Genomic DNA, 116434 nt, shown 5'->3' on the forward strand with positions numbered 1-116434 from the left:
CCTGGGTTCTATGTGGGCTTCCAGTTCTCTCGCAAGGGGAAAAGTCAATAATTTCGGAGCCAGTCGGACGTGTACTTAATCGACGTATTAAGGAATTGCACGTGTATACTGTTAACAGAGTTATCCTGAAGGATTTGCCTAGGGATCTACGTATTGTAGGGGGGAAATTCGGTGTTGCGAGCATCTCTAGGTCGAAATAGTAGCATGCAATACCTGAGTGCAACTGCATATTAATGTAAAATCCGTACGGGGTATACACACGGAGAAACGTGTATGCAGGCCTGGGTACAGTGTGTCCAAGGCAGTTAAATGTATAAACGGTTATACACGGTAATTGCTGAGTTGCTGTCCCACGAGAACGGAAGGAAACGGAACGAAACGTGGATGTTAATTAGTCGACGACGGCTGAGGGTAAACGAATCGCGTGTCGGGGTGGAAAGGACCCCCGAAAACGCCACGACAGGGCAGCGTTAAAGTGAAATACTCTGTGAGGAATTATTGAAAATCTGATGAAAGAAACTCCGTGTAAACTTCACATCCACCCTTGGATTATCACCGCTTTCTTTCAGGAGGAATTTTCACCCTCTATAGAGACTGTTTCGGTTTTTTTCCATACGTTTAGTTACATTTGTTGCTTTTGCTAACTCGGCTAAGCTAACTCCTTCTTCCTATGAGAGATTTATTCCAGAAGCCATCTTTAGAATCGAATTTGTTTCTAGCGCCCCCCGTATAAAGTTTCGAACGTTTTGGGAGACATTTACGACAATTCATGAATCGTCGATTGCTTGGTGGTAGAAAGTTCGATCGGCGATAAAGGGGTTCCAGAATGTTTGTCGATAGTATTTGCCGGTGGAACATTTCAATCCATTGCCGCACCCCCGCCCCGTGGCATTTGGCAAAATAGAGGAATTATTCCGAGCCATTTCTCGTAAAATTGACTCGCTGTCGCTGAAATTGAGATGCGAAATAATAGCGGTGAGTGGATGCTTTGTGTTATATCCTCTCGAAATTTCTCGACGTAATCTAAATGCTTCACCGAGCAAACATAGGCAAAATCAAACGCAATTTATCCTGAGCATGGCTTCGAATGCCTGTATTGTTCAGGTAATGAGCAGACACTCACAAAAATGTGGAATTACGTTGCCCCAATTTCTTGAATATTAATGAGCCATTACAAATCTCTCTGTCTTACTATCCAAATAGAAGTTTATTATATTACTAACAACAATGAAATTCTCTCAACCAGAGTCACCTCAGGCTCTACATTACCTTCAGACCGGCATTGTAACTCAAAATATCCCATGACACTTCTCGTTATATCCAAAAGAATGATTCACGTCAAGTCTAAAAGGATGAACGGGGCATCAATCTTCATAGCTATCGTACCTAGTTTACATTATCACCGTGCACGATCTTCCCCCAACTGCGAGCAGCAAGCACGGTGGGGAGAAGGTGAACCCCTCTACGGGAGAAAAGGAGTATCAGAACTAATTGTCGCACACGCTGTTCGATCACTTGTCACTCGGGGTCCAATAGTCACCGAGGGAGCACAAGCGTGTCCGAGAAATCGAATCGAACAAGATCGTCCGGTTTTCCTGTACGAAAGAGGAGTTACCAGAACCCGACGCTCTTACTTCTTGGGATTCAGAGGACTGAATATGTCCAGGTACGTGACACGAGTTTGGTCCAGATGTTTCTTACACGCGCGTGAAGGGCATCTCCATTACAGGTCAATAACACACGGATACTTTGTTACAGTGGACAGTTCTGGATCGTTGCATGCTGGTTGATCGCGACTAAGTTTACAACAAGCATTGCGGGACACCATGGTGAAGAGTGGGTGGTCAGAGTCGAGGGTGGGTCTCAAGTTGCATCCCTGTTGGCGTTACAATCAGGGTACAGGCATCTTGGGCCAGTGAGTACTTGTCGTTTCTTTACACCTGACTATATCGAGTTCAGGAGCACGTTGCCTGCAAGTCGACTCATATTTGCTAGGTGTTTATGCGCTTTCGGCTACGTTCACGTGTAAGTGCGAGGAATTAAGGTTTTAATTTTTAAGAGAGCACAGGAAAACAGCGGGGAGGGTTAATATTTGAACGCGTGGGGCGTGAAACGCAGCGAAAAAAAGCCGGGGACGTCGTTCCGTGGAATGTTCGCCGGTAATCCAGAGAATAAGTCTGTCAACGTTACGTACAGCAGCCGCGAACGCGGGGACTCCGGAGATGCAATTAAAACTTGAACAACTGCTTAATAACTTATTGTTAGCCACTTGTGCTACGCCCAATTCTAGTTTAACTCCAGCCAGGGCATCCCGGCCATTGTGACTTAACTTTCGTGTTTATCTCAGACAGAAGTAGAGGCGAACGAACCAAGTTCCCTTCGTCGGCCGGAGGGGGGAAGAAAGGAAATTTATTGCCGCGAAAGCAAAATTATTTCTACACGAGACGGAAACTATCGACGGAAACAAAGCCACAGAACGCTACGCGCACCTTTGAACTTTATAAAGTACGCGTCAAAGCTCCGGCGACTACGATAATTCTGTTGTGCCGTTGAAATTTGAAAAGAGTGCCTGAACTGCGACAGAAAGTGGAACTAATTAATATTTTAATAAGACGCTATGATGTGTCCAGATGCGATGTACAGCGAGGCATTCCCATGTCTGATAATCCCCTGCGAGCCATTCTAATCTCAAGTGTTCGTTAAACATGGCGCGAAAAGCATCCGGTCGATTTCACGCGTGACGCAAACGCGAGCCGTCAAGAGAAACGAAGCGAACCGCGTGGGGCTGTTGCCGTGGAAAACCGTGAATCCCGGTTCTTATGGGGACAGAAACCGGGGAGGGGGTTTGCGATGAAAAATCGAATGGTTCGCTGGAAAAACAATCGCGAGGATTACAGTGGAGTCACGAATCGCAGTTTGCGTAAGCGCGCGTTGTATATTTTCCGCGGTAAAATAAGACTGGGCATCCCGACACCGAGAAACGAGATCCAGAAAAAATAATCTCGACACTTTATCCGTTGTGTTCCTTGCTCGGCCGGCACGCGCCCGTTGCACGTAATTGTTGCTGGAAATTCGCAAGAGCAATTGGAATACCTTGGGCAAATATTTCATGGAAATATTTCATCGTCGATGGTCCTCTCGACTTCCTTGCTTTTCCGATGAGATACGAAAGTTCTCTGGCGCGGCTTCTCGAACCTTTTATCGACATATAATATTTGAGCGTAATACGGGCTCGGTAAAATCGTTTTTCCGTAGCAGGGGAGCGTTCCCTTAAGGTAAGGTAAATCGTCGACGATGGGGATAATTGAGGGAGGAGCGAGCGAAGTAGATCTGAAAGACAATTTGCGCCCGATAATCCAAGATATCCTCGACGATTAAAAAGACAGCACTGGCTTCAACATTCGCGTAATCCGAATTCGTTTGGAGACCAGATTCGCGAGGATCGGACAACAGAGGGGAACGAAGAGATTGCCTAAAACATCAGCGCGGATGCGAAGGAAAAGAGACAAGGCACGCGAGGCGGATATCTTTGGTCTGTCGGGCGGGCGTTTCCTCTCGCGCGACTTGATCTCAAGGCGGAACTCGTTTTGCAAAGTGCACGAGCCAAGAGAGATCTAGCCGATGTCTGAGGCGAGTTTCGGGGTGGAAACGGAGGGAGAGAATGGCTGAAACGAGCGATCAAATGGTTCGTGAGGCTTGCTTACAGAGATAATCTCTTTGCAGCGATCCGTGCGCCCGGAGGAAGCGATTTCACCGCACTTCCAGGTACATTCGTGTCTCGCTGAATCCCGAAACCTTGAAATACGTTTACGTTTTCGCGCAGATTTACCGGGAGGGGAATGGGGAAGGGGGTTGACGGTGGAAAAATGTGCGGGATCCGCGTTCAAAGGCCCGAGAGGCTGGGAAAATTTCTCCGGTCGACGGAACCCCCTTTCGCCGCGCGTTCGGCCGGGGCTACAAAGCGGAAGCTTCTCTCGGGGAAATTGAGACGCGTCCCTGATCTTCGAATAACGATGAATTCTTACACTCGCCCCCTCGTTCTGCTACTGACGGAGGAAGGGCTGGATGTGCCGACGCGTGTCACCGAGAGGGTGACACGCTATAGAATTGCCCGCTCGCGGGCGGGGGAGCGAGGAGCGCGGTGAAACTCGAAGAATCGAATTCCATCACCTTCTTTACGAGAGCGAAGCAATTGCACAACGAGATTGGAAGTGACGATTTCCAGGGGAGTTACACGATTCTCGATACTCGGCTAAGGAGTTGGTTGACAAGCACACTTCCTACCGTCAACGAACTCCTCGGGATCTAACGGGACGAAGACAGAGATCGCGATTACCGTAATCGCTGCGGTGCGTGGAGAAGTGACGCGTGTTTTCTGAACACGAGGCAGCGTAACAGGACGGCGCTGCGCGACGCGGCATAATTACGCTAACAGAGTGGCCCTCCTTTTTCCACCGCTTTACCTGGCTGCCCCCCAACGTCGAGCACCGTACTTGTGCGCCCGCGAACTGCATTTCCCTGCAGCTGCAGCCACGGATGCCGACTGACGCAGTTGCAGCTGCACAGGCAGCCTCGCGGCCCACCGCAATCCGCGCTAAGCGCGATTCTCCCGGCCTCGCTCGCTCGTATATTTCCCGGTCACGTCGTGTAATTATTTCGTATAATTAAGCTCGCGTGGTCGGCCTCGAAGGGCGAAACGACGGAACGCCTACCCGCCTCTGGAAAAACGCCACGAGCGTTTTACCGCTCGGCGGGCCTCGAAGCTGGCTATCAACCGTCGATAAATCTAGGTGAATCGTAAAAATCACCCCACTTCATTTTTCCAATGCCGCAGGATCGAGAAATTTTCGTGTACCTTGAATTTAATGTTTCGCGATCCCTGGGAGAAATTGAGGATGCTCTATTGGAACGTTTGTACACGAGTCTCGAGAGATCCATTGGATATTGGATAACTCCGACTAAAGTTGGGTTGTTCCTAAACTGATCGAGAATAGTTTGGGCCGAGGAGTTGTTAAATTTGTGCGATGTATGGCTTAATTGAAATCCGAAACCAGCTATCGATTTTCCTTGGATTGTTTCTTTGCGGCGTGATTCTTGCGAGTGATTCAAGGCGGCATCCATGTATGTGGCCACGATTTGGCAAAGGAGCGGAAGCTCCAGCGACCGACCAGTCGTAAATTATGGCAAATACGCTCCGCGCATTGAAACGGGGACAAGTTGGAGGGATAACTCGATCCGGAAACATTTTCCAAATAGCTCCTTAGTTACCCTGCCAAATCGTGTACGCAATTATACGACCTCTCCTCTTCAGGAGAAACAGAATGTCGGTTTACGAAACAAGTACCTACCGCTCTGTTAGCGAGAATGCACGACACTTTTGACAAGCGATTCTCGCGTTCCGTGCAATCCGACGTTTACTTAACCGTATGGGGCGGTAAGCAACGAAAGCTGATAAGGAACCTGATTATACGGGGCGAATCTGCTGAACGTCTGGATTGCTCGAGTTTATCATATATCTTGAGCCAGGCCCTATATTATAAAGGCACGAGATTGCTCAATCAAGCATGCCCCCAGGCAAATTGAAATCCAGTTATCGGGAACCTGTTACGAAACTGTTGGAATGAATTTCCTAACATTAATTTCCTGAACGCAGGGGGAGATCCCTTCTTTATTATTCGCGTATAGTAGAACGACATTAAATCGTAGGAAGAAGGAAATTGCCCAGAGAATTCTACGAATAATCCATCTTTTCGTGAAAGTTCGAGGTGTTGCATCATTACGATGATTCTATTTGAGGTGTCACTGTCGAGTTACTAGCTGATATACTTAGACCGTGACACTTTTAACGTCTTCTGGTCGAACGGCAGCCATTAACGACGTACGTTCGTAAATGATCGAGGTCGGTGCGGATGTCTGCCGATTCAGCTTTAGCTTTGGGCAGTAATTGAAATAAATGACGTGGCGCCCTGCTGAACGCCATAATGAACTTGCCCGTTACCGAGGGTTGACACATGTCACAGCGACCTGCTGCCTGGTGCTCGCCTTCGTTAGCTGCCTTTACCTTCGGAAACCTTTAATCTCGGCCCAAATGGACCAGACTTCGATATTCGATCTCTGATCTCTGACCTCTGACCTCTGATATCCCGAGAACTTCCAGCCAGATATAAACCTTCACTTGACTGTGGCTCGTTGATGGAACACGCCCGTGTCAAACATCGTATTGGAGTGCAAAAATTCGCATGTCTTTGGAAGAATCGAAGAAATGGAAAGGAGAAGCAGTTGCTACGCGAGCAAGCTTTCGGTGTCAATTTCTTGCCAAGCTTGCAGCTTCGGTAAATCGATGCGTGACGACGATATTATTGACTCGCGGTGAGCATGAATTTCCTGAACGATATTGCCGCGAAATTAGGTACCAGTTTACGCGCACACTTATGAGTAGCGCCGCGTGTCAGCCACATAATTCCGGTGCATAACATAATCGATACGGTACTAATAGGTTCAAGAGTTAAGTGAGACCGAGTGCATGAAACTAGTCGGCCCTCTCTTTGAGCAAATTCACGTGACGCTAGTTACGACGTTGATTTCAATTAAAACTTTGACTTTGACGCTGGGCTTGACGTGGCATACTTGCAAAGATTGCCTCCGCTGATTCAGTTTTCGGCGCATTGTACGATCTGCCCATAGTGCCTATACAAACAGGCGAAACATTCCACATACCGTTCGCAACAATTCTCCTACGTAATAAATTATTTTGGCAACAGCTGTAAGTCGGGGGCTATCAGTGCAGGGAATCTACCATGCAGCAGAATTTCTGTCACGCTGGACTGTGCAGGGAATTCCAGAAATTTCATAGAAATTTCTGGCGGATCGTGTCGTTAAGCTCTGCGGGACAATAATCGCTTGCGTTTTGTTGAAGACCATTGCGGTTCCCTGCTGAAAATGTTTCAGAGAGGGGCAGATCTGGTTGCTAGCTTGGCCCTCGAGATTACGCGCTGCCTGCCACTTGCGGGCTGCGAATTCAATTACATATATTAAATTCGGCGCAGGGTGAAAGTTCGGGGCTGCAAAGGGTCGCGGATTTCTCACGCGGATCCCGGAACAAGCAGACCTCGCAACTCGGCCGACATCCCTCGTACAGCCATATGTAAGCGCGAACGTCTAAAGCGATGATGATACCGTAAACTCTGTAGCGCGATGCTCGTGCAGACTCGCGAGGAAAACAATCTTCCGGATGGAAACGAATCCGCGAACGTGCGCCAGCAAATAACGCCTGGGTGTTTCGCGGATTCGCAAGCGAGATCTCGTAAAAATTGGAATTGGATGTACGAAGTTGTCGGGTTGGAATGGGAAGGGGACTCTGAACTAGAAACACGGCACGATAAAAGCTCCGGCGAAGCCGTGGCTCCGTAATTTCATGTTTGAAGGATAATTTCGAAGACTTGGTGTTTGTCGCGTGAAAAGTTGGATGAATATGGAGGTGCGGTACAGTTCTTCTTCGTTGCTCCCTGAATTCGGATTTCGAGGAGAAAAAGATGAAGGAGGAGAATGTAACGCGAGGAGTAAGAGCAAAACAGTTATCATTGTCAGACAGCGACAGCGGAATCAGGGATCTATGGGGAAGGTGTGGCCCTGGCTCGAACACGGCTGAAGGTTTCCCTGTTCCGCACAGGATGGAGACGTTAGGGTTTTCATTGGAACCTGACGAAGCCTGCGGGAGCTTACTGCCATGGGATTACCAGAGACAGTTGGAAATCCGATCAAAACAAATGGACTGCGAAAATACGCCCTCCTCCCGTTCTCAACCGCGTCTAGAATCAGTCGTTTGCCCGAACACTGTTACAAACCGACCTGGATGGCCTCGGTCTCTGAGACTTTCGCGGGAGTGACGATCGAACGCAATTCAACCGGGCTGATAAGACGAATCGTTGATCGCGAAGTAATGAGCGGCTCTGATTTCTCGCACCCCCTATCCACCGCCTGGTGCTCACGTACACCACCATTTTCGAGGGGGTTAACAAACAGGGGAGAGACGCGAGAGCTCGTCTCGAGGGTAGTTTTGGACAGCGTGGAACGCCGATTGCCACGGATTCGGGGGAGAATGGAGCCATTATCACGTAACAGACGGATTCGAGTTTCAAGTGTTCCCACGTGGAATTTAAGGCAAGCTCTGTCGAACGTGTCCCGTTCGAAAGCCGTTTCTCGCGGCGGAAGTGTTCGCTTTGATGAGAAATTAAACGGGGAGGGTGCTTTTCGCGGCCTGAAAGAAGCGCCAAGAGGCAAATGTCTTGGATTAAATAGAGATCAGGGGACGGAAGAGTGATCAGCTTGCTTGATCACCAAAGTCACAAGTAGAGAAACATATTCCACAGAAAAATAGACAGTCCTCGTTGCTGGGCGAAAGGCCCAACAACGTGCAACGTGGCTGCAACAATGTCGAGCCCATAAATCTTGTTACGCGCTGGCGAAATTATTTGTCGGACCGAGTGTCGTGGATGTAAATTGCGCTTTCGACTTCCTGCGTGCCGGAAACCGTGATAACATCGATAGCACCGGTCGCGGCCTATAAAAATCGGTGGCTGCTTGCGCGATCACGTGCACGTCCATCGATCGTTTATCCGTGCATCGGAATTGAATAAAAAAATGCGCAAACAGACAAACAAGAAAACAGCGAAAAAGGCGAAAAAAGCGGGAAAAAACTCCCCCAAAAAAGTGTCACGGATCCGCGCGTGGAGGGGATATTCAACCGTTTATCGTTCGGTTGGACGGCGCGCCTATCGGATTCATTCTCTCTGGCTGCATACATTGCAAATATAATGGATACCGGATTATAGGGTTTTTGTTTCGCGAGCGAACCCGTGGAAGGGGGGCGAGGCGGGGGTGGGACGGCAGATGCGGGATTATTGTTTCATAACGGGTGCCACGGATTTCTCCAGCCTTTGTTTTTCGTGCTGATGTGATTCGATGAAAATTGGGGTCACTCTTGAGCCTATCGCGTGACCACGCGATATCCCGTAATATCGCGCGACATTCTGATCATCGTTGCCAGCCTGCGCGCTTTTCGACAATTAATTCGGCCGCGAATTCGGCTCGGATATTATCGCGTTCGCACGAATGCGAATCGTATTAAAATGCTCTCAACTGTTGATTAATATAGAAAGCTACCGGCTGGTCCGACGGCTGTCCGAGGTCCCAAATCGATTCTGAAAGTAACGATCAAGGATACGCTCGCCAATTATACGATGGAACCAAATGGAGCTCGCAGATCGATCGGCTATCATGCGCGAGTGGCCAGAAAACTCGCGTTTCAAGGAGGTGGTTCGATATAAAAGAGACGAACGAACCAGTCGTTACGAAAATATCGTGGCTTCCTCCATGAGTGGCTCTGGCCAGGTGGTGCTCCCTCCCATGGAAGAGGGGCGACACATGTGGATGCCATACAAAAACGCCGCTGCCACGTGACGCCGGATAATAATAACGTTACGATACCCCCCTTTAGACGTTCGATGGTCCCCCAAATGCCCCCCTCGCTTGCGTTTTTCTCTGTCCCTTTCCTGCTCTCTCTGTCCGCCGACGTTAAAAGACCAACTGTCTCCTCGTGCTCTCCTGGTCGAAGCGTCCCTTTCGATCGCTCGAAGGGCTGAAACGTCGCGACGTGGTAGCTCACCCCGACGCTCAAGTTGACGGGGTGTTCGATATAAGGACACAGAGCAACCCCTCGTCGATCCAGGTTACGAATTGTCAAACTTCGTCTACATTCTTTTCAGAGATTTTTTGATAGATATTCTCCTAAACAAACCAGTCCGTGTTACGCAATTGTTAAACTGGCAACGTGAAAAATTGCAACAACACGGATTCGGCGAAACTCGATATTGCTGACGCAAACATATAGACATCGCTTTAATTTACATTTTTATCAGTCAATATTTGCGTCACGCGACTGTACCTGTCACTATTGTCCTAGACACGGTAGCAAACATGCCCTTTACAAATTTTCCACGATCACGTGTCTCTTGATTTAGGTGCTGGGATTCAAGGACACGTACGTCTGGATTAGGGGTGACAGCTCTGGCCACAAGAAAAGGGGTGGGCTTCGTTTAACGAAGGCTCTTAATTCCAGCACCAAGGTAATCAATTTCACGCGTTTACAGTTCAGTTTACTCGAAGGTAAATTCGATGAATCCTTCTGAATTCTAATTGGCACGATTCCTTTTGCGGGAAGATCATTTGGGCGGATCAGCAGAAGGTGATTGAACGACACAAACGTGATCAGCAGCCATTGGCCAGCTTGGAATCGGAGAAACCCCTAATAAGGGAGAAAAGGCTTGAAGTGGATCGTTATGGCTTAAACGGTGTAGAGGACGACAAAGATTGGCAGGAGTTTTGGTACCACGACCCTGAAGACACCAGGCTGATGTTCAACGATGATCTCTGGGATCAGGAATGGTACCTGGTAATTAAACTATCCATTCGAAACATTGGCACAAAATTATATTGCATTTAGAAATAAAAATCGAGCGATATTGCAAGGGAATGACTACAGAGAAAGAGAGAAAGTAGAAGGGAAATCAATGTGGGAAGAAATCAATATGGGAGAGTAGTTGATGGTAAAGCTGTCGATGCTTGATCTAGTTATCTCATGATAAGATAAACTCCTTTATCAACTGTTGCAGCAAGACACGAGGTCAAACAAAGCTCTTCCAAAGCTCGACTTGAACGTTTTACCCCTCTACCGACTGGGGGTAACTGGTCGGGGCGTGAAAATCGCCGTTTTAGACGATGGCTTGGAACACACCCACGAAGATCTGCGGAACAACTACGTGAGTTGTAGGAAATTTTGCTTCGAGCTACCCTTTGTGCCCCACAGAGGACGAGAGACGTTATTTCGAATCGACATTTTCGATCCCTTGGAAATATTTCACCCTATGATAACTACCGAAGTGCTTGTTTGCTTAGCAGCGCATCGGTATATCGGCTACAGGTTATTTGTTAATCAGTTTATTGATTTAGGATCCAGACATTAGCTACGACGTGAACGAGGGTGACAACGACCCCATGCCGCGATATGAAATATCAGGTACACGGTGCGCCATTCGACTAGCATTTGAATGCTTGGCTTCCTCCGCAAAAAGCGTTACCTTTCCATCCGTTGTTACGAATTACACCCCGCAGGGATGAACGGGCATGGCACGAGGTGCGCAGGGGAAATAGCGATGGAGGCAAACAACCGGAAATGCGGCGTTGGCGTTGCTTTCGAAGCTTCTATAGGAGGGATCAAGCTTCTCGACGGACTAGTGAACGATCGCGTCGAGGGAGAGGCACTGGGATACAAATCGGAAATGGTAGATATTTACACGGCCTCCTGGGGACCTGCCGACGATGGGAAAAGTTTAGAAGCTCCCGGAAGACTGGCCACAGAGGCACTCGAGAGAGGCGTTACGATGGTCAGTATTTAGAAACTGCAGCACTCGTTCCTCCTTCTGAAATTTCATACGAAAGGAAGGTACCCCGAAGCGTTTACCCTCGCGCGATGCATATTTATGGCACGGGTGTATATCTACCGAGACTTTCTACGCCACTGTTTTATCAACTACATCGTATATGTTTCGAAAACTAATATTTACTCTCTCTCCCCCGCGATACGATAACGTTATCAATTTATTGATCGATCGTTTAGGGAAGGGGTGGCAAGGGAAGTATTTACGTGTGGGCTTCCGGCAACGGAGGCTCGAAATCAGACGATTGCGGATGCGATGGATACGTAGGAAGCATTTACACAATTGCGGTTGGTTCAGCTAGTCAAACCGGACGATTTCCATGGTACGGTGAGAGCTGCCCAGCAACGTTAGCAACAACGTACAGCAGCGGAGCGTATCACGATCAGATGATAGTAAATAGAAGTGGACAAGTTAAAATGAAACGGGAGCTTGCCGAGTACCTAAGAGAATTTCAAATAATGTCTTTCCAGGCAACAACAGACCTGAGGAATACCTGCACCACCAGGCACACTGGCACTTCCGCATCTGCTCCATTAGCTGCAGGAATACTGGCTCTAGCCTTGCAAGTAAAGTACGTGCTCGTTCAATGATTACCTTTCCCCGAACCTCTGCTTTGAAACTCTCTCACGCTAACTCAGTCTTATCGTACTCTTAACGGAGTTTATCGAATTCAAAGGAACGATCAAAAGATTTATCTGTATCACTTCGTCGGCGTTGTCGGCATTGAACTTTATCACCGAACTTTCGAGTGGTTCCGAAGATTTCTTCGGGTACGTCCGAAGAATTGAATTTCCGGCTAGAGTAGAGCATAAGAGCAGAAGGAGGAGTTGGGGGTTCAAGTTTCTTACCCTATGCGGCATATTGAAATGCGTGGTTACCCAATAGAGGAAATGTTTTAAAGATGAATCCATCCCTGCCCCGGGAAGCATTATCATAAGGCTTGATTAACTCATTCGACCCGTAAAATTGTAAAACTCGAACGCAAAGCTGCTTCGTCGGCGCTGTTTCAAGTTATTAAGGGATGCACAGCTTGTTCTGGCCTTCTCGCCTTCTACTGCGCTCTTTCCCAGTATCCGGACATGATTATGAAAGATTTGAAGAAGGGCGAGGCTGCAGGGCAATGAAACAGCGAATGTTTCGTTGCAACACGCCAGGCAGCCTGAATAATCTAGCTCTGTTGTTCTTAAAGCAAGGACGTAACGTGGAGAGACGTGCAGCATCTCATCGTTTGGACCTCGGAGTACAGCCCCCTCAGGTGAGATTATGATTTGAATGCCGCATGAATGGTAACCTTAATATCTATGAAAAGCTAACTAAGTTTCGGCCCCCTGAGCTATTCGTTCAATCGAATTTCCACCAGAATAGCCACCAGATAACCCTCCCCTTTAAAATAATTTTTGTTTCGCCTTGATATGACCATCCGTTCACGAGAGATCGTCGTTTAAAGAGAAGCATAAATTTTAATGTCTCGTCACTCTCGCTCCCTTCTGTCTGGGTCGCACACTCGGACTTCCCACTCGCACTGCCTCACTAACCGGCACCCACACGAGATAGTTGCGCTGGTCAGTGACAGACTGTTTTTGTTTACTAAACATTGACCCACTTACGCACTTCCTGGCGGAAAGTAGGTCACTGGGGTAATTTCACCCGCCACCCCTTGCGTCTTACACGCTATACATACTTTAAAGACTTATATCTCTGGAACCACTTGTGTTATCAGCATGAAACAAACTGCGTTATCAAGGGCATACTTCCCTCTATCCTATAAGATTGGTGTACCGCAAAAATCGCGATTCTTCTAGGTGAATTATGCGCTCAAAGTTAACGTTACATTAGTAAGCATGTAGGGGAGGCCGGGGCTAAAAGTTCCGATTTCGATAAACCATAAAAATGACTGGAAAATAATGTAGTTATTCTCTTCACTATGGACTAATTTCTTGTTAAATTTATTATATCTTCTGATTTTAAGCTTGTGTTGAATATATTGTAATAGGTTTCCCATAGAAAGTAATTTATTTGTGGCTGATCGAAGCGGAACTTCTTACCCCTACATGGGGCAAGTTGTTATCGCATTGGGGTAAGTTGTTACTATGATATAAGAGTTGCCTTTTAATGAAATATTTCATTTTCTAATGAAATAAAGCAGAATTTTATTAATAATGGTTATTTATGAAGGTTCGGACCAACAAAAATGTATTATCTTTAAAAGAAAACCAAAAGCGACAGTTTTTATTTATCTTTACGCATAACTTCGATCGAAGTCGTGTCCCTTTCCGCCTTTCATTCATATGTTCGCATCTTAAAGCACAGCGGAAACAATTTATACATTTGCGGTAGGTCTGTGACGATAGCACCCCCAAATTCGAATTTTTGGAAAAACTCAACGGCATTCGTTTGTCCATCGTTTGCCCACGTTTGCCCATAAAATTTTTTTTTTGCCCACCCTCCAAAAAAAGTTATGAACAAAATAAAAAATTTGTCTTCATCACTCACGATGAATTCATTTCAATTTTTTAAAAGAAGGATACGAATATACCCGATCTGGCCACGTTTGCCCACTCTCAGATTTCATTTGCCCACCCTCCAGAATTTAAATAAAAAATAAAAACCGCGAAAACATGGGTATAGATGAAGCGATCGCGTTAAAGTTCGATTATTCTCGAAAATATTATCAAAATCGTTCTTTCAACGGTGCAGTTCGTTAGTTTAGATGTAGAAGAGATTTGCCCATCCATTAATTTCGTATGCCCACCCTTCAGAATCGAATTATTAATGAAGATAGCCAAGAAGTGCGGTACCCGTTAAAGCGATCGCGTTAAAGTTCGATTTTTCTGGAAAATATTATCAAAATCGTTCTTTCAACGATGCATATCGTTTGTCCAGATGTAGAAGAGATTTGCCCATCCATTAATTTCGTATGCCCACCCTCCAGAATCGAATTATTAATAAAGATAGCCAAGAAGTGCGGTACCCGTTGAACCGAATACCTTTCCGTTCGTTTTTTCCCGAATGAATTATCAAAATCAATTGTACTTACCGTAAAGGTTGAAGGTGTTTGGTGACATGTTATCCAAAAAATGTTGCACACACTTCTTTCTCACTTTATTGGAACGACACTTAAATTTGTATCGCTCATCGAACACTTCACACTTTTCACACATCTGCAGCATGTGCAGAATAACACCAGAGTGGTTATCTAGTCATTTTTCACTAATTACCGCAATGATATCGCACAACGGAAAATAATATAATCTCACAGTTACTTCACAAACCGTAAATGAATGCACGGTCTTGCAAGAGTTGCGTCCGAACTCTGTAGACCGACCGACTTTCGTGCGTCGTTGGAAGGAATTCGAGGGTATCGCAGACATCTGTTTACGTTTCGGCACGTTCGATGACGACACGCAGTGTTGATACCCTAAAGGGTAGCAGCGCCGAGTGCCACTGCCGAAACGTAAACAAATGTCTGCGATAGTCTCGAATTCTTTCCAACGACGCACTTCTTGGCTATCATTATTAATAATTCGATTCTGGAGGGTGGGCATACGAAATTAATGCATGGGCAAATCTCTTTTACATCTAAACTAATGAACTGCATCGTTGAAAGAACGATTTCGATAATATTTTCCAGAAAAATCGAACTTTAACGCGATCGCTTCAACGGGTACCGCACTTCTTGGCTATCTTTATTAATAATTCGATTCTGGAGGGTGGGCATACGAAATTAATGCATGGGCAAATCTCTTCTACATCTAAACTAACGGACTGCATCGTTGAAAGACCGATTTTGATAATATTTTCTAGAAAAATCGAACTTTAACGCGATCGCTTCACCTGTACCCTTCTTTTCGAGGTTTTTATTTTTTATTTAAATTCTGGAGGGTGGGCAAATGAAATCTGAGAGTGGGCAAACGTGGCCAGGTCGGGTACATTCGTATCCTTCTATTAAAAAATTGAAATACATTCATGATGGGTGATGAAGACAAATTTTTTATTTTGTTCATAACTTTTTTTGGAGGGTGGGCAAAAAAAAATTTTTTATGGGCAAACGTGGGCAAACGAAGGACAATCATTTCCCACCGAGAAATCATTAAAATGTTTTCATGGGGGTGCTGATGCAAATTTTTTTTTGCCATAATTTTTTTTTTTGAAGGGTGGGCAAACGAAATTTTTTTATGGACAAACATGGGCATACGATGAACAAACGAATGCCGTTGAGTTTTTTTAAAAAATCGAATTTGGGGGTGCTATCTTCATAGACCTATTTGCGGCGGGGCAAGTTTTTACGGTAACAACGTGCCCCAAGTCACGGTAACAACTAGCCCCTACCGACACATGTAGCAATTTCAAAGACTATTCTGCTTATACATGTATTCAAACGATAAACACTATTACACCATGTTCTTAAATGTCATTTGATCCATAAGAACGATTCAATCTATAATATCGACGTTAAATAATTGAAATAGACCAAAATGTAATGATAGAAAAATTTTTACTTATCTGGTACGCGACTAATAGGTCCTTGCTTACAACCACACAATTCGCTGTCGCGGACGCAATTAAAATGGGCGAGAGAGTGGCGTGATCAACTCACGCGGAAAAAATAATTTAAAGTACAACGCTCTTTTTATTTTGAAGATAGAGCCGTCGGAACAACTTACCCCCGGAACTTTTAGCCCCGGTCTCCCCTACAACAATTTTATCGACTTTGTTTAAGTGCGTGTAGCTAGGTAGAAGTATATTATCAGCTAGTGTTTTAATTGCGATTTATTTTACCTCAAAGCCACTCATCACCTCGGTGCACCCAGCATGTCGATCGTAGTTATAAACTGGAAAAGTTTTTCAGGAAAGTGCTATCGTTGGAAACAGGAGAAAGTTAAATTAACCCTGCTTCGCGACAGGGAGATATAGGTTGCCTATTGCACGTAAAGATGGATTAGTTCGCACTCTAGATGAAACTGTTTCATTTCACGTCGGACGTCCTTCTGTTCGCGCCAGCAAGCCCCATAATTGCGTCAACTTTCAGAGAGAATCCAGGTTGGTTCAGAAACTCCGCTGGATTTTGGTTCAACTCACGTTTCGGCTTCGGACTTATGAACGCGTACGCGTTGGTCGAGTCCAGCTCCAATTGGACAACCGTGCCGGAGAAAACCATTTGCCAAGTGGACGTCGGCAGAACGTGAGTGAAAATCGCCACCAAATTTGATCGCGTTTAGTTAAACTACCAACTTCTCGTTAAACTAAACGAGGGAGGATTTGATTAATGGAAAGCATGCACGTAGATACGAGTTGCTGCTTGAACGAATAATTTCACAGGCTCCGAGGAAGCATATAGAGAATATTAACATGCTTCGCTTTATCGAAACCGGCTACATACAGATTCTGCACACGTAGATTTCATCCTCCGCGGTCCATTCAGATTACCATGTGCGAACGTGATTTCGCGCGCTATTTTCCACACCGAATTTTCAAACAATGGATGTAGTTTTAAAGCATTTCGACCTATATTCCACTTTTACGAAAGCCTCTGCACATTTTGGAAGCTTTCATCTTCTTGTAATCAAAGCGCAAGGGTGACCCTCCCGTTGTCCTTGTTCCTTTAAAACGTGCAGTAAATCTCGGTGACTTTACATCGTTAAATTCAACATGTCGAGAAGAGCCCTTCACTCATTCGTTACCGCACAGTGAAGAAGGCAAGTCGAAAAAGTAGAACGTCTCGAGAATTTTTCGTACGGTCCTCGCGCGTCAGTTGGCTGTTCCCTGAAAGGACACAGTAGCTTTCATCGTGCCACGCTTTTTTCACTTTGAACCAGTCCCGTTTTTACGCTTGATAAGATGTATGAGTGTGCCTTCCAAGAAGAAACTCGGGCGGATTTCTCGAGTAATTCATTATCGATCGATTTCATTCGAGTAAATTGTTGGACCGTAGCCCTTCAGAGATACACTCTAATTCACGAACACCTGTACACAACCGAGGCACGATGTCGAGCAATATTTAAATTAGCAGAACCGACTGCTGACGTTGACAGTCGATATTCCAGATAGTTTCAACCAGCTCTATCGACAAGTCGTACGCGAAAACGGATGTAGCTTTCGGTTTATACGTGCGCGCATGAGAAAGGATGTCTTCGGTTTAGAATTGACAAGAGGCTGGCTTCTGGAAGCACGAAGAAGCTGCGATTTGAGGCGGGCAACGAATGTCAATCGGCGGAGAAGGAGATAACGTTTTTGGAACACGTGGAGATCGAGGTCAGCCTCGAGTACAGCCTTCGTGGTGCTCTTCAGATGCATCTCACTGCACCCTCAGGTATGCACTTCTCGTTTGCGACAGCCCAAATCTTTTGAACTTGTTCGTTGCCTGTAAACGCACCTCAAAACGAAAGCCGGGCGAAGCAACGCCGGAATTGTTGAATTTCTATTTGAATTCGATTGCTAGAAGACTTTACCACAGATAGGTATTGTAAAATTCTTATCCGCACGTTCAGCAAGCATCGCGCTGTCGCGTATTTATCGCGACTCGAAAAAGGATTTTATACCTCGAAGCACTGCATTGAGGGAAAATGCTTGAGCAAACGTCTTGAAAGTAACATTTTTACGGTGTACACAGATGCCGCTGAACCGCGCGTTACCTCTCAAAATCGATTTCGTGTCGCCCACTGTTCTGAGGTAGTAGAACAGCCAGAACTTTGAATTTACGACCACGCAAAACCACATGGCTTTCGAAGTGCAGTTTAGCTCCGGGAAAATGAAAATAAAATGCATCTCGGGCGTATATCCTTTTTCTAACCCGTTATGTCCTTTCAATCGGTTTCCTCTGGAAATTTCAAAGCCGTTTCCACTGCGATGTCTGACTGGGAAACATCGATGGAGCTTGCACGTTTTAGAAACACGAAGAGATATCAGTAAAAGCATTCCTTGAAAGGAAATTTAACTTCCCTCGCGTAATGTGAATCGCAGGTGCTCTTAACTGCACTCTTGACTTGCACTTGTCTATCGATTATACGATTCTCTTCGATCCGATGCTGGTTCTTGAGGTAGATAGGATTAAAGGGAGCCCAGATGCGGTAGAAAAGCGGAAAGAGTGCGAGCGATTTTATTGCGGCGACCTGAATCGGGCTAATTCGAAACCATGCAGGAGAGATTGGATGGACCATTATGTTGGGACGTTTAATTCCGTGCACGTTCGGGGATTCCTGTTATATTAATAGTCGATGTTGCGCGCATCGGTGCATGGTGCATCGGGGAATATTCGAAAAACTCGGTGGAATGAAATTTCGGGCAACTGAAAACAACAGCTACACGATATCCCGATTCCACTGTGGAAGAAGTTTTCTGTTCCATTGAAATATAATTTACATCTTTCAGGGACCAGCGTGCAAATACTGAAGCCTAGAAAATTGGACGACTCAACTGCTGGATTCGAGAAATGGAAATTTATGTCCGTGGCATCCTGGGGAGAAGATCCACGTGGCTGCTGGACCTTAGACATCGTCGATGAGGTGGTTAATTTTCAAAGACATTTGCCATCGATAAAACACTGCGGTGTTATTTATTTTATTCGGTGGAATCACCTTCGATGAATCGTTTTCGATTTACCCGGTTTATAAGTCGCCTTGCTAAACGAATCACGTCCTACTGTTTCACTGCCTTTATTTGCGCCTTAACAGATAGGACCGAAAGAGAATAATGGCACAATAGGAAGGTTCTCATTGATTTTGCACGGGACAAGGGAAATGCCAGAGTACCGCAAAAATGGCCCAAGAATATACAATCAAGAGTATAATCGAATTCGGAAAACCGTAAGTGGATGAAATCTTGATTACGCTACTAAATTTAATCGCAGATTGCTAGTGGGAAATTAGCTTTGCATTGATAAGAGAAGGAAAATCAAACGAAACTTTTCTTTACCAATTTAGAAGCTGTACTTGATTTTCCTTTGTTCCAGAATCAACTCCCTGGGGCACACAAACCAACAAATTCCGTGTTCAAGAAGAAACACGAGAGACTCTACTCGAGAGTTCTAAAACCAAACATTTATGGAAAACAATGGCTCGAAGAATTTCTACGATCATAAATGCAAGAGTTTTGTATTAGAAAAAAGTCTGTCCTTACGCCAAGTAATAAATGAATTGAACTGAACTGCAATGGGTATTATCACTTCACGAACCTGCTTCACAAACTTACAGCCTCTTTGTTAGTCTAAATTAATTCATAGATCACCAATGGATAATTTGAATACTAGCCTTCTAGCATCCAATAGGAAACTACATTAAATTGGACAGCAAAGAGGAAGCGACTAGGGTGTTAATTGCTACACTTTCTCTGTGTAATTCTGAGTCAAGCACCAGGCCAGTGTTTGCGTGGAATAAAGCACGATAGAATTGCGTTTTCCAAGCAGACGTCTTGCTATCACATCGCGTTACAACTTGAATAACATTTTAGAGTACGGGCTTCCCTTGTTCTAGGAGGTTGAACAGAGTGTCCACTACCTTTGTCCCAGCTTGGGATGCTACAACGCATAACAAACAAAAGCGAAATTCGAAGAGGTACCTTCCCGACAAAGGGAGGAGCCTGTACTTTCAAGCGTGTCAAATCTAACAGAATCTGAGATCCTCCAGTAAATACCCCTGTTTGAGAATCTTCAGTCACTTAAGACAATTGCTGTTTCTTTTGCGAGAGACTTGTTGGCGTAGGAGTAACCACCATCGTCTTTACACGATACTGATCTCCACTGATTTCCCGGGAACAGAATAATATTACTTCTTTCACGATTCGTGGAAGAAGAGGCGAAAATGGTATTTAAGACGGACGTCGTGGAACACGTTTTAAATAGAACATGACCGAGTTCAGATATTCATCCGCGTCCGAGAAATGCAATTAAAGCTCCTAAAAATTCTACTCTCGGAACGGGAAGCGAGTCCCTTTCAAGGGTCCCGCGAATGAATCGCAGAGATCAGAAAGCATATTACGACAATTTTTTAATTAATATCTCGATTGACGCAACAACCCATGTGCGCTCGCGTTTCAAAGAACGCCACAGCAAGAAGAATTCCTGCTGTATTTATTCTGAATTTCCGCGTTCACGGTTTCGCAGATAGAATTTCAGAATCTGAGAGGAAAAATGGATATGAAATGTCGGAAATTCTCGCGCAGTAATCGAGTCGATGGAAACGTGATTCTTAAAACGTTCATTGGGACGCTGGTTGCGACGATAAATCATTCTCCTGGTACAGGGCAAAAATACAACTTCTCGTAGATCGCGCGAATATTCCACGGTAATGCATAACCGTAGAAGGTTCGTAGTGAAATATGGCGAAAGCTATTAGCACGGCTCGCCAGCCATTCCGGGAGCTTCCCTTTAAGGGTGAGGTCCCGATGAAATTTTCACGAATAACGTATGTTCGGCGAAACGATAGTCATTTTGCGCCCCTTGATTCTGGTGAGAATTTTCCAGGCCGAGAAAAGAAATTGTTTCGAGCTTTTATATTTTAGCGCTTTCCAGATCAAAGGACCCGTCGGGTCGCGTAATATTTACGCTCTTTACTTTAGAATTTTACCCGGGCAGGGCACAAAGCTGGACATTCCGCGCTCAGAAATTCAATTTCAACTCCGACCGTACGGTGGACGCCACGACAATTCCATCAAAACGCAAACACGCACTGATTTATTCGGTCTTGCGCGATTTGTTTTTGATTGTAGAGCAAACAGACACGCGAGCATGGAAGATAATGAGAATGTATTCTTTCTGAGATTCCATCGATTGAAATCGAGATGAATTGGTATGCGAGAACACGACGACACCTTCGTGGTAGATTTAATTGAAATGCAAATTAATCCCGCCGCTTCGCGGATCGTGTTCCCTGGTTATTAAAGACCGTTTGCTTTATCGATTTACACCCTTTAATGAAATTAGCACGGGTTAATTGTATGGGCGTTAAAGTGCTCGTGGAAATGGTAATGCCTCCAGAAATTGAGAGGAAATTGATATCGGTTATCAGAGATAGGCACAGACGTCACAGATTTCTCGCGAAATTGTCGGCGCGAGTATCTTGCGGTTCAGACTTGAAATCTTTTCAAATCGCCTTTCTGAGAAGCTTCTCTCTTCTACTTCGCAGTGGGCAAACGGTTTAAGTGGAGGCTCAGTTTAATGAAGGTTTAAGGTAGAAAGCTCTGCGATGGTAACGTTTTCCCGAATATTAAAAAGAGGGATTGCGATCGATGTATAAATGATTACACCCCTTAAACCAGCGTGAAAGCATTACGTCGAACTTTCATCCCAGAAATGGTGCACTCACCTTAAAGTAGCCTTTCTATATTCAGAGGGTATCAATGAATTATAAATTAAAACTCCCTTGTTCTTTAGACCGAATTAAGTTCGTAGATAAAATGGGTCTAAGGGGTGACAAAATAATTTCAGCGAGATTTTCTTCCTTTCTCGACGAAGAGAGACGAAAAGCCTGGAAATTCGACTACTGCAAGCACCTCTCATAGTCGTTGAATCCACCACGTAGGTGCGCTACCGTCGACCTAATAATGGGGTGAGTTGGGGGCGAAACAGGGATGATTCGGGCAGTAGCATGCCGCCCCTCGTGTCATGAACGTCGTGGAACGCGCTTGAAACGGAAAGTCGACGGTGTCCTTCCTTCGACTTTGCGCCTTCTGACTTAACCCTCTTCAACTTCTGCGAACACGAACGGGGAACCGGAGCACCGTACCGCCAAAAACACCCCCAAACAGGGCAATACGTAAGCAATTCCTTCATTTTATCTCTGCCCTAAATGAATGGGTTGAATGGGACACGTTCGCGCGAAAGCATGGTTGAGGTACGCGTGAGGTAGCACGTTAATTGCTCGGGGGGTGGCGTTCAAAGGGTAATTAGACAATGATAAAGGGCGTGACGATACGGCGTACGGTGGCTGCAGTTTCGTTGAGGCTACATTTGCGCCAAGTGCCCTCCACTCCACGCGAATCCCTCTAATTAACTAATAGCACTCCTTCGCCTACCCCCTAAGCTTGCAGGTGACTCTTTGGCCCCCGCCAGGGGCGGGAATAACTTTTTCCTCATTCGAATTTCTGCGCAATACCGCCACGCGCTTGATCCCCCGCGTACACGGGCAAATTCGATGCGTTTTTCCTTTGTTTCGAACATGGTTTTTAATATAAATAGTTTAGCTGGAATTGTAACGTCAATTTTTGTGAATGTATAGAACGGAGCTCTTTGAAAACACTGTTTGGGATTCGTGTCAATATTTATGCTACACTGCGATTCTACTATACCAGTTAGAATGGTTTTACGGAATTATTTATCGAAAATGAGTAAATATCATGAATTGCTACGGGATATTATAAGTAACGCGAGTTCTCGCACGAAGGGCACACTTCCCTCTCGATGGGTCGATTACACTCCAGGAAAAAATCATTAAATCCAGCGGAGATCATCGCGTGACATGTCGCGACTCAAGCGGGGGTTTACTTTTTTCTGAGTGTAAAGCCATGCAATTAATAGCACGTACACAGTTCTAGCGAAATTGTTGCTTCGTATTTTCCGTCTCTTACTGTTAAACCTCAAGAATAAAGCACTATTATAAGCTTCGCAGGAGTATAGGTGAAAGATAACTCTTACACGAACGCTACAATCTATGCTTATTATTCGTCTATGAAAGTTAACGTTCCAAATTATCTGACGATTGTAAGCGTGTTGGAGCTCACGATGACGTCAGCGTGTGACTTTTTTTTTATCGCGAATAAGGTAACCACTATGAGGTCACAAGGCATTGCTCTCGAGCTCGAAAATAGGAATAAATTGACGGTACATAGACGAAGCATAGGTCGCCGTTTATTTTTACCTGGAGTAAGCTCTATACGAGGGAAGTTCACCTAACTTAACCACCTTAAATCATTCGTAAACTATTCGTCCTATAAAAGTTTCTCAAACAGGAGATGCATATTTAAAGAAGAAGAAAGTTCAATAAGGGTAGGTATGGCTTCGACGCAACTTGTCCACCTCGTTATTTCCTCCTTGAGAATCGATTTGAGCACACCACCCTTACGAGTAAATAATTAGTAATTACGTGTACTATTACTGTTACGAAGTCAAAGATTTCTGCAGGCCTAAAAGTTAGCAACAACAGAAGAAAAAACATATAGTATAGGGAATAGGAAGAAACAGGGTTAAAAAAACGAACGCCGAGGAGACCGGGAAGAATGGCCTGCATCCTGCAGCGTGGTTGCATTGTGGTTATTTTTAGCCAGTCGCGAGAAGCTTGTAGCATGCGTACACAGGTCGAATCGACGTTGGAACGACGATAGAAACGAATATTCAGGTGTTGCTCGATCGAAATAGCGTGCAGTAAAATTCGGTCGGGTGAAAACTATTCTAAACTACTCGATGACTTTTCGTGGTCTCGGATTTCTACCAGTGGAGGGAAAAAGCTCGATCGTTGATCGGAGAATGGGATGAGATTATCACTGACGCGGCACAGTGTTCCGACGTCTTTATTTTTAGCACAAAAGCGACCGGGGAATGTGTGCGCGTCGCTTTAACGAATTCGCCGCCGCTGCCCGGTCATTCTTCATCCCCTGTCCTGTGCGTTCTCCATTTTTCTCGACGCGAGTTGCTGGTGGCAGCAGGATGGAAAGGAAGGCAAACAGGGGTCGGTTACCACTAATTACTCGACTTCTCGCCGTGGAATTGCGCGGTAAACGGTTGCCCCTCTATTTACACACGGCTTCATTGATCCGCTTCAGAAAAAATACCGTAGAACCTCGAACGAGCCGCATAAATGCTGTGCTAACTATTTTAGCTGCTACCACAAGTTTCTTGATAAAATTAAGCGAGATCACGAGATAAAAATAAATGTATATTGTAAGTAACTATAAGTGTTTACTTATGACAGAGTGCTCGTGGCAGACTGTCGTATAAAATAGGGAATAGGAAAGCAAACTATCCTATTACTCGTAGTCAGCTGCTTAATCAATGCAGTTAAGTTCTGACGCATCGCTGAAGTCTCGGTGGCGTTAATTGGAGATGGGCGGGCCAGTGAAGTGATTTACACACGAATATCATCCATCCCCCCAAGTCAACTCCTCCAGTCAATTAAACGTTCCACTTGACATGTGGAAAACGCTCAGGTGAAAATTAATTTCGATAACATCTGGATATCGCTGGTGGGGAGTGAACGCTCCATCAAAGTCGCCGGAACACAGAGCGCCAGCGAACAAGTGGAATAAACGCGAATGGTCAGACATTGTCCGGGGGAACTGAGAAAAACATTTCTGAATTTTGATAAGGAATTTATGCGTCCGGGGTTCAATCGGAACTTTTTATTAACTTTGTTCGTTGAAACAACTTTGCAAATGTTTCATTTCAGTTTGGTTTTAAATTTCTTGAATGAAATAGATTGAAACTGGTGCCAGCGAAACTTTGATAATAATTATGAAACGAATATTATACCGGACCATTTTAATTCTCAACAAGTTTAATTTCCAACATAATTAACATATTTCTCCATTCCACTCTGTTTTCTCCCAACATTCAGATGCGTACAGGGTCGCAACCCTACGGGATGAACGCAGTGGAACGTGTAATATGCCTAACGAGGCGGATCAACAGCGGAAGTAAAAAAAAATGCGTCAGTTCCGTGGAATGACCTGTCAATACGAAATGTTGTCCGCGTCCCATTTTAGTTATTTGTAGGTCGATCGAAGTTACAGTGAGCCCTCTTCTTTCCTCTTTGACGTTCGACGCGTAAGAATAATCGCTCACCCGATCGAATCAATGTCGCGATTATTCTCTAATTGCAAACACGACGTGATAGGTATCCCGTGACAACAATATTAGCTAACCCCGTTTCGTTGTTTTCCCCAGATTCGCGGCGGCGATTGTTGAAATTCTGTATTATTCAGAGCCCGCCAGCGAAACCATTAAATTTACCAAGTAAAGAAACACGAGGAACGGAAAACTCAATGGTACGATTACTTTGCGTTGCAGTTTGCAAACAGCAATCGACAATATTGTGTGCGATGCGAAACTTTTGCTTTACGCGAGTTAAAAAAGAGAATGCGAAACACTGGAGGAACGTTTCAGTATGAAATGATTAGGAGAAACACGCCAGCTTCACTTTCCACTTCTTCTTCTGCTAGAATTTCAACCATTTAACTGCATGAAACTCTCGCACTGAAATATAAGCTTGCGAAATGTATACTTGCGAGCAGAGAGTACCCGATAATGGCAAAGTAATTGCAATGAATCCACAACGATCTTCATCAGTGATACATAGACCGTGCGCTCACCAGAATTTCGATAATGTCTACTATAAATGTAGCTATGGTTGCAATGAGAACGATGTCGTTGCGAATGATCACCAGAATCCGATTAACCAGTCGACTCCTGGGTGGAACAGTGGCCGTTTCAGTTCAAGAATTTCAATGCAGAACATCGTCGAACTTGTACATTTACAAGAACATTTAAGTATCGTTAACGAGCAGATTATAATCCATTTATTTACCAAAACGTGCTTTCAAAGCGTGTATTTCTATCCTTTTCCTGCAATTACTTTTGAAAACAGATTTCGCTTCATCGTGTTTAGCAATTCGTGAAGTAAAGGAGGAAAAAGTTCTGAGAAACGATAAAGAGAATCCACTTCGGAGCAATCTAACTCTTCCAGTGTTATTACCGTGAATTTTTTCTTTTTGAATTGCAATTCCCGTTGCGGGAATTGTAAATGTTCATTTGGAATTGTAAAAATACCGAAGGCAGGAGCGGGAGACATAGGAAGATCCTTATTAAAACTTTTCTACCAGGGTAAATTCGGTCGGAAGTAGTTGACGGAATTTTTTCCGAGCCGGATTTTACTTGTTAAATATTTCCTTCGCTTTGAAACGGTAGCTTCCTATGTTAATTCTCCGACTGGGAATTCCGTTTTAACCTGTCGTCTCTAGCGGCCTGAGATTCGTTAAACATTCTCTTCGTACTATCTGAAAATGATACGAAAACTTTTCCATGGAGGACGGAGTATTATCGATGAAAAGGTCAGGGAAGTTTAGAACGCGTTGTTCTTTTGTTGGATCTGATACGATTCTTTGAGAGCGCAGCACGAACAAAACCTGCGTACAGCTGCGAGAAATGTTTCATATTTATGCAGTTTTCAAAGGAACTCTTCCTTTGCTGTCTCGACGGACGATATTTTTACCTCCCGATGTTTGCGCTGCGAAAACCAAACGCGGAGTATATTTCACAAACTCTACGTGAAATGTTTCACGGAGAATATTACGGTTGCCTGATGGAAAGCATCGAGAGAGTCGCATTTAAATGACGTCTAGGAAACGTGGGTGGATTATGCATCACATAATCCAACGGTCTCATGATACTTTACAAATTGGACGCCGGATTCTGATTGTAATAACGTCGTTAATTCGCGGAGCAAAACCATCGATGCAAATCACCAAATATAAGCTTCGCATTTCGGGCCACGTGTACCGCCGCAACTGCAGGTATGCGTATAATTATTTCATTTAAACGTCGGAAGGCACCTCGCGGCCATGTCCTGCTTTTCGATTCGAACGAAAACTCTCGGGGGAGTATGATGTTTGTCCGGAATCCGGCTGGTACAGATTACGCAACGTTATTCAATATATTTATAGACAACAGAAACAGATATCGACCATAAACCCTCGTTAGCCATGAAATACTATTTTAGTCCAACATTAATAGTCTACCCCTTTTATTCGATCATATCGTGGTACTTGCGTGGCTAAATTTTACTCGAACCGCTCCACAAGTTTCACGAAATCGTTCCTGCGTTCGGGTCAACGTCGCAGCTCGATTTACCGCATGAATTTAGCTAACCACAAGCCACGTATTCAGTGAACATTTCGGTTTGCAGATTTAAAGTTGCAGGGACTGACTGAAACATGCGGACAAGGAGAACGTAAGAGAAAGATGGTGGACAAAGAGGAAACAGCGAAGACACCCTCACCCGTGAATATCAAAGACGCCATCGAGGGAGAGGTGTTGAATCAAAAGACTGCTAGGAGTAAGTATAAAGAAACAGACGATGTTGCCCGAGTAGCTTTTTCTGATCGAGGAGTACAAAGTTAGAGACAGCTACATAAATCGAGATATTCATCTTTTCGCCTCTCGTATTATCCCCTTCACTCCAACAACTCCCAGTAAAGGTATAAATTCTTAGAGACACAAAAGAAGGAAAACACTTTCTGTAAGTTCTGCCAGAGAAACGAAAAGAACGAAAGAGAAGGAATACTGAGATTGGACTCGCCGTTAAAGAGTAGCGAGTCCATTGCTCGGTAAAACCATCCACCGTGTTTCCGTCAGTCACAGCTCATCAAACCTTTCCTGTTTACCAGTACTTAAGAACGATCTCTTGCTGCACGAGGCTGTGATAAAAAATGAGTCCGACGCCGTTCGCAAGGTGCTCAAAGAGACCGTCGACGTCGATTCCAGGAACAATGTAAGTCATCGAAAACAATCCTCGGAGCCTGATAAACCGTTCACGTGTTCACAATGGAACGATTCAGTAGAAACAATCGCGGCAATTTCTCGCAGGAAAGTCGCGAAATGGTTCGGTTGGAAATAGAATCTTTCATTTCGCGCTACTACGTTAGCGTTAAATCCGTGCGAAATGCGTTACACGCTTCGAAACGCGAGATAACGTGACGCGTTTAGGACAGTGGCGCGCTGCGAAAATTGAGCGGGCTTTGTCTGAGTAAAAACGAGATAATTCACTTCGCTTCGTTGTTAAACCGTCGCGGCTCCAATTCAACGTCCACTCCTGTCTGACTAAACGCGAGATATTTCACTGAGCACCCATGGCAATTGCGAGCGCGCGATTCTTTCTTCATTCAAATTTTCATTTCACCCAAAACGCAATATCTCGCGTAGATTTTGATGCCAAAAGGTTGATAAAACGTCGGGAATCTTCCTCGGAAAGGCGAAGGCACGTTGTTGTCTGTGAAAGCACACTAATGAAGATGTCTCCAGTTCCCTACACGACGACCCATTAAATGTACCGAGTGTAACATTAAACGAAGTTATTCGCGTTATATGCGCGCGTCGCTCGAAATTGAGAATGTAGGGCAACTCCCGCGATATTTTCGTATTGAGTGGAGTGACAGGAAGGACAAATTTCAATACGGCTAAAAATAAACACGACGGATATTTTACGCGATACGCATCTCTGTAGCAATTAAAACGATTGTTTAGCTTGGTCGGGCGCCGATTCATTGGGCTGCGTCCAGGGGAAACACGGAGATCATTGAAATGCTGATACAAGCGAAATGCGACATCGAAGCGAGAGACAAGGTAACATGTCCATCAATTTGAAGAAGAAAACGAAATCGGTTACTCATCTTCGAGATAGCAAAGTTAAGAGAGAGGAGCCAAATAAGAATTACTCTACTTGCACGTTTCACTTTCCAATGTAATATAAACTTCTGAAAGTATTAATGAAACGAGCCTGAAAGTTTTGAAAGCCTTACACAAATTTGACGAGACGTAATTAAATTCTGCTTGGAATGTTTCGAAGTTCGGGATGCGCCCGTTACACATGGCTGCTTGGTATGGGCACAGGGATGCTGTGAAAATGTTAATCAACGCCGGAGCAAACGTCTCTGCTGTCAACAAGGTATTCTCGCAATTACCGCAATAAATACTCATGGCATTCCCCAGATCTCATAGCGCGAAATTACATATGCTAAAGATTGTAACTGGAAATACTTCGGTCCTCCGACGGTAGTGAGAAACTAGTAGCTACTTGGAGCGTAAAAAGGCTAAGAAAATCCAAGTCGCTACACGAGAGACGTTGGTCTCCTACAGAATCATAGACTCCAGTCACGATTTCATATCAAACGTGCTCTCATCTCAGCGAAATGTTTCTTTTTCTCGGAATGATAGTAGAACCGAGCCGCTAATTCGTTCACTCCACCATTCGCGAACAGTGTTTAAAATAATTCCTAAAAATTCGATCTCTCGAAATAGCTGTGGGAACTAGCTATTAAAAATAATTTCGAGGAAATGAAAGAGGTCGCGTACCTCGCGATAGACCAGCGGAAACAGCGAGCTTTTCTGTGTTAGTTTTGCAACGGGGATAACAATGAAAGTGAATATTCGTTTGGAGCATGATATTCAGGACACGGGTTTATTTGTGGCAGAAACAATACACCCTTTTAATGTGTGCTGCCCGAGGCAACAACGTTGGCGTCATCGAATATCTCGCGGAGGCTGTGGAATCGTTGAACGGTGATGCAACCGATTGCACCGGTGCAACTGCACTTCATCATGCAGCCAGTGCTGGTCACCCGACTGTGATAACCGCACTCTACAATATACCTATGATCGAGCTGAATACTACGGACAAAGTAAGAGCCAAGACATAATCATTTCCCTGTAGAGGCGAGAAAAGAATGTGGAAAGTGAAACAATATACCATTGCACGAGTATGAACGAGCGAGATTTCTCATCTCGTCCATGCTTTAAGGGAGAACATTCTCCATAAAAATGAACTTTACTTTTGCGTTTAAAGGGTTCTCTGATTAATAACGCTGGGAACATTTCCAAAGATTTTGAATTTAAAAGGTCCAGAGTCACGCGGTGCCTTTTACTCCTTTCTTTTTCTCGCCTGCTGCGTCAGGAATACTTTCTTCTATTCATCTTGAATCGGGAATGAAGTTAACCGTCATGTGCACTCGGGTCCTCGGAAACCCCTGCTCAAAGCATGAATACGTAGCTTGAATTTGCATATATGTATACATGTGCACGTAAATGGTACCTGTAACACGATAGTTTAAGGTAGAACGGTTGAATGGGAATCCTTGATGCGAAACTGCAGTACAATGAAGATTGACTGCCTCGGGATCCGCTAACGAGATTCTGGACTGACGTTGATCGTGGAACACTTTCGTTTGAAATTCCCAACTATTCCTCAGTTTGATATATCTGCAGACTAATTAGTTTCGACGTCAAAGTCCCCATTATATCCTGATACCTAAGGACGAATCACTCGTGCTTTTAAATGCTAATTCCCTCGAAATTGATACGAAAATGCAAATATCCGTGTGCCAGTGGATGCAACGGCAAAAAACTTGCAATTTATGCGAAAACTGGTCCCGTTCCTTTCCCTCGATTCAGATACCATGAAACTAGGTCTCCGACATTAGCTATATTGCCTTCTTATCGCGAAGACAAGTGAAATCCCCGAAGGAGAGAACGCGAACTGCAGCTGCATGAATCTAACTGCAGTCCTTTGAGGGAATTTTATGGAATTCGTGCCGTTTTGCCCTCGCATCTGGTTTCCTCTCCGGAGGAGTAGAATATCTGCGTCGGCCCTGTTGATTTATCACAACCCTTCTGACCTACATATATCTAAATCCTTTGCTCGAAGGATCGAGAGGATGTCGCCATAGTCAAACATCTTTTATTCCATCACTTTAGACAGGGCAGACACCGATACACTGTGCCTGCGCGAAGGAACACTTGGACGCCGTGGAAATCCTGATAGGACTAGGTGCGAACGTTGATGCACAGGACAACGAAGGGAATTCGTCTCTTCACGTGGCCACCAAAACCAGGAACACCGCCATAGCCCAATTACTATTGAAGGCTGCAGCTAACACCGAAGTGACTGACCAAGTAAATAATCAGCTTGTTTCCTTACGAAATGTGCAATGTTTCAGAAAGATGTCTTCTGAATGCTCAAAGTTCTTTGTCAGCGCGATGAAAGTAAGATGGTCTCTGAATTGTTCTCGTTAGATGGGTTTCACTCCACTTCACCTAGCTGCCAGTCAGGGCTGCAAGGGGATATTAGATTCTATGATTCAACACGGTGCAGCGATCAATAAACAGTGCAAGGTATGCGTTTGCTTGAAACGTGTGTGATCAGAGTCGATTAAATCCGCCTTCATGAACCGATTCGCAGTATGGAAACACACCATTACACTTGGCCTGTCAGAACAAGGAGGTAGAAACGGTGGAAATATTAATTAACAAAGGCGTCGACCTGAACTGCTTAAATTCGGTGCGTAGTGTTTGCATTCCCAGATCATTTTATTTTATTCGCTTAGTTTCTGATACGGTTCGCTACGACGTGTTTCAGAGATTACAATCGCCGATCCATATCGCCGCTGAGATGGGCCACACAGACATTTGCGAGCTGTTGCTTGCAGCAGGTGCAAATATCGAGCAAAGAGAACAGGTGAACGATGAACGCGCACCTTCTCTTTCCTTCCTGTCCCATAACTTTACATAGGAACGATTAAGCTATATGAAAGTTTATGGCTTTGCAAGAATTTCAAGTCTGCTCTGTCTTTCAACCATAAGATTAATACACTTCTCCCACAACTTCCTGCATGAGCCAATGAAACTGCAAGGGCGCGCTTTCTCTATAAAGTTAGCACGTGAAACGTTTGTTTCACATTTCCTTTACCTTCCAGCTACAAGCCTTAAAGTAAAATTGCTTCCTCGAATGCCATCGCAACCAAATCAAACCCTCCGGACTACGTGTTTAGCAATGGCATGCTGTAAAACGATATTCCACCCACTTAGAATCGGAAGGGAGTAAAATCTATCCGCCGAACTTGACAAAGATTGAACAAAGCGATGCGGAACTACAGCACCATTTAATTCCGCGCCTCGTATGTCGAGCCTGATTTAACGCGAGCTAACGCAGTCGACTAAGCTTCGGAACAAAGTTTCTGCGGTTCGAACGGGAATTATACCCGTCGAAATTCACGAGAATGTTGGTTCAATGAAAGCGACGACACGATCGCTGCCGTGAACTCAGTAATAAAGTTAAAGCAAAGTTGTCTGGATGTTCGCAGAGCGGCAGAACACCACTTTACATCGCGGCAAGGGGTAGCTTCACGGCCATCGTCGATATGATAATCAAAACCGCGAGACTGGACTACCCGACACCGGTAGGTGGCTGAAATCGATCATTTAAGGGGCACAAAAGAGCTCTGAAATGGTGGTAGACCTTCTCGAGGGTTGAATGCAACGATAAAACTATTACGATACTAATAAAGCGAGAATGTCGCACAGGAAGGGTTGAATTCCGTGAAAGCATCAAGCATGAATTGTTTCCTTTGTACTACAAAACGACGCGATCTGTTCTCTCTAGGAAGTTGCAACTTCAGACAAGGAAATACGAGATCTGACGCCTGCGAGACGAAGATGGCGAGAGGGATCGAGAGGTGGAAGCATATCCAGCAACAATAGCGGACTTCCGGAGCATATCCGATCGGTTCTGTGGAAATTGGCGTACAAACAGCTGGGTCCTGAAGACTGGAAAAAGCTGGCACTTCACTGGGCTTTCACGCACGATCAAATTCGAGCGATCGAGCATCAATACACTGGTAAACAATTAAGATTCTTAAGTATATCAGGCGTAGCGTAAACAAAAGAATAGGAAAAGGTAGAATTACATGAACGAAAGATGAAAGCCAGAAGCGAAACGATGATTAGAAGTCATCGAGGTATAAAGTTAAATTCCAAACTGTAGACAATTAGAAAAGAAAGCTTTGATGGAAAAAAAACACGACAGACGATCGAAAGGTGGAAGATTGTTTTTGAGATATTTGCACCTCGATGTTCCCTTTATAAAACGAGGGCAGCTTTATGAAAAGGACGATAAAGCTCCAATTATAGGTCCCTTGAGCTACAAGGAGCACGGCTTCCGGATGCTGTTGATCTGGGCGTCAGGATTAAATCCTGAAATTCCTATAGCGAAAGAGCTCTGCGATGCCTTGTCTGCGGTAGATAAAAGAGCTGTTGCCGGTACGTAATTTTTCAATATTTAATTGCGTTCGTTACTGAAACATCGTGGAATTATCTCTAGAAAAATGGTTGCAGAAAATGTACGCAAGCAGTTGGATCAAGAAAAAGAAGGTAAAGTGAAGTCGAGTAAACGACGTTGTCATAAGTGTTCTATCACTTAAATGTATTAAATTGCCGTGCACTTTGAGAATTGTAAAGAAAGGCAACTTCAGAGATTGTTGGTAGAACCATTGTTGAAGAGGTCTAACGATCATTGTATCGCGACGATGTCAGTCTTACGTTTTTTACAAAAAGAAATCAACGAACCGTGTTATACAAGTCAACGAATGCTTTCGATGTGTTTCACGAAAGCCGATTCAAGTGTTCCAATCAAGCAGCAAATGATATATCACGTGAACGTACAAATTTTACAACATCATGGTTTAATGTGTCTCTAGATATTAATTTTCAAATATAGTTCCTCTTTTCGTGCGATTGCTGAAATTGTCAATGTTTGCGATAAAATGAGCCGTCCTGCATCGTATTATTTTCTATCGAATTCGAAAGTTTTCATTCTGTTATTCGATAATTGCGCGAAGCAGAATGTTGGAAACATTAAATAAATATTAAACTGGGAGTAAGTGCGGCGAAGCGAAGTTTTGCAGGGCAAGAAAGAATTCGTATTAAGTATTAACTTAGCTCGTATTAAGAAGAGAAGTAGTCTTAAAGCTTTCAATAATTGTACAATTCCAAAAAGACAATCTACATATCTGAAATTCGTGTACAATTAAATAAACATGTACATTAAAGGATACAGGTACTTTCAAATCGACATCCCCCACAATTTCAACACGTTAATATTTAAGAAAACCGCAAACTCAGTCTCCTCCACTGTTTTTGCAACGCTTCGATACAACTACCTCGCAACATTTCTTAAAAAAAATACTCATAAATCTGAATAATCTTACCTTATTGATCCATGAGCATCCACTGATCCATGAACTCCGATCATCTGACAGACCACGTGTTTAGAGGGATCGTAGATAGGGGTGAGGAGTCACTTAGGAGTGGTGGAGCTAAGGACAGGAGAACAACCCTAAAGTACGTCATCTATTAAAATGTGAATGTTTATTTATCCATACGGAATATTCATTAGATCTATACTATAAAAGAATGCATTTCTTTCTGCTTCCACCCTCGCAATATGCATATAACAAAATATTATGAACGATATTATCATTACTATATCATACTAATCGATAATAATAGTTTCTCAGCGGCGATGGTAAAAATGGGGCCCGAATGCCGTCAACGGCAGTTGATCATCGTAAATATCATCGTGAATTATACAAACCGTACGATAAACAGGGGGGTAAATCTGCGTCGAACTCTTAACCCTTAACACTAGAGTTAATACCTATCGACAATAATTCATTATCGTCATCACTATCATAATCGTTATCGTTACAACGAGCATCACTGATTCGCGCTTCAATCGATTCACGCCTCCGTAAACTGTCACACATAGCATCTTTTTTTTTTCTTTCCTTTTCGGTTGCACTCGAAGCCCTGAACAAGCAGACATGCCTCGTACCCTATTGCGAACAGAAGTACGTACGCCGACGACGAGAAAAGTGCAGTTGCATCTTTCCATATGCTGAGAACACCGGTACGTATCGAGGGGAACGTTCATATTTGCATTGAGAAAAGTGGAGGGACACGACACATGCATCATCATTCATTTTCCACGTCTCCTTAACCGATCGTACTATCTAGTTTCTCGGACGAATACGTTCTACGCGCTACAGGCTCGCAGACGTACAATTATTTCTCGCACGCGCATAAACACAAGTGTTTACGGTTAATTGTCGTCTAACAATGTCCCTCTAGTAACGATAGCAGCCGCCTAATCCCGGAATTACTGTTCACACTACATCCCGACTGGAGATACTTCTAAACAACACGCGAAACTGCTTTTGAACACCGATATCAGGTCTCCAGAAAATCGTTTCGAACCGAAAACCACGAGTTACGTACTGGTGCGTACGATCGATTTCTCGCGAGGGTTCCGATAAATCTAACGCCTGGTAAGAACTTTCCAAGAAGTACAACGCAAGAAAAAAGAAACAGGAAAGAAAGAGACAAAAGATTGAATGAGGAAGAAGGAACAACTGATTATTTGCTTTTTTTTTTCTTTGAAATAATTGAGAAATCCCTTATTATCGCGGCCCGTGAAGGGACGACCGCGGGTTACACTCGCGTCTCCTGTTTTTACCTCAAGTCCACAAGCCCCGCGTCATCCAGTGAGAAAAATAAATGGGACGTCTAGGAAATATACTTCCTACGGCAGAAATTGAAAAAAACAAAGGATTAGGTTTGTTTCTTCGTTCTGAACGTTTGTCGGCGGTCACGGCTAATACATATGTATATTAAAGTAGAAATCAGAGGGGACCTCTCATCGGATGATTGACTCGTCGCGAACGTAAAAGGGAAGAGATGGCGAGTGAACTTGATCGATGTACCGAATCATCATTGATAAAGACATTAACCAACTAAAAGAAGGGGTGAACTGAGGGGAACAAGAACTCCAAGAATCGTAGTTACGCTTTGCGCAACGAAGTACTTAATCGCTCTATATCACTAGTCGAAGACTCGAGTGGATCGTTATGTTATCGTAAAATCCTTAAATCTAAGTTGACAATACCCACGCTTTCCGTTTTGGACGAATTGAGTCTTATCTTCGTAATGTGTGAGAATATTCGTCGTTCGACGCTTCGCACCCTCTTTGAAATCTTCTTTCTTTTCGATTCGTAAAATCAGAATCGAACAAACTTTCACGCGCCCAAAAGAATTTAACAAATCGGTTGACACAGCCTTGCCGAACGAATGTTTGCGACTAAAAAATCCTGACAGCTTATTACGCGATCGTGCATGTAGATAAGAGTTTATCATTTCTAAGCAACATCGATTGCGAATAATCGAAAAATCTGCGAGTGGTGTTCTTGAAGACTATCTTCTTGAAGGCGATCTTCCCGAAGACGAGTGCTAAGCTGACGTTCGCCTCGCGTGCGGAGGAAATGCAGTTCGATGCTTGGTGTACCGTCAGGCCACCTTCTTTCTCTTCCTTGTAAACGATGTCGCAACACCTCAGAAGACTCGATCCCTCGTTGGCGAACTCGATTCATAAAATAGAGAAGAGAAAGAACGAACGCTGCGCGTATACCCGCAAAAATATATCTGAGACGCGATCGCTCACGCTGTTTCTCGAATCCATTTCAAGCCATTTTCAAGAAGCGCGGTGTCGATAGAAAACACGTACAAAAATCATCTGGATATCTCGCGCGACGGTGTGACACGCTCCCGTTTCCACGCGCGAGCAGAATCGAATGCATACGTTCGCGTGTAATGTGCAAATAGTGTGTAATAATCCTACGTGTACACATATAGTCACGCGTCTCGATGATAAAGAAGCGAAAGCTCGCTCTAACACCTTGGGGGACTTGATTTGTCTTAATCCATTCTAGCGACGGTAGGGATGGTAATTGTTGGAGCTGGATGAGGATCCTGTGTAACCCCTTTGGGGCCCACCGCCACTGTAGTTGTCGTTGGTTCCTGGAGCAGCAGGAACGCTCTCTAGTCTCGAGGATCCATATACGGTGCCTGTTAGAATCGCATAAAAGAACGTAGTACTGTGTGCCAGGACGCGGCCCAAGGATGCAATCAGGGAAAGAGTGATAATGGAGGACAGTGGCTCGTTTAATTGCGAATCAACGACTGGCTGAAGTTGATGATCGAAGAGGTAGACCTGGCATGGATACTGAAATCGCGTTTCGTGCTTCCCAATAAACTGGCTTCTTCGCGCGGATTAAGCGTGAGTAACGCAAAGATCCTGATTCTTCGATTTATCGCGACGAAAGTAATACGTTCACTGGAATAACCTCTTCGATTATCGGCTCGCTGGAATTTCGAACGCTTGATTTTTCTGCAGATCGTCGATTGGAAGAGCAGGGGAAGACTGAGAGAAGGCCGCATATGTGAGATGAAATTGCGGATTAAAGAGGAGGTGGTATTGTCGTTAATAGAAGGGATTCATCCTAGCAAAAGTTTAGTTGAATTTGATCGTAGAAAGCTACACGCAAACGGATCGTCTGCTTCAATCTGACGGCGAAGTGAATACATGTATACGATTTCTAAAAAATGATATATATATTGAGCTCTTCGATATACCGAAAGGGATCTAAGTCAGTTAAACGTCTAGTAACGTGCAAGTAGGAAAAGAAAACCGACTTACGTGTATAAGAAAGACTAAAATTTGAACTATGTCGATATTTCTCTCATTCTCTCGTTCTTTCTCTTGGGCTTACAATTTTCAGTACAAATTTGTTTCTTATATCACGACCTTAATAATTACTATAAAAGTACTTAGTACTATGTCAGGAATGTCCGGTCAACTTCGAGACTAACGAAGAAACTTTACGATTACGTTTGAGCGAAATTTAAGAAATTTTAGGGCGATACTTTAATGGAATTAATGTTATTGAAACAGATTCCGAAAGAAGTTGCACGTTTCTTGCACTAAATCACAGAACTAAAGAAATCTATAGTCACCGTAATTAATTTGCACGCCAGATACCATGATTCCGTTTTCATAATAGATCTACAAGTATAAAATAAAAAAAAGAAGAAGGAAGAATAGCTTAGACGCTACGAAGCTAACGTTTAAAAAAATCGAATAGTAAAATTTAATTTTATAGATTAAATGATGGATCCCGTACAGCTAGGTAGGCGGCCTTAAGTAATCTTAATTTTTAAAAGGACGCTTGCTGCTTACACGCCGTCACTTGCACGTAACTTATATAATTCTTAATCGATAATCATTATCTTACGGGCTATAGTAGTCATTCGGCTGAACGAACACAAAAGTGGCATCTATAAAATCAATTTTCATAATAATATGTCGTCAAAATTAGGAGAAGCAAGAGGATGGGCCAGATCGTTGAAGACGATCGATTCGATGCGTTTCTGTTACACCCGCGTTAATCCTCATCGTACTCAATGGCAATGGCGCCAACCCTCTCTCTTCCCTATTCTCGTAATTTATAAGAACCTAGAGTCTTAGTCTGTCTTTGGTAGCCCGTTCGGTATCTCTTAGCGTCTGTAAGGATGGTAATTGGTATGCTGAGTCAAGGAGAACCGTTGAGGACCTGGAGCTGCGTCTCCGTTAGGAATGAAGGTAGGGCTTCCAGTTTCGGTATTTTTGAACTTTGGGATCGGGACAGCGTCTGTGGGGAATAAAGGAGGAAATTAGGGAGTAAATGATAAATAGAAGATTAGGAAGTGATGCAGACCACCTCGAATAAGATGAAGATGCAGGAGAAGAGAAAGGAAACTTCGGTGGTCTGGTATCTCGCGAAGGGCAAGCTTTTCTTAAATTAAAACTAAGGCTGAGTCTTAAGTCTAGGTTGGGGATTGTTGATTGTAAAAATACTTTAGGGGCAGAGTCGACTTTCGCTTTTTCATGAGTCTTCCTTTGTTCTGATAATTGCCAATTTAGGGCTCTTCGTTGAAGATTAACCGAGATACTCAGCCCCTGAAGTACCAAAGAACACCAAGTCACCTCGAACCTGAGTACCTTTAAATATACTGTTATTCTACACTTTCGAGAAATTTCTGTGAAATTGCAAACCAGTAAAATTTACATGCGTCTTCTACCTCAGTTTCGAGGGGATATGGCGAACGTCAAGACGCGCATAAAACACTGCACCAATGAACAAGTGATATCAACGATGCAAAAAAGTAGAAAAAAGTATTCTTTAAAATTAATGGGCCATCTTTGTAACTCCTTCGATCCGCGCGCGCTGATAACCCGGGAGGAAAAGTTGTCTTGCGATTAGAATCAGAGAAAACCGAAGGGGAACTGGCAACTGAAGCTAGAAGATACAAGTTGCCTTGATTCAATGAAAAGTTCACATGATGACTCTACGTATAAACAAAGTTCTGAGGTAATTGCAAAACGGAAGCGACAAAAAGAAAGTTGAAGGTCGTGTAGAGCTATTGGCCAATAATTCAAGCGATCAACGGAAGGGTGTGACTGTAAATCCGAATAAAGTGACTCTCCCGCGCACTCGCATGCTTGCTTTCATTCGCACGTCCACTCATGCACGTAGTTATTTTCTACACGATCTTTCTACGATGTGAACGCACTAGTCCATCAAGTTGCATACATTTCCCTAGCGTACTTCGTTCCACGATTCTTCAGCGATACGATCATTTGAAAATTAAAGGGTAACAATATCGACTGTGCAGTGTTTTAAGTTTCACGTGGATACTTAAAGCGAAAGCTAATTATTAAACGAAGGGAAAAGATTGTTTGGATTCGATTGACAAGATTCGTTTTTTGTTTTCATTAATATCATTTTCTATTTAATCATTCTCATAATCTATTCCAGTATGTACTTTACGAATAATGATCCACTCTTTCTCTATATTATCATTATATCATCATAATAATAATTATCAGCATATCACCTTATCATCATTATATCATATATATTTATATATATATATATATAATTATATGTATCATCATTTATAATCGTTAATATTAATATTATTAATATAATATCTTAAGTATCAATTAATCAATTAATCCACTAGAAACACCGTTAAGTATATTAATATATATTTATATATATGTGTGTGTGGGTGTGTATGTGTGTATCTGATGAATAATAATAGTAATAATAATAATGACAATAATAATAATAATCATTAATTATCATAAGTAATTATAGTAGCAGTAATATTATAGTAATAGTAGTAGTAGTAGTAGTAGTAGTAATAGTAGTAGTGGTGGTAGTAGTAGTGGTAGTAGTAGTAGTGGTAGTAGTAGTGGTAGTAGTAGTAGTAGTGGTAGTAGTAGTAGTAGTAGTAGTGGTAGTAGTAGTAGTAGTAGTAGTAGTAGTAGTAGTAGTAGTAGTAGTAGCAGCAGTAGTAGTAATAGTACAGTAGCAATAATAGTAGTACTGTTTGTTTTGCGTGTCATTGGGAGTGAGGGGAGCGGATAATAAGGTTTTCTTAGTGAAAAATGAATGTTACAGATGTTAGCAATTCACGAATAGAAACTCTGCCTTCATCGATTTAAACTTTTGAAGACATTCTTTTAAATTCCCCATTAAACGCTTTCTAACAAACTTTGTCCCCTGAAATTGCGGGAAAAAATATTAAACGCCAAAGTTAGGAGGTACAGATTCCACTTCCTTCAACAAAAAGACCTATGGACACACAGACTTTCCTCCGCTCCCTCTTGTTACCTATCCACCCCCTGCTGTTCACATATGTTTTTGTCTTCCTACCCTATTTGTTTCCACGTTTTATCTACCCTCTGATTTCACCCCAATTTTGTCAGACAAACAGCGGGATTTTCCTCTGACAGTGTTTCTCTGTATATCACACAAGCTGGAAAAAAGCACTGTTTCGTACTTCCCACATTGTTCATTCCATCCTCCCCTGACATTATCTGAAATTTTCTTTAGACGTTTCCAATACGATAACCGATGAGTGGGATTCGTCAACAATTGGTAGCTATTACATCTACAGGTATTTCTTTTTTGTAATAAATTTAAGAACCGACGCGGAAACGACATTCATGCATTTCGTTTTTGCTAATCGTTCCCGTTCTTTACCAATCACTCCCTCGCTCTTATCGGATAAACTAATATCGCTCTAAAATTAGATAACGATCGTTAGTCGACTATTAAAGCTACTTCTCAAGCTTTTCGTTGGTCTCTGTCCCTTTCTCCCGTTTCCCTCGCTCACCGTATGTCGCGTTGTACAGTTTTACAGCATCAGAGAAGAAAATCGTAGGAAAGAAAATAAGAACCGGGACAGTTAAGCGTGATTTCAGCCAGTGGTCCTCGTTAACTGTGACCCGACATCCCGAAAGTTTCGCGATAATCAGCCGTTAAAGAGATTTCATAACGAAAACTCGAAGTGGTTGGGGTTTGATCGATTTGGAAATATTACGCCGGCACTTTCTTCATCACATCGTCGCGATAAGCACTAACGGTTTAGCTATGATTCTTTTAATGCAAGTACTTCCTATATGCGCTATACACGTAATGTGACTTAATAAAGTTTTACATTGTCTCGCGTGTTTTCACTTATTAAAGATTTGGCAAGTCTTAAACCTGGGAAGGCGCGAAAAAGCGCCCCTTGTACGTCTCGTACAAACTATGTTTTCTTCGTATTACTAGAATGTTGTTAGCGTCACTGTATGTCTGTGTCGTTTCACGTCGCACAATTTATTTTTCTACACACCCTCCTCTTGCGAGTACGACGATTCACCCTTGCACGCCAACACCTTTCACGCCCATTTATTTCACCTTCCCTTCCATTCTCACTCCCCTCGCTCCCTTATACGATTCACCGTGCTGCCTGTGCACATCACTTTTATTCTCATCAGCTTTCACCAAGTTCATCATACATGTGTTCAATCAGTTCACTCATCAACCCACATTCTGTTGCCTTCTCGCCCCTTTCTCATCGATTAATCAGTAGTAGCCCCAACTTCTCAACCACCCACCCTCCCCTTCTTTTGTCTTTCCGTTACACTTTGCTTTCTAATGAAAGAATTAAAATTACAACGACTAATCAACGACTTAGATACGTGTTTCCTTTTCACTTAAGAGTTATGGAATAATTATGATTCTCACGAGAACACAATGATTGGCATTTGTCTGTTTCATTAAAAACATCTTCGTCTTTCTATTTTAATACGCCCCTATGCAACACGGTCTTATGTCGAGTTATACACCCTTTAATTAATTAATTAGATAATTAATCGATACCTTAATTATTGATCCTACGCGTGTCCCCGTACCACGGCCCGGAAACCACGACCATATCGGTACGTAAAAACTTGGGGGGAAAATTCTAAGTAATATTGAGGTGTTTTGTTTTCTCTGCGTTAAGGTACTCTGAGGATAATCGTTAATTTATAATACATTTGTACACAACTTATCCCTTAATCAATAATTATATCGATTTACCTACAACGTCGTCCCGGGTTTCCTCTCATTCGTACCCCTCCTCAACTCTCTCTCTCTCTCGCTCTCACTCTTTCTCTCTCAGTCTCTCTCAGTCTCCCTTTTTCTCTGTCACCCATTTTCTGCCTCAAATCTCGACACCCATTCTCCCTGTTTCCTTTTACGTTTACTAAATCGCACGACCACCGACGGTTGCGCGATTTTAAGACACGTTCAAAGAGCCAGCCGTTTCCTAGAAACGCCATGTAACATTCGAAAGGCAGCGTAGAAGAGAAAACGAAAGTACGAAGTAACGGTAGTAAGATATAACGATTGGAAATTCGATTTAAAGGAAAAGATATAAAGTTTCACCAATGTCCCCGCGATGACAATATGAGAAACGAGAGCCGTTTTCTCTTAGCACTATGATTAGTTAATATCCGAACAAAACGAATCGATTTCCATTCCTCCGGTAGCACTTTCGGTGTACTTTCGAGTATTTATTTGTTCGCCCCACCCTTCTCCCCCGTGAAATCTATTTCGTAGTACTTAACTTATTTTTCGTGTTCACCCTTAACCAGCTACGATGTTTCGATTCGTACAATCTATCCTTAGGCGGAGGTAACAAGTTTCCCTTTAATTCTTTTATATCGAGTAAACTAGACCGTTTAAACATTAGATTAGCCTTTAACTATTTATTTAATAATAAACGTGATAGTCGATAATAACCTTAAAAACGGCAACTTTTTCTTGTCTAATTAGCACTTCGAGGAGTTTCTTGTCTTGCGAGGCTCGATTTCAGCCTCGATCGCGTAATTAATGTAATATTTCTCTGTTTAAATTCTGTACTACGCTTATTTATCTACCTACCCGTCCGTCTTTCCTATTTGTTACGTTAGCTGAAGCCCGTCTTGCTTTTATACCCGCATTTGTCCTCATTCGCTCCATCATTACGTTGCCCAGTCACTCCGTATCATTCACTCGCTCTCGTCTCCCGTTCTTTCTCTCCCTGCTCCTTCCCGCTGTTCCTTCCCTCACTGTCAGATGATTTAATTAAACGCTACGCGTTCTCCTTATAAACTTAAGCTACGTCGATACGCGCTCGCTACTCCGTAGCCTCGAGAAGCTGTAGATATAGATATTTATCCGAGAAAATAGTAAAGCCATTCCTTGTAATCCATGATAATTAATTAATTCATTAATTACAATAAAAAATAATAACAACAGTAGAGTTCCTCGTTTAAGTGGTACTAGTCGTAAATAGTAAATAGTTTGTTTTATCGTAGCAGTTACTTTGACACTTCTTTTATCTTTAATAGTTTCTCTCTTCCTCTCATTTTCCGCTTTTGTTTCTTCGCATTTATAACCCTAAGCCTAAAGTGGCACGGTAATATTTCCAAATCGGCGCTTTCTCGCAGGAGAAAAGGCAGAGGCGCTTTCGAACGTGGTTAAGGTACACTGATTTATCTTTTCCTCATTTTTTATCGTTTTCAAACGAACCCTTGCGTATTCTCCCGTCAATTACACCTCTAAGAGAACTTTCATCGAAGAGTTGTTATCCTACACGAAAAGGGTCCTTTCACTTGGCTTAACTTTGTTTCTCCCTAAAAGGGCAGTGGTCGTTGGACGTATTTTACTCAGCGAAAAGTACAGTAAGGATTAAATAATCTAAGAGTACCGTTTACACGCGAAATTAGGACTTACTGCAAGTTTCGTATAGAAATACAGCATACTATACAATTTGTTTCGTGTTTCTTTTTTTTTTTTTACTATCTTCTTTGTCTTATATTGTTTTCGTCCGAGAGCGTCAGTCGTATTAGGACCGTTTCAAGGGACTCGACATACCTTAGAACGAGCAAAGTGAAATTATCATCTTATCACTTATTTCAAACGAAGATCTTAACAAATAAAATTGGAGAATCTTGACACGAACTACAACAGCAGTTACTTGGAAAATTCGTTCCAACCACCAACCGACCCAGGTCTTTGTCGATTTTAATTGAATTTGTACGCGACATCTATCTCTTCGCGATCGTTCTACGTATATATTAAACACACATCGAAACATTAAAAGTTACACGTTAAAGTACAAACAGTTATCCATGGTTAAAGATTAGGTGCATGCGCATACGGGTCTCGTAAATAGAATATATCGAGTGTCTGTGAAATCTCGACGTTCGTTTATCGTGTATGCCGATTTCGTCGAACGGTGTGTGTACGTGTATACGTTTCTGATAAGACTAAACTGGTTTCTAATCGAGTTACTTTAGCGAATATCTGTATATTATTATGTGTATACAAATCCACATTGTTCATCTACGTTATGAATTAAAGTAAAAGTTTTGTGGTCGTCACATTTGCCATTTGAATCTCGAGTGATCAAGATTATTCAAGTGTCGCTCGTTCGTCGCGTTGGTCGCGGCAACATCTGTCGTCGCGTTAAATGCAAGGGGGTGAACTTATTCCGACGAGCTCGCTTGTTTAATTCGGCAATCAACCATTACTTTTAATCCCTTAATTAATAAATATCCGTAATAACGGTCTAATAAGTTTTGTATCTCTCTGATCTGGACATACCGTCTAAACATTAATCAGTAGATTCTATACAAAGAGTAAAAGTATGAATTTAAGGCTTGTTCATGGTTCTTTCTTAGCCAAACCACCTACTATCCCTCCCTTTCTGTTCTCTATCTTCTTTTGCACCCATATCCTTCCAACCCCTTCGTTAAAGTCGCTTTCTACGTTACACTTCAGCCCGTCCCCGATATCTCTAGCAATTACCATTACAATTAACTAGTTACTTAATTGAAAAAGTTTCTTTCGGGTCCCGGATTGCTTAGTTGACCGACTCACTTAACGGCAAGTCAGCGAACGGTCTAAACGTCAACTACTGTACAGAATTTTTCGGTCGCCGTTTTAAACAATTTTCCGCGCGAACGGTGTAAATCATGTTCGAAAATAGGGTGGGGGCTGGGTGCAGGAGGAATATTCTTAATCGTTTAAAATGTCAGTCTGAAACGTCTGTCTTGATTCTTAACCCGTAACATCGGTCTCTCAGACAACGCACACTGTTTTCTGCTCTCGATTACGTCTGAACCGGAAGGTGTCGTCGTAACAGGAGCGGAGGGAAAAGCAACGTGTAGACACAAGCGTGACCTGAGAAATGGACGTTAAGCGTTAAAATGCTGACCGACAGAAACGTTCGATCGTACAAAACAGCTAGGCTATGAATGTTTTTTGATTTATTGAGTAACCCACGGTCGCAGAAGTATAAAGGGACGTTGATTTGATGTCTGTACTTAACTATATACTGTGTGAAATCTCATAACGTTATCCCTTAGCGGTATATCTTTATCTTTAGAGGAATAATACCGTAATGTTATGTAACACCGTAAATAGAACTTAACGCGCTGTTGTATATTACACCGCGGGAAAAGTAGATTCATCGACGTGTGATAATCGGTATCAGCTAACGAGCGAAGGACTTATCACGGAAGGACCGACGATTAGGAACTCCAGAAACGAAGAAGAAGAAGCTGTCGCCTCGTCGAGAACCACGGTTCGTTAATTACAATGAGGTATATATTCGAGAAATGCTTTTTAAAAATCACCTGTTGCGTCCTTTCCCTCCATATCACGTTTCTTTTTAATTCTAAAAGTATCCTAGGAGATGCCTGCGAGTTAAATCGTATTCGAAAGTAGTAGATTAAAGAAATTGCTAACAGCTTTCTCTGGTACCTCTCTCGTTCACATATTTTCCAAGGGCAAAGAAATTCGCGAATGAAATTCTCTCACTGCCTGCTAACAACTTGGCTTATTAACATGATTTACGACTATTCTTATCCCTCGAAACTTATCACGTCGCCTGTACGGGGAAAGTAAATGGTACGTTCCGGACAAACGCGACGATCGCGCGAGTTTCGTGTAACACTTTTACAAATGTGACGACAGACATATGACGTGTGTGTGTGTGTCTGTGTGTGTGTGTGTGTGCGTGTGTGTAGTATATGCATATCGGGAAAATCCATTTCACGATCTTCGCTTGAAAATCAAACTCGGGAGTTTTGTCGTTAGATACACCACTACTACAATATCTCGATAGTTTCGTAGTGTAGTAACCTCGGACACAAGAACAAATCAAAAAATTCGAGCGTAGAGTACTAACTACGATAATAAATCAATGTGATAATAATAAGAAAAACAAGTAAAGGGGTAGCAGTAGCGATATCTAAAGCAAACGGCTACTAGCGTCGAAAACAAAGGAAGTAATAGAGATTGAAAATAGCGATCCCCAGTAAACCCACAGGATTGTGTTATGTATGTAGCATTTGCCCGCATTGTGTTTTGAGCGCTGCATTCCGAATGAATAATCGAAACTCCGTTTGATAATATTGTTAATTGAACAACGTGTATGACATTAAATATCATTTGGGGAGATTATACTACGTTCAGTCTCCAAGAAACAGTATGTATATCGAATTCACTAAAGGATAATAAACTATCGCTAGAAGCCGATCGGTTAAATCGGTTAAACGTACTTGTATAAAAGTAAAGGATTCGGTATTTAAAATTGTAGCGCATGCATCGAAAAGAAGCGCACGTTTCGATCATTTTATTTCTACCACCTTCCCCCTAATCAGTACAATTAAATAATTACCCCCTCTCTCTCTCATTCGTACACTTTCTTCTACATCTCCCTCCTTTCCTCCCCGTTAATTTCCCTTACCCTTGTCTAACGTCATATATTTCTGTTGCGCTTCGTGCTGCGCGATACACCATCCCCACCCTCTATCAAATTTTCCTGGGCGATCCTGCCACGTTTTCGATTTCCACACCCCCCGTGCCAATCCCTCGCCGTCCCTTTCAAGAGAAAATCAAACGAAAGAAAACATGTGGTGTGTACGGAAAAGTGTGTGTAGCCATATATATACGTATAAGTGGACATATGTCGCATGCACGAAAAATCACCGTGCATGCGAAAGTGTATAATATACCCTTAAAAAAAAAAGATACGTACGCCCCTATATCGATATATTTTCTCCTTCTGCTTTTTAAAGGTATACATTTACACGAGCAGACATACGAGTGCGTGTACATACATATATGTTGCAATGAATAATATAGATACATGATAGAATAGCATGTAAACATGTGTTTTTCTCTCTCAACATCTCTCTCTGTGTATAATAATAGTAGTTGTAGTAGTAATAATAATAATAATAATAATAATAATATATAATAATAATAATAATCATCATCGTTCATTAAATCGTTACTATCAGTTAACGCGCATAATATTATAATGTTAATCGCGACAAAAAATCCACCTTTTCCTCTCTCTCTCTCTCTCTCTCTCTCTCTCTCTCTCTCTCTCTCATTCTCTCTCGCTCTCTCTCTTTGTCTGTAAATATTTCTGTTTCGCTCTGAATTTCTCTCGTAATTATTCCTTCAATTATCCTCTCTCTTCCTTCCTCTCTTCCTCTCGCTCCATATCATATCCTGTCACTCCTTGCTTCTCGTTTCATTTGTATTCTGAGGGTTCCACAAGAGAACCTCAAGAGCAGAGACAATGCGCTTTGGCCTGGTAATTTCGTTTCTACTGCTACTGTGCTTACAGTGGGGTGTTCGACTTTGTCCATTTAAATGTTGAAAAGTTTTTCTGGAAAGCTCTTCTGCTCCGAATCCGTATGTTCGCTGTCTTTCGACGTAAGCTTGTCGTGTACACGTTTAATATATCGTCGGACAGTCGGACACCCCTCTCGGTACAGAGAGTTTCTTTTTCTATTGTTCTGGCGGCACTGGGAATAAGACGGACAGAAAGCGTGCGAGCGTAAAGATCCTTAAATATGTATCCTTATGTCTGAAGTAAAACATGATGAACATGGGATACGTTTTTCGCCATTCCGAAGTCGCATCAGCCTGGCCGATTTCCTCTTTTCGGTACAGCCAACGCGGCCGATGCGACCGAATCTTACTAACACATATTATATCGTTTTCATTTTTTCCTATTTTCCTCTGATTCCCCGTTATCTATCGTTCCACTATAATATTCTAATCGTTCGGCTCGTAGGGGGGCACGATCTTACCAATATAATGCTAAACGTTACAAGTATACAGGTCATGTTATTACAGTTAACAATTTCATTTTTATTATCGTTACAATCGTCGACTTTTCTTTTCTCGTTACGTTTATTTACCTTATACTTCACACTAAAATATGATAAAAGTAGATCGATTTCTCGTTCATTTCGATGCGAGACAAAGCATTCCAAACTGTAGGAATTCCATTCACTAAAGCGATAAATCGTTTCGTTTGCTTCTATTTCCATTTTTATTTTTATATTTCCATTCTTCTCGGTCGTTCTCGAGCGAAATGAAGATAGCGGCCTGGCATTTAACACCTCTCTCGTTCAAAGAAATTCTGATTTTTATCTGTTTGTGGTATTCGTATTATGACGGTTCACAAAGTAGCATTCCACGGAGAAATGGCCTTAATTGCATTTTCTCCAATTGGCTAATGCACACACGGTTTCGTCAACAACTTCTAATTCCTCTTCCCTTTAAAATTCACCCCCCCCCCTGCCACCCCCTTCCCCCGGCCCGTTAGTCTCTGAATGTGAAGCATTTAATGTGGTGTGAAGTGGTGTGTGAACATGTGTGTCGATGAGTGTGTGTACACGTGTAGATTTTCTTTCGCGCACACAACGTGTCGTTAAACGACTCGTTTATAAACAACCCTTTATGTCGATATAGGTTTTTTCTCTCTCTCACACTTGTAAGCAGGGCACTTAACAACAAAAACGTACATTTAGAATTTCTCTCTTTGATGTAAAACTCGCGTATTTCGTTAAACCTCTAAATCTCTATTAGCTACTATAAATAATGTTCCTCTATTTCTTTTTTTTTTCTTTCTTATTACACTTTGTCCTGTTGGACTCAGAGAAACCACTCCCGTAACTACAATTCAATTCTCCTTAACTGCATCTACGTAATCGTAATTTAGAATATCCACGGTGCGTGTACCAGTGTGTACGTCTGTATTATATGCATATACATATGACACACATTCCATCCTTATCATTAAAATCCCTTTCCGTTGTTCTCTATCGTTTGAAATCGCGCGTTGCTTTCGCGATGCTGGTGAAATCATCGCCACTACGTACACGAGTAACCCGTAGCGATGACAACCATCCTCTCTCGCTCACTTCCTTCTCCTCTTCGCCGCTCATTGTTGGACTTTACTGCGATGAAAGAAGCGTGAAATAAGTTTGACTTTAATCGACGTTTATGCTTATTGTGCCTGCGATAACGATAAAAAGCTAGTTGGCAAAGCTACGAAACCGATGATGGATCAAGAATTAGCTCAGGCAGTGGTATTCGCATATCACTGATGGGATTTGTGCTTGGAAATCCAGTAAAAATACGTTAAATCGATTCCTCTGTCAAACAACTATCCCGAACGTTATTCCTTACACCTTGGAAAAATGCCCACGTGATATTCGTGACAAAACTGTTCTTTTCTCGCCACTAACAGAAAACAAGAGGGGGAAATGCGAATGTCGTAGAATCAATTGAAAGATAATACAAGCGTATAAAAAAAAGAAGAAAAAAAATGCAATGGCCAATACGTCGTTACGGTACCAACTAATTACATTAATGTCGATTAAAGATACGATAAACTCACCGATAAGAACTGTTTCTCGTTTATAGATTACCATATGAATAGTACGTAGTATTTAAGTATAATAGTTAATTATATGACCAGTCTTTATTGAGCGGGACGTCAAATATGCGTTAACGTTAAAAACAGACATGCAACGCCCCCGGAATTATAATATATTTATACCGTTATTCTTTTTCTTTTAAATATTGAATGCTTAACTTTTCCTTGGCAACCTAACGCACGCGTATTCATAAGAATTAAAATGATTTAACGCGTCCACTACCTAATTAAATTAAGACGAAAGCGAGTAACTAAATAGATTACATCTGTGAGAAATCCATTCGTGTAAAAAAAAAGAAGAAAAAATTGAGAAAAATCCGAAAGGAGGCAACGATTAAGAGAAAAAGTTACGAAATGCATGAAGAAATGGGAAAACGGTATTGCGGCACACTAGGAAAAGGCCGAAAGCATTAATTTAAACCTACGACTGTACAAAAAAAGAAAAGAAGATAAAAATGTGTAAACGTGTAAAAGTTATATATCCTGTTTGTAAAGTCGAATTATTTACTCTCCCCCGTTGTAGTGTCTTAGAATAGTAACGAAGAATAAATCTAAGAGCTGTCTGCAGTTTTCAATACTTAAATCTTAATGTACAATTATATCTCTCTCAGTCCTATAAAATGATGGATAAATATTAAACAGTAAAATCCATGATGGAAAGTGACAAAACATTGGAAAATATTTCTTCGAATACTGAGCTAAAAATGCCTTGATGCGCGCAGAGTACTCCTCAATCGAAATAAAAAGAAAGAGATACCGACCAGAAAGTACTATAAATACAACGACTCTCGAAAATTGTAAAAGTAATTGAACCTAAACAGGATGAACTTACGACAACGAAAGCAAAAAGAATAGAAAAGAGGAAAACAGACAGTAACAACCCTGAGAGCAAGCCGAAATTCGGGAATTGGCGAATCCGCGAATACGACTGGTAGTAACAACGGCTAGAATCAAAGTATCATTCCCTATTTGCTACGTATTACGTTAATTAGATGCATTATCTCTGTATTGAAAAATACTAATAATATTGCGATAAATATAAATATATTATCTGTTATAATTATTAATCGTGAATTATTTCGAATAGTCCCGCTAGTTCCCGCTTTTCTTGTCGTCAGTTTCTGTGTTTTCAAATCCATTGCTACCACTTTCGCTCGTTATCATCTTCGATACTGTAACGTCCACCGTACCTTAAAATATATGTATATACAGTGCGGCAAGGCAGCCATTTAACTTTGTAACGTATTTCATTCTTTCTGTCTTTTTTGTTTTACTTCTTTCCTTCTTCCACACTAGAGTAATTTAATCATCCCTCTGAGACTCATTTAATTATAATATAAATTAATTTACCTCGCTTACCGATTCCAACAAACACATTATTAATTATTATCTGTTAACGCGTCTATAAATCAAATGTTATATTCACTTTCTCCCAACCCTTTGCATACACTTAAAAATTGTTAAATTTATTACGCTTTAACTTTATTTAAAAATCGATAATAGTAAGGAATACAATTAGTTAGTAGTAATAATTATAATCATAAATCGATATACTAGTGGTTCTTGTTTACGTTCTTTTATTATATTACTTTATAAAATAAGTTCTGAAAAAACAGCCGTAAAGATAAAACATCTTTTTTCTCTATTAAATTTGCCGCTCTCGCGGGTGATTCTCTTTCTCTCTCTCTCTCTCTCTCTCTCTCTCTCTCTCTCTCTCATCTTTCTCTCCCTCCCTCACACTCCCGCTCTCCCACTCTCACCTCTCAAGTAGGTATTAAATAACGTATTATTTAGAACAACCACAAAGTCATCGTTTTTTTGTCTACCTATTTAGCTTCTTATTAATTTACTATTTTATTCGGATGTTGAATGGCTTGCGGCCTGTTTTTTAAATTAGTTTTACTTCTTTTATGCGCGCAGAAGTGTGTACGTGTTAAATGTGTATCTGTGAGAGTATGCATGTCGAAGGTGTTCGTGTAGTTACCATTAACAATAATTAGTGTAAAAAAGTGGTTACGTTTGATTGAGCTCCCTACTCGTCGTTTCTTGTCTTTAGATTAGTCGGTAAATGTGTTATTGCGTTGATCCCAGAAGTTTCCACGAGTCGCGTTTGTTATGCTTTCTCTTCATCCCAGTAACTTTTACGTGTCCCTGTCCTACAGTACTATTACGATGTTGTTAACAAACAACTTCAACAAGGAGATATATACCGAATTGAAAAATGCGAAGTGAAATTTATCGGAAAGTCGATCGCAATGATTCGTTTTGTATGCTTCGATGGGATGAAAGCAAGCAAGGAGGAAAAAAAGAGACACAGAACATGTTTGATAGGAAGTGGAAAACTGTGTTTACAAGTCACGAAAGGTAAATTGACGAATTGACGAATTGGCGGATGGACAATTTGACAAGAAACAGAGAATGAATAGTTGGGGTATGAAGAAACACTAACCGTATTGAGATCATAACTTGAGGAAGCTTACTCAAATTGTTGGATTCATTATTGTAACCTACTAATTACCTTGTGACCTTGTAAAAAATTTAAAATTACATTAGCGTAATACTTGCGACATCTTATTGACAAAGTATAAGACACAACGCGACCCGCTCAGTAATAAACATGAGCATTTGAGAGCATTCTTCCGAAATATTTTTCTTTTGTTTAGAACTATGGTAAATCCTACAGAGTAAATACAATTAAGTCATATATTTAATCAGGTAGACTTTTCAGATCGACGCCCCCCGCCGAGTACACCGCACAAGTTTACAAATACCCCTCCCTCCAACCATTAGATATACTATGATCTCATTTCTAATCATCTAAAATTTAAACACTTATAAGCATCATCGTACAATATTTGTAATTATCATAGACAGTAATAATTGTGTAAATAGTAGTGCAATCGTAGTGGTTGCCGTAGGAGCAGTCGCAACAGTAAATAGTGGTAAATAGTTTCATAATGATAATAGTAGTATAATAGTAATAATTATCATAGAAGTAATAATAATAGTAACAATAATTGTAGCCTTAAACGTGCCTAATAATTAACTATTATAAATCCGAGGTAAAAAATAAACTAGTTTCCGCGTATTTGATGTAATACAACCGTACAGAAACCTGTCTGACGGTCAAGAAGTTCTTATGATACAATTTATTTCAACTTTTCTTTTCTTTATTTTTTCGTAAAAAAAATTCATGCTCGTTCTCTCGTTTTGTTCATTTTCTCGTCCTCTTCCTTCCAAACGCGATAAAACTCTCGGATCGTTGGAAACGGAAAAGGACTAGACGAACTAAACAGAGAAAGTCAAAAGTGAAAAAGAGTAGAAGGGAAAGGAATTAGACGGACGGTACGTCCCAAAGACTACTAGTAGTGATACGACGTGAAAATAGACAAAAAGAAATATGCTTAAGAAAACTGCACCCTGCTGTCAAAGAGTCATAGATTATACATACATCGTATTAAAATGATCCTACTTTTATTTTACACTATCTCTGTAGTTTAGGTATAAGTCAGCCTGCGTGTGTATGTGTGTATGCGTGTCTGAACACCTTACTTAATTATTTACTCCATTTTGTTTTCGTCCTTTCGGTTGCCCAGCATAACAACTATTTAATAAATACGAGATCGTGGAGGGACGGGTGTCTCAAATGTGCAAGTCAATCGCTGACCTTCCACTGGAGACCGTTAATAATAATAGTTCTTTCATTTATTTATTCTTAGTTTCAAATTACCGAAGTGTTTACTAAAAGTATAAGAGAGAGAGGTGAACGAGCATCGAAATTTGTGCCATCCACTGAGAAGAATTTCTCAAACGAGATACCTCATTCACCCCCGTGTAAATGCTGTTAAGTAATTAATCATCAGCATCCCTTCTTCTTTACACTCGCTTTTATCTGCTTTATTTCACTTATTCCACTCGATCTAGATTATTCTTATAATACTTCTATGTTCCGCTTTCTATCCTCTATCCCAGTGCCATGTACAAAATTCGCTTGCACCATGGGTGTTTTAATCTTCCACTCTTTATCTGCCTGTATATATGTATATATTTATTATCTCTCCATTCTGTTAATAAGTAGTTCCGTTCATATTGCCGTTTTCTACTTTTATTTTCGAACCCGACAAAATCACGGGCCGTTCTTGCGAGCGATCAATCAACGAAATCAATTTTCTTTTCTTTTCTTTTTCTTTTTTTTTTTATCAACCCAACACCCTCGTTTCCTTCACGCTTCCGTTCTACAAGCTTGGGCAGATGCATTTTCTTCTTCTTTTTTTTTTAAATGACAGAAAAGATATGTCAAGAAAGTATATAATTGGATCAACTGCAAATATACGACCGCTCGCGAACGACATGCTGGCTCCATCCGAGACATTCTTTGCGTGAAACGACTCTTTAGACCCGGCAACGAACTTCTGAACACTAAATAAAAGCTTGGATAAGCTAAATAACATTTCGATCCAACATAATCGTGCAAATCGATGCTAAATTTTACGAAAACACTATCTAAAGACTCTCTCGAATCAACGAGCGGCAATTTTCTGAAAATAAACTCTCCGTTCTTTTCTTCTAACACAGGATGGCAAGGAATGTCCCAGATCCGGGCACAGATCAATACACATGTTGCATTTGTTTTATTGAATATGTAATAAGAAATAACCCACGAGCAAGGCCAAGCCATTCAGCGCATCTCTCCATCACGGGTCAATTAAAATGGTCATGAGGTTTGCCACTCTTTGAAATCAAAGCCTTGCTGGGGTTTAGGAGCGCTGGCGGCATACCCACCTTGGTTGCTTTCTCCTCCCTGATATGAACGCTGAGGATAACTGGTGTCAGCGTAATTACCATATGCGGAGTAGCCAGTATAATCTGGAGTCTTAGCTGAACTGCTACTGGACCCAGGTGCACCTGAGCCGGTGGTTTGTCGCGAATACATGTCACCTGCAACATCGATTTGCAACGTAACATTACCCGGTATCCCACACACTTACCACCCGTTATTTATTCATAAGCTGGAACTACTCTTCCGCCAAAGATATATTTTCGATACTTTTCGTTAACATTAACGGCCAAACCACGAATCACCAATTCGGTCGTTCAACTATGGGAACAATATTTTTGTTAGACGCCGCTCAAACGAGCGCACAGGTCCACGATTCACGTTCAAAGTATCTCAAATATATCTCGGGTAGCTTGCATATGTTTACGAATACGTTACGAATAACTATACACATGTATATGAAAATACTAAGCTAGCACGTTTGAATTCGAATATTTGAAAGATCTCGAAGTTTCGTTTACTATTCAATATTTGCTAATTGTAAGTACTGAGACTTTCAAAGAAAATGCGAACAAGCGGAAAGTAATATCGATCTCAGGCTTCCAAGAGCAAATTAATGGCCTATTTCAGTAATGCTTAGAAACCAAGTTTAACGTTCGAAACACATTTAGAGAACGTTGGGTAACATAAAAGTATAAAATTAATAGGACTTCGGGATATTAAGAGACGTAAGCTCGCCTGGGATTCTACGAGTAGACAATGTAGGAAATGAAAGGAGCGAGAATAGGATTGCATTATCATATTTATTACAGTGAGTCAATCATTTTTTGAAAAAACAAACTTAGTTTCAAATGCCTACTCCGCAGCTACTAGCGTCGTCGAGTAATTAATTGGAAGAAGTATGAAGAAGCCGACTTGCTGAAGGGGTACTAGCCAACCTTTTTTAGGAGGTTCATGTCGAACGAAAGTGATTAAACTTTTAACAGAAAATACAAAATGGGAAAAGAAATAATTCGGATGAACACGTTTCTACTGATACCATCTAGGAACACTCATAAGCATAAAAAGTAGTCTAAGCACATACATCTACTCTAACGTCCTTTACGCTGTACCTAGTAAGTATATATTCGTAATTGGTACAATGAAAGAAATACATGCTTTTAAAAATGCCAAGGAATATGGAATTGTACAGGATTTCACAATAGAACAAATTTTATTGAGTAAAAAAGTAAATTTCACCTCACTTACAATATAATAAAATAATTTTACTTGCATTCTTTCTATCCCTATGTATAAAAACTCTGTTTATCCGCAATCCACGATAGCCGATTACGTTAGTTTGGTAATAGGCTGGGACGTTAACCCTATTTCGATTACAGGAATCTAAGTCTAAAACTAAAACTTAACAGCACAATAATCTCGGAATACAGTATGATTAACAGCCTTAAAGAATACGCCGTCTGTTAAGGAACAAAACATGATCGATATTCGTTACACTGATAAAAATCGTGCCTAATCACAGTCTTCCATTGTTGCCACAAGCGATCGATGTTTAACCAACGAAAGGAGACTCGGAATTACCACGAAAAAGTCGTCACGATATAAGAATATCCCAATGATCGAGAACGGAACTCCAAAGGACTGAGCTTAGCTTAGTAAAAAGAAACAAGAATAGAGAAACAAATAGTGTAATGTAAGTGTAAATAGGTTGGTTCGACTATGTGAAAATGGAACTGTATGATGCGAAAGGGCGGAAAGAGGAAAGAGTTTGTTTGACTGAGCTTGACTCACCCTGCGGGCCAGAGGGGTTCGAGTTGGAGTTGGGCTGCGAGGAATTGGGCTGAGGGGGCTGTGGTGGTGGCTGGGTCCCAGGAGGGGGCCCATTCTGTGGCATGTTCCAGGAGTTCCATGAACCCCCGGGCCCGCCCCCCGCAGCCCCGCCAGTACCCGCCGTAGGCCCATAGCCCCCTGAAGCGGCCGCCGCAGGCCCACCTGCGATCATCAATCACACAAAACACGTGTCACCGATCACCTTCCTCTTCTTATGCTTCGTTTCAGGCTACGTCTACACTGCTGCAACGTTCTGTCGCAGAACATGCTTCACAAACACCCTCCAAGGTGGTACACTTTAATGGGGCAACGCGCATCGAGACACACCGCGCGCGCGAGTTAAGAATCGACACGAAAGAACTTGCCTACTAACACCAACCAATATCTTGAAGCCAGTGTTTCTACGTAGGGCTGTTGATTTTTAGGAAATTACGCGAGTAAATCTGCTCATTCTTAAGAAAGTAGATGGCCATTTCTTAGAACAGATTATCCACGACTGGTGGAAGACATCGCACCGCACACGGTCGAGAGCAGATCCTTTTCCTGCCACAAAGTATCACAAGCTTTTCCTGTGCCACTTTTGGCGGTAAAGGAACCACCAAGACCCTGTCGCAGCAGTGTAAACGTGCTTTATCTTTACGTGCTATCAATTAACCACTTCAGTGCCAAGCACGCACAGGTGAGCGGTGTACAACCAAATTATGAAATTTAAAGGAAATAATTTGTTTTTTGGTGATAACTGTAGAATTGCTGGAAAGAGATGCGAACTTTAACCAATAGGTTCATTGACAGTGAAACTTACCTCTATATCTTCTCTTCTGAAAATGTAAAAGTTCGTAAATAATTCAATGATTCTTTCTTTTTACAGAGCAATGGGCACGTGAAGTAATCCGAATAAATATTTGGTATGTATCTCACGAATTCAGACATTTTGACGCTCGCTGCAGTCTTGGCACTTAAATGGGTTAATTCTGCTTATGAGATGTGCTGTAGTGTTTCTTTAACACTACGCGTTCAATGTCGTTCGACATAAGTGTTCATGCTTGGTTCTCTTAATAGATAACACACGTGACACTGATAAAGGAATATTTACAATGCACGAATACACTACAAATACTATTTATCTATGTATATTTAATGCATTGCAGTATAGACATTGACATCCTTTTCCTTTTTTTACGAAAGTTTGTTCTTATAAAATATCATATTCTTGTCTTGGAAAATCAAGCACAAACTTTATGAGTAAGATTATGAGGCCCAATGTTTCGAACATGTTTATTAGATCAATTCGAAACCAGGGAACAGACAACTTTATCGTAGGAAGATATATATTACCGAGAATTTATTATACTTTCTGCTTTAAAATGGTGATTGAATTTCACTGTGTGCAAATGGCAGGGCGAAATGATTCCATTCAAAGGAGATAATAAAGTATTGGATTGAAACGCAATTTGTAGCAGTATCGGGATATACGCGATATTTAAAAAAGATCGCGTCCATCAACTGCATAATGGATCTGAAGCAACATGATTTTTCAACTTGATTTGATATTTATGATTGCCTATTGTATTCTCCCCCTCTCTCTCTCTCTCTTTCTCTCTCTCTCTCTCTCTCTCTCTCTCTCTCTCTCTCTCTCTCTCTCTCTCTATCTCTGTTATAACCACCACCGGGTATCGAAGAAGTCATAACTAATAATCGTATATTACATAGGTATTTGGTTCCTCATGTTATCTATCTGCTTCTTCTCCTAACATATCCAGGAGGATGGAGGGGGAGAGGAGAGGATCGAAGTTATTGCTAATCATTGTGACTATGACCCTATCGTGTGTTATCCTTAAAGAATGTGTAAATGGAGTTAACGTTGTTGACTTGGAGAAGTCTAAAAGCTCGAGAATGTACGTGAACGTTAACACCATTTACAATTACATCCGGACTTACATTCGTAACATTTACAGATCGTACGGAACATATAATTTTGAAGCTAAAATGAGAGAACTGAGTTCCAGGATTTCGAAAGTTTCGAGATTACGGAATGTTTTTGATCACTTGAAAATGAAGAGAAACTTATGTTATAGTTTCCAATTCACGTATACAAATTTCAATGCAAACAAAGCAGAACAAGAACCAGATAAAACTAAATCGAAATGTATCTTACTCACCATAACTGCCGTAACCTTGAGTAGCTGCTGCAGGCTGCACATTGTAACTGCTACCCCATTGATGATGGGGTGGAGGTGGAATCTGCTGTTGCTGAGGAGGGCCAGGAGGTGCACCCCAACCCTGAGAGTTGTACTGAGTGGTGTACCCAGCATATCCACCAGTCTGAGGACTAGTGCCCCAGCTCTGATACTGCTGCATCATGTTTCCTGGCGGTCCCATCGGGCCACCCATCATAGGTCCACCCATTTGTCCATTCGGGCCACCCATAGGCCCCATATTCCCAGCCATGCCCATTGGAGGTCCACCAGGTTGCGGTGGACCCCACTGACCCTGATGACTGTCGTTCATTTTACTAGAAGAGTCTCGTGGTTCTGCACGCTTGATCTCAACCTGAAATCAAACAAGCAAAAGGAATCGTATGGAGCTGTTTCTTTCGCACTTTCCGCAATTACGGCAGAATTAATCGATAGGACTTTCATTTAAATAGATTTAAGATAACCTAATAATTGCTTAACAAATTTTCTCTTTATATAAATATACCATCAATTAAGTTTTTAAAACTCGCCAAGTCTTACACAGATTCTAAATATATTCTACTTTTTTTTATCTTTTATGTAGCGCATAATATACGGTATTCTAATTCTTTTCTCTTTTTATCTTTTTTGAACTGATACTTATATAATAATCATTAAAGATACAGTCATTAAGTATAACATGGTACGAAAAAATTGTGTAAAATAAAATAAGTACTATAACTAACATTAATGTGTAAAGCTATGTGGTATATAATATTAAATTATACTAACAATCTTGTACTTATTATTATTTTACATTACAGTAATCTAGTGATATGTATATAGATACTAGTGTGTAGGTATGCTATACCTGTTTTCCATTCAAGTTGACGAAATGCTCTGCTACACACCGGTCCACGGCATCTTCATCCTCGAAGCTGAGAAAGCCAAATCCTGCCGTCCAAACGTGACAGTATATCAAAAATTACCCCATGCATTTATATAACAAATACACTTCTCCACTTAATCCCAACTTCTGAATTTTCTTTTATCATCATCGTATACAACCAACATTACAATTTATTCCCTGTATTTTTTATTCGTACAAACTGATCCATTACATCTAATAACTTTTCAATTTGCCATATATTTGTAATATATAAATACGTTTATAAGATACTTAATCTAAAACAATTGATGATGGCTGATTTAAAGAAGCTTTTTAATCACATTTGTTTTCAATTATACATTAATCACAAGTCACACAATGTATGGAAATTGTAAGGTTGTTTTCTGAATGCTCGTTAACGTTATTTGTTTTATCGAAAAGCATGATATTTCCTGCTTTTAAAACGAAATCTTTCGCGGCACCATTCGAGGAACCTTCGTACTTCAATGAGGATACTTGTTAAACAAGTCAGTATTTTTCAATGCGTGTCATATAAACATTAATTGTGCAAAATAATATAGGTATATTATTAAAAGTGTAAAATATGTATGAACTGATTCACACACAGACTTCTTGAATGCAGCCACCAAAAATCGATAAGTATTCAAAGAAAAAGAATGGTACGTATATGCCTATGATGACAAACACGAATATTTACTAGTAGTTTAACCATAAATACCTACACCAATGTTAAGGCAAGAACTTTAATGTACAAAGAAACCACTGAAATCAATGACATCCTAATTTATGTGAGGATATAGTAATTATATGCTGTTGACCAATACTTAAGAGTAATTTTTCATATAACACATATGCTGATTAAAGATAAATATAATTAAACGTGTATTATTCAGTGGATAAGATAATAGATGGATAATATCTAATAAAAAATAAGATTTACAACGTATCTTACTAGTAGCTTAACTTCAACTTAAGCTATGTACGTTTAACTTATGTACTTAATAGCCTATTCTTAATAAAACTTAGCCAAAATGACAATAGGTGTAAATATATTTAATGTAATTTAATATAACATAAAGCATCTTAACGTTCTTTAAGGTAAGACAAGGCGAATTATTGAGAGCAGCAAAGTAGGATAAAAACACTATGTAAATAACTATATAAAATGCACATCACTTTCAGTTTATGTAGAGAACCGTAAGTTATTTCGTAAATAGCAGGGTGGAGCACGCAAATGATAACTGAACTTTGATAACTGAATAAATATTGACATCCACGAAAATTGGATCAGGTGTAAATATCAAAGAGTTTCATCATGGTCATACAATGTATTATTCAAACTTTTTATTTCAATTGTAGTTTTCAAAATTTCAAGGTCACCTTACTTTTTCCAAACAGATCTATATGTACTTATTGTCATATTCTTGTAGCTGCTGAAAAGACAAATTTGTCCATCTAACTCTAACGTGTTGACCTTCAGACTATCTTAGACTAGAAAATTCCACATTCAGTCGAGAAAAAAAAGTGAAAATTTTCGCGCGTTACGTTCTCACCCTTACACTTTCAACTGATTGAATGTGGAACTTTTTTATCGAAATTTTCATGAAGATCAACATACCCTAAGTTGGCGAATCCATGTTCTCGGCAATGAAATGAAATTTAAAGTGACCTTGATATTTTAAAAACTAGAACCGACGAAAATGCCGAAATGATGCAATATATGGACACCTCCGAAATATGCAACATATGCCTGAACAAATTTTCGTTAACATGAGTATTTACGGAATTATCGGACTGATTCCAGTTACGTTCCTCACCCGATATATCCAAAACAAATAATATTAATTAAGATGACTATGAATCAGGATGCATTAATTATAATTATTAAAGAAAACAAGACCAGGGTCATTAGAAAGAAAGACAAGGGTAATCAAGCAGGGGATGTTAAATGACCCTTTTCAAAGGCTGGCTTAATTAGAAAAACATGTTCAACCCTTAATTGGTTAATCGCTAGCTCTAATGTTTATATTTAATCTCTGCGCTAATAACTGGATAAAATTTAGATATTGTACTTTAAATAATGGGTGTGCTGCATTCAAGTCAGAATTTTTGATTCGGTATGTACAGGGTATTAGTACATTGTTCACTTTAATCAGTATTTATGTTATATTAATATTTATCATTGTAAACTTACTAAAAACATTTAAAAAAAAATGTATTTCAAGAATTCTGACTATAATTCTGAATACGAAAAAAACCCGACAATGAGTATAAGTTATTTTAAACGTTTATGAGGCACATCTTTCGTAGCTTCCATAATAAGTGAAGAAAAATTAGAAATATTCTTTATGTACAACATATTTGTAAACGACCTGACAATTTACGTGCAAAAAATAAAATTAGAATCACTCTTATGGCAACTACTTCAAACAATGCCCATGACTGAAAATAATGTCCATAATGCACTCACCCCTTGATTTCTTCTTTTCCTGATCGTACATTATGACGACTTCCATAACTTTGCCAAAGCGTGTAAAGAAAGACCTCAAGTCGGTCTCTGTCACATTACTCGGTAAGCCACCGAGGAAAACTTTCGGAAAGCCGCCACTGCGTTTTGGCTTTTGTTGAGTGCGCGGATTACACGGTTTCGGGTCGATCTGTAATAACAAACAATTAAACATTTTTTTTTTTATCCTCCAGGCATTAAAGTGACGAGCTTCGACTTTGAAATTGATGCTTACAGTGCGCCCGTCGAGCTGATGCGGCCCATTCTGCAGAACCAAAGGGACGTTAGCGGGATCGCTGAATGTTACGAATCCAAATCCACGGCTACGGCCAGATTCGCTGTTTTTCATAACAACACAGTCGATTACTTCGCCGTAGCGGCCAAAGTAACGCTGAAGATTTTCTTGTGTTGTCTCCCAGGACAAACCACCGACAAACAGCTTTCTGCAACAAAAGTGCATAAAGTGGCGTGGTTAATGTGGGGATGTAGAATATGATTATATAATTGGTGTCAATGAAGAAAAATAAAAAGATCTGCGTCAAATGGATTAATTCTATTGAAAAGTTACGGTTCGAGATAGTACCGAGAGTGCAGAAAAATTAATGCGACACCCAATGGGAAAACGAAATATTTGCAATTTCCATTTAGCATACACTGAAAATCGAAATCATTTTCTTCATTGACATTAAATTAATAGAGCGCATCCAACACCAATCGACGGTTCACGACGATATTTACTCCGTTGCACTAATAAAAAAGTTACGCGCGACTTAATGAACGACACGTCTAGGCGAATACCTATCAATATTCTCAGTTAGCAAACCTTGCGAAAAGAGAATCACCTAGCGTGAGAGTATCGAAATACTTGCGATCTTTCAGGATGTAGAGCATAAAAATACGAGATTCTAGAGCTAAAGGATGCAGTTACGTACTTTCACGTTGATATAATTCAACGAAAATCTATCATATCCGTGTTTAATGATTTTTTATTTCCGTGCTAACAGAGATCCTAGAAACGAGAGCATTCCGTTGGCGAAAGAAGCCGGACGCACGAGAGGATCACTGTCTAGGCAACCGGCATCGATGAATTATTTCCCCCCTCGCGAGAAAAACTACGTATCCAACCACTGGTCGGTTCGAGGGAAAAAAAGGTTTGTCGCGCGAGTATCGAGAAAATCGTAGGCAAAGAACGCAAAACTCGGTGACATTTTACAAGGAGGAGGTAAATGATTTAGCTGAAGATGAGGAATACACCAAGGGAAAAGCGAGGGATACGGAGGTGACTGTAATACGCAAATGGAGATCCCACGCAATAAACCCGACGGCCCGTGAACGCGTCTCGATCGAAATTTCTCGGGTAAAAAACAGACCGCGGATAGTCGCCAACGTGCAATTCTTACTCACCCCTTTTCGTCGTCGTCCATTTCGGTCTTCACTCTCATAATATTTCACTTAAAACTACGAGAATGTTGTTAGTATTAGGACGCGATTGGGAATATGGCACGATGCTTAGCGCGGACGAGGGTAATGGCTCCCCACAATGAACGCGACGTCGAGAACAGAATGTAAACGTAACGAAGCGACTCGCGTCACTTCCGCCGACCGTCTGGTCAAATCAGCAACCGTGGACAATCGCGCCACAGGGACGGCCATAGAGGAGCGTTATGCCCTTCCGTTTAATTTTAATCGAACATTACCTCCTCGTATTCTATTTTTCATAAGTATGGCGCGTGCTACACGAGTGTGCTTGTCTCACGAGAATAGCGTGCATTTAAAGGCCGGGAAACATTATTGGTATTGTTCGAAGGGCAGATTTATCGTTACCGTATATAAGTATGACTCATAAGTTTTACTATTAGCACGGCCCTGAGAAAGATATTGAGTATCACCGATGAGTTTGTACTTTAAATGAACGTTCGAGAATAGAATTGGCGGTAATTTATTGCTGAGAATGTTAAGGAATAATTGGAGAATATTTATCAGTCGATATATTAGTTGAATGCAGTAGTGTATCTGGGTTCAACGATCTGTCGTCACATAGCTGAATCGCGCCATTTTGTTTGGATATTGGCGGGAAAATTGGAATTCCGTATAACCTATTTGGCAAATGCACTTCATAGGATTTGAATAATCTGTACAGAACGTTTAATTGTTCTCATTTTATTATGCGCTCGTGGATACTCGAAGGAGAAAGCACTTTAGCAGTAAAAAGATATCGCATACCTATCATAGATTCTTCTATTTTTGAAAAGAAACAATCATTTTCTTCCTACATAAAACGCAATCTTCTGATCATTGCATAATGCATAAGAACCACTGCATTGTGCAACGCATTAGTCTCTCTACCAGTAATAATTTCATAAGGCACTCATGCAAAACGATGCGAGCATTATATCTACGTAATTCCATACGTTATTACCGTGAAATATAATTAAGAACGTTTTGCTTAAACTGAAACTCAAATACTATGTTCAGACGGTATTACTTCTGCAAAAAGCACGACATATAAGTGACGCTTACACTAACGAATATATGAAATAGTAAACAATTAAATTTATGGAATAAATATCTGGTATTTTCTTCGCCAAATTTCCGTGCGTATTCTCCTCTCTTTTGCACCTAAATCTTTTAGGACACACACATCTTATCTGATAAAGCTGCGATAATACGAAATCAGCACGATTGAACGTTCAGCGAGGAATTCTTTGGAGGGTTTTTAAAGCCGTACTTATGATATATATATATATTTAAATTCATAATTGTTCTATAAAAAAATTTTAAGATCTCACTTCACCCTAAATATTCTAAATTCTACATCTACAATACACGAAGAGCAAGGGACTGTTTCTAGGTTCTTCTTGTATGCCGACTATTTACCCTCATCCCTTTGTTCCCTCCATATGCTGGCAGAGATCGCAACTTCCTGGAACACTATAAAACCTGCATGTTGCTGAGAAATCGTAACAGAGATGTCCCGAACCGAAGCCACCGCACGTGTAAAATTGGAGGGATCGATTCGTCTGTGTTCCCCCTCTTCCTAGTCGAAGGATTTCTGCGAGCAGGCTAAAAATAAGTTTATTTAACTTGGTTAGCCATAAGCAGACTTCCTTCGACTGATTCATCCGGTGAGTGGAATTAATTTCACTACGTGACTAATAGATATCGCCGGTTCTCTTACGTCCAGGTTCACGCAAGAAACTGGAAAAAAAAACTCGAGCCAGGGAGCAATGATTCGAGTCTTGTATCGCTCGATAAGGTGCGCAGCTTGAACTTTCTGATAGTTTTGAAACACATCAACGTCGCTCCTTCGTGTCTTAATCCGATCGTTCCGCTTGAACAAGGATCGAGCGTGGCGAACGGAAGATAATATGAAATTCACGAAGCGTAAAGGTAGTTCAATTCACTTCTATTTCGACGGAAGTCGCTGCTTTACAGACGCGAGGCTATAGTGTGTCAGCTTCTACTCTTCTTACTATTAGCTGGCGTTCAGCAACGTTCGCTGTGTTCTAGAGTGTACGGGACGACCGCGTAGGTGTTTATTGTACATTTATTGCACGCACCTCGTTGTACATTATGATAACGAGATATACTTGCGTGCATACACATCTTGGTTCCCTTTGCGTTCGCACGAGTAAACACGTGGGGCGCTGTTATCAGTCAGCCGAATGCGAAATTCGAATATTCTGCGCAATAAAGAAGTCGGGAAAACTCTACTGTCCGTAGCTATTGAAACGGCAATGATATCGGGATTAAGATCTTCGATTAGCGAAGATAATTGTGTTTGTCTGTGCGATACAAATCAAATTTATAGCGAGTGTAGATACTTCACGGATATTTTTCTGAGAAATCACATTCTCCTTTCCGTCATTCGTGTCACCCCTCAAAACGCATAGCATTCCTATAGATAAGAATATTTTTAGGGGGTCGGAGCTTCTAAATTTAGAAGCCGTGAACGGTTCAACCGTACGACTCGCCTCGAATTTTAGGAAATCAGTCCTACGTATATCGATACTCCGTTAAAATATAAAAGTTAAAAGGTGGTTAATTTTATGGTTCATTTCGTGTTACAGCCCATCGGTCGAGATTTCAGACACGCGAAGAAGCCAGAAAATAAGCTGGCTCGGGGATACCAGAGGTTCTTACGTAATATTTCTTCCCTCCATCTGAATGTGCGCACGTGCAATCTGGAAATCTCGAAGAATCCAGCCAGCATCCGTATCAGCGACCTCGGCGGGAACAGGGAACCAGAAAAGGGTCGAATCAAAGGTTGTCGAAGGTTGCCGAGGTCAGGAGCGTGGTGCGAAGCCTGCGTATCGGCTCGTTTCCTCCGTATCCGAACGAAAAGTTTCGCTGCCATCCGTTAAAAAGTTTAGTAGACCCCGACCAGCCGTTCGAGCTGCCTGGCTCTGTGTAGCTGACTACTAGCCTGACTGCTTGCTTACCCGGCTGCCTAACTGCTAGCCGGCTCGTCGGTCTCGTCTCGTTCAGTCGCCGTCCCGACATCCTGCTTGCAACACGTCTGTGACCAGTGCTACCACTGGTTCAACCGTTCCACGTTTCTCTCATCATCTTCTCTTTTACGGTTTCTGTCATGCCACGGCAGATGCGACGGGGCCGTAACCCGTTTTTTTTCGGCACCAGTTAGACCCACGTGGATGCCCAACGAATCGGTCGGATAAAGTTGGAGAAGTAAGTCTCGTTCGTGTCGGTACATAGGCCCCTTTGGCCACGAGGAGACGCTCGCCGCGCCGGTGTTTTTTAAGCGAACGGATCGTTAAATTGACGGCAATTAATCGGACGAATCGGAAGATGTTACGCGCGTGAGACAATCCAAGTTTTTCGTATAACAGTGATCGTGAGAAAGTCTCGCGGGTGGGTGAAAATCCAGTCGGCCGAACGTGCCATTGTAAATATTGTAATCGCCAGGAAATTCGAAATTTCACGAGGGCAGCTTACGGCAAGTGCTTCGGCGATAATAAGTTAAGAGGAGGCCGGAGCACAAAGGATATTTGTTTAGAGACCGAGCCAGCGTTAATAAGATTGTTCTCCCGTGAATGGGGACTGTTCCATGAACCGTAAGCCTTTCATTATTATTGTGGATGGGAGTTGAAATGTCGATGACTCTTCGAGACTTCTACCGGGTCGATTGAACAACCGCTTGTCTCCGATTCGAGTCACGGCTAGGACAAATCTGGTCACCAACGTGTCCCTGCTCCGATCATTCTGCCTTAGACCACGTCTCAATGTCTGTGGGAACAATTAGCGGAGACCCCGTTCCTCGTAACAACTTCTAATGGCTGGGTCTGCCGGTCAGGTCAGTCCTTCGAAAATACGATCGCTCCGAAGTTAATGCGGACCGACAACCATGAACAATCTGACCGCAACACGTTTCTATCCTGCCAACCACGCTCTACTCCGACTCGTCTTGCGATGTATGCAAATCCATCGCGAGTGCAGATGTAATTCAAATTGATACGAGGCATTCCCGATTCTCGAACCACCGCATAATCTCTCAGACACGTTTCAAATAATCTACAAAGAATCGTACTCTCTCCGCGGACGCCTTTATACTTACTGTTCCCGATCGCATCGTCCAGGTAGTTTCAAGAGATGAGACAGGTCAGTGCACCTAAGCTTTTTGGCTTTGCGGAATGGAGAATGCATTTCCTGCATCGTGTAACTCATTGTCACGAGTTCATCCGCATCCTCATCGTAATGAGCTAGGAACTAGTGTTGCTAGGACCTGCTGTAGGAACTAGCAGAGATCTGGAGCTGACTTTTGGCTTAAACCGGTTCTCTCGCCTATCCTACGTTCCCATTTGTGCACGTCACTTCGAATCGTATCCTTCAACGGGACGAACGCCAGCGTCTCGTAGATTCGAGGATTAGTAGATTCACCTATGTAATCGCAATTGTCAACAGCGCTATCAAAATGATCGATATCGGAAACGCTCAACGGTATCCACGTGAATTTTTCAGATAAGCATCGATCTCGGCGCTCTCCCTTGAATGTGAGCATGTACAAAGACAGAAGGAAAGAGTTACGAAATCGAAGCACGAAGTACGATTCGCTCTTGAAATTATCTTGAAGGTGAATTATTATTTCAAGTAACCTATTTTTCAGGCCGATAAGATTAAAAACGTAAGCGAGCATTGAATTCAAGAATCGCGTTTCTGCGAGCAATTTCATACAGCGAGTGTAATTCGAATTAACGGGGGATTTCAACGGGAATCTTCGTTTTCCCTCTGACAGGATTGTGAGAACGGAAACGGGTGCGCGAATAATGATTAGGAACAATCGACAATGACCATCGACGATCGTGCATTCTGCGTGCAATCAATTTACCGTTAACAAGGAGGTCCTTTCTCGTTAAATACTACTTAGATACTACTCTATTTTTCCATTTAACGCTTAATCCTTTACACTCTTTCAACGATATATTCACTCTCGTCGGTTTCCTGCGCAAAGATGTCACGCCGCAAAATTCAATAAGTACCCGCATTCGGATATGTATATTAGCATGCCTGGAACCGGTTTCACCAAGGGACAATGCTTTGTCTACGCCGATTTAGAGAATAAATTTCGGCTACCCGAATAGGAGATGCTGGAGGAAAACGTCCGTTTCTAGCATCGCCGTACGAAAGTCTAACATTGCTTCGGCGTTTCAGTAAAATTCCTGTAAAATTCTTATCATCTGGTTGGAACGAAAAAGACAGAAATATTTCAACGATACGTGCATCAGGAATTCGAAGCACCGACTGGAAGGCTGGGGACATTAAATTTATTTAGCAGCACGTGGAATAAGCATTCCACCATATATGGGCTATAGCCCATGAAAGTAACAGAACCCCGAGGTTAATTCACTGAGAACGTCTTGTAACGGCGCTGGGCTCTTATTTCTGGACACACTATTATTCTCGTTATAAAAGCTCGCTCTGTTCTTATCGCCGTTCACACGACGGTGCTAGAAAAAGACGTTGGACTACAGAATAATTTGGAAGACTTGTACGCGTTGACAGTCCGATGTTTCGAATGGAAGTGCTGTAATTGAATTTATTGAAATAAACTTCACCACTGGACTTAAAGAGCGGTTGGATCGACTGTCGAGATCGATAATTGTCTCGTGTAACCTTTCGCGCTTGGCACCATTAAAACGACGAATGAATACGAACTGCCGTCTCAATTTAGTGGCATCGCGTTCAGACAAATAGGGAACGTATTTATAAATCAAGGGGTAATTGCGATTGGAAAAAAAAATCATTGAGTAGGCTGCTGACGTACATATGTTTGACCCCTACTTCTTAGTACATGTGCGACCTCAATCCTTCGAGAAGGCATTTGTACATATTGATCGTATCAGATTTTGTCTGTGAATCGCTGATCGCAGACTGTACTCGTTATCAAACACTCTTTTATGTTCCTTTCAGATTATCATGGACACTCGACTCGTAAGCTCCCCGGAAACTTGTGGAGTGTTCGTGGAATTCATCGAAATGCAGACATTGGAATTAACGATAGAATTCGATGTGAGTAGTATCGCGAACTGAATTCTCAGTTACGCCATATTTAAATATAAGATACCGTTGATAAAGGTAATCAGTGTCGTTTAATTCGCGTTCGTTAGTTCCTCGACTCTGACGTAAAAAATACATGGCTGACCAAACAACGAACACTTTTGTAGCCTTGCCGAGAGCGGTGAAAAGCACACAGTCAAAGTTTGTTCTTCAAATAGCTAATAAACCCGTGTCAAGGCCCAGTGAATACGGATAGAATGCTTCTGGGAATCTCTGAAATATTAATTCAGTCACGAAAAGATATCTTTACTTCAAATTCAGCCGTTGAAATGTTAGAAGCCTCGGTGCTGATCGTGCTCCTAGAATTTTGGACGTTCGAACACTCTGAAATAATTCAATCTGATGAAGATCGCAAATGTTTGCCCAATAGGTCTGAGCAGAATCCGTGCTCAGGGCGGATAAGAGGAGAAATGGGATCGTCGGTAGAATTGCTGGTAATTACGTTAATTAGCGCATTCAAATCATTAAAGTAGACGACGACGGGCGTCAGAAAGATGACGATGAACCCAACCGGAGGTCCAGGGACCCCGGTAGAGTACCAATGGAAGAGGTGACGTATCACCCAGTGATGCGTAAACGACGTGGATTGGCCAGCGCCGTTCTGGGCCTGATAGTGGGCCTTCTCCTAGGTTTCCTCATCCAAAGCTACCGGATACTCTCGTCGAGCCATCATCAACGGCTCAATATTTATGCGTCCTCCATGCCCGGGCCACGTACGCTGATCAAACCGTCGGCTCGAAACATTCCCAAGCTGACCGACGATGAACAGATAAACAGTTCCTCGACGAGCTTGGTCTTCGTGGGTGTCATGACAGCCAGCAAGTACCTTGATACGCGAGCCAAGGCTGTCTACGAGACGTGGGGTAAAGAGCTTCCAGGTAAAATCGCCTTCTTCTCGTCCGAGAGTTCCATCGTGCCGGAGAACTGTCCCGATCTGCCGTTGGTGCCGTTGCCGCGAGTCGACGATACCTATCCGCCTCAGAAGAAGTCGTTCATGATGCTCCAATACATGTGGAAGAATTACGGTGACCGCTTCGAGTGGTTCCTCAGAGCCGACGACGACGTTTACGTGAGGGCCGATCGTCTGGAGAAGCTGCTGCGATCGGTCGATTCCAGGAGAGCCATGTACATCGGCCAGGCAGGCAGGGGGAACTCCGAGGAATTCGGCTTGCTATCCTTGGAGTATGACGAGAATTTTTGTATGGGCGGGCCAGGTGTTATTCTGTCCAGGGAGACCTTGAGAAGAATCGTGCCGCACATCAAGTATTGTCTCAGACATTTGTACACCACTCATGAAGACGTCGAATTGGGAAGGTGTGTGCAAAAGTACGCCGGTATACCTTGCACATGGAGCTACGAGGTAATTTCTTTGTTCCATCAGTTTGCTTTGCAATTCATGCTTTCGAGTTTTCTGCCCTTCGCGAAACTCTCCCTGTATTGCCCTTACATTCAGCAGCTTCGCATGTTTCACTGCCGTTCACACAACATTAAATCTATTTTCAGTTGTCCTCCTATCTTCTCTCTCCTGATGCACACACACACACATTGTCACATTCATGAACGTGCATGGCGCATGTAATTTGTTCAGCAGGTCAGGCTCATGGTTCATTAGAACGACGGGCTATCCCACAAAATGTTGTACGTGCGCGCTTCTGCTTTCTACCATTGTCTGTCCAGTTAGGCTTACGCGCTAATGGAAGTCCTCTGAGATAATAGTAAAACCAAGCAAAGTTCTGCTTCGGTCCGAAAATAAAGAATCTATTTATATCTTGCTGGATATTTAACCATTTCCAAGGGGGCTCTCTGGTTCCGTTTAGAGTGAATTGCTTAACTGAACGGTTCGAGCAATTGTTGAAATTATTTAGTTGCTTAGGTTGCGAGTACTATAATATTATTACGCTCTGAACGGGATCCACGCAGTATGTATTACAGGTTTAAATACATAAGCTACGCATCTGCATCATGTAGGTACAGGGTACGCTATCATTGGGTTAACTCGGAAGGTACAATGCACAGATGAGGATGTTAGTCGTTAAGTACAAGCGAATAGTACCCTGCTAACCCAGTGGCCAGATCGGGTCATTCTTCTCCATCTTGACACTCGGCATTAGGCCGATGTGCTAAGTAACAATTTGCAGCACGAAGTGCTTGAATCTCCGTACTACTTCTTGTAATAATTTAATCGAACTGCGACGGTTGCGTTCAATGTTGCGCGACGTCGCGCGCATTATTATGTCACTCTATTAGCGACAACATTGACCGAAACACGATCCAATGAAACATTTGTACCCCGGCCACCCGGTGTGCCGAGGAAAAAGATTATTCTGGATTGAGGAAATCCTAATAAACGAGAGGAAAATTCGAATTGTCAACTAGAGGGACCAGTGATCCCTTCGAATTGAATGATCTTCAGGAACTGCGTTACCGAGGAGAAGATTCTTCTCTCAGCATTGAAAATATTGGCATAAATTAAGATTAGAAGCGTGTCAAGGATTCCTTATCGCGTGGATTTCATTGAAACAACTCGGTTGAAAGGTAGAATGCACGGATGAGGATGTTAGTTGTTAGATTCGAACAAATCGTACCCTGCTAACCTACTGACAGTCCATTCGTTCTCGTCTTGACACTCGACGTAAGGTCGAAACACTTAATAGCCATCCGTACGACACGCCACAACTGCAAAGTGTTTGTCGTGGGCCTTTTGAACGCGCGCTCTATCAACCGATTAATTGATCAGATCGTGATTGGTTTATTCCAACAGATTTATAATTTTGGCATTACGCTACATCTTAACAGAGTAAACTGCTTCAAAGGAAACACAATTTTAAGACACGTGATTGCAAAGTGTCCCTTCCGCGTTTAGGGCATTGCGAAGTGCGACCCGTTTTCAATTCAAGAATATTGTCTTTCAGCCACGAGGTATGCAAATTGCAAAAAAGGAAGCATTGAAGCGAATAGTCTTACAACACGATCAAGTTAACCCGAGAGGTGTAATACTAGAATAATTTTCTGTAACTGGAGATCACCACACCCAGTCTTGCAGCTTGATTAACACTTGTTCTGCGGCCGAGTGTTTCTCTAATTGTAAGATGCAGTCCTCGCGGTCTTAATAATAATTATTACCGGTCGTACACCGACAGGAACTTCGTACTTCTACCCTAACGCTGTATCTGCTTCTGTTAATTGCAATTTCTCGAGACTCATTCGAGTAATATTATATTCGAGAGCTTAGAATGTGTCGTCGCGAATATATCGCCACGAAAGTTAGTCGCGTGAAGCAACTTCTCATTAAAATATCCACCAATGATATCGAAGTTTTACGAGAACATTGTTCGACTCGCCATAAATTCGTTATCGCGAGACCCAATGATTTAAGGTCTCTCAAAGTATACGTCGCGATGACAGCCGTCTATTCCTGTCCCTTTAATCGTAATTACGGCTGACGAGACTGGACGCTTTCACTGTTACAGATGCAGTCCATTCTGTACCATAACAGCAGCGGGGCACAGGCGTTCACCGGAAACTTGAAGAAAAAAGAAGTTCACCGTGCTATTACTTTGCATCCTGTTAAAAGCCCACCACACATGTACAGGCTGCACAATTATATGAGGGTTGGTATCGGCGCGCGTAACGTTACCTGTAATCGCTTCCTCCAGTCCCACAAGAGATGTTTCTCTTCGTTCCAGGGACTTCAGATACAAGACGCACAGCAAGAGAGGCTAAATCTTCACAGAGACATCTACGCGATGGCTGAACAGCTGGGAATAAACGTGGAAGATCTGAGGAATTTCCAGATAGCGGAAGGCGTCCCTCTGTTCCCTGTCAGCCCGTATTCAAACGAATACCCCGGTGACACGGAAATATTAGGTACGTGAAATGCAGCTCGACGATATTCGACAAATTTAACACGCGCGTTATTCAATGGCGTCCTTGTGAAAAGCTCTTGAACCAGACAGACGTTTGCTAGCCATTCGGGCCGTTGATTTCAAGAACAATCGCGTTTCCCTGGATGTGCGTTATTAATAGAGCCACTTAGGATGATTAGTTCGTGCGAATTGATCGCCGGACAGAGGCCGGCGATGCTGAAACGAGGTACGACACGATTCGTTTCAGCCCATCAGACGAAACGATCAGGATTTCGATCATGATTCCATTCATTTCCATCTTCTGCACTTAGAGAGTATTTCACGCCTGTCGCGTAACGATGCGCGGTCCGGTTTTACATCCGTGACCGCGTGACAACGTCGAAAAGTTAAACACCCTAATGGGACGAGAGATTAGAATTGCCACTTTACTATCCATTCGAAGGATTTTAATTGGAGACTCGACGATGCAAACTTTAATCGAATTAACGTTCATCTTTAATCAGTGCTGACTTCTGATGAACTTTGCAGGTGTTCCAGCGGGTCTTCGATCGTTCAAACCGACGACCAGTGACGAAGTAATTCCATGGGATTTTCTGTCGAGGTCGGAGTACAGTTTAACGGATTCCAATCCCAGGAGAAGAATTCACAGCGACATTAAGGAGGGCCTCGAGGACATCACGAGAGAAGTGATGGCCTCCATAAACGCTTGTTCGCGACAGCGTGGCAGAGTCGTCGAGGAAAGGTCAACTCTATACGGGTACAGGAGAGTGGACTCTTACGGTGTCGATACGATACTGGATCTTCTTTTGGTTTATCGGAAATACAGAGGCAGGAAGGTTACGCTGCCTGTTAGAAGACACGTTTATCTTCATCAACACTTCACCGGTATCTTTTACGTTCCTATTAAAAAATTTTTCCACCTTCTTAGAATTTGATTACGCAAAGCGTGAAAGAAGCGTTGCGAAGTTTAGAAGCTAATATTACTTCTTCCACTGCCAGGACTGGAAATACGGGAAACGGTGAACGGAGAGGAAGTGGACGAGGCAGCGCGAAGGAATCGATACAACGACAAGTCCCTGCAAAATATATTCAGCGGTGGATTCCTAAACCTGAATTTCAACTCCGAGGAGGAGGATCCAGTGAGAGGCAAGACCATTCATTTTATACTTCCTTTATCAGGGAGGTACGAAGTTTTCCAAAGGTTCCTACACAACTACGAAGAGATTTGTCTGACGAGTGGCGAGAAGACTGCACTGCTGGTTATTCTTTACCGGCACAAGACCGAGAATTTCTTCAATCAAACCATAGATCTGATCGAGCAATTGAAGTACAAGTACCGTAGCGCCAGTATCGATATTCTGCCAGTCTCCGGAACTTTTTCCAGAGCCAGGGCCCTGAATTTCGGTGTCTCGAGGTTGAAGACCGACGATCTGATGTTTTTCGTCGACGTCGATATCGTATTCACCAACTCAGCACTTTATAGAATACGAGCAAACACTCTTCTGGGTAGACAGATATATTTCCCAGTGGTATTTAGTCAGTACGATCCGAAGATCATTCACGGGAACGCGAAGAAGATAGATACGTTCGTCATAGACGAGACGACCGGGTATTGGAGACAGTTTGGATTCGGGATCGTCTCGTTGTACAGACAGGATTACGAAGCAGTGGGTGCGTTCGATCTCTCGATTCAAGGATGGGGAAAAGAAGACGTGGATTTCTTTGAGAAAGTCGTCAAGTCGAATATCAAGATCTTCAGGGCAGCCGACAAGAACCTTGTGCACGTTTATCACGAGGTGGAGTGCAGCAAAGATCTCTCAGAAACCCAATTGTCCATGTGCATGGGGACCAAGGCTGACACTTACGCGGGCATGGAGACGCTGGCTAAAATCATTTACGAGAATCCGGATATTCTGCGATTTGCCAAAGCCAGAAGAGCGAACCTCACGAATGCTGCGGGTTGATAAATGATTCCCTGAAGACGGATGGCGATTCGAATGGCTTGATTGTTAAGATAAGACAAGTATTTACGAGCCTATGGTGCCAGGAAGTATCGTAGCTAGGACATATTGTAAATACACGATGTAATTATGATTCCTTTTATGCTGAAGTGCCGTACAAGTACTGAATATTTAAAATCGACACGTAATCGCCAAAGCCATTGTCGTATTAGATTAATACCGTATGCTCGTAACGCAAATTCCCTGTACTGATATGTATTAATTCTAGATTCTAATATGCATCGATTATGTTGCAATTGAATTGTAAAATTTTAGCACCTATCTGTGCTATGAATGTGATCTGCTGCTATGTCATTGCTACTAACGCATTGTACAATACCAGCGCCAAATACTTTTCATTCTCATGACGGATTGTATATTATTCTTTTTTACAAGTTACTATTATATCGTATGGTAATTCCTCCGCTCCGAAGGATCGTGAATCCACAAAGAATTTACCGATCGCTTCGCGCAGAAGGGAAAATGAGCGAATGAGTAACTTAAGATGCCAATGCTCCTAAGAGCTTAACGTTAACGTTATATTAAATCAGTTGTGTAAGTACATGTGATATTATCGTGCCTTGTATAGATTTTTATTTGTGAATTTTACATGCTGCCTATTCTGTCGTCTTTGTAATTACATGAGACCAGTTGCGAAAAGTTGAGCATGCAAATGCATGTAATCATTTATGCAACTCACGCTACTCACGTTCGAGTAAGATACTCCGACATTTCTCCGAACTCTGAATAAAATTTCTCTCTTAAATATACTTGCGTTGCATCAATTGCTATACCTCCGAACAAATGGTTTCATTACGACACCTTGATTAGTCTACCAAGATATTTTTTTCGTTCGATCCACCTGTAAGTCAATTTCATCCCGACCATCTGAGCAAACATTTTCGATTCTGCCCACATTTTTCGCAGTTAGAAAGTGTCTTTGACTTATAAGGTTCTGTTCAAGGTTCCTTTAAGGATCGTATCGAAACTTGCCAATTAGGCGAACATCGCAATTAACCGATATCCTGTAAATCTTTCCTCAACATCTATCTTTTCTCATCACGGACTCTGTGGCTGTTTCAAAGAAGCTCCTCTGACAGTGCGCGGACAATTTACGATACACGGCTATTAACATTTCACCAACACAGTTCTAATCTTAACGATTGAAAATATCATGTTATTTATGACACAGCAAAGAATACTATTCCCCGTGTCACGTAGTTGTTTGGTTCGAGGGAACCCTGCCTTCCTTGTCATTATCAACTCTCCCTGCAGAGAAAAGATATTGTCAACTGCAGCGGGAAATATCGCAGAAACGCTCGGCGAAGATGCATAATCAAAGGGCCATAGATCTGTAATACCAAAAAAAGGAGCACACATATGCGCAGCCGGCAAGAAGAACAGATACGTGAACTGTCAGACTGCTTTGCAGCCACGTAGCGGTTAGGAAATATTAATTTATCAGTGAAGCTCAAGGCCGTGCCGTATCGTTGGCCACTCTTCGCGACGCACAACTCAACCGGTAAAACAAGTCGCGTCACATTTCAGCGTGAATCCTCGTCACGATCACGCCGCATCGAACGGTTTTCGGTGTGAAATATCGTTTGAATTAAAGTGGACAGTCGACAGCAAGTGCTTTGGAAAACAGAAGAGCATAAAAATGAAACTGTGGTTCATCGTCTCGGCTCTGGTAATCCTAGCGACGGCTACCGGGGTCGATGCCAAGATCCTGTCGATGTGCGAGGCTGTGCGTGCGCTCCAACAACAACAAATCCCGAGAAGTCTCGTGAGCAACTGGATTTGCCTGATGAACAGCGAGAGCGGAATGGACACGCAGAAGGTGACGGGACCGAAGACAGCCTCCAGTTACAGCTTCGGCATCTTCCAGATTAACAGCGCCAAGTGGTGCTCCAGGGGGCACACTGGAGGCCTCTGCAACAAACGCTGCGAGGACTTTGCGAATGACGATATTCAAGATGACATCGTATGCGCGAAAATGATTCACGATCGAGAGGGATTCAAGGCGTGGGAAGGTTGGCAGAAGAAATGCAAGAGCAAGCCTTTGCCAAACATTGGCGTTTGCAAGCGACGATGAGGATTTTTGGTCACCGCAACGAAGGGAGTTATGATTTTCGCTGTATCACTGGGGTTCTTGAACCTTTAGATAATAGGTTTTTAACGAATATATAATCTATACATTATTGTTAGTCGATTCGACCCCTCGGTTGGTTTCGTTCATGCAACGTGCACTCGGTACATATATGGAAATCAAGGTGGAACAATAAAATTTCGCAACGGTTGAATGACAGAGGTGGACGAGTGCAAAGTTCGATGTAAACGTAAGGCACACACCGACCTGTTTTGCTACATGGCTATGTAATAACAAAACTACAGAGATTTATCTATTTTAATGTATCTCTGCCTATATATTGAAGAAATATATTGTCTTTTCTCGCAAAGACACATGCTGTTTCGTGCGCTTTCTGAAGTATTAGTGTTTAGTAATAGCGCGAATTGCCTGCCAATTATTTCTAATTATTACGGTGACATTTCTATTACGTTTACAACGGGTCTTTTACGCTCTGTATTGCGTTCTTATTGCGGTGTCACCTGCGCAATGTAAATGTTAACTACTTTTACGCTCTTTTATCAGAGCATTTCTACACCTTAGTGCGTTCAGATAAGATTGTGTTAATTTTTAGAAAATCTACAGCGGAGCGCGTCGATAAATAGACTTGCATAAGAGACGGAGGGGTGTTTCTTAAATATGAATACAAATCGGCTGGATTTAGGCCAATAATGATGCAATCGATCGTGGTGATCTTAAACGCGTCGTTCGACTTGGCAGGCAGGATCGGTCGAAATAAAATGGTTTAGAAATTCTGACTATTAGAATTACAAAACCAAGCGTGACGGGACTGCGCGAGCTCCTTCCCGATTTCATTCTTCGCTCAAAAAAAGTATCACGATAGTCACCCTTTCAAAAATCATTTTCATTCCGAGCAAGATCAAGGCGTCCCCCAACTGTCAAGGAAATTGAACAGGTTGATAATTACATGTACAATCGGGATAACACCTGTTTTTTTCTCCACCAAATGCCAACAGAGAGACACTGTTCGTACCGACTAATTTTACCGGAGCTTATCAAGGCCAAGAGACATAAAACTCATTATTACGTAACATCCATGTCAAAATGTCAAGTATACATTACTATCGTGATACGAAGTTAACGCGCGTGTTCGGTCACCATCTTCCTACGTGATAAGAAGAATACCGAAAGGACACTTTCGTGGACGATTGAACCGATCGTCTTTCCGCGTTTCTCTTTTTCTCCTTAAATCGATCGTTACCCCGTCTTCGAGTGTTTACGCGATACGCCTAGGAAAGACGATGTTCGAGTATGTAAACTATTACGCAACGCATCTGTGAACTCAAAGCAACCATTCAAAACATTCTAAACAGTCTAGTATTAATCAATCCCCGAAAAATCAACGAAGCTTTGCCAGGCGTATCCTTCGCAGCATGAAATTTTGGTTCGGGAAGAAAGGCGGATCGAACGAAGTCGACTTCGCGCGAAATTGAACAGAGAAATCGGAGTGTTTCTCGCGGTACACCCGTTAGAATTTCAATCAGAATGATGCGTCGATCTAAGCCTGCCTTTCCAGGCAAACATCGCCGGTTACTGACAGAGGAGGCGTGCTTGGCTAGGCTGATGCACACGCGGGGATACACGTAGGTGCACGTAAGCGCATTTTACCGTAGACACCGAGGTGAGTGTGCATACACCTTTCACTAGCGGAAGTGAACAACTGAGACAAACGCGTGAGAGCGACCCGGGTCATCATTACTTCTTTCATAGGTGGTTACGGCAGGTTGGCTATCAGAGGGCGATCTGTGCTGCCTCGTGATACGGTGATCGATGACAGACAATCCAGCCACATAACGCCATGTAATTATCAGCCTTTTGATTGCCCCGTGTCCCCTCCTCCGAAGGAATCGAAGAAGTTTCTTAATCCTTGTTGCAGCTCTTGAATTATGCGAGGAACTCGATGCCACGGGATAACTGATGGAGTTTACGAGAAACTTGAGCATATTCAAAGCGTGTTAATCTTTCAATCTCCACGGTAAGTCGTTTCGCGGATTACACGAAGCTCGATCCGTCGACGAAGAGTTCAAACATACGGACGATGCGTGAACTTGCGTAATTGTTGCTGGCAGTGTGGAATGCAATGATAATTGTAAATGGGAATGATGACAATCGTTGACGATTTCATTTATTGCCGTGCCGTCAAAAGCTGTAAATCATGTAATGGATTTCTCATTGAAATGGTGGTGAATAGGTGAATGTCGATGAATTTTAAAGAGCTTTTTGTTGGTACCCTGGCACAGATTCATCCTGAAGAGGACGAGTACTATGTAAAAGACACTAAAAGGGACGTTTACATACTGGGAGAATCCAATTACAAGTGTTCTGCTCCTTTTCTTCTTCTAGACACTCCAATTACCTCCGGTAAACTCCAATTGATTAGCCAGCCGATCTTGTGTTTCCGTGCTGCAGGCAATTTTCGATGCTTCGCACGGAACGTAAGGTCGAGCGTGGGTTCTCAGGGTGCATCGTGTCGGTTCTCCACGGGAAGACGGAAGCACGCGGATCGATCTTGGAATAAACGAGCGTAAGTAACGGTGAACCGGCGCACAAGATGAGCGTGCTGGTGAAACTCGAGCGCAGTCTAAGCGACCTCTCCAAAGGTCGATCCTTGATGCTTCTTCGAAGAAAGTGAACCGATAAAGAGCAGCCAGAAGCACGCGGGGAAGTACATTAGCCCAGCAAGCTTTTTCGCGATCATCAATTTTACCACCTCTTCTTTCTATTCTTCCACGTTTTCTTCCTCGTGCACCACGGCACTCTGCCTTCGAGATAAAGCTTCGCGATTGTGAAATTTCCACTCCACTGGGTCTGGAAATTACAGCCGTTTCCTTCTGACGTTAACTTTGCTAATTACTGATTAATCACCCAGGAGCTTGGTAATAATTGTGGTTGCGCAACCGGTTTACGTAAAAATATGGATAAGCTCCGTGTAGATTACGCGAAAAGAGGTAAAAGTAAAGCGACGAGGAAAGATGTCGAAGAAAGCATTTTAATGGTCGTTACACGGTGCCAAATAAGCATTTTGAGCCGGGAAGGAAAGCGGGGAGATTAAAACGGTGCCAAGGTGATTAGAAAGAAGCGAAAGGAGTGACGAGTAATGAAATCTCGGAAAACAGCTGGTGTCGTGCGTGTTTAACACCTTGTATTATTCTAGCGGGGGTGGCTTACCTAAATTCACGAACCAGAAACGCGAACGTAATATTGAAATGTTAATGTTTCGCAATGGAATCACGATAAAATTGATGAATGCGCAGGTATTATCAAATAGATAAAAAAAAAACATCTATTTTACAGTTACATCAGTGCTGTTGAAAGTTTCGATGGAAAACTTTGGAGAAACTAAGGTGGATTTCATGCCAAAGAGTATTTTAGAATGCGGATAGCCATTGGCCACTACTACTGTGCCGACCAAGTACTCAATTCTTCAGTCAACAAGAATTTAATTATTTGATCGCTTTAATGTTCGATCAGTACGCGATACGAAGCGTGCTTTCGGCGAAGCAGAAACACCTCTATTGACATTTTCTAATGTAAGTTAAAATGAAGACAGCCTACACTTACGCAACGGTTTTTAGGTAAATCCGCTTGGCAATAAAACGAGGAAGATCCTACGCGCAGAAAGTGAAGTGGCACGAGAGATGTTTGCGACGTCTCTTGGCGCTAATCAAGTAAAAAAAGCAGGAGAAAAATTTCTGATAAGATTGGATGGCGTGATAGGCGTTGCGCAGCAATAACCCGACAGGTGATCAAAAAATAAATAGGCCTGGGTTTTATTCCAGCCTGTCGCGTCCGGTATAAACCAACCGGAAGCGTTTCTCCAGTTTTCACATACCACAGTGATAATTACGTACATGGGAAGATGTTCATGAAGATCTTCTAGGACGTCTGGCCATAATATTACCGGTCTTTGCCGGTGAATACACAGTGTCACCTGGTGTTAGTGTGTTCCTCACGGATTCGACATCCTGGATTCGGTACAAATCACCTTGCACTTCTGTTCGACATCTCTTTCGCACTGTATAGCATTAATGTGCTAGCTGTATCATTTTATACCAATAACCGCGAAGAACGAGTATCTTCAGTTTTGTATTGAAATATTCTAACGAGTTTTTATTGTTTAAGATGTATGTCGTTCGTTGGCCTTCCGCAGTGCTTTTCTGCAACAGGGACAAGAAACGTTTCGTCCTTATTATTTAGATAAACATCGCACGATGTACCAGCCGAGATACGTCAACAAGTCCTCTCATTAACGTTGTTGCGAGCTCACCAGGATCTGCTCTCACAGTGATACTACCTGCTTGTACCAATTTCTCAGTCATGAGATCACTTTATACCCTTATGTGTTCCACCACTCTTCATCACGGTACTACGAATCAGATTTGTCGGTTATTCGGTGCATCAATGATCGACTTTCGTTCATACTGCTCTCCATGCAAGCTACTCAACCAAACTCGCATTCGAACATCGTTCGTAATGTATTTCTGACTTTTTCCATCACTCTTCTTGGAGTCTTCGAAGACACATAGGTAATTTAGATCATATGATTTAAGAGCACCGCGTCTAATTATCGTCGGGAAGGGACGCATCCTTTCTTGTGCAATAGTCCAGCTAAACGAAGGCTTGCCCCGTTTCCCGTGAGCAATTTTGCGTAATCGTACTACCTGCTTCAGTTACTTGCACATCGCTAACGAGTATGTATTCTACACGCTGCTACCCTAGATCTTTTTTTCACAGTCCCTCCTCGCAACTCGCTCATCGACATTAAAATCCTATAAGTGGATCTAATCTGGCATTCCGTAAAAGCGCAGATAAAAGTGGAGCTGGTTTATCGAATAGAGAGGCGTGAACGCGTTCCTGTTCACTATGCAAATGTTATGGAAGAATTTGTGGCAGAAATTCCAGTAAATCTTCCGCGTAGCATCGGATAAAAATATCTATTCATTAATTTAAGCCTGTCGCCATAAATTCGCGCAGCGACTGCGAAAAACGCCCATGGTATCAGACAACACTGAAAGGAGGACATTATTCAGCGGCACACGGCAAATATTTACATCAGTCAAACATTCTCATTAGCATGGTAATGTGTTAACTGTCCCACTCATACAATTATCCATATTGTCTACATGCTTTATAGCCTCTGGCATGCAAATGGACGAGCCGGTTAATAGTTACAAAGGCGTTACTAACGATTCCTTAATAAACGGCCATTGGACGATGCCGAACTGGCTGGCTGGCTCGAATTAAAGATGATCCTTTCGCTGCGACACACAGAATGGTACCGAATTTTCTAAACAGTCTAACGAAAATATTTTTCCTTTCACCTTTCACTTCGAATTCACAGCCTTTCACCTCGCACGGCATTACACACGATTTCGTTACATGTTGGACTTTTTTTCGCGGGATTCGCAACACATCTTACGCGACTGTACGAATCTTCGCTGTGCTACAACGAGGAAACGATAGCTTACGAATATCGCGAGGTAATCAAGCGATTCGTGGAGAGGGAAAATTTTCTGCTAATCGTTTCTTTTTACGAGACACCTATCCCAGAAATTATACAATGACAAAGTTTTTTATAGCAATGGACACCGATAAATATTAGTCGTTACACAATTCTTGAATTTTGAATCTCAGATCGAGAACAGATAGCTGAATAGTTTGTGCTTTCCTTTCTCTCGTGGACACACAGGATTTGGGTTGGAAATTTCTTTGAAAAAGCGACTGTGAAAGTTTACAACAGCCGCGGAGCCAGCTCGGACTTGCGCCAACACGGCCCCTCTTAATTACTTAGGCAAATGGGTAATCAAGCCCCCACGTAAAATTGTTAATTACTTGAGTGACGCTTTTATCTTGTATCTACGAAGAAAGTTAGAACGAGCGACGCGCTACTTAACAATGCAGACACCTATTCTGAAAAAACGCCGCGGTGGCGCATCTACGAAACTACGACTTCCCCTATTTGGTTCGAACGGTCGCAATCGAGCCGACTCGTCCAGATACAACAAAAACCACGCATACTAAACGACATCGAAGAGGAAGAAGACCGTCCAGGAGAAGCTCTAATGGCCGAGCGAAAGTCAAGCCCCAGGCCCACGGATTCCCCTTCTTTCAAGCGACCCTGCAACATTAATATCCGAGAAACTCGGATGCAGTACACGGCGAGACGTGACTGGAGGGCTGGAGAATATTACGAGTCATCGGGATCGACGATCCTGGATGAATCGCGCGCTCCGATCAAGGAACTCGAAATTTCTGCACACCGGTGCTCGGGCCGCGATAATTTTTTATTATATTCCTTGATCCCATGCGTTGCTTGACTCCTTTCTTCCATAAAGTAGGTCGATCTCTCTGTTTTTTCAAATAGCGGGGAAAGAATGTTGCTTCCACAGAAAGATACCTCGATGACATTCTAAACCGTCGGGTCTTGGATAAGATTTGAGGAATTTCTGTGTTGCCGCAAAGTCTCGCAGCGTTCTGCGAATTCGTGCAGCGCGGGATTATCACAAAACGTAAAATATTTCGCGTGGCTACCAGTGCGTACTGTGCCGCAACATAAACCGTAATCTCGCGATGAACAGTGAGGTGTCCGCCTCACTGGGACCACGCAGGTTTTTGCTTTCTCCTGTTCAGTTGGATAAAATTTACGGGGACAAACTATCGTGCCTCAACATAAGCCATATATTAACAACTGTCGTGGGCATTAACGATTTCAGTAATATCACGCCTTCCGCGCGGATGTCGTTACTTCTGTGTACTCCATTCGGTACTCAAACAAACATAGCCGTTTCGTAACAATGAATTTCGGAAAGTCACACTCCTAGTATTTTACAAGGATCGAAAATAACACTTTCACTCGGTGAAGAAACGCGAAGACGTACTTTGGGTCAAATCCAAGACAAAAATAGCCAGTAGTTGCAACTATCTTCTTTTAACTAGCATACACATGTACGTAGTCCTCGGTTTTGTCGGAAGAAATGATGAAGTAGCTTCGAGCACGTATTTCGTAACATGGAAAATTTAACGCGATTTGACTGGCGTGTTAGTAAATAGAAATTACCGCGAAAGACGGTATGCGAGCACAAAAACAATGTACCATTTCCTGCCTTCCTCATCAATAATTAGAACATGCTATCTTCCACAAACATCGATTGCACGTTATTTTCCACATTTCCAACAACAAGCCAGCGGTACACTGAAATTCATCGCGACTGTAACACTGGAATAAGCTCCGCCGTAACGACTGGCGAGCAGCACGACGGGGGAACGCGCGAATCCGCCCGGAAACGGAGTGAACCAGGCGAAGAGAAAAAGGAAAGAGGCGAAGGATGACGGGAACATTGGATAGGGATATGTCGAGAAGTGGGTCGAGAGTTCACAAGCCGGATAATTAAATTCCACATGGAAGAAAGCGTTTTCCCTCTCGTTTCATGGTACCATCGCTGTACAGACCAGAGCTGGACAGCGTCCGGTATCGTCTGATATTCCTTCGCGGCGGCGTGTACCTGTGTCTCTCTCGCCTGTATGCGATCATAGGAACGGCTGAGTGCAAGCAGGATGAGCACGCCGCCGCGCCGCCGTAGACGGCGATGATTACGCTCGAAACGCAAGGAAGCTCTCCCGCCGAAGATGATACAACGACCGTCGACCGCGTACTTTTCTTCCTGATATTCTCCCCCTGGAGAGCAGGAATCAACGGTCTGCCCCCAAACTCCAGGACGCGCTTCGTGATTGCGTGTCTGTGACACTTTTTTTTCGTATCGCCCGATTACGCAACGGAATTACATAAAACGGCCACGAAGAAGCGCGTAAAACTTCGACGTAGACTGTGTTAATGGAGAATAAAGATGAGTCTGAATTGTTTTGCTCCCATTAAGGGGTGGCAATACCGGTTTTTCGAGAATATGTTCGTGATATTAGCAGAAGTAACTGTAGCAATAAATGTCATGGGCGACAGAGACGATCTCTTGTGTTTCGCGTGCTCCAATAAATTGCAACGAAGTAGGTTAAACGTTTGAAAACGTCGAAAAAATGGTTGTCCCCGTGGTCTACTTGTAATGTTAGGTAGATGGGCAGTTCCACGTGCCGTTCGCGAGGCACGAGCAGAATTTTAATGATAGAAATTTTAACAAGATTTGGAAGCTTACTTAAACGTCGTACAAGTCGGTCTATATATAGCATGGCAGAACTTGGCGAGTTCAAACGAGGCGGTGGTACGTAAAAATCCAGAAACTCTCTCGGGAATAAGAGGAAGAAATAGGAGACACGGTTTTCCCGATGGATTTGCATATTTTTTGTTAGCTAACCAGTACTCGAGGAGATTCCTTTCGAAAGCTCACGGCGCGACCGTAATTAGACGAAAGTCTGGGCCACGATCGAATCACGTCAGAACCGCTTCGGGTCAAACACGATTACCGAAATCGTAAGATAGCTCGAGTACGAAGGAAAGGCGTACTAAGGAGTCGAGGTCTAGGACGCAACTTGGGATCCGTTTGTTGGAGGTATCGGGAGAGGGGTGTTTCGCAACTGCCCATCGTCCAAATTCGGGTATACACCAGGGCAGAGGGTCGAGGAGGAAGAATGCATCTAATGTCCAGCGGAGAAAGAGAGAAGTGAACACAATTGAAAGGACAGAGGAGGGGCGAAGAGAAGGGAGGGAGGAGAGAATCGTCTCACAGCTGAATTACTCTCACTCGAGAGGCCCCCGTCTCTTCTTCGTGGGGGCCCCAAGAATCCCCCTGCTTCTCGTGGTGGTATAAAGGACCCTGGTCTACCTTCCACGGAGTCACAGAACCGAGCGGCATCGCAGAAGCCGACATGAATCCTCTGATCGCGGTAAGCACGCTGAATTCTCCTAGACATTACCGTAAGGCAGAGAGAAAGAGATAAAGAGAAAGAAAGCGTGAGTGCATGAGTGTGAGAAAGGGAGAGCGTTCGATTCAGCTGTGGACAAGTGTAGAAATTTTCAAAGTGAGACTCGCGGGATGTTCTTTAGTGTCCGGTGTCCCTGGCTTTCGTTAAGCAAGTGTCTCTATATGATTTTCTATACGGAAACTTCGCTATTTGGATTACGTTTTATCCACGGCTCGGATTGCTTTATTTTCCGCTGGTAATTCGAGTTTTCCCCTGAAATGACAACTCGAACCACTTTCCCTTTCGACCGTGGCTTCTCTTTAATTTCAACTACGCTTCAATGCTCGTGGCGGCTTCGATTTTTCTTTTCCCCAACGGTGCGAACCGAATCACGTCTCCCCCGTACCCAAAACACTCCCTTCGGTCGATACTTTCTATCAGGAATTCTATCCCGCTTTCGAACGAATGCTATGCGGTGATAATTACGGCGACATTCGTCAAAGGAAAAAGAAGACGCTAACGAAGCTTGATATTTTGTAATTTCAGTGCATGATAATCGGTCTGGCAGGGTTCGCCCTGGCCGAACCACCAGTCTCTTCCGGGTACAGCTATAGCAGACCAAGTGGAGGCGGAGGCGGTGGGGGTGGCTACTCCCTCGGTGGTGGTGGCGGAGGTGGCGGTGGTGGATACACCTCCGTGTCCACCGGCTACCAAACCAGCGAAGGTGCCTCCGTTGATGGGGCATTGCTGGAGCAGATCCGCCAGATTCTGCTAAAGGAAGAACTACAGTCCCAACAGACCGGTGGATTCGGAGGTGGTGGATATGCGCCCAGTTCGAGCTACGGTGCCCCATCCAGCCAGTACGGTGTGCCAAGCTCTAGCTACGGTGTTCCTAGCATCCAGACCCGCGTGGTAGGTGTCGACCTGGAAGGAATCAGGCAGGCCATCCAAGTGGCGCAGTTCAACCAAATCTCTCAAGGTCCTGGTGGTTACCCGAGTGGACCATCTGGAAGCTACGGAGTACCCAGCAGACCCAGCGGTAGCTACGGTGCACCGTCGTACTAAACGGTCATCAGAGTTCAAATAGATAGGATGATGGGAGAGCAAGAGTGGAGGAGAAAGGGAAAGAAGCGAGTTCAGACACCAGTCGACCACCACGACCATCTCTCGAGCTGAACTCTGACCAACGAACACACGGAAGCACATGGTTAAGGTCGATCTGAAATCCAGAACAGGACTAACCGTACAAAAAAAAAAAAACGGAAGACCGCGTTTCAATCTTGCCACGAGAAGTTCTTCCCAAGTGAAATACACAAATATGGCGTATGAAGTCGCTCGGAAGGTCGTCGTGCAAAGGACAGATCGTTAAGGGATCCAGCGGCGAAGTTCGAGCCACCCAGGTCGAACTTTCAAAGCTGGATCAATCGTAAGAAGCAATCCTAAGGTGGAAGAAAGTCCCTCTGCGATCGAAGGTCGTCGTTCCGACGAGTCACGGTTGTTGGAAGTAGGCGAAGAAGTACGTACAAGGTAAGATCGAGCAAGGATTCCCAGGCTCCTGTTTCGTTGAAATCAAATCGTCGTCGCTTCAACGAGCCACGATCCTCGATGGAATCGCGGGCGTACGTACGAAAGGTAACGGGCTCCGTGAGCTCCTGTCTCGTTGGGGATTAAAGGTCGTCGCTTCAACGGGTCAGGGCTCAGGAGTGAACTTGAACGTCCGAACGACCGACCCTGCGCTTAACGATCCGGGCGTCGACGTGGTGTCGCATTCTATCCTACCAAAATCATTCGTCATCGCGGTCGTGTCCGCGAGGGATCGAACCAGTGATAAACAAGCTGAAAACAGTCGTGCACAAAAGGATCTCAAAGAGATTCGAAGTATCGAATAAGACTCAAACAGAGAAGAAGAGGCCGTGGAGCCGGAGCCGAAGTCGAAGCCGTGATCGGCGCGAAAATGCGCCTTGTAAATACAATTACACACGCTTTCCACAGCGTCCGCTGCGTGATTCGATCTAACGAGGAGGAACTGACAAACGTACTTCACCGAATCTGGCTAGAATCGCGCAGAATCATCATCATCGAAAACCAAAAGAAAGCGAACAGCATCTCGAGTGACGGAGCGGACGCTGACGCGAATAAACACGTACACATACACACAGATACACCTTATTTTTTTATACGTTTTAAATGCTACTCCTTAACCACGCATTTTTATACTTGTATAAAGGCTTTTTTGTAGAAAAAAATAAAAAAAAACGTCGCCACCGTTGAAGCAGCCGCCTTGTTCAATTCCGTTGCCGACCTCGAGCAGGACTCAATGATTCTCTACTGGCTCTACGCCTTCCTTGTCCTTAATTTCTCTTTTCCTAGCCGACCTCTCTTCTTCCTGAATTACCAACGTCACGATTTTGACCACCCACTCGACGTTCATCCGCGTGACCCCTGCACTCGCTGGCAGCCACATTTATATTCATCCTCGCGTTTTTTCTCTACTTCCGCCTTCGAAGACGCCCAATTTTTTTTTTTTTTCAAACGACCGCCTTTCTCCTTTCACTGTACGGATCGGAGCCAACCAGGCTGTCTGTTAGCAGGCCCCGGGGGCCACGAGCTACTCTGCCGGGCATCGCGTAGATTCTCACGAGTAACGTTTAATGGATGCTTGCAAAAGGAGACCAGAGAAGCCTAGCCACCGGTCAGAGATTCGAAAGTGGATTCGCCTCGCTATTCTGCCCGAGCCTCCAGGAATTCTTCCTTCGGCGATACATCTCGGTACATTTTTCCCTGAAGCATTCGATGCGAAAAGTTAAACCAAGTTATGTAACGAAGATACCACGTTGCATTAAGAATTTCCTGGCTTATCATAGACGTGGGGAAACTTCTGAAAGCCTCTAATGGAAACGTTTAGGTGCTGAGTAACGAGTCGTGATACGAAGCGTTAAATCGCTTATGTGCGTTTAAATTTTCTTCTTTATGCAATCCTCTGTGCGGACGTAACGGATTTATTAGGGCAAACGTTGCAACCGTGAGAATTTCCTATATCAGAAATATCGCTCGCGAAGGCATTGCACGGAGAATAGTTAATCGTCGCTTCTTTATGGAAATGTGGCATAACGTTTATTAGATGTACGTAACAGTCAGAGTCAGTGTAGTTGGTATTAAAATTCGAATAGTAGAAAGCTCTTCGACACTCGAAATAACTTTGATCGAGGGCCGCCAGCGTTTCGAGAGGTAATTAAAAATTGAGTAATGAGTTGCAGAATTAAGTAATCGGGCAACACAATGCGAGGTTGGTGCAATTAAAATACTACATGATGGGGAATGAATCGCACCAGCACTAGACCTAAATGAAATCATTACGGTGGATGTTTCTTTGCGTTGTACAATTTCAATTGCGTAAGTGAGGATGCAACAATTACGAGAATCAAACGAATCTTCGATACTTTCAGAGATATAAGCACACAAATGAAGTGTACAACGAATGGCCAAAATGCAGTTTTCGATAACCATCGTTTAAGACTAATTACTGTAGGCACAGAAACGTAATTAGCTGGGCAGAACACGAGGAAGTGGTTCTATCGCTTCCTAATCGAATAATTGAAATCGGGAAAGTGCCATTCCATCGAACACCGAGGAAATCGAACTATCAACGATTCACCTATTCTAAGATGCTTATGTACGTAGGCACGTGGACGTCCAGCGGGGAAAGTACCGCGGCTCTTCATCAGCAGGGATGGTGAGACCGAGAAAGGGGAAAGGAGAGAAGAAGAGGAACTGTGAGACTCTCCGCGGAATTTTGTAAGAGCCGTGCATAATCCATAAACGTGCCTGCAAGCCAGAAGCCGTGCGAAAGAAGAAAAACGCGCACGCAACGGAATCCGTGCTCCAGTTGGAAGAACAAGATGCCCCGGAGTGCCTATTACCTTCCATTTCGAGTTCCATACTTGTTTTACATTTCGCAATGTATTGTACCCCTCGCGCATTTCGCGAGAGGTACCGAGTGTTCGTTACTCCTGAATTTCTACCTTAAATGCACCGTACGATTCATAACTGCTGCATTCTCTTTTTTCGCGTCACGTGTCCGCGTCTCCGAGCATATCCTTCCCTTTCCAAAACTTATAACCGACTTCTTCCACGCGGAACACGCAACCGGGAGAGCCATCAGCGTTGGAGAAGTTGCTGCGTGTGAAAGGAGAGAAAAACGCGGGCACAGTGACGCACAATGTAATCCGCTCGGTCAATTATGGGAAGAGGATTTTGTCGAGCAGCCAGCTGCTCGTAAAACGTGCCCGTTCACAATAGCCCTGCCACTACGTTGTACATATGTACATATCTACTTTCGCTAATCCCAGTTCCGCGCCGGGAGCTTTTGGCCGGAATGACGCGTTGCTTCATCCTACGTCCGCTTCGTTAAAGCGAACGGATATGTTTTTAACGAACTGCTTAGGCCGCGACTCGCGCCTTTTTCCATAATTATGGGACCCGCTAACAATTACGCGCTGGCAATTAGATAAGCGCCTTCCGCGAGCTGTAATTACGGTGTAGTCAAGGTGGTGTAACCACGTGCCGCGTTTCACGTTATCCTTTCCCAGATTTTCAACAACGAAGTAATAATAAAAACGATTCAACGAGAATAGAAGAAAGTTCTACGGAGTCTCATTTCTCTCTTTTTCTTAAATTACACCTTTAGCGGCTATAATGATTTCTGGTAGTACGTGCGCTCGTGTCTCGAGTTATTTAACAAATACACAGGTATATACACACCTGGATGGGTAGATCGAGACTTTACGTAACGCGTTTCTGCTCCACGAAAAATTCCGCGAGTTATCCCGTAGATCCGCGCTAATTGCACCGAATCAAAATCTCGGTTTGTTGGGCAAGAAAAATGAGAAGCCGAGGGAAGACGGACTCTCGGGAAGGATCACTTATATAACTCGATAAGTATTACGAAAAAGAGTGCGGAGAATGCAGGTCGTACTTGCAGCGAGGGAGAAAAAAAAACGTGCAGTTTTAACGGGTCCCAGCACGAGCCCAGAAATTGTGTAAATCGGACGAGCCGGTTGCGCAACTCCACGGTCCTACTTCTGCCTTTACAGCAGTTGTGGTGAAGGAGATCGGCCAGAAATGACCGCGCCGTTATAATGTTGCTGCACGTTTCCGTTGGAATCAACGCGGTCATTTTCTACCCGCGAAAGTATCAAACACTAATCGCGGTGATAAATTAAACAGGACGTGGAAATTGTATTATTCGCGAGACTACTCGAATGGAAGAGAAAGGCATGATATTAGAGAAAAAAATAATAATAAATGTAAAATGATGAACGTGACGCAATTAAAACGATTCGGAATGCAAATACTGCATTAGCGTCGGAATCGATTACGCGGAGATGTTTCTACCCTGTGAAAGCGAAGAAGGGGAGAAAGTTGCGGGAAAATCATTGGCTTTCCGTGCACGCCATTACATCGTTCGTAAATACACAAAGAGGCAGACGTCGAGGTTTATCCGGCTACCTGCACCTGGGCGCTCAAGATAATTTACAGCCCGATCATCGGCCGATTCGCCATTTGAATTGCTCATGAGGGAATAATCGCGAAACCATCGAACAAAAGCAAGTTCCGTTACCGGAAGTTTGTGGACCCCTCGAGCAATCGCAATTGCAAAAAATGGAGTATTTTCCAAGTAACCTCGCGGTAAAAAATTCGAATCTCTCGAACTTAACCTTTAATTACGGGAAATCGAAAATATGATCGATATATTGAAAAAAAGTGTGGGCAAACTAGCTTTGTAGTACTGGCAGGAAAAATATATACCTACGGAAAATGCATTTCTTTTTTAAAGTTAAATTATCTGGTACGATAAAAGGAACACTTTGTTTTTAATGTGAAGATAAAAAATGAAGGAATTTAATTGTTTTACTTATGTACATCACTGAGTGTCTTTGCTTCTCACAGCACACTTTTTGTCCTTTTATTCGCAGCATTCAATCATTCGTGTCACCCAAGCACCAGTTTTACAATAATTGTTAAAATATTTAGGAATATCAGTGGAACTGCAACAGAAAACACAACGTACATTTCAGTATTAAATATTAAGGAATATATAAAAAAAAAAATCCTCCAGCCACGTTGCAAAGTGTCCGCTAATTACCTCGAGCCACTGTTCGTATAGACTTAACCAGGTTCATGAGTTGCGATTTCATAGTAGGAGGTTCACCAAACCCTTGGACATTTTGCCAGGGTGCCCAACCGACTGCAACAATTCGAAAAACAAATTATGCACGTAAGCCGTTAGTGACTTAACGATTTAATGCCATGAAATCTTAATGCACGCCAATTAAAAGTAACATAACCTATAGCTTCTGCAATTTAAAATCTGGCGGCTATAAACGAAAAGAAAAAGAACCACAAAGATGTGCACCTTTGGCAAGAAACCTCTCTTCGTTCAACACACAAACAGCGTTCAAGCACAACAAAGTGGCTTCGAAAAGGGACCACAAGGTAAACGCCATATTATCGTTGGGACTTTGACAAACATTTATCGCGACACGTAGCACGCAGCGCTACGTGTACGGTGAACAGTCGAAGCGCTCAACGCAAACTCTCGACTCTTCAACTGGTATTGATCGAGACCGCTGCGCCATCTTCTGTAATGCGCTGTGAACTGAAAATCAAAGAGATCGCATCGAGCGGTACTTTCAAACTGAAACTCTATACTGCCCTGTTAAAGCACACGCAAAAGAGTCATATACTACTAACACATTATAATTCATTCATCTTCTGGACCTTGCGAAAGCTAACAGTCGTGAAAGGGTCGTTGAAACAATTGCGTCGCCTTACAAATTGGCTGTTAGCATAGGTTAGTACTACGTAATGGGAACATTGTTCTATTTATAGCGACTAAACGATAATGTTCGCCTTCTTGGCAGAAACGTTTTTGGAACAAGGACCGTCTGCTTCGCGAGACGATGATTCTAGATGTTCCGACGCTCTCTTCTCAATTGAGCTAAGTTAACGGATCATACGCGATGGTTTAGCAACAGATCGCCGAGTTCAGTTCGCGTTACTCCCGATCGTTCATGACCCCTATCATTTTATCAGGCGACAGGAAAGCACACGTTTATCACGTGCAAGGAAATTCGTTGTCTCTTCCCTTATCGGTTGAACGAGTTCAAAAATTCCGATACCATGTCACGTAGGTGGAGGAACAGGGAATCTTCCGTTCGCGAGGTGATCAATGAATTTTCACCGAGAATCGAAAGTTTCCACGGAGAAGACTCTCCTTATTTGCTGAAGAATTTGATGATCATATTCGTTGAGCGTGATCATTTTCGTTATCGTGAAAAAGCTACGATGCTTGCAAGGTTGTCGCAGTGGAAAATACATCATAATCACGTGCTTGGAAAAACATATTTGCGAAAACATAGAATGCTAATTTTATAAATAGAAGGCTAAATGAAAACTGCAAGTTTCGTGTAGGAGTAGAGTCCATTCTAGTCGTAGAAAAACTGCGGCATGGGCTTGTGTTTTCCCACTCGCGAATTTGCGTTCATGACTCACCGTCCTCCCGTGGAACAATAATATTTCTCGTTTAGAGCAATAATTACCCAAATCAAAGTCGTTTCCTCGTACACAAAAAAAAAATTCAGATCAACCGCAAGATCGCCGCGTGGGACCGCGTTGCGCAACAAGTTGCATAAATACAGTGCAATTTTGTCATTGGAAAAGTTACATTATCCAATTGGCGGCGTGCATCGAAGACTGGAATTACAGATATACAATGACCTCGAGGGAATCCAACGATTCGACTAACCGTACGTAAATACGCGGGCCACGTGCACAATGTATCAAACTGTGATGTAATTTGACAGGTCAAGACGTTAATGATCTGCCATTTGCTGGCTGATCTTAATGATGCTGACTGTACACGCGTCTGGACACTGGTTCGTTAAATGGCCCTGGGAAAATAGAGGAAACAAATGTGGACTTTGCTCAGCTGGCAGGCCAAGGGAGAGAGAGGATCGATCCATACAAGATAGCGATCAGAGCAAATATGATTTCCACACAGGCACCGTTATAGCAGAATAGGCAAAGCTGCAATGTCTCCTAATTCTTGTAAACAATCGTCATCTGTTTGCAATGTTTTCGATTTGAACCACGACCGGCATATCTTGCAGTTTCTTTTGCGCGCAATTGATAGTGACTACGTAACGTTGAATTGCCGGATGGCGAGCAAGAGTAAACGTACAACGATACAATTAAAAGTTACGACTAGAGTTTATGGGACATAACGTGAATGCACAAGATAAAGTTAAGGGAACGTTCTGATAGGAGTTAATGCTAACCGCCGCTGGGCCCAATTGATCTATTAAGAATCATATTCCCTCTAGTCATCTTCCGAAGGATTAATATATCTTGCATTCCTCGTTTTTCCAATTCAGTTGATACAAAGCGAAGAAGGGCCGGTAAAACTCAGATAAATAAAGATTAACTTACAAAATGCCAGTCCATTTTAACAATGTTACATACACACGCATCGAGCTGAGAACCTCCTTTTTTTTTAAGTCGGTTAAAAACGGAAATAAACATGAATGGAGAACGCTATAGTAGCGATGTAAATTTGGAGTACGATTATTTTGTTCACCCTAGCGGTGGCCACAACATCCTACGTTAGGGCCAAGGCACTTTCGGTTGTCCCTATGTTTCCCATTTCTATTTTAACTGCGATTTACCCGAAAAGTTCTCTGCAGAATTATTTTTAGCCCGTGCTTTGCTGATCCAAGAAATATGAGGATTTTGTCGGTAAACGTGAGCCCGTACAACATGTTCCGAACGCGATTGCTATAGGCGGGTAGAGGGGTCAGGAAATCGTTGATTGGTTGGCTGCAACAGAGGGCGCTCGTCAGGTCCGGGTCGATGTTGGTAAAAGCTGCTGCGGATGAAGGAACACCAGTCGCTGGAATTACCTCGAGCCGCATACAGTTGAACCGCTTTCGCAGAAATTTCCACTCTTTTTACGCTCCAAATCTCCAAATAGTTTCGCGCGTTCACTCGTGTGACACACCTGACGCGGAATCGAGCCGGTGGTCAGTAGAAGAGGCAACGAATAGCCAGGCTGGAAGCTGGTTAGAAAAATTCGATTGCATCCAACCTTGGCTGGTCCCGGTGCGCCGAGCTGATCCTGCAAACCGGTTCACCGAGAACTGATTCTCTGTCGGTCAATTGAACAAAGTGCTGAAGTGAAACCAGGTTGGGCCAGCACTTCGCTCCTGTCGGGTGAGAAAGAGAGGTTGAGACATTGCATACGTATAAATATCCAAGGCGCAGTGGAAGAGGAGGCGAAAAGGGAACACCGACGGATGGGACGACGGTGGAGCAGCACCGTGACTATGTAAATCACCAGTAAATAGTGGGAGCGCGTGCGCACGGTAGAGCAATTCGTAGCAGCAATTAACAGAAGCAACCTGCACGGTAATTAAAAGAAAAGGCAAGGTAAATCGAGGGAAGTATCAGAGGGGATATCGAGAAAAAGGGGCAGAACCGGAGAACTGGGCTTTTCTTCGAGCAAAGACAAAGAAGTCCGCAAACTGGCTCCGGAGGTGAGGATCAAGCAAATTGGAATGAGGGAGGACCTGTTGTCCATCATACGGCACACAAGCAGCGACCATTTTTCGGAAGAACTTTAGCCTAAGAGTCAAGGGCGGAAGGGAAAGGAGGAGGAGTAGCAATAGGACACGTTCGTAGCGAGTATTTCGTACAAATAGAGGGCTCTTGCTCGCTGGATCCTCAAGCAGAAGTGTCGCCAGGCTCCCTTTCATCCTTCCTGTCATTGATTCCATCCTCGTCTACCTCCGATCTGTCGATCGGCGCGATTTCCCTGGAGGAAGAGCTAGAGGAACCTCCGTTGATAAGCTTTGCCGGTTATGCCTTGGGTCGCCGCATGTTTTGACTTGCTCGGGGCTCCGATTCTGGGTTACTGTCTCGCCGTGAGGAAACTCGCCCTGCAAGCCGGCATCCTTCAAGAAGGAAGCAACGGGCAGCAGATAACGCTGGCAGGTTCAACATCCAGCACGTCCTGTGTACAGAAGGACAACTCGCTGAGCGCTGCCATCATGGCTCCAAGTGCCGAGGAACAGCGGAAAGGTAAATCTATGGGAACATAATTCACGTTCCGTCGTTTGCTGGCTTTATTTACATTCTCGAGACCGAACCACGTTCGATAAGTTTAGCCAGGGGCATTCCTATTCATCGTTCACTATCGGGTATTGCGAAATTTACAAGAGCACTGTCGCTTTATCGTTGGGAACGAAGACATTACGATAACATGTTGTGTAATCAGCTTGTTATGATTAAACGCATAGAAATGCAATAAACAACGTTGGTCTGAAATAAACACGAAGTACAGCGATGCTACGTAGGCATGTTTTTGTCGTCCCTCCGGCAAAAGTCTTGTTCCTCCATCCTCAGGCTGCCGGCTGAGAAAATCGCATTTTCATAATTCATGGTGGGTAGACAAGGCACGTCGAATTGCATCGAAATTCCACAGAAACGGGTCGCAGTTTCGCAAATGTGAGCCCTGCTAGATATCGAAGTATCTCTATAAATACCGCGCGATGTAAATAGATCCCTGTCCTCCGAAATCCGTGACACGAATAAAAGTTTAAAGCGTACCTGCGGGCTATCCGTTCGCGACTAATTCGACGACAGGTAAACACGTCGCTTTAACTGGAACGAGTAAAAAGTTAAGCAACGATCCGGTGTCGAGAGAAAAGGACGAATAGCCACCTTAAACTTGCAGCGGTGTGATCTACGAGACAAATTTATCAGCAGCGAAAGAGCGACTAACTTAATGCGTTTAAATAATAGAGGCCTTGTCAAATATTTAACATGCACTGACAAACAATATCGTGGCTTCTTTGTTTATCACCGTCGCGTCGAACCAATCGTTTCACGATGTTCAGAGGGGCGTTTCGTTTTCGTGCAGACGACGCGTCGTTCCCTCGGCTCACAGTGCTTGATAGCGATAATTCTGTATCAATGAAAAACGCGGTGGTTGTCGATTACTGGAAAAGACACGCGATGGCGAAGGCCAGCCGGACGCAGCATGAAAGACGAGAATCGCGTCGCAGAAGATGATTTCTTTCGGGAATGCTTCGCTACCGAACGACCGATGCGAGGTAGCGAGGGAGCACCCTCCTACTCGAAAATTTCGTCTTTCCCAGAGCCGTCCTTCGAAAAGCCAATCATTCGCGAACGATAGTAGATTATCCAGTAGTGGACAGTTACGACGTCGAAGGTTAACAAGGAGCGACAAAGCGACAGAAGCATATGCAAATGAATGATGGCTGAGAATGAGCCGCGACCGTGTTATTGTCGGTGGGAATTCCATAAATTTGGAAATGTTGAATTTCAAGTGCCAGCACGTGCACGGCATTCGTCAATTGGCAATTAAAATTGCGTCAGGGCGAAAGATCTGCCAGGTATGTTATTAATCGCGCCAGTGATTTAATAATCTAATCAGGCGAAACTGTGAAATCATTCGGGATAGCGATTTCTTTGACTTTCGAAGCGTACTGACGCACGCAGGCACGTAAGACTTCGCAAACAGTACTGTTTTCCTCACTTGTAGGAAAAATGTGAAAGGTGTGAACGTGAAAGGGAAATAAAAGAAAATGAATAATTTCCTTCAAGAATATACCGCAGACGTATTATTAAGTATGATAGAATAGCAACGTGGAATGCTTAACTGCAAGGTGCATAGCAACTGTTGCACATATTAACGAGCCTAAAAACACCTTTATGCACGACCGAAAGGTGTGCTTGTATCGCTGAAATGCTACCTTCGATCGTTCGCGTACAGTCGGTGCACGTGCGTTGCTTACAGCACACGCCAATTATTTATATTGTCCTTGCGGCCACGCAAGTATGTATATAAATACCACGACAAAATAGTATACGTTGTCAGCTGCGGCGCTGTCTCACAACACGTTGTCGATCCAACGATAAAGATGCTCCTTATCTGCGGCTTATTACGTCTGCTCCAATTCGTTATCGGACGCCTTTATCTAGACCAAAGGCTTTAATACGGAGCTTTAGGGATATCGCGCTATTATCTAGCTCGTGTCACTTCGTGTTATCAAAGTTCAAATTTATTTTAATAGATCCGCTATATCTACTCGTGGTTTCGTGAATCAGCTTATCTTCGTGCGAGTGTTAAAATTTTTATGGAACGTCTTGGAGGATCTTGGGCAGCCAATGCGTGGACGCTGGGGGTTGCAGTGCCGGGGGTGCACCCTGATGCAGACTAACGAGAGTTCCTTGCCGGGACCGATTATCGATTCTCTGGGGCTGACCTTGTTTTCACCCTTCTGCGCGACGCGTCGGGTGAAAATGCTTCGCCACAAGTGGAATGATGAATTCAAGATCAGGCAGCCGGCAGTAACTACTTTTGATATTTCTTATGCGCGGACTTCGAGCTCGGTGTCTGTGCGCGTAACGTAATAGCATTTATGGAATTTATTTTCCATAACTCTACACGTTCAAGTGTGAAATGATACCTGATTCGATAGCATTATTCCACGCAGCGCAGTTCCAATTAATATTCATGTGTACAGTCATACGAGCAGCGTGGTGGGTTCGTCACACAAACACGTCCCCCGCAATTCCATGTCTGAATAATGAATCGAGTGACGACACGTCTCAGGTCAACGTACGGATTATTAAACTACATTTAAACGGTGTTTCGTGATGGGGTTCTCGTTGCTTAGTACCGCGTAACAGGTCTTGACTGACCGATATCGGATGCAGATTAATCGAACATTGAGTCGACATTGTTCGACAGTGTGGATAAAACAACAGCTGGATCATTTAATCGGCACTTGTTGCAAGGCTTCCGGTTCCGCAGCGATCTGCCTTTCAAAGCATTCTCGGGGCTAAGGAACCGTGGTATTGAAATTTTAACTCGAATCGCAAACTCGATCGTGACTCCTTGATACCCGAGATCAAGAGGGCTAATTTGTAATTAATTCTGACGATAGAGTTGCTTGCTGACGGAGCGGTATAAAGATAGGCGGATAAAAAAAGAAGCCAGATATCGCAAATGACGAAATCATTGACCACACGAGTACGATATGTCTCTTGGTTGCCATAAAAATCGCCTTGTCTTTTATACTCGTAAAACTGGAGTGATATTTAACGGTTCGAGCTAAGATTGTTGTGTCTAAGAACATTTTGAGCAAACACGCAATGCGATAACACTCGTTGCACTATGCCATCTGAAGATTTTTTTTCAACAACGGGTTAGTTATTCTCTTCGGTGTTGCTTGTAAATATTATGCTGATTTACATCATGTTATCGAGCACAAACACGCAACGATTTTTTTTTTTAAATAAGTATCTCAGTATTAAATACCAGATCGAAGAGTTCGAATTGAATGAAATTCCAATCGGGTCTCGTGAATTACATTTTCTTTTTGCCGACGTAACAAAAGTTTTGGCAACGAAACTGCAAGTCTGCGTGACACGTTGGAAACGAAGAAATCGGAGTAGCGAAAGATGGTCGTATTTTGGAGGATAATGCCACGAAGGAAGTGACTGCTGAGAAAGCGCAGCCAAAAGCTGTCGCACAAGCTGAGAATTCTAAATATAAAGTTCACCGACGACGTCCGCTCGCAGTGTGGGATCCACGAAGGCCTCAGTGTTCGTTAGAAATTCGCACGGTCGATTCGTACGAACAATTCGCACGCTCGCTCGCTAGACTCGCTGGTGGTAACATTGAGACACGTTCAGAATTATCGATCCCACGTTGCTGCAAACCAGGGTCGGACAGCGTGACACATTGTAGGAAACATGTGTGTGATTGGTAAGAGGAATTCCCTTTCATTCCCTTCGATCGATCGACGTTTTCTCGAGATTTTAATCCGATAGGATATTTACATCGCGATTCTGATTCGAAAAGCTTGCCTGACCCGTGCACGCGAACGGTGCGATACAAACTTCATGATTTGAACTTGTGAAATAAAGAATCTGTGCCTGGACATCTTCGCTCCCTTGTCGACAACGTCACACGAATTCACGGTGCTACTTATGATCATTCGAACGATGCTGATGTATAGCTTAATAGTGGCGCGTTGCCAAGACTATCATTATCGCTTTGGTGCATCTACTAAAGTGGACCATTGTATATAACAACAAATGACCTGGGCGTGGACAGAACATAGCGTGGGTGTCGTTACGCGTACTTTGAAATTCCTAATTGCCATTTTCTTGGTACCACTATTTCTCCCGGCGAACACGGTATTTTCTTATACAGGGCCCTTTGTCTCGACCTCGGCGGAGGTGGCCCGTGTTCAAATCTGACTCACTAAGTACTTGCATAAGCAACTGCACTCTCATTAATCCTTGTTCTTTTGTTTCGCAGAACCTGTTAAGGATAAAATCACGATGAGGACACCGGGCATAACGAAATCGCCACGCAAATTCGCGGGGGTCGTGATTGCCATGTGTGGCTTACCAGGTCGTGGAAAAAGCCAGGTGGCTCAGTGCCTTTCGCGCAGACTCAATTGGAATGGCGATTCCACCAAAGGTGAGAAATGTTGCTTTGTCTATTGTCACTGCGATACCAGGGCGAAGAAAAGGCAATTCATCAAGCGCATAATATATAATGCTATACGCTTATAAAGACCAAGATTACGTAATACCTTCCCGAAGCTGAATTCAATTAAATTTGTTTATCATTCACTTGTAAACGGTTCCATGTCGGGGAACATAATTTATGCGTTCAATCGATACAGATTGATATCAATTTTTCCCTTGCATTCTTACGTCGAGCACGGCCATAAAATGCATTCGTCTGACACATATGGCGAATGTATTATGTAGCCTGTCGCTTATGAGTTACGACTTACCTTGAACGGATTTATTCTTTCGCAAGGCATCGCTTGGCAAACCCGCTACTAGCTACCGCGAAGGAACTTATCACTTTCCTACAATCGGGTTTCCCCTGAACTCTGTTCCGCGAGAAAACGCTTTCCTCTTGACTCAGCATAAGCTGTCTATTACAAACAAGGCTTGACAATGCTATTTAAGACCAACGTTCAAGAGCAGCCAAACTGAGACGAAAAGAATGCCGACTGCTGCGTCGATCGAGAACGAAAACTGAACGACTCTTTGTCTGTTTGCAGTGATGAGAGTGAGCGAGTATCGAAGGAAAAGGCTGGAACCGTACGGCGAGGCGGTGTCGCACGAGCTGTTTCGCCCGGATCATTCGGCAAACGCAGCGTTGAGGGCCCTGGCCCAGAGAGACGCAATGCACGATTGTGCTACGTGGCTCGCAGCCGGGAATTCCGTAGCTGTAAGCATCACGAGCAAACTAGAGTCTCGCCTAGTTAGAGGCGAACGCGTGATATCGCATCGCTCGTCGGTCTGAAGATGAAACCAGTCCGAAATGAAACGAGAACCCGCGTTGCCCTTACCCGAAAGAGTAATCTTTCGTTGAAGCCGAGAAGGCCTTAGATAGAGGCCCGAACGGCAATTTTTTTTCCAATATTCGAATCGAATAGAACGGCCATGATCGAGTAGACAGAGATCAGTAGCCGCGGAGGCACGATTAACTGGCTGGCCGAGCCGGTCTCGCAGCCACCCTTTCTCCGCGGTCAAATCGAATCCCGTCTTACAAGTTTTGCCTGGGTATTTTTTCTTCGGCTTTACGTGTGCCCCACGTAGCGTTCTACGTTAGAAACCGTATAAGCCAGGCTAGTCGCTGTTTCGATTCGTCGCATTCGCATACCGTAGACGCTCGAGGAACGATCTCTATAGCGGTAATTTAGTTCCGTACCAACGTTCTCGGTTCGCCAGACCACATGTAAGAGAACGGGAGAACATGTCAATCGATTATTAACGAAATAAAGCGAATGAATTCCGAACGAGAACATCGAGCGGAGAAATCGTACTGAATAGTCAAACGCCGCGAGAGAGAAGAAAAGGCCGCGTGATCAGTAGCGAGTCGGCGCAATTAGTTTTAAGAGTTTTCCTGTTTGAAGATCCTGGACGCCACGCTGGTGACACGAGCGCAGCGCGCCGAGGTCTTCGACTATTTTTCCGGGCAGCTCGGTTATCGCGTCCTTTTCATCGAGTGCGTCTGCGAAGATCCGGTTGTACTGGAGCGAAATTACAAGGAGATATTGCGGTACAGCACCGACTACGTCGGCGTGGACCCATCGCGGGCCGAGGAGGACTTGCGGCTCAAGGTAGCTCACTATGTTCGCACGTACGAGCCGATGGACGAGAAGGTTTATCCTAGAATCCGTATCGATACCGCCACCATGGACATCGAAACCTCCAAAGTCTCCGGCCACGTCGAGCTCAGCGTGCTTGGATATCTCGGAAGCGTCACTGTCATGCCTCACACTCTTTACTTCTCTCGGGTTAGTAAATAATACTTTTAGGCCATCGAACAGCCTTGAAACCCGCAATTCTTTTCAACATACTGTCGGGACAAGTACTTGGAATTTTAGGTGCACTTATCTACTGTTTTTCAAAACAGTTAGGTAGCTTTCCGACAGTTATCTGTCAGACATGATTGTACTCGACTTATCTACCGTTTACATCGAGTTATCTTTGTTTTTTTTTGCGAACCGCAGATGTTGCCAATTAAGTTTCAGTCTGATGAATTTTAATGGACAGAGAAAATAAAACCTTTCTCGCGTTTCTAGCACGGAGAAAGCGAGTACAACATCCTCGGCAAAGTTGGTGGAGACGCAGTGTTGAGCGCACGAGGCGAGAGATACGCACAGGCGTTGGCAACCAAGTTTAACGCGATGCGTATTCCTGACCTTCGCGTCCTGACTAGTCGCCTTCGAAGGACCATCGCTACTGCGCGTGGAGTGGAGGCGCCCCAAGAACACGTCGCGGCACTCAACGAACTCCACGCTGGAGTCTGCGAGGGTCTCTCTTACGAGGAGATGCAGGAGCAATATCCACAGGTAATTCAAGATTCGATTTAGGGAAAATCTTCAGCCAGTGAACCGATCAAGACAGTTCTAAATCCCTTTCTGTACCCAGGAGTTCGCGTGGCGTGACCAAGACAAGCTGCGCTACCGTTATCCTTGGGGCGAGAGTTACGTCGACGCGATGCAACGCGTGGGGCCAGTGCTCGCAGAGCTGCAAAGGTCAGACAACATCCTCGTGGTGTCCCATCAAGCTGTACTTCGCTGTATCATCGGATTTTTCATGGACAAGAAGCGAGAGGAGCTGCCCTACATGGAGGTTCCCTTGCATACTATCATTCGCGTCAGCAGTCAGGGCTACAACTACAAGACGGAGTTCTACAAGCTCCCCATCGAATGCGTCAACACCACTCGCGTCAAGCCGAAAAACTGCAGCGCGGACAGAACCTCGGACGATGCTCTGATCACTGTTCCTGCTCATTTCGATATCCCAGATCCTTGGAGGAATCCTGTCAGCGGACCCACTCTTGTGCAGCAGCACTGAGAAATCGCTCGACGATCCACGATCACGTCCAAAATACGATCTCTATTTGGATGCAACTTCCGGAGGTTTCAACAGTAACGCCTTGCAGACATCGGATCAGATTAGAAGGCGAAGGAGACGGCAACAAAATCGATATCACGGCGCGGAATTCGTTCAAGTTATTTTTACTATGTAGCTTGCTAAGGTACTTTTAAAAAATAGTAGCCAATCGATAATGGTAATCGTGTCAGAGGATAATATTTGAGTCAATTAAAGTTCTATTAGCTTTGTAGCAGGTCTTGTACGGATAATGGGAGATTGTGATTACGGAGAGACGGTATACATATTTTCTTCGAAGGATGGTCGCCGAGTAGGAGGAGGAAAACAGAGTAGAAGTATCTAAATTTTATTTTACTATTGATGGTTGTTCAAATTTTATCGATACTGATCAGATTGGCACTTGAATAGCGGCAACTCTGAATCCTGCTGCTTGAGCCCTCTGTATGCTACGTTTAAGCGTTTAGTTATAATATTAGATGATAAACAGGTAAATTGATGTTGTATTAGCTATGTACACGTATTCGTAGATACAAATTGTGCGACAAACACTAATCGTACCTTTAAGCATGACGAACAAGCAAATTTCAATCGTAGGGGCGTGCTGCACGTCTATCGTATCGTCATTTTAATTACAGGACATTGATACAACGAAAAGAGCGAAGGAAATTTCAGAATATTTCGTTAGGGATAAGGTTTGCTGCTATTTTATTCTTCCTTAGTTACTAAAGTAATGATGTATCGTTTAAGATTTAATGAAATTGAGAACTTAAAGATAACATGCTATCGTTTAACATTTAGGGATAAACCAGAACTGACCGTTAATTAAATTGACGATATCAGTGTTAACATGAAAATAACGAATAATGTATTTTAGAGTACAGAAGTGACGTAAAATATCTGGTTGATAAATGTGCATTTTTGAGCGCGGAATCGACGGTACCTCTGAAGCTATACATTTTAACGTTGACTTTTCAGTAAGTTTGGGGCAGCTTTCGACCAAAAGTATTCTCCGCCTCGCAGAGTTTTAACGCGAGGAGATTCGAAAGGTTTCTTCCGTCGATGTCCTGTTGCGTTTCGATTAGGTTAGCTATTTCGTAGACCGCATATATGCGCATAATATCTCGTTAGGCATAACGTGGAAATCCTCGTGGATCTAAAGCGAAAATTTGTCGCAGATTTGCATGTGAGGGGTGTGATACGAAAGGTAAAAGATACGCGAGAAGACGTAGTCTATTTGCTAGGAACAGAGAGAACCCGGGACATTGACTTTTCTTGATATCGCGAATGAATGACAAAAACCAGTGTCTAGTCCAGTGTCGATCCATTGGCGAATTCTCTGATATTTTTTTTACAACTCGAGAAACGTGACGGAAGGTTGCGAAGCGTTTAGACGTTTAAGCTGTATCGTAGATGCCTTTAAAGGTCTTTGTTTTTTTTTTTAATTGTACATTAGGAATAAACATTTTTTACAAAATATTTCAGATACTTCACCGATCAGTGTCTACTCTTATCCTGAAGACTTTGAAGAAGGGTGAGAAGGGTGAAGCCTACAACGTTCGCGCAGCATACAAAATATTATATACGAAATAATTTAATTCGGATCAAAGTATTTGATAATGCACATTACACTTACATAAGTCTACACCGTAGAAAAATAAGTTGCAGCAATGCTTCGCTGTCGTAGTTTCCATAATTAATATTCATTGACTCGTATGCATGACTAGAGCAATTCTTAAAACAGGTGTACAGCCTTTAACTAATCTGACTAGATCAAATATTCTTAATCTATCGAATCGAATAATTATAAACACTGCAAACATTACTCGGTAGAGTTAATTCATACATTTTCAGAAGGTTTCTCTTGATTTCAATTAAATTAAGCAAAGCTCGAGGCAGATCCACTGCATTTTCTGCAACTATATCCCTGACCTCATCAATTTAGCAGTGTAATCCCTTTGTTTGTTAGCTAAGTGGAGGTCCAAGCTTTTCAGCATTCTGTCGCGAATTTCCTGGTCGTAAGAAGTGCCGGCTTCTTTTCTGTGAGAACCTTTTAGCAGACCAGTTCTGCGATGCGCGATCCTCGGCTCATTTCTCGAATACGTACCCAGTCGGAAACCAGGATAATTCAACTGGGGCGTTTTCGAGGGCGTATCCTTCCTCGTTTCGCGGACAGCATTCTTCATGAAGTCTACCGCAGCCCTGCGACAGGTGTCGTAACCCAAAAGCTGAATTCTTTTACCGTGAATTGCGTCGAGCTCAGAATTCTTTGGCTTCGACGCTCTGTTGATGATAGTTCCAACAGAGTCGGGTGTTCCGGGCAAATTTTCGAACACTTTTCGAAGAACTTCCTGCGTCAAGTCCTCCTCGCCACTGGATTCGCCTGAACAGAATTTCCTGGAAGTTAACTCCTTCAACTTACCACTTAATTAACTACAAACGAAGAAGAATCATCGGGCACCTAAGAGACTCGCGCGAAACTTTGAGAAAGGTGTGGCCACACACGTAGGAGTGTCAGACGGAAGATTTATGAAGTAAATTAATAATACCCAGATCGCTAGTGTGGTCCGTCGTGTATGTTCCCTCTTTGATCTCTCGTTGGAGCTCCAACACTCTGGCCAACGCCAATTGCAGATACTCTCTTGCGTTTGGCTCCTGTACAAACACCATGTGCGAATGCACGCTGTTAGACGTATAATCAGACTGCACTCCAACCTCGACGCGAATCAGTAACACTCCACTCGATAACGAAATTACTATGGCAGAACCAAATTTACCTCGATCGACTTGATCTTTTTGGCATCACTGTTTCCATCCGCCAAGCACGGTGCCTGTTTCAAGGGAAAACTTAAATGGTACACCGAAATCCTGCAGTATCAAACAGTATATTATAAGAGCGTATCCCTTACCGACGAGTATCGTTTCATCTTGAATGAATTCGACTAGAACCACGTGGCAGGAACAACGAAACTTGACGGAACAATTTCACCAACGATATTTTGCAAAGAACGCGATAGGATAGCACTATCTGCGATTCAAAGCTCGAGAGTAACACCAGCGGAAAATAATTCTGATTTCCCATGCGTAGTCTGCACTTAAGCCTGCATTTCTTCCTTCTTCCCTCCTCTTGGATCAGAGATACTTGGCGCCGGTGCTAATGGATCTTCTCTGTATACAGCTCCTTTATTCACCCCGAAAATTCCATCTCTATTCCGGGGACGCAGTTGGAAAAGAACCGTTGACTGGCGTCGATCGACATCGACTAGCCAAATCGTGGCGAGACCCTTGCTGCAAGAGACTGGTGCGAGGGTGACGGTTTACCATGGCTTCTTCCCCTCTAGTCCCCTCGAGAACCCATGGAACTGTGCCCCTCGTGTTGGCCTCCCCTGCAGATGCAGCTGAACATTGTGCTGGGAACCCCTGTTTGCTCGGGCGCGTGCCCCATGGCCGATAAAAACGGCTGGCACGCGCCCCTTACTCCGAACTCCGATGGAATACGTTACTAGCTGCCCGACAGTGGCGGAGCAACCGTATTTCTTATCCGGTGTGTCAAAGATTGCGGAGATAAGCTCGACGAATCTCGCTGGGGGTAGTTGCCACTGATTCTCTGCACTTCTGACAAATCGCCCTATCAACGAAGTTGGTCTCTGTGGGATCCTCCTACTTCCACAACTAAGCAGCGCTACCCTTCCATGTAATACGATTTCCCACTAGTGTCCATATATTTTACAATTTTTTCCACTAGTTATTGTAAGACAGACACAATGATTGTTAAGGGGTTGAAGGCTTCGGATTTCTGAATCATGTATCTCGCAGATCTCCGCGGACTTTGCACAGTGACGAGTCGAACGCCAGTCGTTCAACCGGGAATAACATACGCGTCCGTCCCGCGAAAGAAATTTTATTCGATCCACAGGGAGCTGAAGATTGGTTCGCGTTAATACATATTCTAACTTCGTATCGATTCACTCGAAACGCTTCCGTGCCGTGTGGCCTAATTACAGCAATAATAGGGGCATCGAGAAGACGTCCAGGCGTTATCTGAACAGCGAACGTCTATAACGCACGGAAACGCGACGGCCAATGGACGCGCGATACTAAATCCTGTTACTAGGGGTGCACGTCAAACAGGAATTTCCGATTACGAGCGAAGGGGGCAAGGTCGTCGGATAGAACACAATTAATACACGGCCCTTCTATTCGCCCCTCTAATTAAATCTCACCACGCGATTCAATAACGCCGAGATCCTCTTCTCTATACAGTTCACCGCTACACTATCCATCTGGCGATTTATTTCATCCAAGATCGACGCTGGGAGATTAGCGGGACCAAAGGGAAAGGGGGGAAAAAGGACGCAATTGGATGGGTGAACGATATCGACAGGACGAAGCGAATCAATTTACTTCATTCACGGCTAGACGACGGATAATTACAAATCGATGAAGGATCCCTAACCCATTCGGAGGAATCAGAATGCGTCTTTCAATAGATCACTGCGACTGCAAGCATGTTCTTAAGTAGAGTCTGTAAAAATTAGCAAACGACGTTCGACCTATCGTTACCAGTTAAAATCGAATTCTTCACGGTAATGAACTACTTAGGATGGACGAAATGTTTGGTCAGATAGTGGGACAGGTATTTTGTGCAGCTGTTAGCCTAAGGAAATCTATTCGAATACACAGAAAGTTGGCCCGGAGCCTCTATCATTTTCCATTTCGACGGTTTCGTTTCGAGGACGAGTTCTTGACAACATCTCGTTACAACTTCTCAAGCTGTACAGAGAGAACTTACCCTTATCGATAGATTAAATAAAAAAGCACGCATCTCGACGTGTAAGTTGCGTAGAGGTCTCTATAGGGAGTTAAGCTTGGACCCTTTATCTTACGCATCCTTTCGCGATTAACTTACGTCTCTGTACAATAAATTCGTACGATATTTCAAACATCCACGGAGTGTTGATCGTTCTTTGTGCTATCAGTGCCTGCATTGGCACAAACGATCTCGTCGATGCATCAGTTGATCATTCTTAAAAACTACTTACAAACTAAGCTTGAAGTTGGTCTGGTGGTATCCTCGCTGCCGAGCTCATAAACAGCTGTCGAATTCAGATCATGAGTGTGTCTCCGAAAAGTGGAGCTGAAGCTGGTTTCGTATATGCCCCCAGGGCCACCTATGCGTCGTTTCTGCGACAAAGTTCGCCTACGATTGCCATTCCTTTCAGAACTGTCCGTGGTTTCTGTTCGACAAACGCTCAATGACCTCCTCGAGAGGCGACAGCACAGGTACTCGTTGAATCTGCAACAGAGAAGCTCGATCTATATTTTAATTAATGAATGATTCAATGGCGTGCAACGTGGATAATTCAATTTCGTCGTATGGGACGCAACAGCAATTTTTTAATTGAGTCACGAAGCGAAGGCTCACTGAAAGGCATCGCGGTTTTTATTGTGGAAAGTTTCCTTGTTACCGAATTTCACGGAGCATGTAATTCGGTGACGTTTTCGGTTGCTCGATCTGCTACTCGCCTTTTGCGAAATGTCCCGCTAACGAAATACAGAGCTATCGGATTGACGCAGCTGTTGACGAAGCTCAGGCAGAAACCGACGATCCTGAAGGCGTGCCAGAAGTCGTCGTAGTCCTGCCGTGACGACGGGCAGAAATGGAACCACAGCATGAACGTGTGATACGGTAGGAAGCAAATGACAAAGATAATCACGAAGGCGATCACCATCTTTCCGACCTGTCAATCACAGTCAATGGCAGGCGTCAGGCAGGAAGAATCAAATAACAGATCAGTTGAGTGCGACACTTGTACCGTTTAAAGTAATTAATTGCAGATAACGATTTGATAACTCATCTTAGCATCAAAAAATACTCGACAGTTAGAGATTAGAGAGTACTTGTTGTATACTGATAGGAGTCTTGCAGAAAATGATGCAAAACGGACGCAAGTATTTCACCGGGTATAAAAAATCAGTAAGAGATAAGGGAAACTCATTCAGGGGAATGGGCTATTACGGTTCGCTTGCCGTTTGTCTTCGCGAGGATTAGCCGCAGATAGCCGGTTAAATTGAATCGCGCCTCGGCGTAATTCCCCCCGTTATCTAGAAACGATTTGTCATCCGCGTATTTATAGGCTAATCGATTATATTATTTGCTGGAATTACTGAGCCGAAATCGCGGCGGTCGCAAGTGAAACATTCCCGTCGTTCCGCGAACGCGAAACAACTGGTTCACTGGTTCTCGGAATAGGCGGGTCAGAAGACAGCCGAATAGTTTCTGCGCAACGAGAATCAAAATTGAAGAAGTAAATGTAAGAACCGGCGTGGAAAGTTTCGTCGTATCGCTGTTGTTACGCTCCGGTGACATTTCGTATCGGATAATTCGGCAGCCAACCGAACATCCAGTTGTTCGCAGAGCCACTTTTAAGATATACAATAACGGAATGTCAAGGATGACGCTGGAACATCGAGGATGCAGTCGATACTACAAACTGGTGCGATATTTAATCACGATTTCTTCAAAGAAATGCGTCCTATTCTTGTTTCGAGATTGATTCAGCAGAAACTCTGAACGTTACTCAACGTACGTGTCTCTTTCGCCGATAGATTACCCTCTACTTTAAATGGAAACTTCATTGCCTCAGCGGTTATTGATATGGTGGGAGCATCAGTTCATTACTTGATGGAAAGTGAAACGTATCGAAGTGGAAGTAAATTCTGATACATTTCACGCGAACTTACTACGTACTCTGTACAGTGAAACGAGGTAAATGCAGTAGGTAACTTTTACGAGTTCGCTCGGCGTCAGAAACTTTTCCAAGTTCGCGTATCGATGTAATAAGTAAAAGCGATGGAATGTTGCTTTTCATTCGGATACAATGTGGAAAGCGTAATAGTTTCCCGAAAGCAATATAGGTACCTTTCCCTAGAGCATGGCAATTTCTAATTAGTGCCTCTTTGAAAATTACACTGCTTCGGGAACTGGTTATTAAAGGTTTCTCTCCGTCGATCTTAAACAACTATCGGCGTAAAGTTATTCCACGACCTATTGGTAATCGTGTGGAGATTACTTGTACTCTATGCAGAGTATAGTGCGTTCAGTCGAATGTTCCAATAACGTGCTGGATATCAAATATATATTAACTACAATTTGATGGATGAGAAATGTTTCTCTAATGAAAGTATTGATTTTCGCTACACACCTTCTTGCGCGCCCTTATTTGTTCCATACGGTGACCACTATTGGACAATTCTCCAGGCATGTTCCTCGTGGAGAGTTCAAGATGCCGTGCCATTCCCAAATAGAATCCAGCTATCACACAGAGTGGTATCGCGTAGTAAGCCAGAAACTTGAACATCACCATCCCCCTCTGATACTTCTCTCCTGAATCCATGAAAAATTCGTCGTTCTTTAAAGATCTACAGTCTATCGATGCTCAGAGGAGCACCAGCCGAGGTGCAAGGGAAACGAACTAGAACGATGCGCAGACTTTGCGAAACATTTGGATTGCCGGTACTCACCGAATTCTTCGGGGAAAGGGCTGCAGATCAGGATGCTGTGGTTACCCTGCAACGGTACAGTCGGCACGTGAGAGAAAAGAGCAGCTGGCATCGCCAGAACAATCGCCAGCACCCAAATAAGGGAGGCTGTTAGTATTGTTAATGGTTTTGCGCTCAATCCAGCTACGTGTCGCCGTATGGGATTCACGATTGCGCAATACCTACGATACAACAAATAAAACTGTCTTCTTTCCACATAAATATGTTTTAGAGTAGATTTCGAGGCTACGTGACTTTGCGGATTAATTTCCTAGGGCCAGTTACAGTGATTTAAGCAACCGGTTGATTGGTCCATTAATGGGTTGGAACTCCGCGAAAGTTACGACTAGGCTACTCTAGCCCTGAGACAACAATTTCCCCAAACCATAACTGGGTTTGACAACTTACCTCTCGGCCGATAACGCGGTCAGAGTGAAAACTGAGACGCCGATCGAAATATCCTTGGCGCACTCCGATAATTTGCAAACTGCTAGGCCCCACGGCCAAGACTCGATCGTGTAGAGTATCGACGTGAACGGCACACACGTCACGATCACCTGAAATGTGAACAGGTTGGAAAGATATCTCTAACATTTCCACGAGCCTTTGCATTTACATCGCGTTCAGGATTCTCGCTTCCGTCGCGTCGTTCCAGTGCGTCGTTGGAAAATCGCGCAGGTGGAAACGATATCTCAAACTCCGCCGATTCAATAATTCACAGAAACGAGTGACAACCTATCAAGATAAAAATAGCATGTACAAAATGTACATACATACCGTAGGACACAACGAAGGATTAAGCGAATGATATTGGACTGCGATTTGTGTGCAGCGACGAGCGACGCACGGTGGGATTTAAATAGAAATACAAAATAATCACGAAATAATCACTGTTCACATATTCGGAAGAAATTCAAGGTATTCATTCGTTTCGACATTCTCTTCGAAGCGACAGAATTTTTATCTATTTCATTAGTGTTGAAACGACCCCTATTCGAGTATGAATTATTCCCTGTCCATGGCCATTGTCGCGAATCAGAGGCGCTATCGAAGGGAGCAACGTGTGCATTAATAAAATCGAACTGAATATTGTTCTCCAGGGCGATGCTGAAACTTTATCGAGACACGTTCCAAAGTATGCGTACCCATTTTGTGAACGTCGACACATCCTCCACGTGAAACTGTCGACGTAAAAACTATCGGAGCAGTGACACCACTTGTGACAGATTTATCCGCATGATACGACGGTCCACGTAAATCCGATACTGTCGTGTTCGTATTCCACTTACAAATGAGACGCGTTCTCGAGCGAATTCTCCTATCTACAAATCTACGTTGAAGGGAAATATATCGCAGCAGATTCTTTTCTGTTCGATAAGCTCTTAGGACGTTGCAACGGCATGGTGGATTTTTCAACGCGGTTCAATTAGCAATAAACTATGGTTTTTGCTGCTCGAAAGCTTCGGGTACCACAAAGGGATCATTTCTTCCTTACCAAAAGATCCCCCAAAGCCAGAGAGAGGACATAAGTGTTGGGGACGTTTCTCATGTTGGCGTGGCGCAGCAGGGTAAGCACCAGGATCCCGTTTCCAGTTACACCTACTACCAGAATTAATAAGAATACCACTGGTACGATGTACGTTTCCGGTCGCTCGTCGTATGGCACGTAGCTATCATCCTCGTTATCGTCATTCCCTCCCATACTGGGAAACGACGTTGAGTTCAGAATCACTGCCATCTGTAAAAAAAAAACAGTAATTCCCTTTTTTTTAACATTCCACTTCTATCGAGGTTCACGCCGCGCTAAATTGAAGGGACGAAGTTTCCGCAGTGTAGCAGGACCGTTGGCATCGAATTTATTTATTTTTTTAGAGCATGACACGGGAATGAAGAGGTAGTAAAACAGCGAGACTGAAATGGCTATTGCGTAAATTCCTCTATTTAGAGTTCGCCTTGGCAATGTCGGTTGTAACATTGGATAAAACTAGGAGCATCGTTCGAGCGATTTAACAGCTAAGCCATGCGAAAGTTTCCCTGCTTAAAAGGGACAGCTTTCAGCTTTTATTCGCTGCAAATATATTCATTAAATTTATCTCCACGGAAGCGGAAATCTCTAGACAGAGAAGCTTGCAGCATTGAAAAAAATGTTTCTGCTCAAATCAAATGGAGAGATGAATTTTTCATCGCGCGACGGCGGAGAAATTTGATAACAATTTATCATCGGCCCACCAAACCGTCAAACCCAGATTGAAATGATATTAATAAAGCGATCTCTTCTGACGAAAATATCAGTGCCCAGTGAATTTACAATGCTTCCAGGCATATTGTTTTCAGTGGAAAACAAAAACGACCCACATCCGCGGGTATTCCCACGACAGCCGGAGCGATCGCGCCTGTGAGAATACAAATTTACAGAATAGAATAAAATAAATGGACCTTATTTCCACAGTAAATTTACAAACGGCCCCGGCAGAATTGAGCGCGGTTGATACAATTTCGACGCGGAAAACACTCGAAAATACTATGCAATTTCGACGCAGATCCGCGATCCGCAGTGACTGTTAACTCGCGAGGGGAAACACGCCGTTACAAGCAGCGAATACGGAAAATACGAGGGTGCTGCACGCTGGACGGGGAGGTAAATTTTTTCTCTTCATAAAACGTGCTTGCCCGCCGGGCAGGAACGATTCCCTCAGTCATTGACGCTCGCCGAGAAATTACGTCTTGTAAACCTTGTCTCGACGCTTTAATATCATTCGCGACAGTGCCGGGCAAATCCAATTTACACTCTTTAAAATTGAGAGGTGGAAGGACGGAGGAGAGAAAAATGGATCGCGCGCGCGGGACAGGTGATATTTCTTCCAAGTATCGCCCTCCGTGAAAGGTACCTGTGCTCTTTAAATACTGTACCATGCGGAAAACTCAATTACGAGTTCGGTTTACACTGTTCCCCAAATAGTAGGGCATGATTCGGGACAAGTGAAGTATAGCTTTCGTAGAATTGCACATCGCGAATATGGTTCGCTTCAGAAATGTTTTTCGTCCAGTCCGATTCTACACAGATGAAATTACGTTCCTGCTTCGCGCGTTCCACCCACATCACGTACACATCCTTTATGCATTTCGCAGCATATTTTGCGCAAATGGCGGCCCCATTACCGCAGACCTCCCGTATTTCTTCATTAAGAACATTTTCCCCTCGAGTGTCCCCGTTTAAGTTTTCCTTCTACGTTTTTTTTTTCTCAAGAAACTCTATCAAATTTATGTTCCCTCGTTTGCTTCCTCAATCATTCAAAAGAAGCTCAAGTTACAGGTTGAGGGAAATCGGTGGCAATTAAGCCGCGATTGCATGCCAAAGACAAGTTTAAACTTCAAATTAATACTTAATCGGCTGGGTTCTGAATTTAGACGAAGCGGCTGCAATTTAAAGTTCCGCGGCTCACCAGTAAAGAACAAGCAAGTTATAAATCACCTGGAGTGGGAACGGTTGGCGTGCGTAGTCTGCGAAATTGGTGTGCATGCAATTTGAAAGATAGTGCACGAATACGCGTGCTAAGCCAGAGGTGGTAAGTCACGGTGTAATCTTCGTCATAGATTGCTCTTTAGAATTGCAAATCGTGGCCGTGAAATTCTAGGCGCTAATCGGATGCGATTCATGGATTCCTCTTGCTGCTTTAATCAACCGTATTTTTACTGGGTATACCCAAACAATTTTATTTGAAAGCTGTCCACGTTTCAGCCGTATAGCCTTTCATCCTACGCGGCGCTATGGATGACTTCCTTTGTCCAGTGAAATCTGCGTATCGATATCGGGCTGCTCGATAGCGAATCGTAGCGCAATAAAAATTAATCATATCGATCGCGATGCTACACGACCTTTCTGCCACTTCGAATTGGAACGGGTGTCCAGGGCCGACAGCTTGAAACGGTGTCGAGAATTATTTACCTCAGGAATATTCATGGGCTCGGCAGAAGAACTGCTTCGTACCTTATGTTCCAAATACGTGTTTCGATTTCATATACCCTCGTGAATACGACTAAGAAAATGCTTCGTTAAGCATGCTTGATAATTTTTCAAATGAAGCCGCGATATGCAGGCCTTCCGCCAGATAAAATGTCACTGGCGTAAAAGTTAGAATTTCCATGCATGCTTCCACAACCCACATACCGAAGGAATTCTCCTTCCGAAAATGATGTTTCGTATGTCGTAACATCACCATTGATAGACGCGCGCGTAACTTTCACGATCCGTTTCAAGCGTCGTCTTCGTTCGTGCCATTCGAAACTTTATGGCCCACCACAACGATTCTTTCGATTGTAAAGTTATTGTCCCAGTTTGGTGTCGCGAAGACAGATCTTCGCTCGGACTCGCAAAACGAATAGCGAAGCGTGCATAGAAACATGAAAGCTAAATTGTTTTCGTTTAAAAACTGCGCTTCTTACGAGCTTCTCTTAATTCCTCCCTGTCGCGCACTTGTTGCAACTTTACGGCCTCTTGGACGTTTCCACGGAGCCATGAGGGATTTTGATACGGGCTCGTGGTTTCAGAGTATTCAGAGTATTTCACTCGGTGTCTCAGGTCCAGAACCATCTTACCGTATTTCGCGGAGGTTTATGGGACTTTGATGCGATGTTCTCTGTCTCATGAATCACACAAGATTTATTTTCCAAGAACGCGAGTAACTTTACAGTGAATAGACCGGCACGGACGCGTATCTACAT

At 43.2% G+C, this 116434-nt stretch overlaps 10 protein-coding genes across 30 annotated transcripts; 6 read left to right on the plus strand and 4 right to left on the minus strand.

Moving 5' to 3' along the window:
- Positions 1–1431: 1431 nt before the first annotated feature.
- On the plus strand, positions 1432–19632 carry LOC143374948 (neuroendocrine convertase 1). The gene is made up of 15 exons (XM_076823533.1): positions 1432–1666; positions 1759–1915; positions 10020–10124; positions 10220–10450; positions 10671–10817; positions 11008–11074; positions 11170–11441; positions 11675–11887; positions 11966–12066; positions 12685–12750; positions 16525–16677; positions 17636–17805; positions 18864–18997; positions 19166–19297; positions 19444–19632. The coding sequence occupies exons 1-15, from the start codon at positions 1659–1661 to the stop codon at positions 19570–19572; spliced, it is 2085 nt and encodes a 694-aa protein (XP_076679648.1). The 5' UTR covers positions 1432–1658; the 3' UTR covers positions 19573–19632.
- A 2458-nt stretch (positions 19633–22090) lies between these two features.
- LOC143374714 (uncharacterized) lies at positions 22091–34094 on the plus strand. 2 transcript variants are annotated; one of them, XM_076823079.1, is made up of 14 exons: positions 22091–22243; positions 27383–27532; positions 27864–27967; positions 28720–28818; positions 29042–29140; positions 29667–29873; positions 30946–31143; positions 31264–31362; positions 31430–31528; positions 31607–31705; positions 32331–32426; positions 32630–32864; positions 33145–33285; positions 33361–34094. In XM_076823079.1, exons 2-14 carry the CDS (start codon positions 27439–27441, stop codon positions 33444–33446), a joined length of 1656 nt encoding a protein of 551 aa, XP_076679194.1. In that variant the 5' UTR covers positions 22091–22243; positions 27383–27438; the 3' UTR covers positions 33447–34094. The 2 variants fall into 2 exon arrangements, with proteins under 2 accessions (XP_076679194.1, XP_076679195.1); XM_076823080.1 differs by having other exon boundaries at positions 33157–33285.
- Positions 34095–34377: 283 nt separating this feature from the next.
- On the minus strand, positions 34378–63776 carry Hrb27c (Heterogeneous nuclear ribonucleoprotein at 27C). 6 transcript variants are annotated; one of them, XM_076823194.1, is made up of 8 exons: positions 63615–63776; positions 62446–62653; positions 62175–62361; positions 59666–59748; positions 58780–59170; positions 56582–56782; positions 54796–54951; positions 34378–35605 (listed from the first exon to the last, which is right to left on the minus strand). In XM_076823194.1, the coding sequence occupies exons 1-8, from the start codon at positions 63650–63652 to the stop codon at positions 35541–35543; spliced, it is 1329 nt and encodes a 442-aa protein (XP_076679309.1). In that variant the 5' UTR covers positions 63653–63776; the 3' UTR covers positions 34378–35540. The 6 variants fall into 6 exon arrangements, with proteins under 6 accessions (XP_076679309.1, XP_076679306.1, XP_076679310.1 ...); XM_076823191.1 differs by lacking the exon at positions 34378–35605 and adding an exon at positions 35612–36924; XM_076823192.1 differs by lacking the exon at positions 34378–35605 and adding an exon at positions 36953–47150.
- Positions 63777–66749: 2973 nt separating this feature from the next.
- Chsy (Chondroitin sulfate synthase) lies at positions 66750–76421 on the plus strand. Of its 3 annotated transcripts, XM_076823005.1 has the most exons (8): positions 66750–66899; positions 69639–69737; positions 70156–70335; positions 70415–71145; positions 73256–73396; positions 73472–73652; positions 74180–74536; positions 74651–76421. In XM_076823005.1, exons 4-8 carry the CDS (start codon positions 70486–70488, stop codon positions 75613–75615), a joined length of 2304 nt encoding a protein of 767 aa, XP_076679120.1. In that variant the 5' UTR covers positions 66750–66899; positions 69639–69737; positions 70156–70335; positions 70415–70485; the 3' UTR covers positions 75616–76421. The 3 variants fall into 3 exon arrangements, with proteins under 3 accessions (XP_076679120.1, XP_076679118.1, XP_076679119.1); XM_076823003.1 differs by having other exon boundaries at positions 70156–71145; XM_076823004.1 differs by having other exon boundaries at positions 66769–67829; positions 70156–71145.
- Positions 76422–77060: 639 nt separating this feature from the next.
- On the plus strand, positions 77061–78110 carry LOC143374707 (lysozyme c-1). The gene has a single exon (XM_076823074.1). The coding sequence runs from the start codon at positions 77312–77314 to the stop codon at positions 77744–77746; it is 435 nt and encodes a 144-aa protein (XP_076679189.1). The 5' UTR covers positions 77061–77311; the 3' UTR covers positions 77747–78110.
- A 151-nt stretch (positions 78111–78261) lies between these two features.
- On the plus strand, positions 78262–88922 carry LOC143374706 (uncharacterized). Of its 12 annotated transcripts, none has more exons than XM_076823073.1 (4): positions 78262–81212; positions 81376–81468; positions 81580–86632; positions 87197–88922. In XM_076823073.1, exons 3-4 carry the CDS (start codon positions 86615–86617, stop codon positions 87713–87715), a joined length of 537 nt encoding a protein of 178 aa, XP_076679188.1. In that variant the 5' UTR covers positions 78262–81212; positions 81376–81468; positions 81580–86614; the 3' UTR covers positions 87716–88922. The 12 variants fall into 12 exon arrangements, with proteins under 12 accessions (XP_076679188.1, XP_076679184.1, XP_076679179.1 ...); XM_076823069.1 differs by having other exon boundaries at positions 78262–79600; positions 79677–79775; positions 80144–86632; XM_076823064.1 differs by having other exon boundaries at positions 78262–79421; positions 79511–79600; positions 79677–86632.
- A 3594-nt stretch (positions 88923–92516) lies between these two features.
- Positions 92517–93274, minus strand: LOC143374709 (immediate early response 3-interacting protein 1). Its single transcript, XM_076823076.1, has 3 exons — positions 93066–93274; positions 92796–92897; positions 92517–92697 (listed from the first exon to the last, which is right to left on the minus strand). Exons 1-3 carry the CDS (start codon positions 93154–93156, stop codon positions 92642–92644), a joined length of 249 nt encoding a protein of 82 aa, XP_076679191.1. The 5' UTR covers positions 93157–93274; the 3' UTR covers positions 92517–92641.
- A 2300-nt stretch (positions 93275–95574) lies between these two features.
- On the plus strand, positions 95575–105649 carry LOC143374688 (6-phosphofructo-2-kinase/fructose-2,6-bisphosphatase). Of its 2 annotated transcripts, none has more exons than XM_076823017.1 (6): positions 95575–96787; positions 101064–101228; positions 101827–101996; positions 102685–103068; positions 103357–103626; positions 103706–105649. In XM_076823017.1, the coding sequence occupies exons 1-6, from the start codon at positions 96568–96570 to the stop codon at positions 104132–104134; spliced, it is 1638 nt and encodes a 545-aa protein (XP_076679132.1). In that variant the 5' UTR covers positions 95575–96567; the 3' UTR covers positions 104135–105649. The 2 variants fall into 2 exon arrangements, with proteins under 2 accessions (XP_076679132.1, XP_076679133.1); XM_076823018.1 differs by lacking the exon at positions 95575–96787 and adding an exon at positions 100056–100505.
- LOC143374704 (uncharacterized) lies at positions 105599–106924 on the minus strand. Its single transcript, XM_076823057.1, has 2 exons — positions 106720–106924; positions 105599–106553 (listed from the first exon to the last, which is right to left on the minus strand). Exons 1-2 carry the CDS (start codon positions 106838–106840, stop codon positions 106090–106092), a joined length of 585 nt encoding a protein of 194 aa, XP_076679172.1. The 5' UTR covers positions 106841–106924; the 3' UTR covers positions 105599–106089.
- Positions 106732–116198, minus strand: LOC143374694 (neuropeptide CCHamide-2 receptor). Its single transcript, XM_076823029.1, has 8 exons — positions 115659–116198; positions 113208–113450; positions 112121–112269; positions 111695–111894; positions 111376–111557; positions 109697–109911; positions 106948–109466; positions 106732–106825 (listed from the first exon to the last, which is right to left on the minus strand). Exons 1-7 carry the CDS (start codon positions 115671–115673, stop codon positions 109205–109207), a joined length of 1266 nt encoding a protein of 421 aa, XP_076679144.1. The 5' UTR covers positions 115674–116198; the 3' UTR covers positions 106732–106825; positions 106948–109204.
- Positions 116199–116434: the final 236 nt, after the last annotated feature.

Source organism: Andrena cerasifolii, chromosome 11 (assembly GCF_050908995.1).
Source record: "Andrena cerasifolii isolate SP2316 chromosome 11, iyAndCera1_principal, whole genome shotgun sequence".
NCBI lineage: Eukaryota > Metazoa > Arthropoda > Insecta > Hymenoptera > Andrenidae > Andrena > Andrena cerasifolii.

Coding starts and splice junctions, on each gene's coding strand:
- Hrb27c (XM_076823191.1), bottom strand. CDS start 63,652: ATGAGAGTGAAGACCGAAATGGACGACGACGAAAAGGG. Junction 62,654..63,614: donor ATGGACGACGACGAAAAGGG/GTGAGTAAGAAT, acceptor CTTTTGTTGCAG/AAAGCTGTTTGTCGGTGGTT. Junction 54,952..56,581: donor GAACCCCTCTGGCCCGCAGG/GTGAGTCAAGCT, acceptor TCGATGTTGCAG/GTGACATGTATTCGCGACAA.
- LOC143374704 (XM_076823057.1), bottom strand. CDS start 106,840: ATGGTGTTTGTACAGGAGCCAAACGCAAGAGAGTATCTGCAATTGGCG. Junction 106,554..106,719: donor GGACCACACTAGCGATCTGG/GTATTATTAATT, acceptor AATTCTGTTCAG/GCGAATCCAGTGGCGAGGAG.
- LOC143374707 (XM_076823074.1), top strand. CDS start 77,312: ATGAAACTGTGGTTCATCGTCTCGGCTCTGGTAATCCTAGCGACGGCT.
- Chsy (XM_076823003.1), top strand. CDS start 70,327: ATGGAAGAGGTGACGTATCACCCAGTGATGCGTAAACGACGTGGATTG. Junction 71,146..73,255: donor CTTGCACATGGAGCTACGAG/GTAATTTCTTTG, acceptor TCACTGTTACAG/ATGCAGTCCATTCTGTACCA. Junction 73,397..73,471: donor GGCTGCACAATTATATGAGG/GTTGGTATCGGC, acceptor TCTTCGTTCCAG/GGACTTCAGATACAAGACGC.
- LOC143374714 (XM_076823079.1), top strand. CDS start 27,439: ATGGTGGACAAAGAGGAAACAGCGAAGACACCCTCACCCGTGAATATC. Junction 31,363..31,429: donor CGATCAATAAACAGTGCAAG/GTATGCGTTTGC, acceptor ACCGATTCGCAG/TATGGAAACACACCATTACA. Junction 31,706..32,330: donor ATATCGAGCAAAGAGAACAG/GTGAACGATGAA, acceptor GGATGTTCGCAG/AGCGGCAGAACACCACTTTA.
- LOC143374709 (XM_076823076.1), bottom strand. CDS start 93,156: ATGGCGTTTACCTTGTGGTCCCTTTTCGAAGCCACTTTGTTGTGCTTG. Junction 92,898..93,065: donor AGAGAGGTTTCTTGCCAAAG/GTGCACATCTTT, acceptor GAATTGTTGCAG/TCGGTTGGGCACCCTGGCAA. Junction 92,698..92,795: donor TATACGAACAGTGGCTCGAG/GTAATTAGCGGA, acceptor TTTCTGTTGCAG/TTCCACTGATATTCCTAAAT.
- LOC143374948 (XM_076823533.1), top strand. Junction 11,075..11,169: donor GCCGCGATATGAAATATCAG/GTACACGGTGCG, acceptor TACACCCCGCAG/GGATGAACGGGCATGGCACG. Junction 12,067..12,684: donor GCTCTAGCCTTGCAAGTAAA/GTACGTGCTCGT, acceptor TTGTTCTTAAAG/CAAGGACGTAACGTGGAGAG.
- LOC143374688 (XM_076823017.1), top strand. CDS start 96,568: ATGCCTTGGGTCGCCGCATGTTTTGACTTGCTCGGGGCTCCGATTCTG. Junction 101,229..101,826: donor GAATGGCGATTCCACCAAAG/GTGAGAAATGTT, acceptor GTCTGTTTGCAG/TGATGAGAGTGAGCGAGTAT. Junction 103,069..103,356: donor ACACTCTTTACTTCTCTCGG/GTTAGTAAATAA, acceptor TCGCGTTTCTAG/CACGGAGAAAGCGAGTACAA.
- LOC143374694 (XM_076823029.1), bottom strand. Junction 112,270..113,207: donor TGGCTTTGGGGGATCTTTTG/GTAAGGAAGAAA, acceptor TTCACATTTCAG/GTGATCGTGACGTGTGTGCC. Junction 111,558..111,694: donor CCCTTTCCCCGAAGAATTCG/GTGAGTACCGGC, acceptor TCATGGATTCAG/GAGAGAAGTATCAGAGGGGG.